Source organism: Heloderma suspectum, chromosome 2 (assembly GCF_057233095.1).
Source record: "Heloderma suspectum isolate Gila_16-S chromosome 2, 16-S_ref, whole genome shotgun sequence".
Classification (NCBI taxonomy): Eukaryota; Metazoa; Chordata; class Lepidosauria; order Squamata; family Helodermatidae; genus Heloderma; species Heloderma suspectum.
In genome coordinates this window covers 94,435,081-94,540,296 of record NC_139459.1, presented here as the reverse complement: position 1 = coordinate 94,540,296, position 105,216 = coordinate 94,435,081, and the positions used below count along the sequence as shown (strand labels likewise).

At 43.6% G+C, this 105,216-nt stretch overlaps 1 protein-coding gene across 1 annotated transcript; it reads right to left on the bottom strand.

The window, feature by feature from the left end:
- Positions 1 to 5,821: 5,821 nt before the first annotated feature.
- Positions 5,822 to 91,759, bottom strand: LOC146352511 (uncharacterized). The gene is made up of 13 exons (XM_084834231.1): positions 89,145 to 91,759; positions 82,896 to 83,010; positions 78,914 to 79,023; positions 78,038 to 78,096; positions 70,389 to 70,539; positions 55,550 to 55,719; positions 51,278 to 51,432; positions 47,246 to 47,323; positions 34,579 to 34,768; positions 27,917 to 28,044; positions 18,183 to 18,299; positions 9,580 to 9,690; positions 5,822 to 6,996 (listed from the first exon to the last, which is right to left on the bottom strand). Exons 1-13 carry the CDS (start codon positions 91,135 to 91,137, stop codon positions 6,870 to 6,872), a joined length of 3,504 nt encoding a protein of 1,167 aa, XP_084690357.1. The 5' UTR covers positions 91,138 to 91,759; the 3' UTR covers positions 5,822 to 6,869.
- Between the last annotated feature and the right edge of the window lie 13,457 nt (positions 91,760 to 105,216).

Below are 105,216 nucleotides of genomic sequence, written 5' to 3'. Positions count from 1 at the left end.
GTGTTTGACATCAAATCCCGTCAGCCCAAGCCAGCATGGCCAATAGGGATGATGGTAGTTGTAGTCTGAAACATCCGGAGGACACCAGGCTGGGAAAAGCTGATTTAGGCGCAATCCAATGGATGCTTAGACAGAAAAAAGCCCCTACAACTCCCAGCATTCCCCAGCCAGCCCTGGTGGCTGGGGACTGCTGGGAGTTGTAGGGGCTTTTTTGTATCTAACCACGCATAGGATTGCACCCTAACCAATGACTAGCAGCAACTTATAATAAGTTCTCAGACAGAGATCTTTTCCTGTACCGCTATAGTTCAGTGTTGGGGAACGTGTGGCTCGCCAACGGGGCCCTAGCCAGCATAGGCAACAGTAAGGGATGATGAAAGTTGCAGTCCAGTATCTGGTTGGAGGGCCACACATTCCCCATCCCTGCTTTAGTTGGATAAGTCAGGAACTGAACCTAGGACCCTGATGTGTGCTGAACCACTGAACTAATGAACTATCCAATAGGTCTCGTGCAGTGTACTGGTAAATACAGGCAACATTTGAAAACACTTTAACCTCTTTTCCATAATATAAGTGGTTCATTTATCGTAAGCCATTGTCTCTGGTCTAGACTTTTACAAGCTCAAGTAAGTGGGTGGCATCAACAAATTAAACAGTCTGACCTTTCCGCTTGCAGAACAGTGAACTCAAAATAGATCACCTGAGAATCAGGGAAAGGAAGTGGCATTTAGTTGTAGCACTGGTTTTGTGAGATTTCTGAATTTAACCCTGCTCTCACCATACTTTAACCATTGTTACTTAGATTGTGGCACCTGCAGTCAAAGAACCATTCTGTTTTTATTTCTTTTGAACAGTGTAATTTTAGAAATGAGTCTGCTGCATTAAGATTGTAGTAGAAATTACTAGCAATACATTCATAGCTATTTAAAATCACAGCCTGCCCTAATGCTTAGTATATCCCTGTTCTCAACCCTGTTGAGTCCTATCAGTTCCTTGGCTGTAAAATGGGAATAAAGAGAACTCAACAGGCTGAGGGATCGTGATATGTGAAGACCAATCTTTGCCTTGCAAGTACAAGTGCAGCATCTATCCTCTGTGACACTCTATCTCCAATACAATATGAATTAATCAATGTTTCAAAACTCACATTAGCATATTAATCCATAAACAACCCGATTAAATTATAATTCCTAAACAATTTAGGGCGCAATCCTATGCAGGTTTAGACAGAAAAAAGTCCTGCAAGCTGGCTGGAGAATGCTGGGAGTTGTAGGACTTTTTTTCTGTCTAAACCTGCATAGGTTTGCACCCTTAATCTCTAAACTGATCTGAGCAATCTATTCTATTGATATAGACACTGTGGTTATATACTATAGGGCAGGGGTCCCCAAACCCCGGGCCACGGACCAGTAGCGGTCTGTGGCCTATTAGCAACCGGGCCGCAGTAGGGGTGTGCGAAATCCCCTTACCTTGGGTCCACATCGGGGGGAGGCGATTCCCCCCCCCCCCGGAATCCTCGCTGGCTCCAGCCGCTGGAGGACTTCCGGCCACTGGGACACAAATGGCGTCCGCATAGCAGATGCCATTTGCGTCCCAGCAGCCAGAAGTCCGCCAACGAAACCACCACCCCACCCCGGTCCATGGAAAAAATTGTCTTCCACGAGACTGGTCCCTGGCACCAAAAAGGTTGGGGACTGCTGCTATAGGGGATATCGTCCTTGTTAAAGTATTGCCTAATTGGTTATTCTCCCTGCCGCTTCCTGTAATTGGGTTACTCTTAAACTTTAGAATGGATTATGTGCAATCCATTGTTTATTAGAATAGGCAAAAGTATGATGATAAACCAGCATACATACATAACACTAGTGATGGCTGTTTGAGTGGAAGACACTGATATTTATATGGAATGTTTGAAAGGAGCATTATTCTGCAGAATAATGGTACCAATTCCAAACAAGTTGCACTGGTGTTTGTGATGCCAGTTGTAGTCCTGAGACTCAGCCATTACATCTCACAAGAAAGGAGAATGGGGTATTAGGGATCAGGATCCCAAGTAGATGAGGCAGGGAGCCACACAGCCATTTCAGCTCAGGACCAGTTGATTATCTGTCCTCTGGACCATGGAAGCAGCAGAGTATTCAGCCCATGATAAAGGAACTCCAATTTTCATGGAGTGAAGGCACTAATTAAATCCAAATATTCACATTGGAGTCTTAGGGCGCAACCCTATGGAGATAGTCATCTGCCTCCAAACTCGGAGGCTGATGACTATCCAATGTAGGGTGGCCAGAGCACGGATATGATCCTCACCTCCATGCTCCAGCTGCCCTGCATTTTTGGCTAGATCGCCTGTCTATCTGGGGAGCTTCGGAGCAGGAGGGGGGATGCCACATATCGCATAGGAAGCTGCGTAATGTGGCTTTGGTGGTCTCCTCCCCTCCCCTGGGACCGCCCCCTTTTCCTCGTTTCTGAGCACAGAGATGTAGCCAGCATGGAGACAACTGCGCTGGCTACAAGGGGTAGGGGAGCATGGTTTCTGGGAGCCCAGAAACTGAAAAATCCTATGTCCCTCAGATGCAGTCTAGGAGACATAGGAATAGGATTGCTCCCTTAGAATCATAGAATTTTAGACTTGGAAGGGACTTTGGAGTTTATCTAGTATTTTATTTACTTTATCTAAAACATTTCTTGGCCACCTTTCAGGGCAACAATAAAACACACAACCACTGAGATATTAAAAGTGATAAAAACAAACACAATAAAAAACAGCAATAAAAACCAATGATAAAATGAACAACAAGAAGAGCAACAAGAGCAATCATATCAAGAGAAGGCCAAGGTAAAATAATATGTTTTCAAGGCCTTCATGAAAGCCTGCAATGATGGATCATGGCAGACCCACATGGATACTTATTCCAAAAGTGTGGGGCCACTGCAGAGAAGGCCTTCTCACATGTGGCCACCCACCTAACTGCTCTCACAGGTGGGCAGATGGGAAGGGCCTCTAGAAGTCCATCCCTCTGCTCTGTGCAGAAATTTTTCAGCTGCAACATCCCTGACAGATGGATGTCCAGCCTCTGCTTAAATAACTCCAGCAAATGAGAGGCCACCACTTCCCAAGGCAGCCTATTTCACTGTCAAACAGCTCTTTCCATTAGGAAGTTTCTTGTAATGCTCAGCCAAAATCTGATTTCCAGCCATGAGTTCTAATCTTGCCCTCTGGAGCAACAAGTCTATTCCATCTGCTTCGTGACAGCCCTTCTTATGTTTGAAGGCTGCTATCATGTCTCCCCTTAATCTTCTCTTCTCCTGATAAAACATATCCAGTTCTTTTGATTGTTCCTTATCGGATTTTGTTACCGGAATCTTGACTGGTTACTTATAATTGCCTACAGAGAACAAAGCCCTAAGGACATAAGAAGAGTCATGCTGGATTAGACCAAGGGGCCATCTAGTCCAACACTCTGTTCACACGGTGGCCAACCAGCTGCCTGTGAGAAATCAGCAAGTAGGACATGAGTGCCACAGCACCCTCCTGCTTGTGTTCCCCAGCAACTGGTAAACAGAGGGAAACAACCTCTGATACTGTAGGTAGCATATAGCCATCTTGACTAGTAGCTATTGATAGCCTTGATCGCCATGAAACTAATCCCATTTTAAAGCCATCCAAATTGGTGGCCATCACTACATGTTGTGGTAACAAATTCCATAGTTTAACTATCCACTGCATGGAGAAGTACCTCCTTTTATCCTTTCTGTTGCGTGCAGTACTTTTATTGGCTAAAATTCCATCATTGCCTGAATTTCAATCATCATGTGATTATTAATTTAGGAAAGTATGATGTTATAGAAGCATTTGAGGTGGTTTGAGTTTCAAAAGAGGGAAGTAAGCATGCTCATGGAGCCACCTAATTCAGCTCCATAAATTGAGAGGGCTTTGATGATTTCACACTTTGAGCAGAGGCTGTGTCTGAGATATTCAAACTATTTGGGCTGGATGAGGCATAGCTGTAGTCATTGGAAGCCAGCTGCCCACTCAGACTGAATCTTAAGTTCAAAATGGAACCCAGGACATTTGGGGAGGTGTGTCTAAATAACTTCACTGCAGGCCAATAAAATGTGTCTCTAGAAATATGAAATGTTGTTCAGATGGCTGTTGATACACTCCAACCCATAGGATTGTATCCAATGTTAGTCTAACTTAAGTCCCATTAATTTCAATGGGTCTCCTCTAAGTAGAACTAACATTGGATACAATCCTTAGGTTTGGGCTGTGAGAGAGGCACAAAACCGGGAGGTTTATATGTCTTGATTGAGCTATTCAAGCCTTTTTCTTTGGCTCACTTCTTAAGATCAAATATGGCGTCATTTGGCGCAGTCACAAAGGTGGTGTAGCCTACAAAACAGATGGCACTTGCTGTATTATTCAGCCAGCCAGTTTACACCTATGTAGGCTTGGCGCCTATGTGGCAGCCACAGGCACCACCCATACTATTCAAGCAACTGGCACAAAAACCACCAACAAAAGATGACTGATTTTTATGAGCCACAAGTGTGGGCGTTGAAGGCAGAGCTCCCAACAGAAAAAGGCAAAACAAGGCTTTGTTCTGAAATGTCTTACGCACTTATTGCCTAGAAAAAAGATTTCCATTTGAATGCAGCTCCAATTAAAATTAAATGTTAAAAATCCGTAGAATTTAGCTCCTATTTGAATTCAGTGATGGAGAGATTATGATAGTCAGCTATCAAACTGGCCAATCCTTGAGATACGTTTATCATTTTATTTCACCATAAAATAAAATCCCAATTTAAAGATACAACCAGCTTTAGAACCCCAAAGCACAATGAGGTTTTCAGAAACTACAGCATGAACATAGCATTCCATGTGAGCTATCATGGCATCAATGTTGTGATGTCTAATAAAAAAATGTAACCACTAGCTATTTTTGCCCCATTTTTACTCAATTTATATATCCCAGTATCGGCCCTAAAGTTTCAAGTGCTGGATGATTCCTTGGCCAGTTTTGTGGTGTTGGGAAGTACAAATGGTTGGCCCAAGCCAACCAAAGTCAAGAACTTATTTAGGGCACAATCCTATGCATGTTTAGACAGAAAAAAGTCTGGGACATAGCTGGCTGGGAATTGTTGGATTTTTGTTCTGTTTAAACATGCATAGGATTGCACCCTTAAGTACTTACGGTAAACCTATTAAGCTTATTGTTCCCATTGAACTCAAGGGGACTAAGGAGCAAATCCTCTGGTCCCTGAGAAGACATGCCAGAGGACATAGGATTTTGCAGATCCCCCTCTATGCAGGCAGAAACGGAGGTCTGCCATTAGAAGCCTCCTCCCAGCAGCTGCAGAAAGATCTGCTACAGTTGCTCCTGCTCTGCTGGTGTTCTGATGGCAGAGAGGGCAAAAAGGAGCTGTGCCAAGGGCAGATTGGGGGAGGCTATAGATCTGCAGAATCCAAAGTCCACCCGGCCCCCTGACACACACCCTGGAAAAGTGGAAATACTACACTAGCCCTTGAGGTGATGTAGTTTAGTGAAAGGGGGGAAAAGTCTGCTCTCTGCTGATGCAAGCCCAGTGGGGCACAGAAAGTGGTGACTCATCTGCCACTTCTCCCCCCCCCCACAATTGGCTTGCTCTGCCCAATGTGGTCTACCAATTGAGTGTCACAACCGAGTATTTGTACAATACAAAAACTCAACTCTTTGGCCATTTTCCTGCACACATCTTAAACAGTAACAACAGTGTACTAAACTGTTTGTGTGTGTGTGTTTTTAAGTAGAAAAAAAAGTCTACATCAACCCTAGCTGATTTCTATATATATAACTGGATTCTTGTCTTTTATTTATTTAAAATATTTATATCCCATGTTTCCTTACACATTTCAAGGGGGATAACACGAGAACCATAAAATACAATAAGAACTAAAACAAAACAAAACCAGGAACAATAAGCCAGTGATTAAAAACAGTATCAGCAGTAATTAAAAATAAAAATAGGAATCTGTGGGGGCAACTCACTCTTATCAGGAGCATTATGTACTAATTAGACCAAGCAATTCTGCACAGCCTTTAAAGGTCAGAAGCCAGTGTGGTGTAGTGGTTAGAATGTTGGTCTGGGACTCGGGAGACGTGGGTTCTAGTCCCCTCAGCCATGGAGCAAATTGGGTAACTTTGGGCCAGCCACTGACTCTCAGTTTAAACTACCTCACAGGGTTGTTAGGATAAAATGGAGAGGAGAACCATGTAAGCTGCCTGGGGTTCCTTGCAAGAAAAAAAAGGCAGGATATAAATGTAATTAATTAATTAATTAATGGGGAGGAAGGTTGTGACACCAATGTTGTGGCAGAAGACCAACAAGGAAGGGGCAGACCTCCTTAGGTAGGGAGTTCCGAAGTCATCAAGAGATAAAGTGCTTTCCCTTGTTCCAGCCAATACGGGTTTGGAAGACAGGAGGCCTCTGTGGTGCATCTTAAAGAGTAGGTGGGTTCAGATGGGTCTTCATAGCTTTGCTTCATATTTCTTCCGAACTTGATTTATATTTTATAGTTCTTATTACAACATGAAGATAACACTTTAAGCAATGTTTAGCAACTTTACTGTTCCTATTTTCAAATTGCATTAAACTTTATCTCTTGAAATAGCCTTGCAAACTAGACAGGTGTGTTTTTTTTTTCTATTTCACAAATGTGAAGATGGCAACACAGACAGTAAGTATCTGGATTAAAGTTAAGCACAGAGAGGTTCCAAGACCTTGCCCGAGTGAAAACGTCTTCTTAATAAAAGTCTGACGTATGTACCAGGCAAAGTAATACTACATCTATTTGCAGAAATAATATTGTATTTTGATGGAGCTCCTCATTCAGATGACAGTGTAGCAGCTGGAACAGGCAGGTCATGGAACACTTCAACAGTTTTATTGATTTTTTTAATGGACTCCAGATCAGGCATAAAGCGGCAACCGTATACATGAAGTATCCTCAGTCTGTTGGAAAGAAAAGAGAACATTAGTATAATAAATAAATGCACTATTCTCAAATCACCAGGCAACCACAGACAAGTTCCTGAAGTTCTGTTGCTTCTCTTAAAAATATATATATTGGAGGGCCTTCACTATAAACACAGAGCCCCTGAACAGATAGTGGAAAGAATATGTATAAAACAGACCAACAATGCCTCTATCATATCATTTTCAGCCCTCTGGATAGATGGTTGTTGTCAGTTTCGTCATCACTGTCAGTAAGTACCAAGGGGGCTTTAACAAAAGCATCTTCATATACTTAAGGGCTGGGATATTTTCCAGATGGGTTGCAATTCAGCCTCCATAAGGTAACAAGACACAGAGCTAGAGCGTGGGGTAAAGAAACAGTTTTGAGCCAGTTTGGCAGTTTTGAATTTGGAAAGAGTGGTGGGTGAGCTGAAGGTGAAACTCCTTGGGATGCAAGGGTTTCTCTTTAGGAATCTGATGCAGGGTAGGCAGAATTGCTGCTTGCTGTAGGAGTGTCAACTTGTCTCCACTATGCTCTGCTTGTATATTTGTAAATCAAGTAAATATTACAAAGACACTTAAGTCTCCAGTGTTCTCTCATCAAAAGGAAACTAAATCCTGTAGTGTTGCCCCTGGAACTTCTCACTGCTCAATTAGGAGCTTCCCACTTCTCCCTTTCATAGAATCATGGAATAGTGGGGTTGGAAGGGGCCTATAAGATCATTGAGTCCAACCCCCTGCTCAGTGCAGGAATCCAAGTCAAAGCATCCCTGACAAGTGGCTGTCCAGCTTCATCTTGAATGCCTCCAATGTGGGAGTGCCCACTACCTCCCTAAGTAATTGGTTCCATTGTCATGGGCCTCTAGCCTTCATAAACTGCTTTGGAACTAATAGAAGCAGCTAAGTCAACATGCCAGAAGCCACTGCCTGTGAATATACAATCTATATACGCCAGCCTCGAAGGGATATAGAGAAGAAACAGAGGGAGAAAGCTCACATTTCTTCCCCAACAACATACAACAATGCTAAAAAGAGACTTTGCATTGCCCACCATCCAAATTCACTTGGGAAAGAAAAGGTTGAAGCCCTTGCCAATCCAGTGGCAGCACTCTGGAATACTCATGCCTGAAGACAGCCTGGACGTTTTGGCATTTTCAACCTATCTCCTCAGGAGAAGTCAAACTCTGTCCACAACAGAACTGCAATTTGATTGTCATTCTTCATCGTAATTCCCACATCTCCGTCTGGAATAACAGCCACTATAAACAGTGATTATAGAAAGGACTTCCTTAAAGCCCTGCAAACGAGAAATCTGGCACATGTTTCTACAACTGAATAATATCTTGAGTTTTAAGTTTGCCCTTATTCCCCGCTGTGGAGTGAAAAATAAAAAGCCACAATAGCATTACAGTATCTCTAAGGAATTTGTTAAACAAGGAAGTGTTCAATGGAGGTTGAGCCATTCATTTACCTCAAAAGAGACTAAAGGTTATTTGACTCAAACTACAAACTAAAACAATTGAGGTGTGGAATGCCAATTGCTCTGGAATGTATTATAACACTCCACACTTGCTGTTCTCAATCTTGACTACAATACACTAAAATCTGAGCTCGCAGGGATTTGTCTTGGCGCAAGCTTGAAAAACTGGCAGTTGTTTTGGATCTTTCCTTGTGGGCATGAGCTCCTCCCAGTCCATTTGTCTCTGCGGCTTAGATGGGCCTCACCATTACTTCTCTATTCAAAGATTCTTACAGGTTTGCTGGAAAATGGCATATCACATAATTACATTAAACTAATTGCATGCAAGAAGCACGGCAAATCTTCTTTTACAAATATTCTATAGAAGCAAGGATTGAGCAGTCTTATTTCCAAACCTAATACTCTATAACTAGTACATCACACAGGTCACAAATGCAGACAGCTTCTGTTCCATATCCCCTACTAGAACTGCTATCACAGCTGCCTGCGACCAACCTGTTTGCTTTAACTGTCAAGCTTCCTGCCCTAGTAATGTTCCAAGAATTTAGAGTATGCCTGGCGTTGGTTTTGCCTTCCTCTTCCATTACAAAAGTATATGTTAGCCTGCTTCCTAGTGTATTCCAAAGTTAAGTTTCCAAGCTTATGTTGGTGAAGAAGATAGCTGGTGCCCATTCTACTTCTTTCAGTGAAATAGTTATAAAGGATTAATGCTGCAGCTGCACCTTCCTTATCACATCTAAAGCCCCAAAATGCAGCAATAATATCACCGTCTTAAACAAAGCTTCAACAAAAATAAAGCCACACTTTTATACTGATACAAACTTAACGTGATCCATATAAGATGGGGAGGATGGGGGTCTAAACACTAGTGCTTGTGACATCTATTGGAAATTGCCCAGTGTAAGCAGTTTATCAGTGCTAAAACCACTGATATTTTCTAAATTTTAAAAAAACTTTAACCTTTTTTTAACCTAATCAAAGATTAGAACAAGCAGGATCCTTTTGATGATCCATTTACTAGTAAGTCAATGAAATCTTCAAGATCTGAATTTTATACAAGTTAGTATTAGCAATTTTGTATTGTTGTTGGTCATACCCACCTTTTGCAGTGTTTACATAGTTTTGCAACTGCATCCAGGGAGATATTCTTGCAGAAACTAAGCTTCACACACTCTAAGGTACGGAAGCAGAAGCTGGCCAACAAACAAACCCTGAAACCCCAAAACAAGACTCTAGTTAAGTTCTGCTTTTGCCATAAGATTTGAAAAGCAGTTTTGCTCTCTGAAGCACCTCTCAGATTCAATACACAGTACACTGAAACTATCAAAAGTTACCCTTTTTGTTGTTGTTGATATAGTCTCATTGGATGAAACTCAGGTGAAACTGATATTTCATGCCTTATAGATCTACCAGTTGAGTGCAATAGGAGTCAGCCATGTTTGGGATATATGCATTGTATACTGTGGGTTTGTGCTCCTTAATCAGGAGCAAAAGGCATTGCTGTGACATGGGCAATAGCTCCCATTTAGTTCTCTCAATTGTTTCATGCTCCAATAATACTTCATTTTCGTCTGTGTCTATCACTTTATATACAGCTTTCACACCTAGTAGCCTGTATAGGCCTGTATGCTATCGTTGATAGGTTTCAGCCAGTGGAACCAAAGGAGCCTTTTCCCTAAGCTAGGCACAAATATCCAGGTTGATGAGCCCTGGTCAAAGCATTCTCTGTGAGGTCCTCTTGTTGGGTTACTTCCCCCACCCCTGTGGGCTTATAGGACATTGGTGGATGGGGGTGAATAAGAAACGCAGCCACCTGTGCTACTCTGGATCCCAGAGCACCTTTCATTTTTTCTTTCTGTTGTGTGGCAGGAAAGAAGAAAATAAGGAACCAGGGAACCCACAGCAGTGAAGGTGGCAGTGCTTTTCCATTGTTGGCCTTCCACTGCCATTTCTGTAGTCCCTCACCACTCAGAGTAACCCAGAAGATGTTTCCTCCAATCCACCGCCTGTGCTCCTCTGGGCTTTACGGCTCACTTCCACCATTACCGCCCTGCCAAAGCAGCGCAGGCGAGAGCATTTCCCTTCCGTCACTGGCTGTGCACAGCACCAACATGGCCATCCTCAATTCCTCTAGGCCCTGCCCTTGATGTATGCATTGGGGGCAGGGCCAAGGGCACTGGAGAGATGGAAGATGGCGGCCACATTGTTTTGTTTTATGATGTTCTAATGGTTTTATTCTTTGCTGCTGCTTTAATCTTGGTTTTATTCTGTGCTGTCTTTATTTTTTGTTTTTGTTGTTGCAGTGTATGTTTTTAATGTATTGTACACCACCCAGAGAACTTTGGTTGTTGGGCAGTACAGTAAATAAATAAATAAATAAAAAGTCAAGAAGGACTAGCAGACACATATGCTGTTGAGGTGTTAGTATTTGACTTGCACTTTTAGTTGTTCTATTGCATATTCAGACGATACCACTCTAATGGCAGAAAGCGAAGAGGATCTAAAGAGCCTCTTGTTGAGGGTGAAAGTGGAGAGTGCAAAAGCTGGTTTGAAACTCAACATTAAAAAAACGAAGATCATAGCATCTGGCCCCATCACTTCCTGGCATATAGAAGGGGAAGAAATGGAAGCAGTGACAGATTTTATTTTCTTGGGCTCCAAGATCACCGCAGATGGTGACTGTAGCCATGAAATTCAAAGACGTTTGCTCCTTGGGAGGAAAGCTATGGCAAACCTAGACAGCATAGTAAGGAGCAGAGACATCACCTTGCTGACAAAGGTCCGCATAATCAAAGCTATGGTTTTCCCAGTAGTAACGTATGGCTGTGAGAGCTGGACTATAAGGAAGGCTGAGTGCCGAATAATTGATGCTTTTGAACTGTGGTGCTGGAGAAGACTCTTACGAGTCCCCTGGACTGCAAGGAGGTCAAATCAGTCCATCCTAAAGGAAATCAACCCTGAGTGCTCATTGGAAGGACAGATACTGAAGCTGAAGCTCAAATATTTTGGCCACCAAATGTGAAGAGAAAAGTCACTGGAAAAGACCCTGATGCTGGGAAAGATTGAAGGCAAAAGGAGAAGGGGACAGCAGAGGATGAGATGGCTAGATAGCATCACCGATGCAATGAATATGAACTTGAGCACACTCCGGGAGAGAGTGGAGGACAGGAAGGCCTGGCATGCTATGGTCCATGGTGTCACGAAGAGTCGGACACGACTTAACGACTGAACAGTATTCAGTACCTGAGCCTGTCAAGTAAGCGTGACCAACCTAAACAATGAAACTAAACTACAGTGAATGACGCAGTTAGTCATTATTAGGGCACACACAGTGAACCAGGTTTTCAACTTCATGACATCCTTCCAACTGTAGGATAGATATAAGCAACCTTTTTGGGCCATGGGTACATTTGACAATTTGGGAAACTCTTCTGGGCACCACATAAGATGGCTGCTGAAAGACTGAGTATGAGGCACAGATGGAGTTTGAGCTGCAACACACTAAACACGCCTTTGAACCCAGTTTTCAGCACCAACAGAAACCTATTTCACAGCAATCCAGGCTGCCAGTAAGAAAAGGTGTTGTGTGTGTAAGTGGGATGAGTTGGGTATCTTGTTGAGTGGCAAGAAAGCTGTCCATTGTTGCCTACAAGCACCACATTGGCTCCCCTTGCTGTCGGATGAATGGGATAGCTTTATAATACCTGGATTATACACACTTTTCCCCTCTAGGAAAGCAGATCATAGGACTTCCTAGTAAGTAGCCTAAGGTAGATAATTTTCTGGTTTATGACCCATAAGGATCAAAACATATAGAGAATAAAGTTAACGTATGAGTCCTTTTTTAATATCATTGCATGTATACAACTATTTGTATGGTCAAAAATAAATCTTGCAAAGCACTGGTCTTCACTGTGCTCGTTTTGGTTGTGAGATCAAAAGAAATATCTCTAGCATTTGTGGGTAGGGGTGGGAAATACACTACAGGTGTTTACCATGGCTGGAGTTTTGACTTTTACATGTGTAAACGTTTTTGCTGCTGTGAAGGTTTTACAGTTTTAACTGCCAATGAAGGCTATTGAAATTTAACAGGTATGGCATAAAGAAATTTTATAATGTGTATACACTGTGCAGGAGATCCATTTTAGAACATTTTAAAAGTTGCAGGTATGCTGATGGTGCTTTAACTGGAACTTTAAAAACTTCCTCAGATGGGTTTCCTGCTGCACAGTGTATACAAAGGCGAAAAAAGGGAGCTTCTCCCATACCTGTTGAAGTTTGGGTATGCAGGTGCGAAACAGCCTGGAACTTTTGGTACCAAAGCTGAAGCTCTATAAAGTATGAATCCCACACTATATATCAGCCTTGCCTAATCTGGTGCCCTCTGTATGTATTGGACTACAACTCTCATCATCCCCACCTGTGCTGGATGGGAATGATGGGAGTTCTGGTGCAATACATGTGGAGGGTGCCAGGTTGGGGAAAGCTGCCATATATCATTGAGGATGGGGGTTTGTTCAGGATCTCACTGACAGCTACATTTAGAGTGTTGTGAGAAGGGGGAAGAGGTTTTGCTCAGTTCAGACTGGTTAGTGACCATGCAGTTTTGTGGGGTGACCATGGAGCAATATTGGAGATAAAGAACAGTATCCATCAGAACAGAGGACAAAATACAAGAGGTCTTAAAGCTAGAGGCTGCAGGTTCCCGGTGCCTAAGAATCATAGGGCTGGAAGGGGTCTAAAAGACCATCAAGTCCAACCCCCTGCTCAGTGCAGGAAGCCTGATTCCCAGGCAGTCTCCCATCCAAGTACTAAACAAGGCTGACCCTGCTTAGGTTCTGAGATCAGACAAGATCAGGCACATGTTAAGTTCCTGCTCTACTTTTGATCCGATTGTGCTCAGGTTGAAGACAACCACTGAATGCTCCTAGGAGTCAACCACTATTATACTGAACAATTTTTGAAAGAGTGGTTTTCCTCCATTTGTCATATTATGGTGTTTCTGTACAGGAGCACTTGGGCCCAGAACTACTCTCAGTGCTCTTTATCTAACTGCACTGTGAACAGGATGTGGAGAGTGTCCAAATTCTCTGTCCTACTGTACTAGCAGCATCTGAGTGATTTGTGCCACTCAGTGGATCCCATTTGCTAGCACTAGGGTCAGATGGAGTCACTCAGCCAGTTCCAGGTACTCCTTCTTCCATCCACAATGCAGTCAGATCAGAAAAAAAAGTTTAACAAAAGACAAAACAAGATCCTCTTAAATATTTTAGCAGACAATAAGAAACAGTCTGCTAGACTGCCTGCTGGAAGAGGTAATTGGAACCAATTACCTAGGGAGGTGGTGGACTCTCCCACACTGGAGGCCTTCAAGACGAGGCTGGACAGCCATCTGTCAGGGATGCTCTGACTTGGATTCCTGCATTGAGCAGGGGGTTGGACTCGATGGCGTTGTAGGCCCCTTCCGACCCTACCATTCTATGATTCTAGATCAGTTGCCCCGCTTAGGATCTTGGCCTCCCTGTGCAGCATACAATGTGGCTTGCATAAGTCATCCCAAGCTAGTTGTTCTGCAACTGTCTTTCAGCAGCCTGATTGCCCCGTGTTGCAGCTCTGCACTACTTGTCTCAAACTGAAATAAGCTGGTGGGTGGATGATACTGCTTTGCAGCAGAAGGTGAGACTAGATGGTCAGGGAAGCCCTTGAGTATGTGGTTCTTCATACCAAACTGAACGATATGCCTTAGGCCACACTGTGTAAGCTTTTCAGAACATATTACAAGATACTGATCTCCTTGCAACCAGTGGGAGTGGAGGCTGATGTGAATCGAGAAAACCCATCAACATTATTACAGTAGTTTATATCAGTTGTGCTACCAGTCTAAACAACTGCAATGAGATGTTCCAGTTCAGTGGCATTTAAATCCATTTAGTGCGTAGAAGAAAAACGGCCACATGAAAAGCAGCTGAAAACAATGGAGTCAAGAGGTAATGGACCAATCCAGTCAGATGAGGCCCAGATAGTCCAGCACTACTGAATTGTATTTAAGGGACATAAAAGCTCCCAAGTATGGAGATGTTACCATTGCTACCTAGGAAACACAGTCCTAGTGCTCTGCAACTCAGATTGGGAAACTGAAAATGTACTGGAAAAAACTCTTTTGTCTTCTTTCCACGCTGTATCTTAATTAGCAGACCCTCAGCTTCTGAAAAGATCCAGCGATGATGAAAAGGGAGTTCACTCATCACACCTACTGGCAACTAGGGCTTTGTAGCCACTGACGCATGCTGGCTGACTCCAGCAGCGGGGAAAAAAGCCATCTTCCTTTAAAATGTAAATTACCTGACTAATTAAAAATATTCATATTGCATTATAGCAGCTTTTGGGAGTCTGTCAGTAGCACAAGGTACGCAGTCTGAAAGAGGGATCTCCAGATTTTCCCTAAAAAGAATCAATGGACAGAACTGAAGCTTGCCTTTTTAATCACCTAGATCAGTCTTCCAGATGTTTTGGAGCTCGACTCCCATCAGCCCCAGCCAGCATGACAAATGGTCAGGGATGGTAGGAGTCAGAACATCTGAGGAGCACCATGTTGGGGAAGACTGGCCTAGAACTTGGGAGTTAGTTACCACCAACCCCCCGAAAAGTCTAAAAAAAAGGCATTTGCTAGGACTCATGCAGAAATATTTATCATTTTCGTTAGCTTAACTGGGCAGTACAGGCCAATTCAATCACTGTGTGCATGACCCAAATATATGTTTTTTCTGCCCAGATTCATGACAAGGTGTTCTGTATGAACCAGTGGTGTAGTAGAGTGTGATGACAGGGAGCATGCAGCTCCAGGACTCTTCTCAGAGTGGAAGCGATGATGTCATCTGCCAGAGCACCAGTGAAATTGAGGGATCCCCTGGGAAGCGAGTGAGATGATAACATGGCTTTCGAGTTTTACTATTGCTTGTAACAGATTACCATAGAGGAAGTCAGAGAATGAGGAAAATAATCAAGCAGGTTTTTTCTTCTTTCCTTTTCTTGGGTGGCTGCCTGCATTTCTGGACTCTCCTTGGGGGCGTGGCTAGACATTTTTGTGGGTGTGGCTATGGGGCTGACATGATGAGCTCCTGCACTTCAAAATTTAACACTGCGCCACAGTCATAAACATAGTTATAGGTATCATATCAGATGTCTGTGAATAGGACTATCACTGGGAATTGCTCTAAGGCAATATATGGCCAGAGCGTTGGACCTAACAAAGGAGTGTTAATAGGTGGCACTTTTGTGTGGCATTGTGGTTCAACCTAATAAAGGTATTGCCCAACTGTGGATTGCAAGAGGGTGAGTTCTCATGGGCCAGCATAGCTAACGTTATTTTTTAAAATAGGTTATGTGTTTCCATGGAAACTAGTGATTAGATGATCTTCCCTAGATCTTCTGAATGGAACAAAAACATACCTTCCTCCACTTCCACCTAAGAATGATATAAGTTAAGTGTGTATGTGTGAAAAGACGAGACAATAAAAAGGTGCCATTGGAGGCAGAGAAAAAGACACACCAAGACAGACACAGACAGAATTGAGTTTGTGGTCTGTAAGCTAACAATATATTGGTGTGCTGGCTCTCTCTCTCTCTCTCTCTCTCTCTAAGGTGGGACAATGATACAGCAGTCTGTTGATGTGTTTAACCTGCTTGCTTCCACCTATACTCGCCTTGTATACTCGTAAACAAGCTCAAATACTACAGAACCCCAGAAGTCACCAGTGACCTCCTTCCAAAAGAACTAAACCCAGGTAAGTTTAGTTACCTGCACTGCTGGAACTTCTCACCACTTCAAAAGGTGGGTTAATATGACAATATGTAGCTGTATCAGCCCTCCTCTCTCTCAAATTAACAAGTTACTAGCTCTCTTCTAGCTAGAGCAGGGATGCAGAACTCTTTCAGCCTGAGGGCCAAATTCCATGCTGGAGAAGCTTTCAGGAGCCGCATTCCAATGGTGGGCTGGGCTGAAGGCAAAAGGGACAGGGCCAAAATACAAAAAATGCCAGCATATTTTTGCTTCAAGCTTTTATTGCCAGTAAGTAACGCTTAGGAGAGGCATTTCAACCTTTTAGAATGGGGGCAATAACTGCAAAAAAGTTGAGAATCAAATGATCAGCATTTGGGGGAAAGAGGATGGAGCTACGGGAAAGGGGCATGGCCATCTGGGGAACCATGGAAGGCCAGACTAGGATCCCCCCGGGCCTGCACCCCTGACTTAGAGGCTCTATTAAGTGTCACTTCCAGATCTTTCAGCAAACCTATTTTGAATCACAACAGCTTGCCTCTAGGGATGTACGAAAGTCTCCTTTTCGCGGATTGATTTGCGGTGGGGGAGTAGGCGCTCCATCCCTTCCCCCAGAATCCTCGACGGGGGGGGAGGCGATCCGGTCCTCCCACCCGGAATCCTGCCTGGCCGGCTCTGCTCCGCAGCAGCTCCGCAGAGCAGCCGGCCAGGGCCGTCCGCAGCCGGAGTTCTGGCCGCGGACTGGCTGCTGCGGATGCAAATGGCTGCAGCATTTACGTATTTATTTATGTAGTAAATATGTAGTAAATTAAGTATTTACGTAGCCTATCACGGCAGGCAAAGAAAAAAAACAGCGTACGCAAATGGCGGCAGCTACGGCAGCTGCCATTTGTGTTCCCTATTTTTCGCCGTTTTAGCCTACACAAATATTTACGTAGGCTATTACGGCAGAAAAAAAGGGGAATGCAAATAGTGTAGTGGGCGCTATTTGCGTTCCTTTTTTTCCCCGCCGTTTTAGCCTCCGTAAATATTTATGTAGGCTAAAATGGCGAAAAATAGGGAATGCAAATGGCCGCCGTAGCCGCCGCCATTTGCGTACGCTGGTTTTTTTTTTCTTGCCGTGATAGGCTACGTAAATACTTACGTAGCCTATCACGGCCATCAGCAGATGCAAATGGCGGCTCCCCCGGTTGAAAGACCAGCTGCCGCCGCCAGAACGTCCGCCCCAGGTAAGCTTCGTCCCGGGGGGAATCCGCGGGGGGGCGGGGGTGGGAGGCCGTTCTGCCACGGATTTCGGGGGCGGAATTCTCCACCATCCCTACTTGCCTCATCTTTCTTGCCCTAATGTGGTAGGACAATACGAATGCTGATTTCATCTCTTTGTGGTCCTTTTTAGTTGCTATAGACCCGTTCTTCCTTCTTCCTTGCTCTTTGAGAAAGGAAAATGGTAGAGGCTCTCCCACCTATATAGCAACCACAGCCTGCCCTTGTTTAGGTTGGAAGAAGGATGACATGTCGGGGAGGCTCATGCCCTTCTATTCCATATAGCTATAGAGAAATAAATATGCTTTATCACCATTTCTTTATACTGCTGGGAAAGGAAAGCAAAAGTTGCAAACATTTCCACATGCACTCTTAGGCAAGCACAATCTCCACCTCTTATCTAAGTAATACATTTGACAGGGTCAGGCCTACTCAAATACCCCAAGGACACAACCCATGGTTAAGTTCTCCTAAACAAGCTCCATTGACATGAAAGGTAAATTGCCACATCATACATATTTGACAAATGGACAGAGAGATATTCCTGCTTGTACTGACAGTACAGTTAATACATGTAACATATAGTTAATGAAGGTCAGACTTCATTTTTGTTGTGTATTTCCTCAAAATGCATTGCACGCAAAACATTCTCAAGCATATTACCCTCTTTTGCTTGTTGCTGTGGAACTCAAATCAAGGTAAGAAAGCTTACGGCAGCTCCCTGCCAAAGCTTGAACTCCAATGTCTGTCACCTTTTTACAGCCGCTAACATCAAGGTACCTGTGGGAATCAAAAACAGCATCTAGTTATACCAATCAGCTGACTATGTAGATCAGGGTGAAATGTTTGAAATGGATATAGCGGCACCATTTAATAGAAAGCAAATGTTTATGATCCAATCCTATAGCAGACTAAACCAGCAAATAAGCATTTAGAATGAGTATATCCCACCACTGTGCCATGGCACTGTGAGGGCAGTTTCTGACATTACAAACAAGTGGTTAAAGGAGGAACCATGAATGACTCAAGCTTCCTCTTTTCACATTCCTCATGCAGTGTGGGAAGCATGAACTTGGAGCATCTCTTCAGTAGATGTGCACAGGCCTCACACATCTCACCATGGGAGGGATGCAGAAGTATGTGTTTTCTACATTACAGAGCAAGCGCCAAAAGAGGAGAAGCACATCACTGATGTTCCTATTGTCACCACTTGTAACATTCACTTTTATTGATTTACTATGTTTCTGAATCACCCTTCCACTTAACTCAATGAGTGCTCAAAGCGATTTACAATTAAACCATAAAAACAATAAAATACAAAAGCTCTACGCAAAACAAAAATAAGACTGATAAAAATAATACATTGCAATAAAACAGGAACCTTCTAAAACCAGAAGAGCAGCATGAAATCATTAAATGCTTGGCAAAACGATAGAATCTTTTCCAGCCATTTAAGGGCCAATAACGAGGGAGCCCAACCTCACCACCCTCAGAAGGGAGTTCTACAATTCAGGCGCTGCCACATGGAAGACCCTGTCTTGGGTCCAGTGGAGTAGTAGAGCCAGGATTTGTAGGAATGCAGCACCAGCACTTTTTTTATTAGCAGGGACACTGGCATAATCTGCTAGTCCCCACTGGCTTCCCTGTTCCCTGTGAGTTTATCTGAAATCCTCACAGTAGTTGAGGATAAATTGTTTTTCCTGGGAACAATATATTCTTCCCTCTTGTAATGCAGAGTATTTGGGGGTGGCTTGAATGGGCAATTAAAACACATTAGCTTTTCCAAAGCCCTGCTCCTAGTAGATGAAAACTCCTAGAACTGGTTTGTTGATATGAATCAACTCAGCTGCCTGCAATTTTGGACTCTCCTTGGGGGCGTGGCTATGAGGACTGTCATGATGAGTGCCTGCGATTCAAATTTACCACTACGCCACTGCTTGGATCCCTAACAACTTCACCTCTCAAGAAGGGTGGACAGGGCCTCGGATAACGAACACAGGCTCCAGGCATGTTCACACGGGAATGTTGGAAACTAGTTTCATGATAAAAACAAACTCTTTTTTGCTAGAAACAGAAGTCAAATGAAAGTACAGGAGTGTTGCTTCATTTGTGGTCTTTATAGAGCAAATCTGTGAACTTTCCCTTTGATTATATCACCTACTATATTAATTTAAATCAACTTTATACCACAAGGTAATATGCTAGAGCTGTAATAAAAAATACATTCTGATATAAAGCATCTTGTAAAGAATACATAATGACAGTAGGAGAAAAAATATCACTGCTACATGGTATGGCAGACCACTAATTAGCCAATTAGGAGATAAGATGTGAAATAATTATGATGGCGTGACTTCAGTCCAAATATAGAAATTGAATGACAGTTATCACATCAGAAGACTATGTCAAATAAAACTATGAAATATTAGTAGAAACCAATTTTTCACACTTCAAACACGTTATCATGAGCCCACGAAATCAAAGGCAACATTCAACTGGCCAACAGCCAGGAAAATGCCAGCTTTTCAAGGCTTTAGTTTAGTAGTAATAATGGCAAAATTCTACGTCAAAGGTGGGCAGAAGGTAAATCAAGATCAAATGGTAGATCTCCAGATGATGTGCAGTAAATCAATAAGAGTTTCTGACTCCCAGTGGTCTAATAATAGGGACATCAAAAAGCCTTATTTTTGTGCTAAATTAGGCTGCTGAAATCAAGAAAACCTGGGAGTAGAACTGTGTGTGAAAGTATTTTTGTCTGCAAGCTCCAGTTCTGGTACTGAAAACAAATTCCTGGTCTGAGCATGTGCTCAGATGCACCTTGTTCTGCAACTTTATGCCATTATTCTTATTCTTATTTATTAAACATTTCTACACCGCCTTTCGGCGGGGGGGAATCAAAGCAGTTTACAAAAAAATAAAATAAAAGGCACTCTAATGCGCCTGCCTCCAGTTGGTGGACCTCAGGGTTCTTGTGAAAAATAAAGTAGAAAAACAAAGCCCAAAGTCTGCTCACCCCTGTTCTATGCCACTCCAAGGCTTGATGAAATCCATTTTAGGAACAAGATCAATGGCCCTGCAAAAGCCATTCTAAATACAACAATCAGGCGGGCTAGGCAACATTTTGAGGGTGTGGGCACATTTGGTCATTTGAGAAACTGTCCTGGCCTCCACAACAAAATGGTTGCCCTGGGAGATGTGGCAAAGGACAAGTAACCTGCCCTAAAGACTCAGTACAAAGTAGAAGTGGGGCCTGAGCCCCAACACACTAAACAACACCTTTGAACCTACAGTTTTCACCATCAACAGAAACATATTTTGCAGCAAAATGTGTCTTTTTTTAAGTGGGAGGGGTAGGACACTTTGGGGAGCACTGAGAAAGCTGTCTGGGGATGCACTGCTGCCCATGGGCACCATGTTGCCTGCTCCTGGTTTTAGGGCTTTCCAGATTCATGTCCATATCACATAGAGAATTTTGGTTTTTTCTTTTTGCATGAAAATTCATGCATATTTTCATGTATATTTTCCCCAATGTATCCATCAATTGTGCACATTTTTAAATGTACACATTTTTCTCCCATTGGTTAAAGCATGTTTATATACATTTTTCAAATGTATGCATTTTTTCATGCAAGTTTTCCAAAGGTATGCATTTTTAACACTTTTTTTTATCTGTGAATTGCATTGCAACCTTAGAAATGTATAAACACAAGAACATAAGAAGAACCATGCTGGATCAGGCCAAGGGTCCACCTAGTTCACATTCTGTTCACACAGTGGCCGACCAGCTGTGGACAAGAAACCCACAGGCAGGGCAAGACTGCAACAACACCCAAGCATGTTCCTCACCACTGGTGTACATAGGCTCACTGCCTCTGATACTGGAGGTAGCATAGCCATCAGGACTAGTAGCTGTTAGGGATGTACGAATCCCTTACCTTGTTCCAGGTAGGGGCATCCACGGGGGGGGGGAGGCGATCCATCCCTCCCCCCAGAATCCTCCCTGGCCAGCTCCGCTCCGCAGCGAGTCCGCGGAGCTGCCAGCTGGGGCTGGCCGCTGCCTGACTTCTGGCTGCAGCCGGTCTTCGGATGCAAACGGCGTCCGGCGTAGCAGACGCCATTTGCGTCCCCTGCCTTTTGCCATGATAGGCTACGTAAATCTTTACATAGCCTATCACGGCAAAAGGCAGGGGCGCAAATGGCGTCCACTACGCGGGACGCCATTTGCATCCAAAGAGAAGCAGTAGCGGACAGCGGAGGGCAGCTGGACGGACCAGACTTGCCGACAACCAGGTAGGGTCCTCCAGGGGGGATTCTGCGGGGTGGCGGGGGGGGATAGTCCATTCCACCACAGACTTCAGGGGGGTGGATTCTAAAGAATCCAGCCTCACTGGAGTCTGTGGCGAATTTCTCCACCATCCCTAGTAGCCATTGATAGCTTTATCCATGAATTTGTCTAATCCCCTTTTAAAGCCATCCATATTGGCAGCCATCACTATGTCTTGTGGTAGTGAATTACATAGTTTGACTATGCCGTGTGAAGAAGTACTTCTTTCATCTGTTCTGAATGTTCTATCAATCAGCTTCATGGAATGACCCTGGGTTCTAGTATTATGAGGGGAAAAAATGTTTCCCTATCCAAATTTTGTACACCTCTATCAGATCTCCCCTTACTCTAAACAATCCCAGCTGTTGTAACCTTTCCTCATAGGGGAGTTGCTCCAGCCCCTTGATCATTTTAGTTGCCCTTTTCTGCACTTTTTCCAGCTCCGCAATGTCTTTTGGTTAGGTGTGGTGACCAGAATTGTACACAGTATTTTAAATGCAGTTGTACCATAGGTTTATATAAGGGTAGTATGACTCATAGTCAACAAAAGGGTGGGAAAAGCAGTACTGGGGTACAATCTCAAAAACGATAGAATGATCTCAGTACGAATCCAAGGCAAACCATTCAACATCACAGTAATTCAAGTCTATGCCCCAACCACTGATGCCGAAGAAGCTGAGGTTGATTGGTTCTATGAAGACCTACAACACCTTCTAGAACTAACACCAAAAAAAGATGTCCTTTTCATCATAGGGGATTAGAATGCTAAAGTAGGAAGTCAAGAAATCACCGGGATAACAGGCAAGCATGGCCTTGGTGTACAAAATGAAGCAGGACAAAAGCTCATAGAGTTTTGCCAAGAGAACACGCTGATCATAGCAAACACTCTTTTCCAACAGCACAAGAGGCGACTCTACACATGGACATCACCAGATGGTCAATATCGAAATCAGATTGATTATGTACTTTGCAGTCAAAGATGGAGAAGCTCTATACAGACAGTAAAAACAAGACCTGGAGCTGACTGTGGCTCAGATCATGAGCTGCTTCTTGCAAAATTTCGGCTGAAATTGAAGAACGTAGGGAAAACCACTAAACCATTCAGGTATGACCTAAATCATATCCCTTATGAATATACAGTGGAGGTGAGGAATAGATTTCAGGGATTAGACCTGATAGACAGAGTGCCTGAGGAACTATGGACGGAGGTCTGCAACATTGTTCAGGAGGCAGCAACTAAATTCATCCCAAAGAAAAAGAAATGCAAGAAAGCCAAGTGGCTGTCTGATGAGGCTTTACAAGTAGCTGAGGAAAGAAGGGAAGCAAAAAGCAAGGGAGAAAGGGGAAGATATATCCAACTGAAGGCTGGGACAAGAAGGCCTTCTTAAATGAACAATGCAAAGAAATCGAGGAAAACAACAGAATGGGAAAGACTAGAGATCTCTTCAAGAAAATCGGAGATCTCAAGGGAACGTTTTGTGCAAAGACGGGCATGATAAAGGACAAAGAAGGCAGGGACCTAACAGAAGCAGATGAGATTAAGAAGAGGTGGAAAGAATACACAGAAGAACTATACAGGAAAGATCTGAATGTCCCTGATAGCCATGATAGTGCGGTCACTGAACTTGAGCCGGACATCCTCGAGAGTGAAGTCAAGTGGGCCTTAGGAAGCATTAGTAACAACAAAGCTAGCAGAGATGACAGTATTCCAGCTGAGCTATTTAAAATCCTAAAAGATGATGCTGTTAAAGTGCTGCACTCAATATGCCAACAAATTTGGAACACTCAACAGTGGCCACAAGACTGGAAAAGGTCAGTTTACATTCCAATTCCAAAGAAGGGCAATGCCAAAGAGTGTTCAAACTACTGCACAATTGCGCTCATTTCACATGCCAGCAAGGTGATGCTCAAAATCCTACAAGCTAGGCTTCAGCAGTATGTGAACCGAGAACTACCAGAAGTACAAGCTGGGTTCCGAAGAGGCAGAGGAACTAGCAATCAAATCGCCAACTTTCGCTGGATCATGGAGAAAGCAAGAGAATTCCAGAAAAACCAGAAGTCTATTTCTGCTTCATTGACTACGCTAAAGCCTTTGATTGTGTGGATCACAACAAACTCTGGCAAATTCTTAAAAAGATGGGGGTACCAGACCACCTTACCTGTCTCCTGAGAAACCTGTACGAGGGTCAAGAAGCAACAGTAAGAACCAGACATGGAACAACCGATTGGTTCCAAATTGGGAAAGGAGTACGACAAGGCTGCATATTGTCGCCCTGCTTATTTAACTTATATGCAGAGTACATCATGACAAATGCCGGGTTGGATGAATCACAGGTCGGAATTAAGACTGCCGGGAGAATTATCAACAACCTCAGATACACAGACGATACCACCCTAATGGCAGAAAGCGAGGAGGATCTCAAGAGCCTCTTGTTGAGGGTGAAATAGGAGAGTGTAAAAGCTGGTTTGAAACTCCGCATTAAAAAAAACGAAGATCATGGCATCTGGCCCCATCACTTCCTGGCATATGGAAGGGGAAGAAATGGAGGCAGTGACAGATTTTATTTTCTTGGGCTCCAAGATCACCGCAGACGGTGACTGTAGCCATGAAATTAAAAGACGCTTGCTCCTTGGGAGGAAAGCTATGGCAAACCTCGACAGCATAGTAAGAAGCAGAGACATCACCTTGCTGACAAAGGTCCGTCTCATCAAAGCTATGGTTTTCCCAGTAGCAACGTATGGCTGTGAGAGCTAGACTATAAGGAAGGCTGAGCGCCGAAGAATTGATGCTTTCGAACTGTGGTGCTGGAGAAGACTCTTACGAGTCCCCTGGACTGCAAGGAGGTCAAACCAGTCCATACTAAAGGAAATCAACCCTGAGTGCTCATTGGAAGTACAGATACTGAAGCTGAAGCTCAAATATTTTGGCCACCTAATGCGACGAGAAAACTCTCTGGAAAAGACCCTGATGCTGGGAAAGACTGAAGGCAAAAGGAGAAGGGGACGGCAGAGGATGAGATGACTAGATAGCATCACTGATGCAATGAATATGGACTTGAGCACGCTCCGGGAGAGAGTGCAGGACAGGAAGGCCTGGCGTGCTATGGTCCATGGGGTCACAAAGAGTCGGACACGACTGAACGACTGAACAACAACAAGAAGTATGATATTCATTCTCAATACCTTTCCTAATTACGCCTAACACAGAGTTTGCCTTTTTTTTTTTTACAGCAGCTGCACCGTGGGTAGACATTTTCATCAAGCTGTCCACCACAACCCCAAGTTCTCCTTCTTGGTCAGTCACTCACTGCTAGCTCAGATCCCATCAGGTTATACCTGAAGTTGGGCTTTTTTTGCCCTAACATGCATCACTTTACACTTGCTTACACTGAACCGCATTTGCCATTTAGATGCCCATTTAGATGCCATTTAGATGCCCATTCTCCCAGCTTGGAGAGATCCTTTTGGAGGTCCTCACAATCCCTTTTTGTTTTCACCACCCTAAATAATTTGGTGTCATCAGCAAACTTGGCCACTTCACTGCTCACTCCTAATTCCAGATCATTTATGAAGAAGTTGAAAAGCATTGGTCCTAATACAGACCCCTGCGGGACCCCACTATTTACATCCCTCATTTGGAAGCATGTACCATTTATTCCTAGGGCATCGCTACACCAGCCTAAAATCCTGCATTTAAAATAGAGCTTTCTGCTTCTGTTTTAAATGCAGGATCACAACTCCCTTTTTCATGTGCTTCCTTTCCCCCACCCCTTCCCCCCTTCTTCTCCCCCTTAGCTGAGTCTTCCATTATCTTTCATTGATCTCACTCCTCTTCTTGCCGTTTTAACTCTTTTGAAGGAGGGAACTGAAGCAGAACACAACGGGGTAATTTGATAGCTCATTATCTGCGATCTATTTAAAAACAGAACAAAGGGCATTTAATGCAGGAGATGCCTTGGATGATCACTGCATCATGTAAAGATCCCGCAAACCTCCGTGAAGGAGCAATCTCAATCACAGGATAAAACCTGGTGTCAAGGAGCCCCTATTCTCTGTTTTGTGTTCTTTAATCAGTTACTGATCCATAAGAGGAACTCTCCTTTTATTCCATGCCTGCTAAGTTTGCTCAGGAGTCTTTGATGAGGGACTTTGTCAAATGCCTTTTGGAAGCCTAAATAAACAATGTCTACCAGATCACCCCTGTCTACATGTTTAATGACACTCTCAAAGAACTCTAAAAGTTTAGTGAGACAGGACGTACCTTTGTGGAAGCCGTGTTGTTTCTTTCTCAGCAGGGCTTGCCCTTCTATATACTTACTAATTTTATCTTTAATAATGCTTTCAACCAATTTACCCAGAACAGACGTTAAGCTAACCAGCCTGTAACTTCCTGGATCCCCCCTGGATCCCTTTTAAAGAAACTGGTGTTACATTGGCCTTCCAGTCCTCTGGTACAGAGGCTAATCTTAGGGACATGTTGCATATTTTGATTAGAAGATCAGAAATTTCACATTTGGGTTCTTTAAGAACTCTAGAATGGATACCAGCTGAGCCTGGTGATTTAATTACTTTCATTTGTCAATAAGGTTGAGAACTTCATCTTTTGTCAGCACTATTTGCCTCAGTTCCTCAGACTCCCTTCCGGAAAACATCAGTTCGGGCACAGGTATCTGTCCTGTATCTTCTGCAGTGAAGACAGGTGAGAAGAATTCATTCAGCTTCTCTGCAATCTCCTTATCATCCTTTAACTCCATCATCATCCAATGGTCCAACTGCCTCCCTAGCTGGTTTCCTGTTCCTGATATATTTAAAGAATTCTTTATTGTTATTCTGGATTTTGTTAGTAATATGCTCCTCAAAATGCTTTTTTGCATCTCTTATTGTCTGCTTGCATAGCCTTGTGCAAGCTTGTGCTCCCTTTTGCTTTCATTAATTTGGGCAAGACTTCCATTTTCTGAAGGAAGCCTTCTTTTCTCTAATAGATTCCTTGACACTGTTCGTTAACCATGCCAGTGACCTCTTGGACTTGGTACTACCTTTCCTAACCTGTGGTAAACATTTTAGTTGAGCCTCTATTATTGTGCCTTTGAGTAGCCACCAAGCATTTAAGGGATTTAACCCTCTTGACTCCCCTTTTCAACTTCCTTTTCACCAGTTCCCTCATTTTAGAGAAGTTTCCTCTTTTGAAGTCAAATGTGGCTTCGTTGGACTTCCTCAGCAATCTTCCATTTAAATATATATTAAAACCGATAGCACTGTGTTCACTGTTTCCAACTGATTCAACAACACTTACATCCCGTACTAGGTCCTGGGCAACACCACTTAGGATGAAATCCAGGGTCGCCTCCCCTCTGGTCGGTTCCATAACCGAGTGTTATAGGGCACAGTTGTTTAGGGCATTGAGAAATTTAACCTCCTTGTGGTGACTGGAATATGCATTTATCCAGTCAATGTGGGGGTAAGTGAAGTCACCCATTAATACAACACTTCCTTTTCTGGAGGCCTCCCTGTGAGCCTTCTGGTCTGGGGGATGATAACATGTTCCTAGTACTAAATTAGTTGCTATTAAATTAATCTGGTACTGTCACCCATAGTGCTTCTGTGGAAGAGTCTGCCCCTTTTAGGTGTTCTAGTCTACTCGACATTATGCCCTCTTTGATGTACAGAGCGACACCTCCTCCAGTACGCCCTTCCCTGTCCTTCCTGTAGAGTTTATATTTAGAGACTTTGCATTCAGGTCCACAGATTGCATTCAGGTCCACATTTGGTTCCAGGATATGCAAACTGGGTAAATTCTGGTCAAGCATGAACTGAAGCGAATTTCCCATACATCCTTAGTTACTCCAGAACAGCGTGTTTCACTACAGAATGAGCTGGTTTTTATTTTATACATTTGAACTCCAATTGGTTCTTGAGCCTATATTGTATCCATGGCAAACACTGAATGATAAAATAATTAAATACCCACATTAGCTGGGATATAACATCACCTTAAATTATTTTTAAAATAATGCCAATGCTTTAAAAGTATCCAAGAATAAATGCATTTACAACAGATTGTCTTCAAACATACCTGATTGTTGGTAAGTAAGTGCTAATTTCCATTAGACTGGTATCAGTTACTTGAGAGCAAGAACTGAGAACCAGACATTCCAGTTCAGCACATTTTTTCACAATAAAATGAACAACACAATCCCTCACCTGCAGCAAAACAGAAAACAGGAAATATGACAATTTGAAAGACTGTCCTTCGAAAGACATGACAGAGCTATTCATAAATGGCCAGAGAAATTCCACGGTATCTTCCTGACACAGTAAACCAAACAACTCTTATCAGCGCTAATCATTTATATATTACTATTCAACAGGCATTGCTATTCTAAATATCTAAGCTGAAGGATGTTGCTCTTTAACTACTGGGCCAGTTTGCATGTCACAATAAGCCATGCTGAAAATAAGCCATAGTGAGTTGGTTGTTTGCTTGCGAACCCCACAGTACTCCTAGGGATGTTGGAGGAATCTGTCCGAGAGGTGAAGTTTGCTGAGCTTTGAGCAGCTCGGCCCCCACACTCCGGCCCACTTACCCACGAGCTGGCCCAACTCGATCTGTATTGAGTTAGGCCACCTTGCGGATTTTCGTTTTTTTCTTGAGTAATCTGCGCAAATTGCAACGTTAAATTGCTTAATTTATGCAAATTGCACCCCAAAACAGCTCGATTTCCCTGCAATGGCCATCCCTAGTTACTCCAACAGTTGATCAGGGGTTCTGTGGCTTGCCATGGTTTGTTTTCCCCTTAGTCCTTCTGCCCACACATATCCCAGGAGCCCTCATGGCTTCACTATGTCAGCAGCCTTTTTACTATTGGTACACTTTTTGCGCAAGACATTGTTTTGCCTTTGCCAGCTCAGGAGGGAAACTTTACAACCACCCCTGTTTTCTCCTCCTCTACTACCTGCAAAGAATTTTCTGAGTATTAAGAGTAACCCCCCCCCCATGTGTGATTTATTTTTTTAAAGCTTTTGGCTGCCCTTCAATTCTTAAAAAAAGAAAAAGCCTCCTTGGCTGCTCCTCACAGCCAGGAATGAGCAACTTTCCTCTTCCTAGCAGAGTTATGCATGTATGCGTGACTGACTTACCTCTGGGTAAGCACATGCCACCCTGATTTGGAACCATGGTGATTTGGGAGGGGGGATTTAAGCTTTCCCCCCTCTTGTTTCATGTTGAAATCCCCCCTGCACATTTTGAGACTTCCCCTCCCCCTTTTTAGCCCACCTGCTGGGAAGGGGGCAATTTCACCATGACAACAGGATGGGGGGAAAGGTTAAATCCCAAATCATCATTGTCATAAATTGGAGCCGCACATGTTTACTCAGAGGCAAGTCAAACACACATGGCTCTACTAGGAAGAGGAACATCTTGGCTCACAAGGGACAAAAGCCGGTCACTGTCAAATAAAGCATTGAACTGGAGGCGGAGGGGGTGGAGGGCACTGACAAGGGAGTAGGGAGGGAGGTGGCAGTAGCACATACTGTTGCCAGGCAGAGTTCAGCAAGCAAGATTGTGAGGAATCACCGCTCATGCCAGGCAACTCTGTAGCCCTTTTGAACAAACCATGCTGAAGCCACCCTGCCAGATTCAGACGTCATATCAAGCCACCCTGAACAACCCAACAAGCTATGGGTTCTCGGGGTAGCTTGTGCGTGGTTAACAAACCATGGTGAAGCCATCCTGCCAGGTTTGGACAACACAACAAGCTACTCCAAAACAAACAACCCACTATGGGTTATCGTTTTGTGCGAACCCAGTCACTGGGGCCATTCAGAAAACATGCTAACCCATATTCAGTGGTTGAATGTGGGCTGTTGTTGAACTGCGGGTTGTTTGTTGAACTGTGGGTTAGCGTGTTGTCTGAATGTCAGCAGGGTGGCTTGTTGACCATGCAGTGCGAACAACCCAACAACAAACCATGAGTTCTCAAGATGGCTTGTTCTCCACATTGGCTAACAAGCCACCCTGGTGACATTCAGACAACATGCTAACCCACGGTTCAACAACATGGTTCAACAAACAACCCATGGTTAGCATGTTGTCTGAACAGCCCTTCGAGTCTTGATACTCCCATATCTATATCCAGGGCTCTACAATTCTGTGCTAATACGATATAATCACCCTGCTTAAGTATGCAAACACAATACATTTTCTTAACTATACTTAGGCTGCAATCTTGTACCCACCTACCTGGGAGTAAGCCTCACTGAAATCAACAGGACTTACTTCTGAGTGACGTGAATAGGTTTGTGCTGTTAATCTCATTATTCTGGTCACAAAATCCCTACAGTTTTTATTCTTTTAAATCTGAACTCAAACATTATTTCCCTCCCCACCTCCACCCCCAAGTTACCTTCCACAGAACAAAACGAAAGAGGGCACATCAGGTATGAATAGGATGATTACCATTATTTACAAAGCACCTACAGTCATTAGGACTTGTACAAAAATTGTACAAAAGTTTAAAATAAACAGGCTATGCCCACAGGCCTTTATTCTAAAATTAAACAGAGATTAGGGAAGAAGGAAAAGTAAAGAAAAAGAGAAGGGAGGTCAATCACAGAAAGCCAGGTAAATAGATATGTGTGCTTTTTTTAAAGGCACTTGAATGTAATAACATAGGAAGAAAGTCAGTTGTGAAATGAAAGTGCATTCCACTGGCAAGAAGCTGCAAAGGGAAAAGGACGCAAACAGGGAAGATAATCTTAGGCTTAACTAAAAGCTTGGTGCCTGTACAATGAGGAGCAAAGCTTCCAAGGAAGAGCATATTGAAAGTGAAGATAGATATAGGAAGAACAAGACCATGGAAACACTTGAAAGTCGAGTACAAGAAGCTTAAAGTAAAGAAAGGGGATGAAGCCAGTGAGGAGTACAAAGGTGTAATATGCTTCAACTGGTGCAGAACACTAACTGTTGTTGGAAGGCGTGCAGATATTCAACTTGTTATGCACTAGTTGCACTGGCTGCCAATTTGCTTCCAGACTCAATTCAAAGTGCCAGTTTTAAAGCCTTGGACAGCCCACGACTCTTGTACTTCAAGGACTGTATCTCCCAGCATGAGCCTGCTCACAAGTTGATGTCTAGCCAGCAGGCGTATTGTTATCTCCGAGAGCTTGGCGGCAGGTTCGTATAGAAACGGCTGCAACAGCTCAGAGCCAACTGCTCTGAAAATATGGAACTTCCTCCAGAAAGAGGTGAGGAAAAAGCTACCCCTTCGCTGTCTTTTCAAAAAGGTTGTGTCTTTTTTGAAAAGCTTTTGACCAAAGATCTGTTTTTGTGGCTGCTCAAAGTATATATAGGTATATTATAGGTGTATTTTAAAGCCTTCCAAAGCTGTAGACATGACTGCTACTTCCTTTTGGTGTGATGAGTTTAACTGCCATCATTTTCTGATTAGCCGAGAATTTTTTAAAAGGAGTTCAGAGTAAGGCATTCTTGTTACACTGAAGAACTCCCAGATGATTAAGTCCATACCATGGTGCATTAAAGGATCCTGCTCTAAAGTGTACTTCTCCTTATTGGTAATCAGCTTCTGGCTGAATATAAAGACAGAAAAAGGATGAGACTTGTTTGGATCAAAAGAGTTCATGTTGCCTTTCCTTATGTTGCCTTTCCTTCAACCTTTCCTTTCCTGTACAACATTCAAGTAACAAACTCAGTGTTCAGTGCAATCCCATACACAAAGTCAATTGATTTTATGTCAATACATCTTTCAAGTCTCTTTCCATTTTATATGTTCTCTCCTGCTTGCCACACTTATCACTAAAACCAGCCTTTCCTCTCTTCTCATCTTCTGCATACAAAGTAGGAGCAACGCTTTATATGGAAAATGCCTGCGTACTCCAATGTTTACAGCAGAAAGAGGATTATGTGATTTGTTTGGGGTCTGGATTGCACCTACTGTTGATCCTTTAACGATCCAGGATGGGAAAAAATTGCATCTCCACCAGGACTCCCAGTAGACGTTATGAATTTATAGTGAGAAGGAAACCGATGAGAAATGATGCAAAACAAAGCTATGTTCCCATTGCATGCCCACATTAAAATAAAATGGGGCTGTGCCCAAGATACCTGTCAATTTACTGTCATTCTGCAACTTCTGCTCTGCTCACTGAACCATGGTGGCTCACAACACATATTCCAGTAAAGAACTCAGTTAATTCTGTATACTCTTCATCTAGTTCAGGGATGTGGAATGTGTGGCCCTCCAGATGTTGGTGGACTATAATGCCCTTCACCATTGGCTGGGCTGGCTGGGCCTGATGGGAACTGCAGTCCAACATCTGGAGGGCCACATAGTCCCCATCCCTGATCTAGTTCAATCTCCTGTCACTTATAGCTCTACAACTTTACACACACATTCCCACTGTAACATACGGATTTCTGCAGCAACTCCCCCAAAAACAATGAAAGAGGAAGGTATGCGTATGATATATATTTGGTTCATACCAGAGGAGGCTCATCAGTTGGCAACCCTAGTCATGATAAAGTCTTATAAATCTCAGCAGCCCTATACAGGAGGAGATGCAGACTTTCCCAGTGGTTTCGTTCTACTATGAAACTGAAATCACCTGCTCACAACATGAACTAGTATAATTAATTTGGCAGAACATTAGCTGTAAAAACCACTGTGCATGGTTCTTCTGTAGAACTTACTGCTGGTGCCGTCCCCCTTAGTTTTGACAGGATCACAAAGAACAGAACACATAACAACGTAACTCTTGCATTACACTAATAAAAGCACCACATATATCAAGCCTCTGTGATTGCTTCAGTAGTACGAGCCTCACACTGGGAATACTCATGCCAGTTTGTATTTTTGTAAAATGGAATGAGCATAATTTGCACTCTGCAGGTTGTATTCAACTCTGGAACAGAAAGCACTGATGTGAAGGAGCGCTGGAACTAATTCCAATCCTCCTGCAAGGTAGGACCGACCAGACCTAGGCTCAAGTCCCCAAAAATATCAAGCAGCCACCCTCCTAGGCCAAAAGACACTGAAATTAGCACTGAGGATACCAGAAGAAACCACACCAACGTTAAGTTGGGTAAATGTTTATTAAGGTAAAGGGGGTAGAGGGAACGGGAAGGATGGAGGGACGGGGTAAATTGTACAAAGGGGTACAAAGCTGAAATACTAAAACAAAAATAACCAGGTTACATAGAGAGCCTTTTAACCACACACCCAAGCAAAAATAACAAAGCTGGCTAGCTTTCCTTGTACATACTGCAGTAAGGACTTCCCAGGATAGAGACCAGCCATCAAGCTAGGTCCAGGAACCACCATGACAAAAGGAGACCCACACACCTCCACTTCAGCTCTTTTTAAGGCTCAGTCCTGGCAACCCAGGGCAAATTTTCCTTCAGCCAATCACCAGCTTGCCCCTTGGTGGACCACCCCACCCCAGAAGAGGCAGGATCTCCCCACCCAGCCCACCTGTTAGCGCTTTCCAATTAACAAGAACTGAGCTTGACCTTGAGTGGCAGAGCCAAGGAGCTTCCCTGATAACACACTCCCAGGTGGCTGCATCAGATGTAAAAGCAGGGGCCAGCTTCATGGTGGGAAAGCAGGCCACTGTTCTTGACAGCTGGTAGAATGGATTTCCCTTCCCCCCTTCAGTCCCCAAGTGCATCCCTCAATCTCTGCTCCAGAGAGTTGCAGGGAGACTATTCAGAGCAAATTTGGGGGTGTACAGGGGACTGCAGGGGGAAAGAGAGCAAGGGGAAGTCCAGTTGCATGAGCGGAAGTCTGTTTGATTGAAATTGCACTTAATCCATTGTGCATGAATTTGGTGGATATGTCACATTTGAACACTATGCAGCATTTACTATGCAGCATCTTTGTGGTGGAATTAACTTGTGACAAACTTCAATTTAGACCATTGAAAGACTGCCACAACAAATAGCTATCGGAGAAAAATTGATGTGCCAATTGAAACTTGCTCAAGGCAAAGTCAAAACATCTGACTATTATAAAATATGGCAGGATTTTATTTTATACTGATCAGGGACATACACAGCAGTATTTGTCAAAGCCTTTCCTCAAACTATGGAAAAGAGATTAAATTTAATCTGTTACGGTGAAGATTTATAAGGAAAACCTCCAAGTAACCTATGGATTCCACCTATATCTTGGTTTTAAAGGTAAAGGGAAAAATGTATACATATATGTTAAACGTACTACTCTCTGTCAGTAAGTAGACTTAAATCCAATGTGTTTCTTTTTATTTATTTTTTTCTTTCTGATGGTTTGTTTAATCTTGTTCTGGAAAACTAATAACATATTTAAAAAGAAAGAAGAAAGACTGCACAAGCACATTTTAGCCATTGTGCATACTATTGCAAGCGTAACTACAATGGCAATAGTTATATCCTATTTGGATGAAATTTGTAGCCAATGTTCAATAACTCACCTTCTGGTTTCTGGGTCTCCACGCATTTTGCTATCGCATGTTCAAACCTATCTGCACAAAAGTCAACGTTTGAACTAAGTTTTTAAAAAAAGACACCATGGCATTTCAGAACGCCAATAAGATCCTGTGATCTGTACAAATTAGCTTTGAACACATCTAGTAATCCACATCTTTAAGTTGCCCATCCCTAACATCTACAAAAAAGTATTCTAGACAAATAAAGAAGATAGAGAACAGAGGTGAATATACATCAGAGACACAAACTGCCCTTACCATACTGAGCCCCGTAAAGTTGAGACTAGTTAGTTTTCTCATAGAGTTTACTATTTTTGCCAAACAGTCCTCAGTAATCTTGTGAACTCTTCCAATATTCAGAATTTTTAGATTTGGACACTTCACAGCAACCAATCTCAAGCATTTGGAAGTAATAGCATGGCAGCCAAATATTTCCAGTTTCTTAAGGCTGGAGAAGGATACAAGATATTATCAAGAAAGTTAATCTTGTCGTCTAATGTGATAAATTCAACATTCATTAAAACCACTACTGCATATACCTGCCCAGAGCACTTAAAAAAAAAAAAGTCCGGCTGCGTATAGGTATCATAACTGTATTCAATCCCAAATTCTGACCTGAGACAGCATATGAAAGTAGTAGATAAAATTATTGATTTAATGAAATAACAGGTTTTGTTTATTTATTTTTTATGTATACTCTGCATTTCTACCAAAAAATGGCACTCAAGCTGCTTACCAAACAATTTAAAACAGATTAAAACAATAGAACACATTAAAATGCAATAAAGCTGAAACACTCTAAATATGTTAATCATTAATTAAACTGGAAATGCTCTAAAATAAGCCAGCTTTCATGTTAAGACCAGTAGAATTAACTATGGGTGTGTTTCCATGCTATCGGCTTCACTTTGCAACTTCGTTGCGATGTTTCCCCAATTGCATCTTCTCCTTTTCCAGTTTCCATGGTGTAAAGTCCTGGCTTATCATCGCTGTAGCCTGGGGCTCTGTGCTGTTTCCACTGAGCTCTAATCGAATTATTTTCTTGATGGTTGGGTGGAGTCTGAGTGGAAACTGGGTTGGGTCTGATTACCTCATCAGTGTTCCCGCCTCCTTGGCCAGGACAACGGAAGGAGAAGCTAATGCAGGAGTATGGGATTTTAAAAAGGAATCAGCTTTGCTGTGAAGAGAGGCTTCCCCCCCTCCCCCACTTTCTCCTTTCCCCTGAAAGTCCAGATGCACCTGCATTTCAGGAGCAAGCCTCATTGAGCACAATGGGAATTACTTCTGAGTAGACATACATATGCTTATGCTGGGAAGTGGGGAGAGAGAACACAAAGAGGGAAACTAGCAACCATTTTAACCCAGAGGACCTCATTGACCACAGTGGGAGTTACTTCTGACAAGACAGTAATGGGTTTGTTGTGGGAAAGAGAGCGAAACCAGTCCCCATTTTAATGCACAGGATCTCTATATGGAAGCTGTGAACGAGTTATGTCCTAAGGCAATGGAACAAAGCCTCCAGATCGTGCTTAATTGCATTTAAGAAATTGATCTTAAAAGTGTGCCATTTCAATTGAGGGGGAATCCCTGTAAATTCTGATGTAGGCATTCAAAGGCAAGCCTCATTCAGAACAATGGGAGTTACTTCTGAGGAGTCACTAATGGGGTTGTTGTGGGAAAGAGAGCAGTCAACACAAAGGGAATCCAGCCCCCATTGTAACCCGCAGGATAGCTATAACGAAGCTACAAAGTACTTTCTTCCTAAGGCAATTCATCGGAGCCTCGCTTGGTCACTTAAACGCACTTAAGGAATTGGGCTTTAATGTATGCCATTTCAAATGAGGGGGAATCTCAGTCTCATCCACCACAATGGGAGTTACTTCTGAGGAGACACTAATGGGTTTGTTGTGGAAAAGAGACTGAAACCAGCCCCCATTTTAATGCACAGGATCTCTATATGGAAGCTGTGAAGGAGTTACGTCCTAAGGCAATGGACCAAAGCCTCGAGATCACACTTAATCGCATTTAAGGAATTGGGCTTTGATAGGTGCCCTGTCAATTGAGGGGCTTCTCTGTTATTTCTGTGGTCACTGAGAGGGCAAGCCTCATTCAGCACAATGGGAGGAAACACCCCTTGACTGGGGTCATGGGCTGTGTTCTAGTGCTTATTTTCAATGATGTTTTAAAAGCTGGTCTCTTGGCATCCTGCTCCAAAATGGTAAGGAAACTTCTGGAAAACAGGGAGGGAAAGGGTTGGGTCACTGAGGCCAGAGCAACACACCCTCAAAGTCTGGGCTACACGCTCCACGGGCAAGACTATGATACTGGACCCAGTGTGATTGTGGAAACAGGTCAGTAATGGAGCCGCAGTAAGCTGGAAAAGTCAGACTATAAGCAGTCTCAGAAGAAGTGGTTTTTCAGCGATAAAATGCAGGGCTGGTGCTGAATGGCCACAACGTCATGGAAAAACAGAGACCTCCCCGTGCAGCCAGGTTGGAGTAAATCGCTGGTGGAAACACAACCTATTATTTCCAAGGCCATAAAAGTACAAGGCATCTTACATAATTAAAGATGCCATATATGCGGTATATGGGGATCAAGATATAGAATCATGATTCTAAGTACTTTCAGTTATTAGATTAAGACCTGGTGCAGACATAACATTGCCAATCTCTCAACCATGGTTAAGGCTAAGGGCAGGCTGTGAATTCATGCACCCTTCATCTTCTTTCCTCCCTTCCCTTGTCAGCCTTAACCATGGCCTAATTATTTCAGCCTCAAGACTAACCATGGTTAATGCTAACCAGGGTTCCCACCTTAACAAGGATCTGAACCTGGTTAAGATGTTAGCTACTGCTGGGCTGGTAGTTTGGCCTAGACTTATTTTTAGCATTTTGGGGGGTGGGAGAAACACTCCCTGAAGATCAGATTAATCTTCAGGGGACCAAATCTCAGAATGGTTGAGTAGTGATGGGCTTTCTTTTAAAAATGACATGGCTGAGGGTTTGTTTGTTTTACAGGGTGGGAGGGAGCTTTGCTGCTGCTTGAAGCAGATGCTGCTTGAAGGAGCATCTCCTGTTTAAAAACAACAACTGAGCTACCTTGCCTTTAAAGGTAAGCCCATCCCATCTGAACATTCTGAGAATCCCCCCCCCCCGAAAATCATGAATATTTCCCCCAACTTCACAGAGGTGTGAATAGTCTCACAAAGGAGTGGGGAATTTCAGCCCATCCTCTATGCTAGTGTCCAGGACAGATGTATGGTCAAAGTTGGTTAGTGTTAGGGATACTAAGGCTGAAATCTCATACCTTCTTACCTAACAATAAGCTCCAGTGCACTCAGTGCATACATGAGTAGACATCTTTAGGACTGTGCTGTAAGGCTGTAATCTTAAACTAGGGATTAAGTGACATTGACCACAGTGGGACTTTCTTCTAATGAAACATTTATAGGAAATACATATAGAATTGTGCTGTACCACATACTTAAATCGAACATGGGAAGGGAGGAAGAATTGGAGGCAGGTGAGGGAGTATGCTTTACTGAGGCTAGCTCCTGATCTCTTAGTAACAGATTGGCAGCATTTAAAATCTGCATTGGGACAAAATTGTATTGTTATTTTTTTGCTTTTCTTGCACCTGGAATTTCGATGTACATTCTAGCCCAGGGGTCCCCAACCTCTTTGGGTCAGTGGACACATTTGGAGCTTTGAGATAATGTCATGGGTGCTCTCACAAAATGGCTTCCAGGGGTGGCTTGCCCTTTCATAAAATGGCTCCCATGGTGGGCATTGCTAGCCACAAAACACCCATTTCCTAGAAGGCAAACTGGTGAGACTAAAATAAAAGTAACTTGCCTAAGAACTTAAATACAAGACAAAGGCAGGGTCTGAGCTCCAAAACACAAAGCCACTCTTTTGAACCCTTAATAAAGATGGTGCTGGAGGGCAGAATTTCATTTTGCAGCATGCCAGCCTCCTAATTTTTAAAAAATATATTAAGAAATAAAATAAAATGTAGGGGGGGGCATGGAGCCTGGTGAGCACCAAGGAAGGTGTCTGTATGTGTATTAATGCCCAGGGACACCATGTTGGAGACACAGCTGGAGGCTGGACCCATAAAGGAATTAAAACCATTTTTTTGTAAAATAAAAACCTAGGGCAAATCTGGAGAAACCATGGACAGAAAACTAATCTGTTGCAGAGAGTAAATCATGTGGTCTAGATTCTGGTTTATTTATTAGTCACTCCTCTCAATATTGCTCCCATCATCTTTTAAGCAGTTCTGTTATATTTCCCTGCATTATCTCAGATGCTGTAGCAGTCCTATTTGTACTCTGTGCTGGCACACAAATTCATTGTATGCTTTTACTGTACTCAGTTGGAGCATTCTGCATTGTGCAAATACATCTGCCATGTGTAAACACATCAGCAAGAAGAATCATTGCATTCCACTGTGCTTCAACATTTCACAATAAAAAGAACAGTAATGGTGGAATCAAAAATTATGAAATAAAACAAGGTATGAAAAAGTCTTTTAGAAATCAAGGCTAGGAGCAAATACTAATTAAGCTTTTAAAAAGAAGATCTTTCATATCGTGTTCTTCTCTAATTTTGCAGCCATGACAGCCAGAAAGCAAATGCTCAGTGATGCCAGGGCATATTATAAAGTTGGTGCTAGAGAGATCAAGCCAAAGTAAAGCTAAGCAAAGTAAAGCTATAAGGATCAGGAAAATTCCTCTGGCATAGAACAGGGAGTTCTCTCCTCATCCCACCCTGGATAAACCTCCATGTTTGTTTGTAGTTGCTATTGTATACAATGAATTAGATTTAAAACATGAAATAGGAAAGCCTACTCATAGGAAAGAATAAAATATACTTCTTGTAGCATAAATTATCCAAAGGAAAAAAGAGCCAGCAGGCTGAAAATATCAATGGACCAAGGAGTTAGAGTAAATCAGTACAGATTAGAAAAAGACGTGCAAAAAGCAGTTCCCAGACAGTCTTGTGCAGAGCCTCAAATAAATTTCACTGAACATGATGTACTAGGACTTGAACAACAAAAGAGCCTCTTGGATCCAAATGCTTCATATGTGGTAGCTAGAATGAGTCAGTTAAAATCAGTATGCCCATTAATGAACAAGAAATAAGAGATTTTATAATGCACAAATATACACTGTATGAGATCATACCACATAATTGTAGTGGAGAGATATTGTGCAGTCCACTTGTAATGCTTTAAACTGCTTTGGGTTTTGCTTTAAACCACTTTGAAAATCTAAGCTCTGTATACCTAAGATGTAATAAAATGCAAACAACAATTATGAAAACACACAGCAACTCATATTTATACTTTCATACATAGCCATATAGTTTACTTAGCGTATCTTACCTGCCAGATTTCACTATATGATCTGGGTTCAATTCTTATTGCTTTGTTACTAAATCTGTTGGAAATTGCACCTTGATGTAATTATGGAATGTTTATTACTGTTTATATATCATAGATAATATTATGGATTCTGTAATTCATGAGACTCACGCATGGAAGCTTCTCACATGCATAAGTGCAAGTAATTAGAGGCAGGATTAATGTCATGTGTAAATATCTTTGGAATCAGTTCTTAGGGTATGTTTAGGTCACAAGCAAGATCACCATAGCTCATTTTCATGTCCCAAGCATTTGGGAATGATAATGAACACACATTCTACCTCTAATAAAAAGACACAGTTCAGCATTATGTAGTATAATGGCTCAGATCATGCGTCATGAGGTAAAAGTTTTTAACCTAGCCTCAGACTCCCTGAGTGGCCTCAGACAAGCCACTGCCTCTCAGCCTCAACTCTGCATCAAAGCCTGCCAATAATTATACTGGCCTGTCTTACATGGTTGAAAGATAATGTATATGAAGTACTTAGAAAAAGAGATGTACATCCTAACATTATTATTATACACCCTTCCCCTGCCAACATTTTCACCCAGGGGAGTGACATGCAAGATCTCTCCTCTATTACACAAGTCTGATTATGGAAACAGGCATTCAGCCTGCTCATTTGAGGGCTAAAAGTGGGGAAATGATGTGGGCACACATGCAAGCCCCCCCACCCCACTCCACAAAAATCAACATCCCATCAGTCCTTGACCTTCTCATGCTGAATGCTCTGAAGTGTATGTGGGGGTCTATTTACACATGCTTGAATATGAGCAGAAGGCTCCCTACAGTTGTGGACTCCCTGTTTATCAGGGTTCCCAATCGCACAGAGGCTTTGCATTCAAGAGGAGGCAAGAAGCCCCCTTCAGACCTCTGCACTCAACACAGGAGTGGTGGGACTTGTGTGCACACCCACATAACTTCCCCAATTTTATCCTTCCCGTGAGCATGCTGAATGCCTACATAGGGCTCGAGTCATTACTAAAACAGAACTAAGTGTGATTTGAAGGGCAAGGTTCAATAATTAAGAGAACATGTATTGTAGATCATCTTTAAAGCAAGACAGCAGTGGGTGAGGCACAAAGCAGCAGGGGGTGTAAGAAAATTTTAATTAAAGGATATAGATCCTGACTGGCTTGTAACTGGCAAAATTCAGCAAGATCATACAATTTGCAGGGAGGGAGAGGAAAATAAGCACTGCTCCAAGAGATGTTGGTTACCATCTGTTAGGTACTATAAATGGTAATATTTAACAAATACAGATGTTTTGCACTGTATTAATTTGTGTTGTGTTGCTTCTGGTGCCTCCTGAAGACATTGTTATTTTGGGAAGCCTTCCTTGAGCGACCAGCCATGGTTTATTAAATTCGGTCTTACCAGACCTTGTTTCTTTTAAAATGTTTTAACTGTTTTAACATGGTGTTTTATTCTTTTATCTTTGCTGTTCACCGCTCCAAAATCTTTTGATGTCAAGCAGTATATAAATATTGTAAATAAACAAATAAATAAAAATTAATTAATTTTCATGAAATTATATATGTTATATATATTCATGTGTGTTTAGTACAACTGTGAACAAAATGTATGATGGGGTTAAAATTAACTTTAAAAGTTTCATAACTAAACATTTTGTTGCCCTAGGCAACCACGTGCCCTCTGTGTGAGCCATAGCCAGCCTGCGATAGACAGTATTTAACTAGAAATCTCTAGGCAAACACACAATAAAGTAGGCCATGCAAATACTGTACAGTCAAATTTGTCTTGAGACATTAGTGTGCTTCCTTTCTATTAAAAATAATAATAATAATAATAATAATAATAATCTGTCATTTTCATTTCAGTGATTACCCCAAAACGTTGTGCACTCAGCTTTGATAGTTTCAATAGTTCAGCATAGAATTTGTCTAGTGCATATTTCCAAGAGGTAACTCAAGTGAAATGTAAAAGTGGTTAGTACTGAATGTTTGTGCTAATTTAAGGCACTGGCTTTTAACTCTGCAACAGATTATCAGGGCAATTAGCAAAAAAAAACCAAACACCTTTTGAAAAGGAAGTTTAACAATGATATGTGGCCAAGTCTGTCACTGGCTACCAGGCATGATAGCCAATAATGAAGCTTCCATTTTCAGATGCAGAATATCTCTAGTTTCCAAATGCTGGTGATTAACAACAGAGAATCATGCCCTGCCTGTCAACTGCCCTGAAGCATCTGTTGGCTGTTGTTGCCAGATGGGATGCCAAATCACAAGGACTACTGATCTAACCCAGCAGTGGCAACCCTTCTCTTCTTATCTCTACCAATTGTTGGATAAGAAGTGATAAAATATATTCAACCATCTTTTAAGGTAAATGTTCCAAGCAATTTTAAGATTGCTAGACTACTCCTTTCCTCTAAGCGGAGGGTAACCTCTAAGATCAACAAAGAGCAATCCTTTGAATGTAACATATGTATAATACATCCATATGATGAGTACAAATTATTTAGTTATAAAATGTGTCAACTGCGTTTCTATTAAACATACCTGAGATAGCTTACAAAGAGAGACTGAGAGGTGTTTTTGGAGACTGGTCTACAAAACACCCTAAATTGATATTTCATTTCATTTTTAGCCCACCTTTCTTCCTTTATGGAACTCAAGGTGGAGTACATAAGGGTTCCCCAGCAGACTCCATCCAAACACTGACAAGTCCTAGATATGCTTAGCTTCAGCAAGATTGCTACATTACATGCCCTCAGACCATGGCTTGGGGACTGTGAGTTTCAGTATCTCCTGGAAAAGCTGCCACACCAATTTTCTTAGCCCAGTTTGTTGCCTGTGGTTAAATTAGATGTTGGCACTGGTATTTTAATTATATCCTATTATATTAATGTCAGCATGCTATTTCCTGTTGCTTTAAATGTATTATACTTGTAACAAGACCTGGACCCTTTAAGGAAGGCTATGATAAAAACTCAAAGTAATAAATAGATTCTTCATGCCGAAGCATTTTACAGGACCTGGACGACTTCCTATTGAGACCAGAGTCCCTCATCTTAACATAAAGTAATTTAGTTAAAGATGTGCAATATGCTACATGAATGTTACGGAATAGATTTCCTCTAAGGAAAAGGAGGCCTGATACTATCCCACATAGAAACATAGACTCATTCATGCTCACTTAGTCAGTAAGTGAGCTGTAGGCTGTATTCCCAAACAGTCAATTAACATACAGGTTCAAACTGCTGTAAATTAAAGCAAAGTACTTGATTGATGACAACATTATTAACTTAAAATAAGGCTTCCAGCATGCAAAATCCTACCACTCTTTCCACAAATCTAAAAATTTACGCATCAGCGAACGTCAAACATTCTTTTATAAGCTGGTTCTGTTACTGATCTGATTTATAAGGGTGCCTTGTCGTGGTGAAAGGGCTTGCGTAACTCAGTGAAGCCATAAGCTATGCCGTGCAGGGCCACCCAAGACGGACAGGTCATGGCAGAGAGTTCTGACAAAATGTGGTCCACTGGAGAAGGACATGGCAACCCACTCCAGTATTCTTGCCAAGAAAACCCCATGGAACGTATCACAAGGCTAAAAGAGATGACGCCGGAAGATGAGCCCCTCAGGTCGGAAGGTGTCCAATATACTACTGGGGAACAGCAGAGGGAATTTCCAAGTAGTGCCAGAAAGAGTGAAGCGGCTGGGCCAAAGCCGAAAGGACACTCAGCTGTGGATGTGTCTGGTGGTGAAAAGAAAATCCGATGCTGTAAAGAACAATATTGTTTAGGAACCTGGAATGTCAGATCAATGAATCAAGGTAAGCTGGAGGTGGTCAAACATGAGATGGCAAGATTGAACATCGACATCTTGGGAATCAGCGAACTAAAATGGACAGGCATGGGCGAATTTAATTCAGGTGACCATCATATCTACTATTGTGGGCAAAAATCCCTTAGAAGAAATGGAGTAGCACTCATAATCAACAAAAGGGTGGGAAAAGCAGTACTGGGGTACAATCTCAAAAACGATAGAATGATCTCAGTACGAATCCAAGGCAAACCATTCAACATCACAGTAATTCAAGTCTATGCCCCAATCACTGATGCCGAAGAAGCTGAGGTTGATCGGGTCTATGAAGACCTACAACACCTTCTAGAACTAACACCAAAAAAAGATGAACTCTTCATCATAGGGGATTGGAATGCTAAAGTAGGAAGTCAAGAAATCACCGGGATAACAGGCAGGCATGGCCTTGGTGTACAAAATGAAGCAGGACAAAAGCTAATAGAGTTTTGCCAAGAGAACACGCTGATCATAGCAAACACTCTTTTCCAACAGCACAAGAGACGACTCTACACATGGACATCACCAGATGGTCAATATCGAAATCAGATTGATTATGTACTTTGCAGTCAAAGATGGAGAAGCTCCATACAGTCGGTCAAAACAAGAGTTGGAGCTGACTGTGGCTCAGATCATGAGCTGCTTCTTGCAAAATTTCGGCTGAAATTGAAGAACGTAGGGAAAACCACTAAACCATTCAGGTATGACCTCAATCATATCCCTTATGAATATACAGTGGAGGTGAGGAATAGATTTCAGGGATTAGACCTGATAGACAGAGTGCCTGAGGAACTATGGACGGAGGTCCGTAACATTGTTCAGGAGGCAGCAACGAAATCCATCCCAAAGAAAAAGAAATGCAAGAAAGCAAAGTGGCTGTCTGATGAGGCTTTACAAGTAGCTGAGGAAAGAAGGGAAGTGAAAAGCAAGGGAGAAAGGGGAAGATATATCCAACTGAATGCAGAGTTCCAGAGAATAGCAAGGAGAGACAAGAAGGCCTTCTTAAATGAACAATGCAAAGAAATCGAGGAAAACAACAGAATGGGAAAGACTAGAGATCTCGTCAAGAAAATTAGAGATCTCAAGGGAACGTTTTGTGCAAAGACGGGCATGAGAAAGGACAAGGAAGGCAGGGACCTAACAGAAGCAGATGAGATTAAGAAGAGGTGGAAAGAATACACAGAAGAACTATACAGGAAAGATCTGAATGTCCCTGATAGCCATGATAGTGCGGTCACTGAACTTGAGCCGGACATCCTCGAGAGTGAAGTCAAGTGGGCCTTAGGAAGCATTAGTAACAACAAAGCTAGCGGAGATGACAGTATTCCAGCTGAGCTATTTAAAATCCTAAAAGATGATGCTGTTAAAGTGCTGCATTCAATATGCCAACAAATTTGGCACACTCAACAATGGCCGCAAGACTGGAAAAGGTCAGTTTACATTCCAATTCCAAAGAAGGGCAATGCCACAGAGTGTTCAAACTACCGCACAATTGCGCTCATTTCACATGCCAGCAAGGTGATGCTCAAAATCCTACAAGCTAGGCTTCAGCAGTATGCGAACCGAGAACTACCAGAAGTACAAGCTGGGTTTCGAAGAGGCAGAGGAACTAGAGATCAAATCGCCAACATTCGCTGCATCATTGAGAAAGCAAGAGAATTCCAGAAAAATGTCTATTTCTGCTTCATTGACTACGCTAAAGCCTTTGATTGTGTGGATCCCAACAAACTGTGGCAAATTCTTAAAGTGATGGGAGTACCAGACCACCCTACCTGTCTCCTGAGAAACCTGTACGAGGGTCAAGAAGCAACAGTAAAAACCAGACATGGAACAACTGAGTGGTTCAAAATTGGGAAAGGAGTACGACAAGGCTGCATATTGTCACCCTGCTTATTTAACTTATATGCAGAGTACATCATGAGAAATGCTGGGTTGGATGAATCACAGGTCGGAATTAAGATTGCTGGGAGAATTATCAACAACCTCCGATATGCAGACGATACCGCCCTAATAGCAGAAAGCGAAGAGGATCTCAAGAGCCTCTTGTTGAGGGTGAAAGAGGAGAGTGCAAAAGCTGGTTTGAAACTCAACATTAAGAAAACTAAGATCATGGCATCTGGCCCTATCACTTCCTGGCATATGGAAGGGGAAGAAATGGAAGCACTGACAGATTTTACTTTCTTGGGCTCCAAGATCACCGCAGACGGTGACTGTAGCCATGAAATTCAAAGACGCTTGCTCCTTGGAAGGAAAGCTATGGCAAACCTAGACAGCATAGTAAGAAGCAGAGACATCACCTTGCTGACAAAGGTCCGTCTCATCAAAGCTATGGTTTTCCCAGTAGTAATGTATGGCTGTGAGAGCTGGACTATAAGGAAGGCTGAGCGCTGAAGAATTGATGCTTTCGAACTGTGGTGCTGGAGAAGACTCTTACGAGTTCCCTGGACTGCAAGGAGGTCAAATCAGTCAATCCTAAAGGAAATCAACCCTGACTGCTCATTGGAAGGACAGATACTGAAGCTGAAGCTCAAATATTTTGGCCACCTAATGCGAAGAGAAAACTCTCTGGAAAAGACCCTGATGCTGGGAAAGACTGAAGGCAAAAGGAGAAGGGGACGGCAGAGGATGAGATGGCTAGATAGCATCACCGATGCAATGAATATGAACTTGAGCACGCTCTGGGAGAGAGCGCAGGACAGGAAGGCCTGGCGTGCTATGGTCCATGGGGTCACGAAGAGTCGGACACAACTGAACGACTGAACAACAACAACAACAAGAGGGGAGGGGAGGGGGATGTACATTTTACTGACAGGCCTCAAAAGAGAAAAAAAATGACATTATTATTCCTGCAACTCTGTCAATGAAAGTTTTAAACAGACACAATGAGGCTTTCTTTTCTTTTAGCTTCACCAGTTTTGCCTTCTGGAAAACGGCTGTTGTGTGACTGGCCGTGCCCCACCATGGGGCACATCTTGTGAATGGGCCATTTTGTGAATGGGCAAGCCCCCTGATGGCAAACATTTATGGGTGCACCCATGACACTCTCAAAATTCCAAATATGCCCACACACTGGTCCAAAGAGTTGGGGACCCCTGTTCTTACGTATAGCATAGAATGTGTACTCCACTATGAATGTATTGTGAGCTGTGAGTACACCAAAAGTGCAATTATTGTAAGCACCAGCTGTCCAGTCACAGAACACTCATGCTAAACTTATGTTCCCCCCACACCCAATAAGCACTATTTTAAAACATCCATCACAAATCCACAAATAAATATTTGTGTTTTTCTACAGAGAAATGGCCAGGAATTAACTGAAGCTTGTTTGCAATGTCCTAGGATAGGTGAAGAGCTGAGAGAGAGCATTCTTTTCTGTCAACACTAAGTGACCACTAAAAGATCCACATATCTATGATTAATGGGTTTGACTTCCAAGTCACTTAGTACAATTGTCAAGCATGCTTCATCACTGGCACCTCTCCTATTAGAAACTGAACATTTTTGGGATGTCTTGTGAATTGTGCCAACATCAAAAACAAAATCAATAAATGCAATGCTAATAGAAAGAGAGAGACAACACAGGCTTATGTACCACGTAAAACCCTGATAATGCAACCAGCAGTAAATACTTGTATTTTGGTGCACAATTTCTGTAGCAATATAAATTACCTTCTCCCATGCTTTTCCATCAAGGTAGTGACTGAATCATCTGTAATCTGGCATCCATTGGCAGAAAGGCACTGTAAGCTAAAACACAGGGCAACAGCAGTTATTTCCATTTCTTTATACAATTAACCAATATACAGCTTCATTGATTGGAGCCTGCTTCTTACGTTGTCCTTCTCTACACAGATATTATCTCTGTGTAAGAAAACACTGTTCTAATGCAAGAAGGGTGGCATAAATTGTGGCAAGAGGGCAGAAGGTAGACCGGGATCTAGCAGTAGATCTCTGGGTAATTTGCAATATATTGGCAAGGCTTTCCAACTTCCAGGCGTTTAACAAATGCGAGTAAAATTACAAGTAAAACAAATTCTTTGCCATGGCTAACAATCACTTGTTGCTCAGCAGCCATGTTGTTGTTGTTGTTCAGTCATTTTACTCACCTGTTAAACTGATTGGCTGCCTTTGACCAGTTCTATATGCAGTTCACTTGACCAGATTAGAGTTTTGCATTAGAAACTCTGATCTGTAGTAAGGCAGATGTGGATTTCTACAAATCTCTATTTAGGCATTCTAAAAGCATTTTATTTATTCTTCTTCTTCACATTTATATCCTGCCTTCTTTCCTCTTGCAAGGAACAACCCATGGCACCTTACAAGGTCCTCCCCCTCTCCATTTTATCCTTTCAACAACCCTGTGAGGTAGGTTAGCCTGAGAGTCAGTGGTTGGCCCAAAGTCACCAAGTGAGCTTCATGGACCGGTGGGGACTAGAACCCAGATCTCCCGAGTCCCAGTCCAACACTCTAGCCACTGCACCACGCTGGCTCTCATGTTTAAGCATGTTGATTAAACACATGAGGGGGAGTGCGGTAGCTGTCCCCCCACCCCCACCCCGTCGTCACCCTGTACTGTGGGAATTGGAGAGCCTCCTCTATCCATGGGGGCTTTCCACGTGATCTGAGACACTGATTCTCCAGGGTGTTGAAAGTGACAAAGGAAAAGGTTGGACTGGAGCACTCTTTCTCCTTGGGTGTTTAAACAACTTGCTTTCAGAACACCTAAGTAGGGCTCCTGTATATCCAAGTAGGGATATATGAAAAATTCATTTCAGTTCATTTTTTTACCAGAATGTACCTAATTTGCACCTCCTGGAACTGAATGAAGACTCATACATAATCTGCAGTTGAAGTCTGTACATTTCTGAGCTTGCAAAGTGATTTCTGGACCCCAAAAATGTGTTTAATCAAATGTGTACATTTGAAAAATGCACATGAAAAATGTGTACTTTTGAAAAATGCACACAGACATGCTTCAATCAATGGGAGTGGAATGCATACCTTAAAAATGTACATAATTTATGTGTACATTTTCACATGGAAAGAAAAAAAAATTAAATATCACAATCTGATACACTGACTCAGAACGAACTTCCAGAGAACTTTGATGAGCTTAAGTTCCGCTGATTCACACATCCCTAGATGCAGATTATCCTAGTGTACACTTTACATGGAGCAGTAAGTAATCAACTGTACCCCATTTTATGGCTCCACCCCAAGACACCATTTTGCATCTGGGTCCAGCTGATGGGACTTCAGGTTCTAGTGAAAAGCAAAGTAGATTCTACAAGCCTGAAGTTTGCCAACCCGCTGGTGTGTTTTTTCTGAAGTGAGTGCACTGACTGGACAGAGAATATACATATCCACACATTCAGTTGTGATGATAGGGGGCAAAACCTCACATCACCCTCCATACAGTACAGTATTTTCTTATACAACCTAACACTTTCTTACACTGAATATCTCTGTTTAAGGAAAAAATAACATGTGATGCATCCTTAAATACAGACACTTGTATTGATCTCACTGCCTCTTGACAGTAAATGAATCAGTATGAATATTGACTTCAAGACATAATGTTAGCCAAAACCGAGAGGAATTAAAGCACCTCACTCTAGTTCCTATGAAATTAATCAGGCAGCAAAATAGACTAACAGCACAATCTGGTGCATGTTTATTCAGAATTAAGTCCCACTCTGTTCAATGGGACGTACTTCCAGGTAAGCATGCATAGGTTTGCAGCCTAAATCTCATAATCTCATATCCCAACTTTATGAAATGTAAAGGGTTGGCGAAAGAGCATAGGCAATACTAAATACACAGAACTCTCAGCAATATAGCTTGTACCTTTTTCATCTCATGGTATATCACTTCCTCTAGTAGTGAAATAGGTGCTGCTGTGTGTCAGTAGCTACAATGGGGCCACTGAGAAAAAAGAGGAAGGTTGGTATCAGCATGCCTGGGGGAACCCCAAGGCTTACAGAAGTATAAAAAAAATACTTGGAGGGGGGGGGGGAACTAAGATGACAAAAAACCCAACAACCCCAAAAGAGCCCAAAGATGAATAAGCATGCTCTGTAGACATGGAATGTTGACCAGTGGTATAGTGCAGCCAAGGCTAACAGGGTTGAAGCACCGGGACTTTTTGATTAGCAGGGATGCTGATGTTATCTGCCATCCCCCTCAGACTTCCTTGTTCCCTCTGAGATTAGCTGCAAGTCTCACAGTAGCTGGACGGGAGGGGGGGGAATGGATTTTCCCAGAAACAATATTGTTGTGACCCCCTGCAGACATATATAATACACAGATAGAGGTGGATGGATCAACACAGCTACCTGCATTTCTGGACTCCCCTTTGGGGTGTGGCTATGGGGGCTGTCATGATGAGTGCCTGTACTTCAACATTTACCAGTACAGCGCTAATGCTGACTGTATGTGGAAAGAGAAAAAGCAGAACACTGGTGGTGGGCAGGAATGGAACTGAGTATCCTAGAAGACAGTACAGCTGGCAGGAATCCTGAACAGAAGCACTCCGTATGTGCTGCATAAACAGTACTGATTATGCACATTAGCCAAGTCAATATGTTGTGCCTGACTGGATCGATGTATCTCTTATCTGTTACTCAGGTCTGGTGTAAAACTAGAGTGGGGAGGAGCCCTTGAGCTACCATTAAATTCAGTTGTGAATGGCTGTTGGCTGTTTTGGTGGATCTCTCTCTGTCTCCTGGAGCCTTGTGCCAGCTTTCCCTTTTTTAGCTCATCAGTTTGAATCCCTTAATAGTTTGAGTTATCTTAAAGCTTGTATCACATCCTACAAGAATTCTTTTCAAGCAAGGATTTACTTATTGTTCTACAGAATAAAATTTTCTTCAAAAGTTATAACCCAAAGCCTATCTGAGGTGAATTTCAACAGAGAGCACCACCTTCTCAGTGGTGGCCCCCCATCTGTGCAACCTGGTCCCTGACTCCCTGATGCGGTCCGCCTGGTGACAACATTATTATCTTTTCGGTGCCAGGTTAAGACCTATCTCTTTTCCCAGGCATTTGGCAGCACATGATGAGTTTTAATCAGTCCTGGATGTGTCTTTAGTTATGACTGACAGTTCAAAGTTGTTTTCAGTTACATGTTGTTTGTGTATATTGTCTGTGTGCTTTTATGTAAATGGCTTTTAAACTTTTTTTATTTTAATGTTAATGTTTTAAATGTAATGTTTTAACTTCTTTTAATATGTTTTAAATTTAATGTTTTAACTTCTGTAAATCACCCAGAGAGCTTTGTCTATGGGGCGGTTGTTGTTGTTGATTTGTTCAGTCGCTTCCGACTCTTCGTGACTTCATGGACCAGCCCACGCCAGAGCTTCCTGTCGGCCGTCGCCACCCCCAGCTCTGCCAAGGTTGAGTCCGTGGGACGGTATAGAAATGTAATTGATGATGATAATTATTATTATTTAAGTATCAGTACTGTCTCTTTCTGAAATGTGCGATTAGGACAGAATACCACGTTTCAACATTTTCTTGCAGGTTCCACACGTGTCTCACACGATCTCCAAACTGCTTGTGTGTCTCATATGATCTTTAAAATGATAACTAGTTATTATAACCGGTCTCTTCCCTTGTTTTTGAAGATGCATCATACAAAATGGTGGTGTAAGTGCTCAATGGCATGAAGAAGAAATAAGTGTTTGGATTTATTTTTCCTACCTTCTAGAAGCTTTTACAAGAGCAATGAGTCCTGAATCAGTAGCTCCTGTCCAGCTTATATCGATAGTTGTCAGGTTATGGCAAAAGGTACTTGCATGAAATAGAACTGTATCCCCTCTAAAGCCAGGACCACTGCAGCTTTTTATGTTCAGTTCCTAAAAGAAACAAAAGGAAATTGCAATGATTTCATAAATATTTTTGTTATTTGTTTTTACTGTTTTAACATTAATAAGCCATCTTGTTTATATTTTAGAAGTACAGAGTAGAAACCTCAGAAATAAATAAAATAACTTAGCATAATTATAAAAGGGTTGTCTACTTCATATTTTCATTCTAATCAGGCCCCAGGCAAAGTTTCTATAACAACAGAATAAAAGTAATAGGCCTGGAAGATCCATAAAGGTGATCTAGATTCCTACTACAGTAGTTTCAACCTCAAACTTGAGTCAGTATCTCACAGCAAATATTCAACACTTCACATGACTGAAAAGTCAAGGGAAAGACAAAAGGGGAAAAAAGTCATCTTGTTTGTCTGGATATCGTATTGTTCTCTCTGGTTCCACTTCTGTCATGCTTCATCAAGATGTTTTCACTGCAAGCACATGCAAAAGCACCCCTTGCTCTCACTTGAGCTAGCAATAAAGAATTCTTATCACACGGATCACAAAAATACCACCTTGTGATAGTCTTTTTTGGTTTTAATTTTTAAAAAACTGAAATCCTTCCAATCAGCAAGTAAATCATCTTTCTTTTCATCTTTTTATTCTGTTGGTAATCTCATTTATCTCTCAGCAGTTAGCTTGATGTCCAATGACTTTACTATCAATAATAACCTATTAATGAAGGACTTCAGGCTCTCTTTGGACTCTCCGCACCACTGTTCATGAAACAATATTCACAAAAGATCTGTGTCACTACAAATGGTTCAATTAAAAAAGAGAGAGAGAGGTGGCGATAGGGTACCTTCTTGCCCCTCCCCTCTGCCATCAATTCCTTCCCCTCTGCCAGCAATTTCCTCTTCCCACTTCTTTATTCCTTAGTGGGCATGCATGCAGGTGAGTATATTCACCTGCACATCCACCTTTATTTAAAATATAGAGAGAGCAAAGTGCACAACAGCGTATATGTGTATATATATATATATATATACACATATATATATATACACATATATATATACACACACACACATATACATATACACACACATACATGTAACAGTTATAAATAATGCCAAAGCAAGAGACATCCAAGCGGTTTTCCTCCATTTTCCATGCTGCCCCCACCATCTCCCTCAAAATCGTCATGGCTCCATGAAAGCACACTGCAATTTGGGATGTGCTATCAGCCATTAGAGCTCTTACAGCATATATACCGGGGGGGAAAATGGCCCAGCTGCAGAGAAACACTCCCACAGTATGTTCTTGGAACATGCTCCTCAGTAACATCACAGCACACATTTATTTATTTATTTATTTATTTTATTTGTTTACAATATTTATATACCGCTCCACATCAGAATATTTCAGAGTGGTGAACAACAAAGATAAAAGAATAGAACACTAGGTTAAAACAGTTAACATATTTTTTTAAAAGACAAATTCCAATAAGGTCGAATTTAATTACTGCAGCTGGTCATGCAAGGAAGGCCTCTTGAAATAACAATGTCTTCAGGAGGCACGGAAAGAAACACAATGTTGGCGCCTGCCTGACCTCCAAAGGTCATCATCAAACATCATAATCACGCCCCCAGCAAACTGGCAGAAAGTTGCAATATCAAATATCCAGACCTGTTGATGTTTGTGCTATTATTGCACACCTTGAAAAATTGAGGGATTTTCTGCATAATGGAAAAAGGTGGGATTAGAAAGGGGAAGCATGGGAGGATTATAGGATAATGATGATGTCATGTGGAAACCCAGTAAAATCCTGTGAACAAGGCAAGCTGATAGCACTTTAAAAGTCTCATCTGGAAGCACCCACAGTACATGTAGCAGGTAGACTACTGCCAAAGAAAAAAAGATTAGACGTTATTTAGCTTGTTATTAATTATTCTGATGCAAAAGATCAGGTGAATGTATAGTCCATCAATCATCTTATCTATTTCCCCATTCAATGCCTACCTCGGTTTCCTAATACTGTCCTGGAAAAACAGGTTGTTTGAAGGAAAGTGACATAGGAATACGAAATTTTTAAAGAAAGGTAATCGATGCAACTTTGAAATGTACATGACTAATGCAACAAGTTATTACAACTTGTCTGAATTAAGAGAAAAAACTGAGTTAATTTTAATCTAGGAATACAGAATGTATATATTTTTGTTACATTCATCTGAAGAGATTACCCTCATATTTTATGTGGCATTATGAGCTCCCTCTTGTGGTTCTCCTTAATTATCTTTCTCAAATTTTCTCTTAAAATATTATTTATTTATTTATTTATTTACAATATTTATATACCACTCTACGTCAAAATATTTCAGAGTGGTGAACAGCAAAGATAAAAGAATAAAACACCATGTTAAAACATAAAAAAAAGACAAGTTCCAATAAGGCCAAATTTTATAAACCGCAGATGGTCACTTATGGAAGGCTTCTCAAAATAACAATGTCCTCAGGAGGTGCTGGAAGGAACACAATGTTGGCACCTGCCTGACCTCCAAAGGCAGGGAGTTCCACAGGAAGGGGGCCACCATGCTGAAGGCTCTTTTCCTGGTGGACTGCAACCGGGCCATGGGTCCATGTGGAACCACCAGGAACATGCCCTCTGATGACTTCAGTGACCAGGCAGGTTGGTAAGGAAGGAGGCACTCTTTCAAGTATCCTGGTCCCAAGTTGTTTAGGGCTTCGTACACTAGTACTAATACCTTAAACTTGGCCTGGTAGTGAATAGGCAGCCAGTGCAGTTCCCTCAGCAAAGGAATTGCGTGCTGAAGGGGGCAGCTCCTGACAACAGCCAAGCTGCTTCATTCTGCACTAGCTCCAGTTTCCAGATCTGAAGGGCAGCCCCACATAGAGCACATTGCAGTAATCCAGTCTTGAGGTTATTAATGTCTGTACCACCATAGCCAAACTATCCCTGTCCAGAAAAGGCCATAGCTGGTGAACCATCTGAAGCTGGTAAAAGGCACTATGAGCCGCCGCAGCCACTTGGGCCTCCAGCAACAATGATGGATCTAGGAGTACCCCCAGACTATGGACCTGGTCTTTCAGAGGGAGTGCAACCCCATCCAGAACAGGCAATGAGCCTATCCCCCAGACTTGGGAACCACTCACCCACAGGGCTTCCATCTTGCCAGGATTCAGCTTCAGTTTATTAGCCCTCATCCAGCCCATTACTGAGTCCAGGCACTGGTTCAGGACTTGCACAGCCTCTCCTGATTCAGATGTCACAGGGAGACAGAGCTGCATGTCATCAGCATACTCATGGCATTTGACTCCAAATCCCCTAATGGCCACTCCCAGTGGCTTCATATAGATGTTGAACTACATTGGGACAAGGTGGTCCCCTGTGGAACCTCTTAGCTCAATTGCCAAGGGTCCGAATTAAACGTCACCCAACATTACTCTCTGAAACTGGCCCCACAGGTAGGACTGGAACCACTGTAACACAGTGCCTCCAATACCCATCCCATGGAGTCGATCCAGAAGGATACCATAGTAGATGGAATCAAATATGGGCAATTCCATATTTCCATTTATTACTGTAAGACTTAGAACCAAACTACACATTATGCTAATTGGGTAGCTGAGGCTTGTCTCTAGTGTAAGCATGCATGACCGATATTCAAATCAAAACCACCACACTCCAGGAAGGGAAAGTTAAAGCATACCAACAGTTTTACCTGAGAACCCCTTCCTGCGGGAGGGGGGGGGGGTAAAAAAAGAAAAAAATCTCCACTGACTTCAATGTTGTCTTTTTTTAACACGGGGGGCAGGATTTCAGGGGGAAAAATGTCAGAGGAGAAGATTTAGCCCTCTCCTTCCAGAGCACGGTGGTCTCAATCCAAACTGAGGCTGTGTGCACTTATACTAGAGTTAAAAAAAGAAAAAGACAAGCCTCAGGTACACACTACACAATTAGCATAACATGTAATTTGGCTCTTACTTCTCTAAGCTGACTCCTAGTTTTAAATGTTTTTGTTGTTTCATTTTGTTTGATGTCCCTTTGAATTGTTGTTATTCATATAAAAAATTAAAAAGCCATTAGTGTTTATGATCTTACTACGCTTACAAAAACAAAACCAAGATTTTCCCTAAGTTGCGACATTACCTTAAGAGATCCTTCGCAGAGCTGAAAGAACTGCTTTAATCCTACATCAGTAATTCTCTGAGCTTCATCGTGACAATGATCAAGAGTGAAACGCTGGGGGTGGTGGTTCCCTAAACTGATCAACCAATCATCATTCAAACAGTGGCAGTCCATGAGCTGTATCTCCTTCCCTAGGAAAAAAGAATCATTTGTTTACTCTGCAGGTTGATGTTCATACATAAACTACAGAATCTGTATAAACTTTCTATTTTATAGAAGAACAAAATGTAAAAATTCTTAATAGGTTATTATTACATTTTTTTCTCTCCCTGCCTCCCCATTTATCCTCAAAACAAATAAACAACACTATCAGGTAGGCTAGGCTGAGAGATAGTGACTAGCCAAAGATCACCCAATGAGCTTCACAGCTGCATGGAGATTTGAAAGCAGGCCTTCCCAGCTCAGCTCTGATACTCTAACCACGACACCCTGCTGTTTCTCAATAGGGGCTATTAATAGGGGCTAGCAGAAAGAAGGCCCCATGTGATGTAGGGCACCCATGGGAGAGGATGTTTTCCTGTTATTTAGGTGACATGGAGAAATGCCTGTGTAGCAGTAACCACATTTATCATACAAACCAAGGCTAGCAGTCCTGCATCATTACACCATCTGACCATTCCTATTTCACATCTGTGTGAAGAATGAAATTCCAGCTTAGTATTTTCTGTGTCCACATAGGCTCACACAACACACCAGCCCAGCTGGATAGTGGGAGTGGGGTGGGGAGGGGCAGCCCACATAACACCATGGGAGCACAACTTGAAAAGCTCCTCCACCGAAACCAGCCTCTAATGACTTTCACTAATGAACATGAAATGCCAATGGGCTGTTGTAAGTTCTTAGGCTTGCTTAAAGTAGCTCTAAGGATTGCATCCTTTGTATATCAGATGGACACTAGGAGGCATCCAAGCAAATCAGATAGGATGGGTTCCTTCCACTCATGGAACGTCAGTTTTATACTTTGCACTAGAATACAGGTGCCGAACCCAAGCCTGGAGACCACGTCTGGCCCACATGCAGTCCCAATCCAGCCCTCTGGGGTCCCCCTGATGGCTGTGCCCACTTCCCCTGGCCCACCACCTTTTATTTGGTGGTTTCCCAGCTTTTGTATAGTTTTACTTCCCCATTCTAAAAGGCTGAACTGCCTCTCCTAAGGCTTCGTTACTGGCAGTAAGAGCTTTAAGCTAAAAATATGCTGGCATTTTGGGCCCCGCCAGTTCTGCCTTCAGCCACCCACCACTGGAATGTGGCCCCTGAGAACTTCTCTGGAATGGAATTGGCTCTCGGGCTGAAAAACGTTCAACACTCCTGCACTAGAGCCTTGAAAAAAGGGAAACTAAATCCAAAGTTGTTGTTCTGCTTGTGCCAACATCATGTGCAATCTCTTGCGCAGGCATAAGCATGAGAGCTGCTGAAGAACTACTGCATGAACTCTTTAAAGTCTTTGCAGACCAGGGGTGGCTATTTCCCTTCCACTCGCAGTTCTTCAGATTTAACCCTATGTCTTCCAGATATGTCACAACAAACATTTACAGTGCAATCCTATCCATGTTTACTCAGAAACAAGTTCCACCAAGTTCAATGAGACTTATTCCATAGTAAAAGTAATAGGACTGCAGCTTTACTACAATAATGCAACATACTACCCATTTTAAGGAGCTGTTTCAAAAATGCTTTGGAAAAGCTAGGAACATTGACCACATTGAATGGTCAACATGTTTTTGAACTCCTGTTGACTAGGAATTGTCAGAGCTGGGTCATGGGCAGCAGTATGAGGTGAGCGAGGAGCTGGGAGCCATGAGCCATGGGAGGAGCCAGTAGGCAGGACTAAGACAAAGCCAAGAGCAAAGGACAAACCAGGAGGCAGGATCAAGGAACAGGCAGGGGAGGCTAAAGGAACTATCCAAAGTGCTGAACCCTATCCCCCAAATGGTCCAGCACCTTGGACAGCTCCTTTAGGATTCTGGCAGGTTCTAACTAAACATAACCCATGCTTCAGTTGTTGCTCCCAGCATTGTTAAAAGAATGGTGAATCTAGCATGCTTGTGTTTGCTGGCACTAAGTGGGGTTATTCCCCCCCTTTCTAGAACCAGCTATTGGAGCATGCTCAGTAAGCGCTCTTCTGGGTGGGCTGGCTTCTTTGAGAAGATTCCAGCAGTCCAGCCTTGCTCAAGAAGAGAAAGCTGCTCCAGAGGGAAGGCCCTCAGACACTTATGTTATTCACAGGCCTGCTTTGCTTGTTTTTAGGATACAAGCAACTAAGAATGAAGATTTAGATTCCTGCGCAAGAAAACTGCGACAACTGTAAAATGACTGTGAGCTCACGGTGTGTTTGTTTCCTTCTGTGCACCCTGTTAATAACGGAAGGAAACTTGTGACTTCTTTGCTGCTATGGAGCAATAGCAACTGGACTGTCAATAATATCAAGAGTATTACTATCACCTGACTGTGTATTACTGTTCTGTGTATCAATGAAAATTATTTCTTTTATTTCAATATACATTCAAATTTGATCTCTGATGTTGTTTCTTTTCTTTGCTATTGCAAATATGGATGGGAATCACACTGCCAGAAAAGACTGAACCTGCCCACTTCTCCTATCTAATGCAGAGATATTGTGGGTTACATAAAACCCAGAATGGAATCACTGGCCCATCGAAATTGGAGGAACCAGCCTCCTCTGGGAACAGGCCAGAAGTCATAACTGAAGAACCAGCAAGGATACAGAAACACGCCAGAGCTCAGAAAGACCTTGTTGCTCAACAAGGCTCAAATGAAACAGGAAACCCTCTTATAGTCCTTCCTGTCCAGGAGGATCCAATAACCAGCCTGGGTGGGAGGAGCCAGTCCAGGGCCTGAGGGTACTTCACCAAGAAGCTGCCATCACACGGGACAATTCTGATAAACAGCAAGCCTGTGTGGGCGGGGTCAGTTCAGGACCTGAGGATACTACCTATGCAGAGACTGTATGCATGCAGTTAGGCGGTCCATCATATAGAGCAGCTGTACACGTACCCAAAGATTCCCAGTTCAAGCCCCACCAGGTCCTGACAACAATTTGGCTTGAACATTCAGAAGGTGGTGGTTGTCACTTTTATACTGTATTTATTAAAGGTTTTTAAGCAGGGGTAGGCAACTTCTGGGGGTTGGGGGGCCTGCACTGGCTCCCTCAGAACCCTGTAAGGGCCATCCCTCCCCCTACCACTGCAGGAAGTGGCTAACCCCCAAATCCCAGTGATTCTGCTGGGAAACAGAGCATGCAAGGAGGAGGGCAGTTGGGAACCCCATTCTGCAGAGAAACAGGGTGCGCCTTGTTTCCAAACAGAATTGCTGGGATTTCAGGGGCAGTGGGGCCTGGGCCCCCCACACAAACAGCCCTAGCAGGCTGCAAGTGGTCCATGGGCTACATGTTGCCCACCCATGTTTTAAAGATTACATAGACGAGTATAGAATACTGAGGTTTAAAGCCCAGTTGAGATACAAGAAATAAATAGAAGAAATTGGAAACAAAAACAAAAGTAAGGACATATCAAACACCTAAATAATAAAATAAAAGAGTATTGGGCAGCTCCATCAAAAAGAGCAAGTGTACAAGATGAACACCGGTTACCTTTGTTTCCATTTTCCATACCCTAGGGTTCCCTGAGACTTCAGGAACTTGAGTACTGCTGCTCTAGACTAAGTCAGGCCTTGCATGAAGAACAGCTCACCGTCAGTCATGCCCTGTTTCATTCCTAGAATCAGATTATGTTGTTCAGCTCCCTTGTATCAACTTCCTCCATAGCCAGTAGAGCAGCGCTGTTGATATCAGCTAATTAGTTCTGCACTGCTTGACTCTGAACACTAGAGTTAGCTTATTAGGCATAACAGTAAAAAGCAACATACTGTCCCTATGAGAAAAATAATACTTTGAAATTATATTCACATGACCTTGTGCTAATAAAAATCCCAGCATTCCTCCTAAATATGTTTTTGACAGTATCTAGGGATTTAGTCTCCAAGCCTCCTTTTCCCCTCTTGGGGTAAAATGGCTTTTAATCCTCAACTGAAAAGGATCTTATCCCCTGTGGTTTATCTCAGCTGAGACCTCTTTTATATTTCCCAGATCTCTTCCTTATGCTTAAGGATACAGTTCCTTCCTATCTGATTCAGCCAGGATACGTTAAGATACAGGTGACTGACGTGCAGCCTACGTCTGCAATGTAGCCAAAGGAGGAAAGGAGAAGAGAAACACAGGTCTTGGCACCCTAACATGGCAGGTAAACATCCAAATAACGCATTCCAAACAGAAACTGCTTTAACTTGGGAAAAAAGAACTTTGATTCCCACTGTCGGCAGAATGATGGAAAGCAGTATTCAAGAACTAAGTAAGTCACCCAAGACATATTTGCAAGGAAAAGACCCTCTTTGAACGATTTGCCTGTTCTTGTGCATGTTTCTTCTGCAGTTAACACCACTTGTCAGTGTACATAGCAACAGAATTAGCATTCCGCTGTTGGATAAACTGTCCAATGGCCTTAGCCAGGAATTGGTGGGAGTAACAAAAGGTAGTCAAAAATAACTACTTTCCATGCACTTTTAAAAACTGGTAGATTATTAGTTCTTGACACCAGTTAATTAACTTGACAGTGTTGTACAAGCATTTTTTGTATTTGTTTATTTAAAACAAGGATAAGCAATGTTATATATAGCAAGTTGTATATTTTGTGAATCCAAGGACTAATAGCTTGATGAGGACTGGTGTGGGGGGAAAAAGGATGAAAATAAGCAGTTTGAGGTTAAACTGCTTTCTGTGTACATGATTTTCCAGACCCCTGATGGGAACCTTGAACTGGGGTCTTTTCAGGACTGGGATGGAGGGACATTGTCTTGGCTGTGGGCTCTCTCTTGCCAAGTATGTGCCTCTCTGGCCCAAGAAGCATCAACAGCTCCTATCTTACTGCACCCTCCTCAGTATGTGATTGAACACACCACCGCTTCTGCTATATAACTCCCTACTTCACATGTCCTCTTTCACTCATAGGTGTTGGGCAAGGCTGCTCTGCCCACTGCACTACACTGGCTCAGGAAGCCTGAGTGGGCATTACTTGCCACAAAGCCCTGGATCAAGGAGAGTGACTACAGCAAGAGTGCTGTTGAACCTCTTTCAGCCCAAGGGCCAAATTCCTCAGGGGCCACATACCAGTGGTGGGTAGGGCCAAAGCCCAAAGTGGTGAAAATACCAGCCTATTTTAGCTTAAACTCTTACTGCAATTAACTAAGCCTTAGGAGAAGTATTTCAATCTTTTAGAATGGGGGAAAAGACAGCACAAAAGCTGGGAAACCACCAAACCATTGGTGGCTGGTGAAAAGGTATGATAGTGAAACAGTGATGTTTTTCAACAGTAAGCAACAGAGTAATAATAGGTACAACAATACCAACCAGATAAGACTACCATTATTGCTAATGGATGGTTAAAAAAGAAACAAATGTCAAATGCACACGGCATTAATGGCATTGCATTTATGAGTATCGGAACCATTTTTATGTTCCCGTACTCATAAATGTAATGCTATAACCCTTCCATCTCTTTGCACTGTAAGGGTGTTTTATTTTGGGGTGGGGTTTTGCTTGGTACAAAGTGCTCATAACACAAGTGTTCTTTCAAAGCATAGTCATCTGATATATGCTGTGCAAACAAATTGTTGCTGGCTTAATTGTTCTGCTTTACCAAAACAAGAAAAAGGCACACATGCTTTAAGAAAAAAAGAAGAGGAGAGGAGGAGGGGCTGCTAATTCTCTGCAGTCTTGCACACAACTGACTCCAGTTCAGGTGAGAGCTTTTGTATACTACCACTCTCCTCTTAACAGCAAGCACACCGTGTGAAGGTTCTTCAGATTCTTAATATGGGTAGAGCACTTCCCCTCAGCCCTACTCTAGACCTTCCATCAGTGAACAAGTCCCTTCTTTGCTTGCCCTTATCATTATTGTGAAAAATATATATTCTATGTCATTAAAACTTAAATATTGCCTTCAGAATCTGTTATGCATTGTTTTGTCTAATTTAGTCTGAACAAAATCCACAGTTGGGCAATACTTTTATTAGGAACAACCAAAATGCCACAGAAGAGCATGCAAGCCTTCAAGTTCTCCAGAACTCTTCATCAGGCTAGATGGTACAAAAAGCAAGGAGTGGGGGGCAAAAACAAAAAAGTATGAAGACTAGTCCAGATATTGTGGCTGTGAGGGGCAGTAATCAACACTGCCGGTCTGCTTATGCTATTAACATATCACTAGCATAAATGACTTCTAGTGGTATTGCGAGTAGCGTAAGTTGGTGCGATGGGTTTCCCCCAGAAAACTCATTGAGCTAATTACACTATTGGTGTATTGCTAGTGGTCACTTGCAGTAGTGGTACATCAATAGCATAAGCAGACCGGCAGTACTGGATACTGCCTGAGGTCTTAGACTCAGCTTAGACTCAGTCTCAAGATGGAGACCACAGACTGAATGAATTAGTTACTGGTAGGTGCTGCAGGTATCAGAGTACACCTAGTGTGCTGGGACGAAGAAGCAGTGGCTGCTCCCATTTCTGAAAACATAAAGGCCGGCTGTAACTCAGATCTGTTTCTTGCTCTGGCTGAAACACACAGGTTCTTGGGTAGGCAGAAAGCAGAGGTAAAGAGAAATATGGCTGCAACACTTTGCCGTGCTACAATTGGCTTGTGAGGTGGGCCAGATGCTAAAAACCCCTTGTCCTCTAACCCTGGGTAGGAGAACTCCAGAGCTATAAGCTAGTTCTCTGCTGGAGATGAGGCAGTGACCAGCTGAGGCCTTCCATCCACAGAGAGGCAGCCTGCTTTCCTCTTACTTCCCCATAGGCGCAAATAAGTCGATTCAGGTAGGTAAGCCAAGTGGCTAGGCAGGTGGGGAAAGAGAGAAGCTTCTCTTGGAATTGCCAAAAACTCATGTTCAAATCTCAGGTTCAAATTGAAAGAACATATTTAGTAAAGAAATATTGTAAGAGACAAAATGGGAAAATAGAGTGGGTACTTGTAAATCAACAAAGTCAAAAGCTTGTTAAATTATGTTAAACTCTTTGAGGTAAAATACAACACAGAGAAGTTGCCACATGCACAGCATCTTTAGGTGGTCAAAGAAGGGGGTGACTAGTCAGACCATGTGACAGACTGGAGTGAAGAAAGGAAAGCTTCCTCTTGTGCAAACACCGAGTCATTACTGACCTCTAGAAGGACACCGTTTTTCCTCGGCATTTTCCTGGCAGACTGTATAGTGGGGTGGTTTGCCATTGCCTTCCCCAGTCCTAACTACCTTTCCCCCAGCAAGCTGGGTACTCATTTTACCAACCTCGGAAGGATGGAGAGCTGAGTCGACCTGAGCTAGCTACCTGAAAACCAGCTTCCGCTGGGATCGAACTCAGGTTGTGGGGAGAGTTTCGGTTGCATTACTGCTGCCTACCACTCTGCACCACATGAGGCTCTTAGACTGGAGTGACAAAGGACTAAAAAAACATATTCCAGTGTTATGACATTTGGCCAGGAAGGAGTGGGGCAGGGGTGACTGCTGAACACGTTTTACCAATCAGAGGAGTGGCACATAAACAGGAAGATCGTCTTCTTACCTTTTGGGTCCAGGAGATGGCCTACCAAAATCAAGTTAACTAAAAAAGAAGACATCTGGGTTCACACAACACATTAACCCACACTCAAGGTTGAGTATGGGTTGAGTGTAGGTTATCATTGAATCGCGGGTTGTTGTTGAAATGTGGGTTGTTCTGTTGTCTGAACCTACCTGTGCTAACTATGGTTTGTTAACCACAAACCATGAAGAGAACCCATGGTTCGTTGTTGGGTTGTGAACTGTGGGTTGTTCATGGTTAATAAACCATGGTTTGTTATCGCGGCTGGGTTCGGACAACAGAACACCCCACATTTCAACAACAACCCACACTTAACCCATACTCAACCTTGAGTGTGGGTTATCGTGATGTATGAACCCAGTCTGGATACATCAAAAGGCTTCCTGTTTTATGGATCTGGAAGCCCCAGGAAAGACATGTGTTATTCTAACTGGGCTATGGATGCCAGCATCCGGATCAAAGATGCTCATAACAGAGAAATGGGAACTGAACGCTCAGCATCACAATGACATTTGGGTTTCTTAGGTATAAAACATGGCTTTTTGGAAAGGGAAGGGTCTAGCTTCACTTCAGCCTTTTGGAGGATACTAGCAATGATATTGGTTGAAAACTGATTCCTTGTTTCCTGCTTCTTAGTCATTATTTCTTTTGATTTTCTTCCCATAAAGTTTTAGAACCCAGTTTGCAACACCATCTGTGCAGAAAGCATTCACCTTTTAGAAAACCAAAACAAAGAGATAAAAGAAAATAAAAGCCCAGTGGTGCAATCCTGATTGCATCCATGTCAATGAGAAGTTAGCCGCAAGGGTCAATAAACCCTGAGTTATTTGTAGGGATGGCAGAGAATTTCTCCCCGAATCTTCGGGGGGCCAAGCGCCAACGCATTCAGCCCCCCGAAATTGGCGGTGAAATTCTCCACCCCCCCGCCCCCCCCCCGGGATGGGACTTACCTTTGGCGAATGTCCCTCCCGGCAGCGGGTCCCGGCGGCGGTTCGGCAGCGGTTCATCACGGGCGGGGGCGGCGGCCGGTCTCCCGACCGGCTGCCGCCGCCGCCATTGCAAAAAAAAAAAAAAAACCTAACGTAAAAAAAAACAAACCACCCGTGCATAGGCTACGTAACGATTTACGTAGCCTATCACGGCTAGATTTCCAAAGTCAGCCGTGATAGGCTACGTAAATCGTCACGTAGCCTATCACGGGGTCTTTTTTTTTGGTTTTACTTTTTGTTTCGCGGCCGGGGAGACGGGGCGCTTCTCCCCAGCCTGAATTTCAGCCGGGCAAGGCGGGAAGCCTCCCCCTGGCCTGAATTTCGGCCAGGCGAGGCGGGAAGCCTCCCCCCCTTCGCCTGAACTTCGGGGGGAAAAGCGAAGCGCCTCCCGCCCACCGTGAAGCCAAGCTGCGAAAAGGTAAGTGACTTTCGTACATCCCTAGTTATTTGCCTGGTTTGTTTCTTCTTCCCAGCAACCGTTGGAAGGGTCCAGGTGTATGTTCATACCATCTCAGTGCCTCGTAGAGCTAAATTTCAATGTCTGCAGTCCCTCTCACTTTTCATCTTAAGCTGTAACCAAACATAGACTCCATGGCTTTAACACCAGCACCTTTTCCCACCCCATCCATCCACCCACACTGCTTTCCTTTATTTACTATAGTGTCTGATTAAAAGTTCTGAAGAACTTTAAAGCTTGCACAGTATTTTGTGGCCTTTGAGTTGGCCTAATAAAAGTATTATGTTAATCTGGATTTTAGCTTCTTCTTTTTAAAGAAACCATGCTATCCTTCTTTATTAAAACAAACAACACACACGCACACACACACAGCTCCTAGAACATTTATGCAGCAGTACTGAAATGCAGCACTTGGCTGCATCTAATTGCTCACCTTTATTTATTCAAGGCGTTCAGTATTTGCTTTGGAATTCACTGTGGGAATATGACACAAGCTTAGATGTACTTGCCCATAGCAAGTGACCTTCAGTTTGTTTTCCTCCCTAGACATAGCTCTAAGCCTGTTCCTTTTCTAAGAAATTCACCTGCAGCAGCAGGCCCACCAAGTGCATTCTTTGAGTGGCTATGGGACCATGCATCTTAAAGCAACCTTTCATATAGATCTACATACAAATGGTAAAATGAGCTGGAAGCTTTATTTATCTGCAAAAAAATTACATCCTCTAAGGATAAGAAGCTATAGATTAGTGGTGGTGATGGTGGTTGTCATTGTTAGAACTTTACAGTTTTGTTCTAACTTTAGTTATAGTTCTTCTCACTCATTCCTGTTGAAACTTAATGTTATTTTATAGATACTGACAAATCCTAATAAATTACAGATGGGGGTGGGGGGGAGTTTTAGTTTGTTCACACCAATTCCTGAAATTACACCAGACACTCATTTATAATGACATACTTCATCAGCCTTTTGTAAATATTAGTTAAGTATATTTTTAAAAAATACAAGCTACAAGCATTAGTACTCCTGTCCTCAGGGCAGGCCCTACCATGAGGCAGGGTGGGTCCATACATTTAAAAAGAAAAATTATTTATTTGCATTTTCCAAAAACAAGTACATCAATCCCTCCCTCCCAATCCCCCAAACTAACAAATAATGATAATGATATGTCAAATACAGTCTCACACATACATTGTCAATACACCTGTAAATAATACAATTAAAATATTGTATCTATTGTTAATTGGTCTGTTTCTATGCCAGATTAGAACCTGCTACACCAAAATGCCATTGATTAATCCATCTTCAATGTTCAGTTCGAGGAAAGACATTAAGAAAGGGTACCAAGTTGCTGCAAAGTTATCTTCCTTTATTTCTCCTCTAGCCACACAAAAACAGATCGTTAATTTCTCGGCCAGCACAACCAACCATATTCTATCTAGGCATCTCCAGAATGAAAGTCCTTGGGCATTTTTCCAAGTTCTAGCAATTTTGGTTCTCGCAGCTCCTACAAGTATCACCTAAACTCACGTGGAGAATTGGGGGCAGTGGCTGATTGAGCATCGCCTGCCTGCCGTCATTACTGCCACACATCTGGGTGCAGCTGCCCCAGTTCACCTGCTGCTGCCACTTCATCAGCACTACCTGACAACCGCCCACCCCCAGAGAAGAGGATAAGCTCTGGTCAGACCCTGGAGTGACCACAAAGCCACTGCCTTTTCCCCTCTTGGACTGAAGCTGCATGGTGGCCACTTCAGCCCAAGAGAAAATGCTAGCTGCCTTGCAGGCCCAGCTGGGCTCTTTCCTGCAATGTCTGCTGGCCTTATCAGTTGTTTTTAGAATTTTATAGTTTTGTTCTAATTTTAGTTATAGTTCTTCTCATTCATTTCTGCTGATATTTATTGTTATTTTATAGATATTGACAAATGTTAATAAATGGGGGGGAAGGTTTTAGTTTGTTCACACCGATTCATTCCTGAACTAGCACCAGACACTGGTTTACCTCAGGAAAAGGAGGAAGAGAAGAAGAGGGGAAGGGAGGTGGAGGAGGTGGAGCATGTGGCAGCCTCTCGTACCGCTCCCCTTTCAGACCATCCAGTTGAAGGATGGGCACCCAGGCCATTGTTTGGGCCTTCAACAGCTGTGCCTGTGCAGTTCTGGTGGTCCAGGGAGGCAGGCTGACTAGAGAGGCAATGCAGAGGGGAAGGGCAGGTAAGGCTGAGAAGTGCAGCATGGATGTGTGGGTGGGATTCCCTGGAGGTATGTCCACAAATCACATTACAAATTCAGAAATGTACAGACTTTGACCACAGATTGCGTCTGAGTTTGTGTTTGGTCCAAAAGGTGCGAGCTGGGTAAATCCTGATCAAACATGTACTGAAACTAATTTCTCATACATCCGTACTTCCAGACCACCAATGATGGGTTAGAAATGGTGGTGGAGGTTTCTGCCACAGGAATGGGGAGGTCTCTGGCAGTGGAAATCCTTCTCCACCCACAGACATTCCTCTCTCCCTGCAGAGGGGGAGTTCTAAAATATTTGATATCTCCTGGAACATCTTCCCAGGGACCATAGCACTGTGCTCTTAATGTCTCACTCAGTCTTTACCAAATGGAGGTGGAATTCTTTTAGAAGGAAGGCCCAGATATATAGATCACAAAATAGTAAATTAAGTTACTGAAATAATAAAACTTAGAACAGCTGATTAAACAGAATAAGTGAAGGAACTATGGTTAAGCTGAGTTATCACAATTTTAAACAAGGCCTCTTTACACATTTTCAACACTAGATGTCATCTTAATAGCCACTCTTTAAGGACTGAGATGAATAAAATACAATGTCCTTAGTCAATTCATGGCAGAATCATTGTAGCAAGAATGATGTGGAAATATTAAGGTGAATATTTTTTTTTAAAGAAAACATTGGAGATTTAGGAGATCATTTATGAGAGAAGCAGAGATATATTTCTCCCCCATTTATTACTGAAAATATCCATGCTCTGCTACTTCTGAGGCATAAGAAAGATACAGAGATATTTTTCATATATACAAGATTGCTCCTTTTCCCATGCTAATCAGACTATTACTATGAATATTGAACATAATTAGTTGGGAAAATCTTTGCCCTTTTAAAAATTTAATCTATATTTAAAAGATAGTAAAAATGTTTGTTTTACAATAATTTTGTTTAAAAAATATAACTTGGATTTATTATTTTGTGGGACATTAAAATTCTCCCAGTATGTTTATTGTTGGGGAACTGATTCAGAAAGCAAGTTGCTTTTCAGTATGCATTAAATTCAAGCTTGTAATCTGAAACACTTTGAGCCTTTGTGAATAGTGGCTTATACATATTCTAAGTAAATAAAAACAATTGAATACTTCCTGCATGAGCTGAGAGTTGTTATTGTTGTTTTACTCTGAGTCTCAAAGAAACACAGGAAAAAGAGTGCGCCAATATTGTTTACGCTATACACTGGCTGCCGCGCTGGCTCCTAAGAAACTGAACTAACAACTTTTAAACACAATTCTCAGCTATTTGTAGAGCAAGGAAAAGGGATTCAGGGCAAAAAATATATGTTTCCTTAGCAAATGCACATTCCCAAACCTCCATTTGTTAAGGTAACACCAATGAGGTGGTAGAGGGAGCATTTTGGGGGGAGAACAGGTGGTTAACCCCCCCATGTGTCTGCTGATTCTCCATCACAACCACTCCTTCCCCAAATGTTTTCCCCTCAGCTGGCCTTACTTCCAGTTTTGGAGCCTAGTTGGGGTAGAAATTAAAAATGGTCTGGAGGTGCAGGGCTGGCCCCACAGTTAGGCAGTGTGAGGCAGGCACCAGGCTGTGGATGCTGGGGGGCAGTGGGGCATCTGTTCCCCTGCCATTCCCAAGCCCCCCAGCCATTTCCATCCTCTGTAGCCAGCATCTCAATGGCAAAGATGTTTACTTGTTGCTTGCCCGGTCTGTCTGGCTGTCTCAGGTCATCACCTTCTCCCAGTGAGTGACAAGCAGCCCCACTGGGAAAGGTGGAGAGGCAGCCAGCCCTGGTCACACACTCCAGCAGGCGTCACACATGGCCGTGCGTCACTCTGCTAATGCAGCACATGGTGGTGCCACCACTGATGAACTGTAGCATTTAAGTGGGCAGCAAGCAGTGCTAGGCAGAACAGGAAACAAGCAGCTTCACGGTGTTGGAGGTCAGAGCTGCGCATGACACACAGCTAGCCTGCTGTCCTCAGGTGCAGTTGAGGACACTATTCCACCACCGAGTCCAAGTAACATTCATCTGCCAGTCTGTATGCAGGGGAAAGTGGGGCACCTTGCCTCAGGCAACAAAATGTCTTGGGCCAGCCCTGGAGGGGAGGATTGGTTGGCAGGCAGAGTTCAGCCCCTCCCTCCCACCTGCTAATTTTCCTCACAACATTTCCAAGTTCACCCCTGAAAGTTTTCCTCATAACATGTAGCTGCTCTCTTTCAACCAGAGCAGGCAGTTCATCCCTGGATGCTATAAGGTCCCCATACCATGGAGGAAAGGCAGTATGGAGTAGCACGGATCTTTTCAGTTCCTGAGCTGAGAGTGGACACATAGCTTATTGCAGACTTTCCCAACCTGGTGCGCTCCAGATGTGTTGGACCACAACTTTCACAATCCTCACCCAGCATGGCCATGGATGCTAATTAAGGTTATTGACAATTTCACCATACTTTAAAAGGGCCCTTGTGCAGCATAACACCACAACACAGGAAAAGTGGGGCCAGTCCTGGAGCAGCTAGACCAGTGCATCAGATGGCTTATGAGTGTAGTGGCTCATAGGACTGACCCGTAAAAGAATTTGAATTTACGAGCAAGCTTGCTTTGTATCTCACTCAAAATTAGATGCCATTCCATTATGCCTGACAAAACATCCCCTTGCAACTCACTATTTTGCATCTGTCAAAAGCATTTTGTTTATTCAAAACATGCCTTCATAAAAAAAGAGAACCAAAATATTTATATCAATTATTCACCATATATATATATATATATATATATATACACACACACACACACACACACACACACAGTGGCCCAAAAGTAGGTATACAGTTGTTTAGAATGTTGATGGGAGGGGGAGAGAATGTGTGAGTAGAAGATGTGTGGGTGGAGTCTGAATGACAGTTGGGAAGAGTGAGTAACAGGGAGTGACAGTTAAATCAGTTAAGTGTAGAGAGTGAGGGGAGTGAGGCCCTTAAGTAGGTATACAGTTGTTTAGTTGTTTAGGCAGCGAACTTGAGTCAAGAACAAAGAAAGTGGATTCTAAAGCAGTACTGGAAGACTGAAAATTCTCTCCCCCTCCCATCAACATTCTAAACAACTGTATACCTACTTTTGGGCCACCCTGTATACACACACACTCACACACACAAATATTACAAGACACACAACACTGGAAAACAAGTGAGCAATCATGGAGAGAAAAGACGTGGAAGCATTTGCATTAGTGTGCACCAATGCAGCAGCTTACAAAAGTATTTTTAAAAAATAATGTTTATAATCTATTATTAAGTTGTTTCTCCCTTTTTTAATTTGATGGAGGGAAGAAACTTTGTTCTAGCCGATCAGCATACTAAACAAAGGGTTTGGTTTGAACTTTCCTTGAAATGACCTTAAAAGGGCTATCCTTCTCTTGTATTACCCCAACCACTTACTATTTACCCATTTTAATGTACTTACAGAATGATTTATCTCCTGCTAGCTGGTAAAAACGGCGACAGACTTGGGAAACCCGAGAAATATCTTTGTGAGTCAGCAAAGAGAAGATGCAAAGCCACATCTCATCAGGAAGCTGCAGCCATGGCAAGAGGTTGTGATCACTGTGCCTTTCCTAAAAATTAAAAAAAATATCCTATGCGTTATGCCAAAGAATGGCAAAAAGCAAACCCCAATGCAGTCAGTCCAGTAAATGGCAAATGCCTGAGCAAAACAGCTAGCATATCAAGCTTACTTAATTCCACTGAAATTGTATTTTGATTGTCTCACTAGCAACTGAAAGAATCTGTTCCTAATGGGATAGAAACTAGGGCTGTGCACGGACCAACCAATCCACTTCAGATGCTGCTTTGGATCCTCTGAAGTGACCCCTATCTGCTTTGGACTGATTCGGACCCCCTCCACTTCGACTCGGATCCAGATCTGAAGCGAGATTCGGGTATCTGGATTGCCCATTTTTGGCGCTTTCCCATTGACTTGCATGGGAAAACACAAACGGCCATAACTTTTTTTAGTTTAATGAACAGACATGAAATTTGGGGACCTCTCCACCCCCCTGGAGAGAAGGCCACCTGCAACATTTCAGATAGTTTGGCCCACTGGCTTGTGTGCTAGGTGTAGGTGAAATTTGATTTTTGCCAGAAAAACTCCCAAAGCAAAGAGCTGTAACTTCTCCCTGTTTCCATGGATGCGCATGACACCTTGGCCCCTCCCAGCCCCCCTCGAGGGCATCACCCCCCCCAAAGTCTAGGCAGCTTGGCCCACTGACTTGTGTGCTAAGTGTGGGTGAAATTTGAATTTGAGAGGCCTTGTAGGTTGTCTTGGCTTGCTCAAGGGAGTCCCGTAAGAGGTGGTGTACCGCTCACAACTCCTCTAAAAAGTCATGGTCTGCAGGCACCGAAGGGGGAGCTAGGGTGGACAGGAAAGCCTTGGGGTGGTAACCAAAATTGGCAAAAAATGGAGTTTGGTGGGTGGAAGCATGGCAGGCATTGTTATAAGCAAATTCTGCTAGAGGCAGCAAGGAAAACCAGTCATCTTGCTGGTAATTGACATAACAGCGCAAATATTGCTCCAGAGTAACATTGGTGTGCTCGGTCTGACCGTCCATCTGGGGATGGTGGGCGGAGGAAAGATGGAGCATCACATGGAGAAGCCCAAGTAGCTCCCTCCAGAAATAGGCAGTGAATTGGGCCCCCCTATCTGAAATGAGACCCTCGGGCCATCCATGGAGCTGGAAAATGTGCGCCAAAAAAAGCTCCGCCATCTCCCTGGCTGTGGGCAACCCAGAGCAGGGGATGAAATGGGGCCATCTTAGAAAACAAATCCATCACCACCAGAATAGTGGTTTTACCGTGTGAGTGAGGCAAGTCAGTGATGAAGTCAAGGGAGAGCAGTTTCCAAGGTCCTGAGGGGGTAGGCAGGGGGTGAAGCAAGGCTGTGGGCTTGCCGGAGGGGGCCTTCACCCGCTGGCAGGTTGGGCAGGAGGCGACATAGGTCTTGACGTCCTGACACACACGAGGTCACCAAACATCCTGCATCACTCCGTGCAGGGTCTTGGTGAAGCCAAAAGGCCCAGCGGTGGGGGAGTCATGGCACTGATGGAGGACCTTCTCACGGAGGGGTCTAGCAGGCACATAGACCTGGCTGGAATGGTAAAGCAGGCCACCGTGCAAAGAGAAGGGGGTAGACTGGGGGGGCAGAGGCTAGCCCCAATTCCTCCACTGTTGTGCAGACAAAAGCATCCTGAGCCTGTTCAGAGTGAAGGAGCTCCTCCCAAGGGTGAGGCACCACACTGCCGCCAGGCTCTGGGGGGGAAGAATCAGAGGGGGGGATTCCCCTCACCCCCTGGCTGGAAGTCAGGCTTACAAGAAAGAGCATCTGCTTGTAGGTTGTCGGAGGCTTTCACATGGCAAATCTTAAGGTGGAACCAGGGGGGGAAAAGCGACCACCTAATCTGCTGCTGGTTTAAGGCACAGGCTGTCTGAAGATGTTCCAGGTTACAGTGGTCAGTTCTAACTTCAACTGGGTGCTGTGCCCCCTCCAGGAGATGACACCAGGTCTCCAAAGCAGACTTGATGGCCAACAGTTCCTTCTCCCAGATGGTATAATTCCTCTCAGACATGTTCAGCTTCCTGGAGTGGTAGGCGCAGGGTTGCAACCCATCGCCTGCCTGATCTGGCTGAAAAAGCACAGCCCCCACCGCAAAGTCAGAGGCATCAGTTTGCACTACAAAAAGCTTCCTCGGGTCGGGATGTACCAGGATTGGCTCAGAACTAAAAAGCTTCTTAAGTTCCTTGAAAGCCTGTTGGGCAGATGCCGTCCAATGAAAAGGAGATTTCCTGCCCTTAAGGAGGTCTGTGAGAGGAGATGTCAGCTGAGCAAAGCTGGGCAGGAACTTTCTGTAAAAATTTGCAAAACCCAGAAAACGTTGCAAGTCCTTCTTGGTGGATGGAGGCTGCCAGGAGAGGACAGCCTGGACCTTTGCAGGATCCATCCTGATACCGTCAGCTGAGATAATGTAGCTGAGATAGTCCAAAGAGGTTAGGTCAAACGCACATTTCTCCAGCTTGGCATAAAGATGGTGCTTGCGGAGGTGCTGGAGGATGGCGGAGACATGGTGCTGATGGGCGTGGGGGTCCTCAGAAAATATAAGTAAATCATGGAGATAAACAATGAGGAAAGTGTCCAAATAGTCCCGGAAGATGGCATTCATAAAACGCGAAAATGTGGGGGGGTGCAGGTGAACCCAAACGGCATCACTAAGTAGTCATACGCTCCATACTGGGTGCCGAAACAGGTCTTCCACTCATCCCCTTCCCAGATGCGAATCAGATTGTAGGCGCCACGCAGGTCCAACTTTGTGAAAATCTTGGCTCGCCCCAGGCGCTCCAGCATCTCCGGTATGAGGGGGAGGGGGTACTTGTCGGGGATCGAGACCAAATTCAATGCTCGGAAGTCATGCACCGGGCAGAGTTCTCCCGATTTTTTGCGTACAAACATGGTAGGGGCGCAGGCGGGGGAGGAGGAGGGGCAAATGAAGCCACGGCTGAGGTTTGTGTCCAAAAACTCCCACAGAGCTCAAAGTTCCGGCTCTGACATCGAATACAGCTGGCTGGCAGGGATGGTCGCCCCAGGAATGAGGTTAATGGCACAGTCAAAAGGCCGGTGAGGGGGCAGCTGGTCGGCCTCCTTCTTGTCGAACACATCCCGAAAAGCCGCATACTTCTCTGGGAGGATCACGGTAGCTGAAGAACTGCCAGAAGCAGACAAGGAGGGGGAGGAAAGGGTTAAGGCCTGGGCTGGGACTCGGTCAGGAGGCAATGCTCCCGGGAGTAGGGAGACGAGAATTCTACTTGCTGAAGCCCCCAAGAAATCTGAGGATTATGCTTAGAGAGCCAGGAAACACCCAGCACGATTGGGTATCAGGGAACTTTGGCCAAGTGAAACTGAATCTGCTCAATGTGGGACTGGGCGCACAGAGTGAGCGAAGCTGTAATCTGGGTCACCACGCCTGAAGAAAGAGGACGCCCATCGATGGTCTCCACTGCCAAGGAGGCAGGAAGAGGTAGGGTAGGAATCTTGTGGAGGTGAGTGAGCGTTTCATCCATGAAACTAGTCGTAGCCCCAGAGTCCACTGGGAGGAGTGGAGGTGAACATGCAATAGCAGATGGGAGGGTGGGGGGGTTGCAGAAGGCACCCACCTGGTGGGGAACCGACCCCCACACTGGAGACCCCCAACAGGCTTGGGGGGCAGCCTAGTCAGGCCTGGGGGTGAGGAGGAGGAGGAGGAGGAAGGAGAGGAGGAGGAGGCAGTGGGGCTACGGCTCTGGCGTGGCAGGTTTTGGTGAAATGTCCCAGCTTTCTGCACTGAAAGCATCAGTGCTCCGCGCACTGCTGCTCTAGTTCCTCCGGCGACATCGGGTATCGGGCAGCTCCCAGCTGCATTGGGGTCTCCTCCGCCCCCACCGCAGGGGCAGGGGTGGGGAAGGGGGCAGGAAATGTGGGGGAATGGGAGGAGGGAAATCTCGGCCCCTGGCGCCCCACTGGGTCTGCCAGTGCCCCTCCAGCCGACTGTCTATCTGGAGGCAGGTCTGGATGAGGTCCTCCAAAGCAGGCGGGCTAGGCATGCGTGCCAACTCATACAAGATCTCGTCGTTCAAACAGTCCAAAAACTGAGCCATCAGTGCAGCATCATTCCACTGTAAATCCTGCATCAGCAAGCAAAAAGTTGTCGCGTAGCTAGAAACTGAGTCCTTGCCCTGCCTGAGGCGGCAAATCTCCCAAGAAGCCATCTGCGTGCGCAGGGGGTCACCAAAAAATCTGGCCATCACTGTCATGAAACCTTGATAGTCCCCGAGCAGGGGGTCATTTGCGAGAAGAAGTCCCGAAGCCCATTTAGCTGCCACGCCTGAAAGTAGGTTAATGATAAAGCCCACACGAACCTGTTCTGTCAGGAAATCCTCAGGCTGAAGGCGCATGTACAGGTCCGATTGGGCACAGAAAATCTGAAAAACTCCTTTCTCACCAGAAAACTTCTCTGGCAGAGCCACCGGGCACTTGCGGTGGGCGGGAATCGGGGGGGGGGGTTGAGCCGCAGCTTGCAGAGCCTGTACGGCAGTCGTCAATTGAGCCACTTGATCACGAAGAGCCTGGTTCTCTTGCACGAGAGCTTGCACCGCCGCATCCATGGCACCCTCCAGAAGCAGTAGGAGCAGAGAGAAAAAAAAGAGGAACGGGGACCAAGCTGTCAGGAGCACCCTAGCTGCCTCTTACAGTCCCCTCCAATAGCCAACTCAGGACACAGATGACGAGGATTCTTTCCAAGGCTTTATTCCTTTATAACTCTTACAGATACTGATCACTAGCAACTAAGCAAGGAACTGCACTGGGGAAAGATAGCAGAGTAGCCTAAGCTCCAGGTAAGGCAGTTGGTCCCTGTTTGAACGAGAACCGCAGGAAGACTCTGAACTTATGGGCTATGGAGAGATCCTCCCTCTTTCCCTTGGGTCCTCGGGATGCGACTGTTGTTTTAGCGCCAAATGAGCGGAGTGCCTCCTTTCGGCGCCCTCCATCTGTCACCGCTCCCTGTGTCTGTGCCGAGCGTCCAGCAAGCCCCCCTCCAGAGCTCTCTCACTGCCAGGGTCACTATCTCTCTCAGGAATGCTGGCAGGAGGAATCTCTGCCAGCTGCTGTGCTTGTGAGAGATGAGTGAGCTCCTCCCCCATGGATTGCTGTTCCTCCTCAGACTCAGAACTGCTCTGGGGCTCTATGGGCTCAGTTTCCATCCTGACACCCACCTGTTTCAAAAACCTCTAACATGTGGATTAAATTGACACTGTAGTTTTGCAAAATTATCCACCAGTGCAAAATCTGTTCCTTAGTCTTCCTCAAACTGGAGATATAGCATGGAACACAAACCCTACGGAATACTGTTTGATAGGACAGGTAAGATGACACCCCTAATTTTTACATGTGTATGTATAAAGGCGGCTGGGCAATCGGTTTGGCAAGCTCTTCTTCAACAAGAAATCATTAAGCATGGAAACACTGCTTACATTCAATACAGTTCCGAGAACAGAGTGCCAGGATATCATCACTGAGTTGGGTATGGGCTACATGACTTAAAATGCAACTTTTTCCATGACTGCATCCCAATCCTAAGAGTCTGACCTGACCAAAGCCAGAACTAAATACCATGCAAGATGAGGAAAAAACAGCAGCCCTGCAGCCCTTTGTCCATCTCTTCCCACATAAGCACCAGCTGCCAATAAAGCAGAACAGGGAGGGCAAAACTCTGAGAGTTATGACATGCAGCGCTTTGTATTACCGTACATTGCAGAAGAGAGAAGACAACGTGAGGCTGTGCACTCACACACTTTCACATATAACACACACGCACACACGAAGATGCCCCCCTGCACAGCAATTAGGCTTTTTTTAAAAGCCTAATTGCCATGTTGGAGGGTGTAAAAACAATGCCCTGATCCAAACCAGTGTGTGCAACTATGAACAAATGGAGCTCTTGAATACACAGTCTGCACCTTTCGTTTCAACAAAGAAAACAGATCCACGTGTGTGTAAAGGAATGTATGTACATGCAGATACATTGCCTCCACTGACATGGCTGGGGCAGCCAATGGTAGCAGAGGTAATTGGTGTGTACACTGGAACTCCTATACGTGGAACAGATAGCTGGATTATTATCAAGAGTGCTCAAAGATACAAAGAAGCAGCTCATCACAGCCATATGAGCAGCACTGGAGACGAACAAACCCAGAGGGAAAAAAATCTTCCTGCAACTTTCTGCCATGTTTTTAAAAAGGCCCACTGTAATACATTTTCTAGGCACTTCCAGGATAAAATCTCTTGCATCCACCAAAACCTAGACTTCACTGATACAGCAGGCGAATCAGCTGAGGTATCCAGAGCACCGCTTCGTCCAGTTTTCTCGGATGAGTTTCAGTTGGTGCAGCTTGAGGACACTGACAAGGTCCTTGGACACATTCATGTAACCACTTCCTTGCTGCATCCTTGCCCCTCTTGGCTTATAAAAACCAGCAGAGAGGGAATAGTTGGCTGGGTCAGGGAGGTGATTATGCCTCCTTGTGGGAGGGAGTGGTCCTGAGCCACCTGAAAGAGGCGGCAGTGAGACCAATCCTGAAGAAATCCTCTCTGGACCTGGAAGGTCGTAACCACTTTAGGCTAGTGGAAAATGCTCCTTTCCAGGGCAAGGTCCTTGAGTGGCTGGTGGCCAGGCAGCTCCAGACACTCTTATCAGATCTAGTATCTTATTGAAATTGTTTTAGTTGTTTAAATTGTTTTAAATTTTTGTATGTTAAAAAAATTATATTATGTTTTATTAACTTGCATTTGTGGTTTGTAATTTTTGTGAACCACCCAGAGAGCTTTGGCTACTGAGCAGCACAGAAATGAAAATTAATAATAATAATAATACCTAAAGCCTTAAAGTATCATTTTTTTTGCCGTACGAGAGTCTCATATTCACTAGCTGATGGATGGCCTGTACTTCTAGCTATTGAAGCCCCACATTTAAAAATGACGGGTGTCTAAAGAAACTCACCTGTGTAGGGTTGCATGTGGCTTTTTAAACTGGGTGCAGGCTCTGATGTGTGCAGCGTTAGCACAGGAGCATGTTGTGCATTCTTGGTGCCAATACCATATGCACTTGGGCTGATAAAACTGATTTAGACGTGATGCCAGCAATGTGCAAGTTTCTTGTTTTGGGCAGGTATATTTCTTTTGCATGCCTGACATGTAAACTGGACCTGAATGTCCAAGAGAGAGTGGGTTCACTTACATGCCAGTGATTAGTGCCAGGTAGCAAAAGCAGAGGACCAGGGAACATTGCAACATTCCTATGCAGTGATCCTTGAGAACCATGCAAACTGATGATGCATCACAATTAATGAACAATAGCAATTCTAACTACTAGGCTCAGAAAATCATTTCGAAAGCTTTAAATGTATATCTGTGTCTCACTGGTTATACCGAGATTCCACTTGTAACCATTGGTTTTACAAGGAAAGATAGACTTCTTTCCAATGGCTTCTCATGCTATTGTTCTAACGCACAGAAGACAAAATATTGCTTACCATATTTATTTCATCGTAACCTTGAACGGCAGTTTCAAGTTGCTGTCTGGATTCTGTCCCTTAGAAAGAAAAGTGGCACTTATTTGGGAGATTCCCAAACTCAGTTAGTTAGTTTACCTATGTATTTAATCAATTTATATAGCGCTTACCATATCTGAAAATATATCTAAGCACATATCTAAATATACCTCTAAATTGCACTTATTTGGGAGAACACTGCAAACTCTCAGCATCCTTCTGTTCTAAATATCATATAAATTGACATTATCTGAATTCTATTGTGCCTCCTGAAGATTCTGAATGCTAGCCTATAATGGGTAAGGTTTGACTGCAAATTTGTTTTTATGGGTGTTAACTGCAGTGAAGCTTGTCCTGAGTGACGAAGATCAGAAGTGGGAAAGATTTGTCAATTTCAGAAAAGATCCAGTTGTCCAGTATTCGTGTCCAACTGGATCAAGTCCATTTTTCCACCATGGCAACACCTGTCGCAGGTATTGATTTACACACAAAAAAAAAACATGTAAAAGCTGTCAACAATTTCTCCAAGGACATGTTTTTGTGCACGCTGCCTTATGGCTTGCTTCAGAAGCTCAGTGACAGCCAGTACACAAACTCTGTTTGTTACAGCATGTAACAGGGCCTTATGAGAGGAGGCTAAATGGATTAGGACCAGAATCTATAAGGCTACTTCGGTGACCCCAACAGCTTCTGCACAGATGCTGGGGCTTGTGTTTTTTGTTCACTTGTTTTTCTGTATACAATTGTGTTAACTCAGAAGAACAACTGTTGGAAAAGAATATTTTCTCTGTAATAAACACTATGTAAATTATGAATATATCTATCTTATTTCACAGTACACATACGGTAGTAACTTACGTGCATTTGCATTTTTAAGAAAAGTCTTCCTTGTGTTCTGATAATTAGAAATTTTCTTCTGATCTTTATTTGATACTGTTATGTCACAAACAGGATGCGTATTGGCCTGTCTGAAAGGGATGCAACCTGTATTAAAGCAGTAAGTTTTAGCTATATTCAGTTTTTAAAATTGCTCATTCGAACAGAATATCCTGTCTTGCAGACATTCCACAGAGATGCAAGTCTTTCTGATCAAGAAAAATATTCTGGGTCCAAATTGTCCTGCTTAATTGGCCAGCATGCGAGCTCTGTTACAATAAGTACATCTTCCTGCAATTCAGCACCTGAAATCTCCCACCACACATAGTACTAGGAAACAGGGTTGCTGCTCTGGGTTCCTGCAAACCATGGTTTGCAAATTGGGACAAGCCCTGGGAATGCACATTTCCTCTCCTCATACCAGCTTGATCCCTTCCCTTGTTTGTCTTAATCTTAGTTTAGCCTTACATCTGCACCAACAGTAACCAGGACTGTAGTTTGACAATGTCCTTCTTAAAAAGGGGGACCCAGAACTAGGCACAGTACTCCAAATGCAGCCTGTCTACCACAGAATAGAGTGGAACTACTACTTCCCATGACCTGGATGCGATTCTTCTGTTAATGCAGCCCAAGACTGCATTAGCCTTCTTAGCTACCCCAGCACTCTGCAGGATCATATTCACCTTGTGATCCACTAAAACACCTAGATCTTTTTCACAAGTACTGCTGAAAAAACACAGCTCCCCCTTCCTATACTGTTGTCTTTGACATCTTCATCATCTTCATCATCAGGAACCTAGTTTCAGCTAGTATAATGTCATTTGCACTAGTGGAATGACACAGTTGAATACTGCCCTTGGTTTTAAATTATTTTCTATTTCTGTTTTATTGAAGTGTTCCTTTTTGGTTTTTAGGCAAGATTGTATAGATGTGATTTGAATTATTTTAAAATGCCCCGATCATTTATGATCAAGCAAGTTACAAATACATTGTACTAAAGTGAAGATTTTATTATGGCCCCTTATATGATGTTGTGGGTGTGACATTCTTATTAGCCCCATTCTCAATTTTTTCCATGTGTGGAGTGGGTGGATCAGCAGCCCTAACCTCTGCATTTGGCTGAAGGTAAAAATGGACTGTACGCATCTAGGATGAGGGTTCCTGAACACACGTACAGGCCCAATGCATGTACAGTTGTGTATACTCTATGTGTATACGTAGAGCCCTTTTGTACTGTCAACCGATGCACAGAAGTCAGGGGCAGGCCCACTGGCACACTCCTGCTCCCCCTCCACATATTTGGTCAACGCATGGAAAAGAAGGTAAGAATGGAGCTTTTGACACCAAGATTGCCAACTTAGATTTCACACAGCTGGAGTTGGACAGCTTCGAGACATGCAGCTGCCCTTTCTTGTTAACGTATGGGGTGGTGCAGGTCCTTGCATGTACTGTGATCTGTGGCAAGAAAAACAGACAAAAAAAATTAAAAGAAAAAGTGCTAATATGGGCCAATGGCTGGAGTGTTTGGCTTAGATGTTGGAGGTGTGGTCTCAAATCCTTTCTCATGTTTGAAATCACTGGGTAGCATTCTGACAAGCCAGCCTTCCCTAACCTGGTGCCCTCCAGATGTTTTGGACTCCCAGCATTCCTTGTCCAATAGTTGCCTTTTGGAGGGAAGAGGTTATTATATGGATTCCAACTTGCTTTAATATTTAATAATGTAGACATTCTCTTAAATTATCTACCTACTTCTTGGAAGTTAACACACGGTCTGTGCAAATGGATTCTCCATGCTCTTTTGACAGCTAAAAGACTGATATGAAAACACTGGAAGGAGAAATGCTCGCCTCCTATAATGCACTGGACTGAGGACCATACAATGCTTTCAACATTTGAACGGATGGTATACAGAAGCTACTTGCAAATGGACACTTAGATGGATACCTGGTCTGGTTTTGTTGAAGTTTATGTATAATCCTTAGAAAGCAGTATTTTCATACATACATATACACACACACACACACACACACACTTCATATGCATGCATTGAAATTGATATATTCAAATTCATGTAGTTACAATTTCTTTTCCTCTTTTTGTTTTGTTGAAATTTCACAATAAAAAAATAACAATGAAAAAAAACCTCCCAGCATTCCTGACCATTGACCATGATGGCTGAAGCTGATGGAAACCGAAGTCCAAAATATCTGGAGGGCACCAGGTTGGGGAAGGGTGTGAGAAGCCATGGTTTATCAGCCTGAAAAGGAGCTGTGTGGTGACGTGCTTCCTCTTCGTCCCTCCCCTTGCACATCCAGCTTCAGCACTTTTGTTCTTGCGTATTAAACAGCAGTTTCCCCATAACATTCTGAACCAGGAAACTGTGATTCCCCTTGCAGCTTACAAACCAGGAAGTGAACTAGGTGCTCAGAAGTCACAGGTTAGAAGTGCCAAAACAAGTTGTAAAAGGGGAGGGACGAGGAGAGAATGTGTGAGCAGAGGCTCATCCTCAGGTCAATTCACCAAAGTTTAATCAGTTCAAGATTATGACCAGGTCACTGTCCCTCATAAACCATCTACAACAAGGACAGAGAAGCTCTAGCCTTCTGGCACACAGCCTCTTCCTGCAAGCCATGAGCAGCAAGCAGGCTTGTTTTGAAAACAGGCATCTACGAGATGGAAATAATAAAGATCTTCCTAACAATATTTTTATGGGGAAGAACTTTGACTGAAGAGACTATGAATTCAAAGCATACTTATTTATTTTTGGGGTTATTTTTTATTTTTTATTGTAATGGGAAAGGAGAAAATAATTATTCAACATGGCCTTTTCTTGTAATAATTAATGGAAGCTAGTTTCATACTAGTTACCCCACCTTCCTTCAGTATTTTGGAAAGACACCAATGTTACAGTTTTGCCAATATGAAAACTTATTTAAATATAATTAAGTTACAAAGCAGATAAAATATATTTTCAATTGATCCATTTAATTGCTTGACTGCCCTAATTCAAAAAGGTCATTCCCCCAAAAAAGAAATAATCACCTTACTTTATGCTATGAAAGCACAAAACATTATGAATATATTGCATGGTGTGAAGAAAATGGATAAGGAGACATGTTTCTCCCTTTCTCATAATACTAGAATCCAGGGTCATCCCATGAAGCTGACTGGTGGGAGATTTGGGACAGAAAAAAGGAAGTACTTCTTCACACAGTGCATAGCTAAACTATGGAATTCGCTACCACAAGATATAGTGATGGCCACCAATTTGGATGGCTAAATAAAAGGGGATTAGACAAATTCATAGAGGATAAGACTATCAATGGCTACCAGTCATAATGGCCTTATGCTGGCTCCAGTATGAGAGGCAGTATGCCTACATACACCAGTTGTGGGGAAACACAAGTGGGAGGGTGCTATTGCACTCATGTTCTACTTGTCGGTTTCCAACAGGCAGCTGGCTGGCCACTGTATGAGTAGAATCCTGGACTAAATAGACCCTTGGGCTCATCCTTCATGGCTGTTCTTATGTTCATCGCTGACGAAATCCACATATTTTGATGACACCTGTCTCAAGAGCAGTCCTATACTTAGTCACATTATGATATTGCCAAAAACATTTACACATTGGTGTAAAATGTCACTGCAACTATTATTACAAGCTCTTGAAATAGCTCTAATGCACCTCATTCCCATTAACATTTTGAATTAAATTGGAAAAGCTATTCAGAGAGAAGAGCATAGTAAGGCAGAGGTCTCATTACAATAGCAACAATTCTTTTTAAGGGCTGGTCTACATTAGTGCCTTAGTAAAATATTCATCCTGATTTCATGCGAAGTTAACACACATTTCACTTACACAATCTGCAGGGTATCAGTGTAACCTCTCCTCCATTCAAAAGCCTACATAATGTATTCAGTAACATACAAAAGGCCATTGGATTGTAAAGCTAAATAAGCAAACCTTGGCTTCAGTTCTCCATGCGTATAAGACGACCATGCAATACTGGCTCTCTCCCAACGCCTCTTAGGACCGGACAGATTTGTGCTAATTTCCTGGGCTTCAAATACGTTCATGTCTAACAAAAGATGTCCCACAGAAAATAGTTGCAGTCACAGTTAATTCCATACCCACAACAAGAGTTCTGGATATATGACATAGTCATAAACAAACATGGATACACACGTGTTGTTTTAAATTTAAAAAAAAAAAACCCTTAAAAGCAGCTGTGGATGCTCCAATTTTGGTGAAAGTAGTGCTACTCTGGAGGGGATGTTTAACCCTTTCCCCTTGGCTGTTTTCACAATCAACTAATGATCAAAATCAGAGCACAATCAACTAATGATCAAAATCACACACAACAGTATTCTGTCTTGCTTGGAACCAGCCTCCCTAAGCTTTATATAAATAGAGGTGAGTTAGTCCAAGTTGTTTCACCTCCACATTCCTACCAGTTCTTTTCCTTATCATTCTGGTTGTGCATTACTGCAGCGCAGCTTTCCTCAACCTGATGTTCTCCAGATCTGCTGGACTACAATCCCCATCATCCCAATGGGCAATACTGGCTTGGGATGGGAGTTGTAGTCCAGCACATTTGGAGGGCATCAGTGGGGAAGGCTGCTTTAGTGGCATAGGAGCCACTTCCGTGTGAAACGGAAGTGTTTCCCGCCTCCCAGCTGAGCAGAGCAGAGCAGAGCAAGCTGCTCCAGCTGGTCCAGGGACTACAGAAGCAGGCAAGCTCCCAGAGAGCGAGCGAACAGAGTGAGCCTACAGGGGGAGCAAACAGGAGTTGGCCAGGGGAGTTCGGCAGGGGAGGTCAAGGGGGAGGCCCCTAACATTTTTTTTTTTTTTTAACTAACTTTTTCCCATTTATTTGTCTTGTAACACACACTTCCACACCAGTGGGACTCTGCTTTTAACCTCTACTGAGTAGAGGAGCAGGCACAGGCTAGTCTAGAACAATCACAAAGCTAGACACAAAAAGGGAAACGGGGCTATGGAAGGACAAGACTCTCCAGTGGTGGTGACCTGCAAGGTGTGTGCCATGTTTGTTTTCTTGCCTGAGAACAACATGGCCTACACCTGCAACAAGTGCAAGTTGATCACGCTGCTGGAGGAAAAAGTAAGTGGACTGGAGCGGCGACTGTCAACCCTCCGGGGAATAAGAGAACACGAAGCGTTCTTGGACAGAATGGGGGAACTACAGCAGCAAAGGGCAGACCAGAAGCTTGAAGAGCAACAGCAAGATGAGGCAGAAGTGGGAAATGCTGAGGAGAAGAAAAATGGAGTAGAGGATACTCCTTGGAAAACGGTGACAGTTAGGAGAAGAAGAACTAGACGCCACTCTGCACCAGTGGAAACGGTGGAGCTGTGGAACCGATTCCAGGTACTTGCAGATGAGACTGGAGGACAGCCTGCAGAGGAAGAATCACAGGGGAACCTGCATGAGAGTGAGCAAGAGGCTGAAGGTCAGTCAAACAGAGGCGATGAAACCCAGGCCTACAAGAAGAAGAAGAGAAGAGTGGTAGTAGTGGGAGACTCCTTGCTGCGTGGGATCGAGACCCAAGTATGTCGCGAAGACCCGTGGACTCGCCAGGTATGTTGTCTCCCGGGAGGACAGATTAGAGACGTGACTGAAAGGTTACCTGCACTCATAAAGCCCACTGACAGGTATCCCTTTCTTCTCATCCATGTGGGAACAAATGATAGCGCCAAGCGGAGCTACGAAGAGATCACGTCAGACTTTGAAGCTTTGGGAAGGAAACTCAAGAACTTTGGGGCCCAGATAGTTTTCTCATCCATCCTTCCAGTAGTTAGAAGAGGGATAGAAAGGGAACGAAAAATACTCCGGGTGAATGACTGGCTACAAAGGTGGTGCCGACGAGAGAGATTTGGATTCTGGGATCACGGGCTATACTTCCTGGAAGATGGGCTGTTGGCTAGGGATGGGTTGCACCTCACAAAGGCTGGGAAGAATGTGTTTGGCCACAGCATGAAGCACTTCATCAGGAGGGCTTTAAACTGAATCCTACGGGGAAGGGAGATGTAATGTTGGGGGTAACAATGGACGTAGGCGCATGCACTGCAATGGAGAGAACAGCGCTGATAGCGCCCAATAATAGTCTTCAGACACATGTAGGAAGAAAGCCAGACTATGAAGCACATGGTCTTCGATGTCTATATACTAATGCCCAGAGTATGGGAAACAAACAGAACGAACTTGAACTCTTAATACAAGAGGGAAATTATGACTTGATAGGTATAACTGAGACTTGGTGGGATGACTCTCATGACTGGAATACAGCAGTTGAAGGATATAACTTGTTCAAAAAGAACAGGAGGAACAGAAAGGGAGGCGGGGTTGCACTGTATGTGAAAAATACATATCTCTGCACAGAAATACAGGAGGAGGAGCTTGGTAGCCCCATCGAGAGCATCTGGGTTGAAATAAATGGAGCAAAGAATAAAAGGAACCTGGTGGTCGGAGTCTACTACCGGCCACCCAATCAAGGAGAAGCCAAGGATGAAACTTTTGAAAAGCAAATAGCCAATGTTTTAAGGAAGCATGATGTAGTAGTAATGGGGGACTTCAATTTCCCCGATATTTGTTGGGAGACAAATTCTGCAAAACATGGCCCCTCCAGGAAATTCCTGACTTGTGTGGCGGATCACTTCCTCCTACAGAAAGTAGAGGAAGGAACTAGAGGATCGGCTATCCTTGACTTGATCCTAACCAACAGAGATGACTTAGTGGATAAAGTAGCAGTTACAGGAACTCTGGGGGAAAGCGACCATGTTGTACTTGAGTTCTTGGTTCTAAGGGAAGCAAAAGCCGAGTGTACTCAAACGCGTACCCTGGATTTTAGGAAAGCTGATTTTAATAAACTCAGAACAATGATCAGTAAGGTCCCATGGCAAACAATGCTAGCGAGAAAAGGAGTCCAAGATGGGTGGGAACTTTTAAAAAAGGAAATTCTCAAGGCACAATCACAAACAATTCCAACAAGAAGAAAAGGTGGAAGACAACAGAAGAAGCCAATGTGGCTTCACAAAAAGCTTAGGGATGACCTGAAAACAAAAAAGGACACATATAGGAAGTGGAAAGAAGGCCAAGTAACAAAGGAAGAGTACAGGCAGGTAGCACAGAATTGCAGGGATGGCGTCAGGAAGGCTAAAGCGGAGAACGAGGTGAGGTTAGCGAGGGATGCTAAAAACAACAAAAAGGCTTTCTTCAGCTATGTGCATAGTAAAAGGCAGAGGAAAGAAATGGTTGTTCAGCTATTAAATAAGGATGGCAAAATGATAACAGATGACAAAGAAAAGGCAGAGGTGCTCAATTCCTACTTTGGCTCAGTCTTCTCCCAAAAGAGGGTCTATGACCCCCCTGGCAAAGGCGAAGTACAGGCTGAAGGGGCAGGATTGCAGCTTGAGATCGACAGGCATATGGTCAAGGAACACCTCATTACTTTGAATGAGTTCAAATCTCCAGGGCCAGATGAACTGCATCCTAGAGTAATAAAGGAACTGGCAGAAGAACTCTCAGAACCGCTGTCTATTCTCTTTGAGAAATCATGGAGGACCGGGGAAGTGCCAGATGACTGGAGGAGGGCTAACGTTGTCCCTATCTTCAAAAAGGGTAAAAAGGAGGAACCTGGGAACTACAGACCAGTCAGTCTAACATCAATCCCTGGGAAAATTCTGGAGCAGATCATAAAGCAATCCATCTGGAAGCACCTTGACAACAATGCCGTGATTACTCGAAGCCAACATGGATTTGTCAAAAACAAGTCCTGCCAGACAAATCTGATCTCATTTTTTGATCAAGTCACCTCCCTTGTAGACCGTGGGAATGCTGTAGACATCATATACCTCGACTTCAGCAAAGCTTTCGACAAAGTGCCCCATGATATCCTGATGAGCAAACTTGCTCGAAGTGGGCTAGATGAAACAACGATCATGTGGATCCACAGTTGGCTACAGAATCGGACTCAAAGAGTGCTTATCAATGGGACCTTCTCAAACTGGGGAGAGGTAACGAGTGGGGTACCGCAGGGCTCAGTCCTGGGCCCAGTGCTCTTCAACATTTTTATTAATGACTTGGAGGAGGAGGTGCAGGGAATGCTGATCAAATTTGCAGATGACACAAAATTGGGAGGGATAGCTAATACTTTGGAAGACAGAAACAAAATTCAAAGTGATCTGGATAGACTGGAGTGCTGGGCAGAAAACAACAGAATGGCATTTAATAGGGACAAATGCCAAGTTCTGCACCTAGGAAAAAGAAACCAAATGCACAGTTACAAGATGGGGGATACGTGGCTCAACCACACTACGAGCGAGAAGGATCTTGGAATTGTCGTCGATCACAAGCTGAATATGAGCCAACAATGTGATGTGGCTGCAAAAAAGGCAAATGCTATTTTGGGCTGCATTAATAGAAGCATCGCTTCCAAATCCCGGGAAGTACTAGTTCCCCTCTACTCAGCACTGGTTAGGCCTCATCTGGAGTACTGTGTCCAGTTCTGGGCACCACACTTTAAGAAGGATGCAGACAAGCTGGAGAGGGTTCAAAGGAGGGCAACAAAGATGATCAGGGGACTGGAAACAAAGCCCTATGAAGAGAGACTGAAAGAACTGGGCATGTTTAGCCTTGAGAAGAGAAGACTGAGGGGAGATATGATAGCACTCTTCAAGTACTTGAAAGGTTGTCACAGAGAAGAAGGCCAGGATCTCTTCTTGATCATCCCAGAGTGCAGGACACGGAATAATGGGCTCAAGTTACAGGAAGCCAGATTCCGGCTGAACATCAGGAAAAACTTCCTGAGTGTCAGAGCAATACGGCAATGGAACCAATTACCTGGGGAGGTGGTGGGCTCTCCCACACTGGAGGCCTTTAAGACGAGGCTGGACAGCCATTTGTCAGGGATGCTCTGACTTGGATTCCTGCATTGAGCAGGGGGTTGGACTCGATGGCCTTGTAGGCCCCTTCCAACCCTACTATACTATTCTACTATTCTAAACTATTGCTAGGATGCGACACTACCATGTTGTGGGCCCAATATCGGGTGGGGTTAACAATACAGATGTTACTGGAGTGCCACAGGACCAGATCAATGAGAATTCTTTTAATCTTAAGTAAAATCATAAGTACAAGGAAATGTTGGCAAATATTCATTCTTATTTGATCAAGACAGGCGTTTCCAAGCCTAGCCTGATAAATGCCAATATTTACTAGTAAATGACGGAAATGAAGATGAAATTAGGACCTTTTCTGAAGGCATTTGAGAGTTCTTCAGATATACTGGCAAGACAGAATTTTCTGTCATTTTCCACTGACCTTCTAAACTCTTAATAATTGAGCATAAAATGTCAATCCTTGCTGAGAATCTCACATTTAATATATGGAAAACATCTTAGCAGTGCAATCCTATACATGTCTACTCAGAAGACTGTCTCATTGTTTTCAAAGTGCTTACTCCCAGGCAAGTGTGCATAGGATTGCAGTGGAGGGAGCAATCCTATGGCCACTAATCAGTGGCTAGACGGCCATAGGATATCTGATTTTCTGGGAACCGACCTTGGAGCCCGTACTCCGCGGTTGGTTCCCAGAGAACTGACCTTCCCCCCATTCCGTGCGGCCTCGCAGGCAGTGTGGAACAGCCCCATGCTCTGCGCTCGCAAGAGGAGTGTGGAGCGGCCAAAACGGGACGTTCTGGGGGGCACTCCGGGGTGGGTGGAAATGCCGGTACGACACATCTTATGTCGTCCGGCAGCCTCCTCCCCCACTCCGCCTTCCTGCAGCTAGTCTAGCCACAAATGCAGGGCAGGAGGAGTGCGGAGGGAATGATCCCCTCCATGCTTCTCCTGCCCTGCACTGGATAGGCGGTCGCCACCGAGTTCGGAGGCAGTCGCCTATCTGCATAGGATTACTGTTATTCAACTTGAGCCTTTGCGATTATGTTGGCTACAAAGCTTAAAACAATCACATTTGTGTTTGTTTATGGGTCTACAAACTGGCTGAGTGCTGTGTGTGTGTGGGTGGGGGCACAGAATGGAAAGACCACAACCCATATAACAAGCTTAAAGCCTTTCCACAAAATATTTAGAGATCAGCTGTTGGTGACAATGTAGCTATTTCCAAGCTTTGCTTTTTTTTTTGTAAATGATGTGCAGACATCACAATCTTGCTAGAAAACATTAGTCTAGTCTTACCTTTCAAAATGTGTGGGTTCGCCAATTGTTTATTGTTAGTCAATGAAAGATTAGGCAAAGGTTTGAGATTGTTACTTGCAAACAAAGATTTAGCCTCCTGTTCTTCAATATGACTTTGCTGTTTTATAACCTCAGTCCTTTTATATTTATGGCAGCTTACTTCCGAAGTTCCAAAATCACTGTTCATGTGTTCATTAGTCTGTTGCTCACATGTACTATTACTCTTACTATGACAGAGTGCTGCACTTTTTGCTTCTTTAGAAAATCCACAAAGTTGTTGGCAAGAGAACGAATCATCATCATCTTCACGTTGAAGCCTTTTGGACTTATTGAGATAATGCAGATAGAAATAATATTTAGCCAAAACACTACCAATGTATTTGGAATCAGCCTGGAATGTATCATTTTGAAATAGCTTCTCCTCACCATCAACTTTTACTCTTGCCATATGGAACTCCTTGGCACCACTTTGAGAGCCTGCTATTGGTTCGACATCATCCTCAGAGATATTTTCATTAATAGCACCTTGCAGGTATCTTGGGACTTTATTGGACTTACATGTTACCCTGTCAGCACTAAAGTGGGGCAACTTGTCTAGCAAAATGCCGTCACTGTTAGCGCACAAATCGGCACTTTTACAGCAGAGATTCAAACAGGCTGAGCCCATGTTACAAGTACTGTTTTCTGAAGGCTTCGATAATGAATTCCTACAGAAACTGTTAATTTGCATGGCTGGATTGTTCATCAGGGATTTTAATTCTATTTTCCTTTGGTCTCCATTGCAGTCATATCCATGTGATGTACTATTGTGTTGATCCTCTCCAGTATCCTTCCTCCTTTCAACAGTTTTATCCATCTCTAGTATACGCTCTGGTTTAAGTTCATTTCTTTGATCTATGGCTTCCTTTAGAGGCTGAAAATCTAACATTCTGTTCCTCGATACATCTTTTTTTACCTCAGATGTGAGATTGAAAGGGATGTTTCTATTTGTAGCCTCTTCACTGATGCTTTCTACAATATCGTTAGTCCCACTGGAGCCTTCAGGTTTTAGGGTCCACATGAAGTCCTTGCATTTATATTCTTTGATCTCCAAGAGGTTGTCTTTTGCTGGATTCCATTTTTCCCAGCTGACAGACCTTCTCATGGAGGGATGTCTGACTCCCAGCACTGATGGACTGAAAAGTGTTATATTTTCTAGCTTGAAAAAACTCACACTGTCATGAGGGCTTTTGTGGCCCTTGCTGTCTGGAGCTAGTAGATTTAGACCATTTGTCTTCACATCTGGCCATTCCTCATCTGAACTATCATTGAGAGGAGCCCAAAAGTAAGTTTCATTTTCTATTGTAGGTGTACATGAATCATTTCCCCTGCACACAATATGGGAGTTTTGATAATCATATGTTCTTGTACTGCAATGCATGTGATCATCTACCCCACATTCTCCCCAAATATTGGTGGAAACGCTAATATCCCTTCCAGTTCCTTCCCTCTCATCCTTGGCTATCTGAGTAAGACTTACATTCTTGTTCAGATGAGATGATGCATTACTATACAACAAAGCATGAGGAGTCCATGTTTTAGCATGCTCTGAGCTATTTTCAGAGGCCACAAAAGGGCTTAAAATGTTTGCATGTAATCGCTTTGTATTAAAATAGTCAGCGCTTTGATTTATGGTATCTTTACTATTTTGAACCATCTTTTTTTCAGTGTCATGATCCAAAGTAGATTTTTCAATTTCCTGTATGCTGTCCCCAGCACAAAACAATTCTGCCCAGCTTACAACATCTTTGAGTTTTTGCGTTTCAGGGATGCTATCAGCCTTACATAGTTTATTGTCTAATTTTGAAATATAGACACTGCTCAAGCATTTTCTGCATGTTGGCTCATCTGTAGTACTTGCTTCTTGTTCCATTCTTGGATGGTTCCCTCTAGACAGCCTCTGAACTGGATGCTTCCCTCCATTTACTGTATTGCTGGGCTGCTCAAAGGCCATTTTAGCATCAGCTAGCAAATGTAATGGGGTACCTCCGTGCTCGACTGAATCTGGGCTGTTATTATCATCAGTGGAACCAGACACTGTCGTTCCATAGAAAGTTATGCATTTACATTGTAAGACCTTCAGGTTCTATGTAGATGGTATACCAATTTCATTGGCAGCCTCAGCAAAGAATTATTCTAATATCTTAGGAGATAGATATTCCATCTGGAGAAACAAAACACAGACACAGATGAAAACTATCTCAATACTGGATAATTATTTATTGGCAATGTACTGAGATTCCCTATAACAATATTCAAGGATAGCTGTCCAGGGTGGCTCAGGACTTCATAGCCACCATGAGAACTATGGGGCTGTCCCAACACATCATCAGGCAAATGCTTGTAGCTGGACATACTCTGGACCTGGTTTCCTCAACAGGGCAGAAGGATGGTGGTCTGAAAGCTGGGGGGTTTACATCTATTATCTTGTCATGATGGGACCACCTTCTGTTGAGGTTTAGGCTTATGATGGCCTTACCCCTTTGCAGCAGTGAGGGACTTATTAGAATTATCTGCCCTCAGAGACTAATGGAATCTGAGGGATTCCTGAGGGCTTAGGGAATTTTCCAGCTGTTATGGTTGGTGCACTGATGAACTGCTGGTTGCTCTTTGGAACACTGAGATGACTTGGGCAGTTGACACAATCATCCCAAGAGCCCTCTCCCACTGAGCAGAGCCCATTTGACTCCCTTGGTATACCTCTGAGCTCAGGGCCCTGAAATAAGGTGGGAGGTGGCTAGAACAACAACTGGAAAAAGACTCATGATGAGCCTATCATCACTCTGTGGTCAGGATAGTGCAAAGAAGCAATTCTTTCCTGCCGCTATCACAGTGCTGTCCAGCAGAACTTTTCTGAGTGGTTCAGGGTCTTCTGCAATCTGGTCCAGTAGGAGATGTGAAGGAACACTTTGTAGCACACTGTGACATGTTTCCTAGATACTTTGAAGATAAAAATCACTCACATCCACCATGATCTGGATACTACAATTAATGCAGATCAGCTGAGGGAGGTGGCCAGGACACTATCTGTTCCATTTTTTGTTGGATGATTTTCAGTTATTAAGGCCTGAAGACACGGACAAGATGCTTGCCCAAGTATAACCTGTATGCTTGCCCCTTGCCCCTCTTGCTTTATTACATTTAGCAGGGAGAGAGTGTCCAGCTGGGTCCAGGCATTAGTGAATGCCTTTTGAAATATCAGGAGATCCCGGCTACTTTAAAGCAGGTTGTGATACAACCACTCTTGAAGAAACCTACCTTAGACACAGAAGATGTGAACATCTACTGGTAAATGGCTAACATTCCCTTCCATGGTAAGGTGCTCAAGGAGGTGGTTGCCGGCCAACACGAAGCACTCTTGAATGAAAGTAATTTTTTTTGATCCATTACAACAGGTTTTCAGGACTGGCTGTAGCACAAAAATTGCCTTGGGGATGAAATTTTCTGGGAGAAAGATAGGGACAGTGCAGTCCTGTTGATTCTCCTAGACCTCTCAGCAGGTTTCAATACCATCATCCATGAGTTCCTTCAGGAGAGCTGTCTAAGTTGGGTGTGGGGGCTCCTACTTTCTAGTGGTTTTACTCATACCTGGGTGACCAGCTCCAGCATGCGATACTAGGGGATTTCTGTTCAACATCTTGACATTTTTTCACTGGGGTCCTGCAGAGCTTTATTTTATCTCCCATGCTATTTAACGTCTACATGAAACCGCCAAGTGAGGTCATCTGGAGATTTGGAGTGAGGTGTCCTTTTTATGAGGATGACACCTGACTCTAATTCCCTGTTTATATCTAATACAGGTGAGGAAGTGGAAGCGCATGGAATGGAAGCAGTGATGAGCTGGATGAGGTCCATACTGTCTGGACTGAAGTTCAATCCAGACAAAATGGAGATACAGTTAGTGAGCGGTTCATCTGCCCAGGTAATTGGTGTTCATCCTGTTCTGGAGGATAAGGTTCATAGACTGGTGATGCTAATTGATCCATCTTTTACTTATTTATTACATTTATATCCCACTATTTTTTCTCCATGAGGAACCCAAGGAGGCATACATAATCCTTCTCCTCTCCATTTTATCCTCACAACAACAACCCTGTGAAGTAGGTTGGGCTGAGAGTCTGTGACTGGCCCAAAGTCACCCAGTGAGCTCACATGGCCGAGTGGGGAATAGAGCCCGGATCTCCTGACTCCCAGTCCAGCACTCTAGCCATTACACTGCACTAGCTCTCTCTTTTTCCACTGGAAGCAAAAGTAGCCTCTGACACTCAGAGCACCTTTTACCAGTTTAGGCTACAAACTGCTTGGATGAAGTTAAGACTTGTTTCAGTTATCCATGCCTTAGTAACCTCCCATTTGGACTACTGCAATGCACTATATGAGGGCTGCTTTAGAAAATGGGCCAGAAACTTCAGTTGGTCCAGAATATGGCTGTGAAACTGCCAAGTGGGGACAAGAGTTATGAGAACAACATGCCAATGCTTCACCATCTTTACCGGATCCCCGTGTATTTCTGGACACAATTCAAAGTGCTGTGTTTTTTAAACTAAGGTTCCTCATGGCTTGGGACCAGTGTACCTGAAGGATTGCCTTTCTCTACATGTACCGATCGAGATCATGATATCTTCTTTGGAAGCCCTTCCCTGAGTGCCCCTGTGGAGTGAGTTGTGGCCAGTAGCTATGAGCAAGAGCCTTTTCAGTGGTGGAACCCTGACTGCAGAATGCCCTCCACAGAGAAGCTTGCCTGGCAGCTGTCTTGTTGTCATTTTGGCATCAGGTGAAGAGCTTTTTATTTTCCCAGGCCTTTTAATCAGTTTTAGCTTTAAGCTGTCTTTACTCTCTGCAACTGTTTTTATGCTGTATTTACACACCAGACAGAGAGAGCTGTTTTTATTGCTATTGAACTTTAAATTGTTTCTAATTTTTGCTGTGAGGTGCCCCGAGTCCTTTTTCATAAGTGTGGCCTTTAAATACTGTAAATGAATAAACAGTGTGTAACAGACAGGAACACTTCCCTTCTATGGGGGAAACAGACTGGCAGGTGTCCTGTAAACAGACTGGAGTGGCAGGTGTCATCATCCACAGTTTCATACCCTACTCAGAATAAGTGGAAAGATAAACCTACAATACTTTAAGGGGAAGCATTAGACCTGTGTCACCTCTGCTTTTGTAAATTTAGAATATCCAGAACAGTCAGCTGTGGATATGAGCAACTCAGTAAGCACTTAAGGGTATAATCCTATGCATGCTTAGACAGAAAAAAAGACTTCTTTTTCTGTCCAAACACACATAGGATTGCACCCTATTTAACTCATTCAAACTTTTAAAAAGGATTCATGATTAAAAGAAGTCTGAGAAATGAACATGATAAAATAAAATAACAAATTTATCTAACTTCCAGAGCTAGCTGTGTTGCAGCAAAGACAATAAAGAACCTTGTAGCACCTTAAAAGACTAATATATTTAAAAGGTTGTGTCAAAATTAGAGAGCAATCCTATGGCCCCTAGACAGAGTCTGGCGGGCCATAGGATAGTTTAGATTCCTAGATCTCAGGAGTCCGAACTCCCATCCCCCTCACAGCCGGCTGCCTCTCCCAGGTCACAAAAGCGACCTTGGAGGGAAGGGAAAGGGGGCGTTCCTGGGGGAGGAGAGGAGTCAGGGGAGGCTAGCCCCCCCCCCCGGACACCTCATCTAGATGGGCGGAAACACCCCATCTAGCTAAAATGCAGAGCAGCGGAGCACGGTGAAGATCGCCTCTGCTGCTCCTCCTGGTCCACACTGGACGGCCGCAAGCCCCCCAGTTCGGAGTCTTATGGCCATCCCCATAGGTTGTTGTTGTTCAGTCATTAAGTCGTGTCCGACTCTTCGTGACCCCATGGACCATAGCACGCCAGGCCTTCCTGTCCTCCGCTCTCTCCTGGAGCGCGCTCAAGTTCATATTCATTGCATTGGTGATGCTATCTAGCCATCTCATCCTCTGCCGTCCCCTTCTCCTTTTGCCTTCAGTCTTTCCCAGCATCAGGGTCTTTTCCTAAAGTTTTATTTTCTAACCAGTCCTTACATTTGGTATAGATCCTAAAAAATAGTTTCAGTAACTCAACATGTGACTGTGTAGAATTCATTCTTCATGCCATGCACATGGGTTCCATCCAGAAGGAAAACAAGCAGTGTTCCCCCAGTTTTTCAGGTCATGACTAACTTAAGTGCCATTGATTTCAATGGGTCAACTCCAAGTATAATCCAGTATTTGAACATCTCTAGCCTTTGTAGGACTGGGGCCCACAATTTTTTTTTTTAATTAAGCAACTTTGACCACATCAAGAAAAGATGGACTCCAGTATAGTCCAGTGGCTGTTTTGGCTATGGGAAAGCTGGGCTCAGTTCTCCACTTGCCTATGAAGCCAAAGGGGTAATTGTAGGCAAGTCACTAATCTCCCAGCCTAACCTACCCAGCAGCTTTGCTTTGACTCCAAAATACTGCTCCACATCTCTTCAAGAAAGGTTGAGGGAGGGATATAACAAATAAAAAATGGATCACAAGACCCTTAGGTCAAACAAAAGTAATTATATATCAACAAAAATATGTATCCATTTTCAACATACCGCACAGTCTTCAGTTGCCACCTAGAGGAACAACTTGATTATACTTCTCTTTTAACAGAATATGGGAGAAAGGATATTAATTCCGTTCATTTTCAATATTGCTCATACGAGAAGGGCAGGCCATAAGGGAAATAAATGTTAAGTCTAGGAGGAGGACACAAAGGTGTGGAAAGAAACACAACAAGGGGTGGCTTGGAGAAGACAAGAAATAATGCATGCAGTAACCCTTTTCATTCCCCCGAAGAGACTGGTGACTTTTTGAAAATGGTTAGATAAATTCATGTTGTAATGCTTGTTTCATGCGAATTAACAACTGAATGCAATGATTACACTATCTGAAGCATAAAATAGGGCGGGCAGGGGAGGCATCCTGCAGCACCAAAGTTCACTCATAATAAGGTTGTTCTGTGCTGTTCAATTCCATTCCAATGTTAGTCCTATTTACAGTAGATCCATTGAAATGAATAGGACTTAAGTTAGACTAACATTGGATACAACCCCATATACCAACATGACACTGTTCAATGTTATAGATACACACACCATAATATGTCCATTAAAAGCAAACAAAGTTCTATGTATTCAGTACAGCACTGAACTTGTAATGTAGTGCTTTCTGAAACATTCCAGTTTGTTTTTAAAAGAAAGTTTCTAGTCCTCATGACTAAAAAGCAAGTTTAAAAAACATGTTCAGTTATCCCAACTCAGAGATTTCTAGCAGGCCCGGAAACTTTGTAATAGCCCCCACATAGAAGCCCCTCATCCATTTACATTCAGGGTATCTCCATTCACGTATTTTAGAGGTACAAGGTTCTAGTGAAGTGTTTGGGAGACCCATATAAGATCTATGCATATACAGACACACAGTGCTCAGGACCAGAATGGATTTCCACTCTCCTTTCTGTTGTTTTTAAGGGGACATACTAAAACAAATGACAGTACTTGCCCATAAGGAAACCAGGAATGCCCATAGGGAATGTATGAATTCCCATGGGGAAACATAGGATTCTACCTTCTGATAGGAAAACATAGGCTTCTTTCTGCCCATAGGGAGATCCTGAATGCCCATAAGGAAACATAGGCTTCTACTTGCCCACAGGGAAAGAGAGGCTTCTACCTGCCCACAGGGAAACAGAGGCTTCTACCTGCCCACAGGGAAACAGAGGCTTCTACCTGCCCATAGGGAGATCCTGAATGCTCATAGGGCAACATAGGCCTATGTTTCCCTATGGGCATTCAGGATCTCCCTATTGTTAATCTGGTACTAAAAGGGTTAACAAAGAGTAAAGATGGCTAATTTGATCTGGAATGGTTGAATGACTGGAGCGAGGGTTTTGGGGAGACCTACAAGAAGAGCTCCTAAAAGATCCCAGACTCATAACCAGTTTTATGTTCCAGACTCTTGATCCCTGGGCAAAAAGACCTTGAAGTTTGATTCCATGCTGACTGATATTATTTCACTAACTGAGACTCTAACTAAGATTTTGCAGGACTGTCTTTGAAGGGGAAAAAATGCAGCTGTCTTTACAAGCGGCTTCACAGAGCTTGTTCAAAGCCACAATGTGCTGGCAGAGTATCTAAGTAAGATGAACAGAAGAAATGAGCACACTCAGATGCCCACTAAGAGGAGGAAAAATACTGTTTTGACATCTCGTGGTGTACGTCTGCTGATAAGAGAATGTCCTTACTAAACACTAGTTGGGCAGGGAAAGCTGTAGCCCTGAGCACAAGCGACAACTGGAGGAGGTGTTCGGGTGGATATGACCAAAAATGGCCAAAGATGACCTTGAATGCAAAGAAGATGTACCAGGGAGAAATATGTCAATCAAGATAACATGCCCAGATGGCAGATTTTGGGGCATGTTTTGGGACATTTCAAAGTAACCCGTTTGTAATGGTGCCAGATATGTTCCCCAAACACATGAGACTGTGGGAGACAGATGTGACACCTTACTTCTGATTGGTGAGCGAATGCTCTAACCACATGTACCCCATTTTGATTGGAAGATGGTTGTCTCACTGCTCCTTGGGGCCTTGCCTTTGGCCAGAGCAAGTGTATAAAAGCACAAGTAGTGAGCGCTCAGCACTTCTTTTGCTGCTGCTGCTATTTCACTTCACTCTTTCCGCCATGCCACCAGACCCAAGGATTTGGGTAACTATGGACCTCTTTAGAATCTTAGACTTTGGAACTTAGAATATTTTCTGAAAGTAGAACTTATAATTATTTCTGAGTTTGGGACTTGGAGGTTATTTCTGAGGATGAGATTTGTAATCCCATCTTCAGAATGGGCATTTGGAATTATTTCCAGATCTTGGGTTTTCCTTTCACTCTAACTTCTACCTCTGTTCTTCACATGCCTAGAGGAACCTAGTAATGATTTAGCGTAGCTTTTATATAGTAAAGGAAGGTACAAGAGGAAGTAACAGGAGGGTTAACACTTATGTTTTAGTGAAGTTTAGTTTTGTTTTAGTTTAGCTCTAAACCGCAAGTAGTAAACAGGAGAAAGTTGGAAGGAGGAGTCATAACAATGTTAGAAGCTCAAGCCGTTATCTTATTAGCCAAATTCATAATATACCAGCTTTGGCAACTGCAATCCTTTTAACTAATCTTCTATTTCTGTTGCATTCTCTTTCCCTGTAATTATACAGTTTCTAATGCTCATATAACCACCATGCCACTTTCTTTATATTTTGTACTTTTCTGAAATAAAGCCTTAAATAGATTTCAATCTACAATTTTGTCTGTAGTGATATTTGTCTGTTGGGATTAGCTTGGTTACCCACCGGGGTGCTTCGGGCCCATTTGGTGCAGGCTCTGAGGTTAAACAGGCCCAAATGTACATCTATGGGCAAGTAGAAGCCTATGTTTCCCTATGGAAATTCAGGATCTCCCTATGGTCAAGTAGAAGCCTATGTTTCCCTACGGGCAAGTACTGTCATTTGTTTTAGTTCGTCCTGTTTTTAGGTGGGGCTGCAAAACTAAATTCCTGCTTCCCACATAGCAGGAGGAGGAGAGAAGTCAGTGGGGAGACAACAAAGCTGGAGATGCAGCAGCAGCAGCAACCTCTGCTTCTAACAGAGCTTGTAAAAAGGGACAGGGAGCAGAATCTCCGGGTTGATACTGGCCACCTTCTCAGGGTCTGGACCTGGCAACCTGAGTACGGAGCTTGACGTCACTCCAGAGCCAACAACGCGTCCAATCCTGGGCTGCTACTGGAAACCCACCTCCTCAGTTGGCCGAATCCAGACTCCCAGGCGCGCAGTCCGGCGGCGACGGCAAGTACGCTCCCCGGGATTGGCGCGCCTTGGTACAGATGCGTCGGCTGCAACTGCTGCTTAAAGACTCAGCAGCGAGCGAGGTAGAGGCGGCTGGGCTCACTCTGGGGAGGAGGCCCGGCTGCGTGTCGGATTCGCTCTGCCCGCTTCACCAGCAAGCTGCCGCGAGAGCAGCGGGGGAGGCCGGCCGGCCGGCCGAAGAAGGCGCCCTCAGCCCCTGCTATCGCGGCAGCCTCTGGAAATGTGTATCCCGCCGTCCCCGTGGATACCGCCGTGGGTGGAGTCCGCAAAGGGAAGGGCTGGAGGCGCTGCGTGAGGGCGCCCTCGCCAAGACGGGAAGGCAGAGAGAGTCTTGCGGGGCTTTCGCCTTTGGAAGCGGGGTGCCTTCTTTCCCTCACGGTTTGTCACCAAGGACACAGTCCAGGGCATGTTTAGACAGAAAAAAAGGCCTACAACTCCCAGCCTTCCACAGCCAGCTAGGCAGGCTGGGGAATGCTGGGAGTTGTAGGCTTTTTTTTCCTGTCTAAACATGCACAGGATTCCGCCTTAAACTGACCCGCCGCCGCCGCCGCCCTTTTTCCGGTGCGGCGCAACTCCATGGAAACCAAACTGGTTGTCCCTGCCGGAGTGGTCGCTGGATATATGGTCTGCTGTTGTGACGTTAAAATAATCTCTTTAATTTTTTAGAAGACTGTGTTTTCATACACACACCCGTATTAACTGAAACGGATACATTCAATCATTACATTTTCTCTTTTTTGTTTTTCTTTGTTCTACTGAAATTAGCAATAAAAAGTAATAATAAAGCTTGAATGTTCGAAGTGGCTGCCAGCACGTTCTGCAACCCGTTGTTGTTGTTGTTCAGCCCAGTCCGACTCCTCGTGACCCCATGGACCATAGCAGGCCAGGCCTTCCTGTCCTCCCCTCTCTCCCAGAGTGTGCTCAGGTTCATATTAATTGCATCAGTGATGCTATCTAGCCATCTCATCCTCTGTCGTCCCCTTCTTTTGCCTTCAGTCTTTCCCAGCATCAGGGACTTTTCCAGAGAGTTTTCCCTTCGCATTAGGTGGCCAATATATTTGAGCTCCAGCTTCAGTATCTGTCCTTCCAATGAGCACTCAGGGTTGATTTCCTTTAGTATGTACTGATTTGACCTCCTTGCAGTCCAGGGGACGCGTAAGAGTCTTCTCCAGCACCACAGTTCGAAAGCATCAATTCTTCGGCGCTCAGCCTTCCTTATAGTCTAGCTCTCACAGCCATACGTTGCTACTGGGAAAACCATAGCTTTGATTATACAAACCTTTGTCGGCAAGGTGATGTCTCAGCTTCTTACTATGCTGTCTAGGTTTGCCATAGCTTTCCTCCCAAGGAGCAAGCGTCTTTTAATTTCATGGCTACAGTCACCATCTGTGGTGATCTTGGAGCCCAAGAAAATAAAATCTGTCACTGCTTCCATTTCTTCCCCTTCTATATGCCAGGAAGTGATGGGGCCAGATGCCATGATCTTCATTTTTTTAATGTTGAGTTTCAAACCAGCTTTTGCACTCTCCTCTTTCACCCTCAACAAGAGGCTCTTGAGATCCTCTTCGCTTTCTGCCATTAGGGTGGTATCGTCTGCGTATCTGAGGTTATTGATAATTCTTCTGGCAATCTTAATTCCGACCTGTGATTCATCCAACCCGGCATTTCTCATGATGTACTCTGCATATAAGATAAATAAACAGGGCGACAATATGCAGCCTTGTCGTACTCCCTTCTCAATTTTGAACCAATCGGTTGTTCCATGTCTGGTTCTTACTGTTGCTTCTTGGCCCTCGTATAGGTTTCTCAGGAGTCAGGTAAGGTGGTCTGGTACTCCCATCTCTTTAAGAATTTGCCACAGTTTGTTGTGATCCACACAATCAAAGGCTTTAGCATAGTCAATGAAGAAGAAATAGACGTTTTCCTAGAATTCTCTTGCTTTCTCCATGATCCAGCGAATGTTGGCGATTTGATCTCTAGTTCCTCTACCTCTTCGGAACCCAGCTTGTACTTCTGGTAGTTCTTGGTTCACATACTGCTGAAGCCTAGCTTGTAGGATTTTGAGCATCACCTTGCTGGCATGTGAAATGAGCGCAATTGTGCGGTAGTTTGAACACTCTTTGGCGTTGCCCGTCTTTGGAATTGGAATGTAAACTGACCTTTTCCAGTCTTGTGGCCACTGTTGAGTGTTCCAAATGTGTTGGCATATTGAATGCAGCACTTTAACAGCATCATCTTTTAGGATTTTAATTAGTCAGCTGGAATACTGTCATCTCTGCTAGCTCTGTTGTTAGTAATGCTTCCTAAGGGCCACTTGACTTCACTCTCGAGGATGTCCGGCTCAAGTTCAGTGACCGCACTATCATGGCTATCAGGGACATTCAGATCTTTCCTGTATAGTTCTTCTGTGTATTCTTGCCACCTCTTCTTAATCTCATCTGCTTCTGTTAGGTCCCTGCCTTCTTTGTCCTTTATCATGCCCGTCTTTGCACAAAACGTTCCCTTGAAATCTCCAATTTTCTTGAAAAGATCTCTAGTCTTTCCCATTCTATTGTTTTCCTCAAGTTCTTTGCATTGTTCATTTAAGAAGGCCTTCTTGTCTCTCCTTGCTATTCTCTGGAACTCTGCATTCAGTTGGATATATCTTCCCCTTTCTCCCTTGCTTTTTGCGTCCCTTCTTTCCTCAGCTACTTGTAAAGCCTCATCAGACAGCCACTTTGCTTTCTTGCATTTCTTTTTCTTTGGGATGGATTTAGTTGCTGCCTTCTGAACAATGTTACGGACCTCCATCCATAGTTCCTTAGGCACTCTATCAGGTAGGGATGTACGAAAGGGACTTACCTGGTCCCGCAGCTTGCTTCGCGGTGGGGGGGAGGCGCTTCGGTTCTCCCCCCGAAGTTCAGGCCGGGGGGGAGGCGCCCTGCCTCGCCCGGCCGAAATTCAGGCCGGGGAGAAGGGCCCCTCCCCCCGGCCGTGAAATACAAAAGTAAAAAAAAACCAAAAAACACCCGTGATAAGCTACGTAACAATTAACGTAGCCTATCACGGCTAGATTTCCAAAGTCAGCTGTGATAGGCTACGTAAATCGTTACGTAGCCTATCACGGGTGACTTTGGGGGGGGGAAACGCCCATGGGCGCCGCCATTTGCGTACGCCGCTTTTTTTTTTCTCAAAGTCACCCGTGATAGGCTACGTAACGATTTACGTAGCCTATCACGGCTGACTTTGGAAACCTAGCCGTGATAGGCTACGTAAATCGTTACGTAGCCTATCACGTTTTTGTTTGTTGTTTTATTTATTTTGTAATGGCGGCAGAGGCAGCCGGTCAGAAGACCGGCTGCTGCCCCCGTCCCTGACGAACCTCCACCGAACCGCCGCCGGGACCCGCCCTATCATTCTATCGTACTGAGATCATTCTATCGTTTTTGAGATTGTAGCCCAGTACCGCTTTTCCCTTCATGGATCACTGACTTGTTGTGGCGAAGGGGCTTGCATAACTCAGTGAAGCCATAAGCTATGCCGTGCTGGGCCACCCAAGATGGACAGGTCATGGCAGAGAGTTCTGACAAAATGTGGTCCACTGGAGAAGGAAATGGCAACCCACTCCAGTATTCTTGCCAAGAAAACCCCATGGAACGTATCACAAGGCTAAAAGAGATGACGCCGGAAGATGAGCCCCTCAGGTCGGAAGGTGTCCAATATACTACTGGGGAAGAGCAGAGGGTATTTCCAAGTAGCGCCAGAAAGAGTGAAGCGGCTGGGCCAAAGCCAAAAGGACACTCAGCTGTGGATGTGTCTGGTGGTGAAAAGAAAATCCGATGCTGTAAAGAACAATATTGTTTAGGAACCTGGAATGTCAGATCAATGAATCAAGGTAAGCTAGAGGTGGTCAAACATGAGATGGCAAGATTGAACATCGACGTCTTGGGAATCAGTGAACTGAAATGGACAGGCATGGGCGAATTTAATTCAGGTGACCATCATATCTACTACTGTGGGCAAGAATCCCTTAGAAGAAATGGAGTAACACTCATAGTCAACAAAAGGGTGGGAAAAGCAGTACTGGGGTACAATCTTAAAAATGACAGAATGATCTCAGTACGAATCCAAGGCAAATCTTTCAACATCACAGTAATTCAAGTCTATGCCTCAACCACTGATGCCGAAGAAGCTGAGGTTGATTGGTTCTATGAAGACCTACAACACCTTCTAGAACTAACACCAAAAAAAGATGTCCTCTTCATCATAGTGGATTGGAATGCTAAAGTAGGAAGTCAAGAAATCACCGGGATAACAGGCAGGCATGGCCTTGGTGTACAAAATGAAGCAGGACAAAAGCTAATAGAGTTTTGCCAAGAGAACACTCTGATCATAGCAAACACTCTTTTCCAACAGCACAAGAGGCGACTCTACACGTGGACATCACCAGATGGTCAATATCGAAATCAGATTGTTTATGTCCTTTGCAGCCAAAGATGGAGAAGCTCTATACAGTCAGTAAAAACAAGACCTGGAGCTGACTGTGGCTCAGATCATGAGCTGCTTCTTGCAAAATTTCAGCTGAAATTGAAGAACGTAGGGAAAACCACTAAACCATTCAGGTATGACCTCAATCATATCCCTTATGAATATACAGTGGAGGTGAGGAATAGATTTCAGGGATTAGACCTGATAGAGTGCCTGAGGAACTATGGACGGAGGTCCGTAACATTGTTCAGGAGGCAGCAACGAAATCCATCCCAAAGAAAAAGAAATGCAAGAAAGCCAAGTGGCTGTCTGATGAGGCTTTACAAGTAGCTGAGGAAAGAAGGGAAGTGAAAAGCAAGGGAGAAAGGGGAAGATATATCCAACTGAATGCAGAGTTCCAGAGAATAGCAAGGAGAGACAAGAAGGCCTTCTTAAATGAACAATGCAAAGAAATCGAGGAAAACAACAGAATGGGAAAGACAAGAGATCTCGTCAAGAAAATTGGAGATCTCAAGGGAATGTTTTGTGCAAAGACGGGCATGATAAAGGACAAAGAAGGCAGGGACCTAACAGAAGCAGATGAGATTAAGAAGAGGTGGCAAGAATACACAGAAGAACTATACAGGAAAGATCTGAATGTCCCTGATAGCCATGATAGTGCACTCACTGAACTTGAGCTGGACATCCTCGAGAGTGAAGTCAAGTGGGCCTTAGGAGGCATTAGTAACAACAAAGCTAGCAGAGATGACAGTATTCCAGCTGAGCTATTTAAAATCCTAAAAGATGATGCTGTTAAAGTGCTGCATTCAATATGCCAACAAATTTGGCACACTCAGCAATGGCCGCAAGACTGGAAAAGGTCAGTTTACATTCCAATTCCAAAGACGGGCAACGCCAAAGAGTGTTCAAACTACCGCACAATTGCGCTCATTTCACATGCCAGCAAGGTGATGCTCAAAATCCTACAAGCTAGGCTTCAGCAGTATGCGAACCGAGAACTACTGGAAGTACAAGCTGGGTTTCCAAGAGGCAGAGGAACTAGAGATCAAATCGCCAACATTCGCTGGATCATGGAGAAAGCAAGAGAATTCCAGAAAAATGTCTATTTCTGCTTCATTGACTACGCTAAAGCCTTTGATTGTGTGGATCATAACAAACTGTGGCAAATTCTTAAAGAGATGGGAGTACCAGACCACCTTACCTGTCTCCTGAGAAACCTGTACGAGGGTCAAGAAGCAACAGTAAAAACCAGACATGGAACAACTGAGTGGTTCAAAATTGGGAAAGGAGTACGACAAGGCTGCATATTGTCACCCTGCTTATTTAACTTATATGCAGAGTACATCATGAGAAACGCCGGGTTGGAAGAATCACAGGTCGGAATTAAGATTGCCGTGAGAATTAACAACAACCTCCGATATGCAGACGATACCACCCTAATGGCAGAAAGCGAAGAGGATCTCAAGAGCCTCTTGTTGAGGGTGAAAGAGGAGAGTGCAAAAGCTGGTTTGAAACTCAGCATTAAAAAAACTCAGATCATGGCATCTGGCCCCATCACTTCCTGGCATATAGAAGGGGAAGAAATGGAAGCAGTGACAGATTTTACTTTCTTGGGCTCCAAGATCACCGCACACGGTGACTGTAGCCATGAAATTAAAAGACGCTTGC

Coding starts and splice junctions, on each gene's coding strand:
- LOC146352511 (XM_084834231.1), bottom strand. CDS start 91,137: ATGGCCTTTGAGCAGCCCAGCAATACAGTAAATGGAGGGAAGCATCCA. Junction 83,011..89,144: donor GAACCCACACATTTTGAAAG/GTAAGACTAGAC, acceptor ATCTTTTGTTAG/ACATGAACGTATTTGAAGCC. Junction 51,433..55,549: donor TCTGCGAAGGATCTCTTAAG/GTAATGTCGCAA, acceptor TGTTTCTTTTAG/GAACTGAACATAAAAAGCTG.